The following is a 136,789-nucleotide window of genomic DNA, read 5'->3' on the forward strand; positions in this document are numbered from 1 at the left end:
CAGAGCCTTGTGGGTACCTAGGAATTCCTCATGAGACAGAGGCATGGAAGGGCACAGGGAACTGCTCTGCAGAGCCGCAGAGGTGGAGAGGACCTGTGAGTGTGGGGAGAGCTGTAGGCTACAGGGGGTGCGGGAGCAAGAGATATACCTGGTGGGTATGGGGCCCAGGCTCACAAGGGCAGTGGGAGGCTCAGAGGCAGGTTTTGGTTTTATTATTTGCTTTTTTAAATGAAAAATGTCAAACAAACTGAAGGACAAATATAAATGCACACCCACATACCCATCCCCAACATTTAGCAATTGTTAACATTTTCCCATTCTTCCTTCACTGTTTAACTTTTGCCAAGGTATTTTAAAGTAAATTACAGACATGAGGAAACTCTGCCCCTAAAACGTGACTTCAGTATGACTCTCTAAGAAAGACATTTTCCTAAATAACCACAGCTTGGAGTTTCAATAGCCTAAATTAACATTACTACGATGATGGTTAATACCCAGTCCATTGCAATTGTTCCCTATTGTCCCCCAAATGCATCTTACGGCTGGTTTGTTGGAACCAGGATGCAATTCAGGCCCACACGTTGCATCTGATTGTGATGTCTGTCAAATCTCTTTTAATCTAGGACCATTCTTCCCTGCCTTTCTGTGAAGGACCCAGACGTCCTGCAGAAAATTTCTCCTTCCAGAGTCTTCTGTGGCTTCCTCACGGGATCATTCCACTTGTTCCTCTATCCTTTGAAGTCCATATAAACTGGAAGGTAGTTGAAAGATTCAGGTTAGGCCTCTGGGACAAGAATATGTAACAAGTGTAACACACAAAGGGTTTTAAAACCAGACAGGAAGGTCACATCCGCAGCACTCCCAACACTCGTGAGCATCACAGGAGTCTTGTTAAAAAGCTGATTCCGATTTCACAGGTCCCAGCTGGGTGCTGGTATCTAGCCCTTAGGGTTAGTGTGTGCTCATCTCCCACCGGTGGGGACTGAGAGATGGGCATCATGTTGGGTGTCACACTCTTCTTAACTCTAGGGACCATCCAGGCAGGTTCCAAAGTGCTGGAACATTTTTTTTTTTTTTTTTTTTTGTAGAGACAGAGTCTCACTTTGCTGTCCTTGGTAGAGAACCGTGTCATCACAGCTCACAGCAACCTCCAACTCCTGGGCTTGGGCGATTCTCTTGCCTCAGCCTCCCGAGTAGCTGGGACAACAGGTGCCCGCAACAACGTCTGGCTATTTTTTTGTTGCAGTTTGGCCGGGGTTGGGTTTGAACCCACCAGCTTTGGTATCTAGGGCCAGGACCCTACCCAATGAGCCACAGGCGCCACCTGGTGCTGGAACATTCTAACCAACCAGCAGGATCAGAGCCACTCTAAACTTGGGGTCTCAGACAGGGAGGCCTCCAGGGCAGGCCTACTGAGATGGTGGCCTCAGATGCCCCCCTGGACTGTGCCCCCATGTCTTGGCCTCAGGGGCCCTGAGGCCCTGCGCCGGAGGCTCTGAAGTGGGAGAGGAAGGAAGCTGGGAGCAGAGGAGGTCAAGGCTGTCGCCTCCCAGCCGCACGAGGGGCCTCAAGTAAACAGGAAGGCCTGGCGGCTCCACGATGGGGGGAGCCTTAAAGAGGTGGGTGCCAGGAGCCCTACTGGACACATGCAGCCTGTGAACACAGGGCTTGTTCACTGGGGAGCCAGGCCCAGGTCACGCAGCCATAGGGGCACAGGCTAGACCCTCTCTGGCTGCTCGCAGCACTCTACCCAGGATGACAGCTTGAGACTGTCTCAGAATAAATAAATAAATAAATAAATAGATCTTGGGGAGTGGGTTTCATGAGGAAGGCCAACATCATTCAGGATTTGGGGGCAGCAGGTCCCAGAGCCCCTTCCTCAGAGAAAGAAAGGATAACTGTGAGGGATTCTGCTCTTCTAGAACAGAGCAGGATCTGCAGGACCCTGACCTCTGGGAGCACCCTGTATCCTTGTGGAGTCATTTCCCCTCTTCAGAGCCCCTGCCCCTGGACCCAGAATGTCCCGGACAACTGGAGATTCAGAATCACTAGCTATGAGACCTCAAGCTGCGCAGCCCTTGAGGGCCAAGTGGCCAAGTCCACTCATTTGCTCACAAGCATTTCCTGAACACCCACCAGGACCGGTGCTCTTCCAAGGTGGGGATTCAGTGGAAAATAGAGGGAAGCCCTTGCCCTCATGAAGCTTCTGTTCTGAGACAGAGACATAATAAATAAACAATATGCAGTATGTGAGGTGGTGCTAGGTGGGTCGATTGCAGTGAGGGGAGATGCGATGGTCAGAGAAGACCTCACTGACCATGTGACTTAAAGGACGAAGGAGCAAGCCCCATGGTTACCTAGGGGAAGGTGGTTCAGGGAGCAGAAGTGGCATGTGCAAAGGCTTTGGTGTGGGTGTGCACTTGGCACGTTCAAGGAACAGCCAGGGACCAGCCGGGCTTCAGTGGGATCAGCAGGTGTGGGGAGGGGTGGGGGCCTCACTAACCAGTTGAGAGGCTTTGATTTTACTCTTTGGGAGCCAGTTGCCAGTGGAGGGCATTGGGCAGAGCAGATGGGATGTGGCTTGAACAGGCTCCCTTTAGTGTGGAGACTGGCTGAAGGGTCTGGGGAAGAGAGGCTGGGGCTGGGACATTCTGAGGACAGTGGTGAGAAGTAGCCTGAGTTGGCCAGGCCTATTGGCTCCTGCCTGTAATCCTAGCACTCTCTGAGGTGGGTGGATTGTTTGAGGTCAGGAATTGGAGACCACCCTGAGCAAGAGCGAGACCCCGTCTCTATTAAAAATAGAAAAACACTAGCTGGGTGCTATGGCAGGCACCTGTAGTCCCAGCTACTCAGGAGACTGAGGCAATAGGATTGCTTGCACCCAGGAGTTTGAAGCTGCTGTGAGCTATAATGCCAGGGCACTCTACATTCTACCCAGGTAGACAGAGTCTCAAACAAGAAGTAGCCAGAGTCTGCAAACCCTGGGAATTTGAGGGAAGACCTGGCAGGATTCTTTGTGGCTTGGCTTGGATGAAGGGTCTGGGAGAAAGAGCGCAGTTCGCCACAAAGGCTTGTGTAACAAGAGCATTGAGGTTCAGAGAGAGGGACTGCGGCAGGAGATGCTGGGACAGCAGAGCCCAGCATTGGCCGTGTGAAGTTTGAGATATAGGTCAGACCCCCAGGGCCCTGGAGACACAAGTCAGGAGGTGTCTTCAGTATCTGGATGGTATTTAAAGCTATTTGTCTGGGTTGAGGTCACCTGGATGTGCTTGAGAATCCCCTGGGGATCTTGAGAAAATGCAGGATCTGATCCAGTGGGTCTAAGACTGGGCCTGAGACACTGCATTTCTTTTTCTTTTCTTTCTTTCTTTTTTTTTTTATTTCGAGACAGGGTCTCAACCTGTTGTTCAGACTAGAGTGCCATGGTGTCATCATAGCCCACTGCAACCTTGCACTCTTAGGCTCAGGTGATCCTCCAGCCTCAGCCTCCTAAGTACCTGGGACTACAGGTGCACATCACTGTGCCTGCTAATTTTTCTATTTTGTGTAGAGATAGGGTCTCACTCTTGCTCAGACTGCTCTTGAACTCCTGAGCTCAAGTGATCCTCCCACCTCAGCCTTCCAGAGTGCTGGGATTGTAGTGTGAGTCACCATGCCCAGGGAGATGCTGCGTTTCTAACAAGCTCCTGGAAGAGGCTAAGACTGTGCTCTGGGTAGCTGGGGTCTAGGGTGTGTTTTTCATGGTCAAGACCCTGTGGTGTGTAGGAGAGCAACAGAGGGGCTCGTAGTCAGTGGCAAAAGAAAATGCTGCAGGAGGGAGGCTGTAGGCGGCGTTGAGTCACAGGGAAGGTCGGGGTCATACAACATTTGTTCTGGTTAATGGAGCCTGAGTCCCAGGTCCTGTGCTGGGATGGGTCAGCAGGGTCATAAAGCTTTGAGAAAACCTGGCTTGGGACTTAGAGTAAACAGAGAAGGGAAGGGCCAGGGACCAAGCCTGGGGGGACAAGGAGGAACTGGGGAAGAGGCAGATAAGGTGACTGGGGAGGTGGGAGGAAAGCCAGGACAGAATGTTCTGGAAGCCAAGGGAAGAAAGTCTGGTTGGGATTTGAATTATCTTCTGCCTCTCCTCAGCCCTGGGCCTTGCACACCTGAGCCTCAGTTTCCTCGACTATAAAATGATGATGTGACAGTTCAGGCCCATCTAGGTGGCTGTGGAGTGGCAGGTGGCACAGGGCCAGGCATGCCCCAGGGTGGTAGAACCATTTCAGTCCTTTCTTGGCCCTTTGAACTTCTCCAGGCCAGCAGGTTGCCTTCCCATTGTGCAGATGGAGAAAGAGAGGCTAAGAAAGCAGAAAGGTCTTACCTGAGGCCACCCAGCCAGTGCAGGGCAGAGCCTGGGTACCCGGCTCCCAGCCCAGTGCTCTCTTTCCCCTGCCCCATGCGTCTGGTCCTGCTGTTATCAATGGCTCCTGGCTCCAGGCCGCTGCTGGAGACGGACAGCCGCCTGGTGGGTCCCTGGGGGCCGCCTGAAATTCCTTCAGTGGCTAACAGCCAGGGTAGACGTGCTCCATCCCTTCCTGAAGCCCAGGCCTTCCCGGCCAGCCAGGAGGAGGAAGTCACAGAATGTGTGCATCTGCCCACCGTGGGGTCCAGGCACGGGGGCCTGGCCACTGGCCACGTGTCTCTCTGGCCTGTGCACAGGCGGCACCTGAAAACATCTATATCAGTTATAGCCCCAGCAGGAAACAGATGGCACACTCCAGTAGGACATTAAAGGAGAGTCTGATGAAGGGTCTGTTTACACAGGTGCAGTGAGTGTGTTGTGAAGTCACTTGGACCATGTGGACACCAGGCTGACAGCAGCATGGGTCGTGACCACCCTCAGCCTGAAGGGGCCAGGAGAGGAGTCAATTCCACAGCCAGATTCTGCTGTGTGGATAGAGTCCCAACAGGGCTGTAGCCTTCAGTGGAACAAGGCCACCAGTGTGCAGTGACCCTGCAGGGAAGGAGCCCGTGAATCTCCCAGCACAGGGGTGGCTGGATGGGGAAGGTGGGTGTGTCCCACAGGGTAGAGAGTGTATCTGGGAGGCTGTAGGAGACAGCTAACCCTGCACCTGTCCCCCGCTGTGAGGCTATGTGATCATCAAGCTTGCTGGGAACAGGAGACTCAGTCTAGGGCTCTTCTACTGGGGACCAGGGACAAGGCCTGCCTCTCTGTGCCTCAGTTCCTCTGTGCCTCCGTGACCCTCACCCTGCCTTACCTTCCAGGGTACCTTATGCTTTCAATAAATGTATCTCAAGAGCCAAAAGGCCCTGGGCCCTGTGCTAAACCCAGGGGACATTAGTGCAGAGAACATCAAAGTCCCTGCTCTCATGGGGCTTCTAGTCAGATGGAGAGACACAGGCAGCCTGATTCCAGGCTGGGGGGTGATGGGGAGGGTCAGGATGCTGTAGGAGCTGGAGGTGACCCCTCTCCACTCCCAATCCCAGGGTGGTCCCGATCTCCTCCTCCTGTGAGGTTCCACGGCCACCGGTAGGTGTTTCTCTCCTAGGAGGTTTTCTCTGAGTTCTTCATGTCCACCTGGAGTCTCTCCTGCTGTCCAAAAACTCCACAGGGTCTTGTTTATAATGTGAATGGGGATGGATCACGCAGTGTGGAGGAAAGTGGGAGGGAAGGACGTTTGGGAAGAGCCTCTTGGAGGGTCCCTGTTACTGCCCCAGACAATCCCAACACCTCCTCTAAATCCCCCACCTCAAGATGCCCACTGCCCTTGTAACATCTGTCTTCTCCCTCCAAATTCATTTCAGGTGGCAGTGGCAGGGGAAGAGCAGAGCTTGGCGCCAGGCATCCTTGGAGGTCAGCAGTTGGTATAACGGTACCGGGCAGCTGTGAGGACTCAGAGCTGATAAGGTGAACGCCTAGGGCGGGCCCTGGGGCTGAGCAGAAGGAGCGTTCAGCCCTGGGGCTGGATTAACTGTCCCCAGGGCACAGATCCTGGAAATACCTCACAGCCCCCTTTTCCACTAAGCAACCCTTTGCTTGGGCGCAACCTTCCCATCTGCCAGGTTACAGTAAAAGGCAGAGGAGCTGCCTCCCTGGAGGTGGGGGCCTGCTGGGTGAGGATGATTGCCCTTGACCTCATGCCTAAAGTTGGTGAGGAACTGTCTGTCTAAAGTTGGTGAGGAACTGTCTGGGTGGCCATAGGGGTGAGTGAGCAAACCTTCCCCCAGCCCCCACCCAAGGAGCCACACCCACCCTTCCCACCCCTGTGTCAGCTCCAGCAGAGACAAACACATGTCCAACTCTGGTCACAGGTACAGGCCAATAAGTGCTGGGGGGTATCCAGGGGCCAGATCTATCTATCTATCTGGACCAAAACCCTATCTTCAGAGGCACCCAGGGCTCCAGCCTTCTTCTCCTGCCCTGGGCCTCAATTTCTCCATCTGTGATCCAGAACAGATATAGAGAAGGACCCCCTCTCTATAGGTCCTGCCGGCACACACAAAGATTTGTCTTCTCAAAACCCAGCTCTACCAGCATCCTTCTGCTCAAGAACCCTCCATGACTCCCAGTGGACCTCAGGATAAAGTCCTGACATTCAAAGCCCACCCAGAGCAGGGCCAGAGTCTGCTTCTCCAGGCTTCCTGACCCACCTCACCCTTGCTGTCCCACAGTGGTCCAATCACTTCATGCTTCTAGGCCTTTGCTTAGGCCAGTCCCCTGCCTGGTGTGCCCTCCTTGCCCCTGTGTCCCCACTATCAACTCACCCAGTCTTTCAAAGGCCAGCCCCTCAGGCTTCCTTCTTTGAGACCCCTGGGGCCTGGCTCGAGGTGCTACCTGGAATAGGTGCTTACTATTTTCAGAATGAATGTGGGACATTTGGGGATTGTCACCCAGACTAAGGGAGCACCAACAGGGGAGTGAGTACTGTGTGTCAGGCCCAGGGCTCAGCATCACGGTCCCCAACCTCTGGAAATCTCACAGCCTGGCCAGGAAGGCCCCATCGTGCCCCACTTTACAGATAGAGGGACTGAGGGTTGAGGGAACTTGCCTGAGGTCGCACGGCTCAAAGCAAGCAGATAAGGGTTTGAAGCTAGGGACCATCTGACTTCAAAAATGCTATTAAAGTCTGTCTCCCTTTCATGTGGAGCTGTCTTTTGTCCCTGAAGGATTTTCCACCCACAAAGAGGGCAGACACAGAGTATGTAGCCCTGTGCAGGTCCTCTGCGCTTTCTGGGCCCAGAGACCCAGCCCCTCTTGGCCTTCAGTTTTCCTGCCCATGAAGCAAGGGCACAGCAGCCTGTTGGTGGCGCTTAGTGGGCCAGCTGTGGTGGCCCATGAGACCTGTAGGAATCCCGACACTGCCATCTCCTTGGACCAATTATCTCACCTCATCATGTCTCTCTTTCCTCATCTGTAAAACATGCTCACTGAGACCATGGAGTTGTGAGTTCCACATGGGTTGCTTTAGCCAGGGCCTGGCCTGGGAAAGGTCCCCTTGGGGGGACTATTAGGGTGATTGTTTTCATCTGTGGGGCTGCCAGATGCACCCCCACCCACCAGTCTTGGACAGGGTGGGATGGGAGGGTGGGGTGCATGGGGAGACAAGCCTGGAGCCCAGGCCCTCCCACCCCCCTGCCTCCCCCCATCCCAGGGCCCCCCACCCAGCGACAAAGCCTGTGGCACTTCCTCTACCCGCCTGGCAGGCGGCCTGGCCCGGCCCCTTCTCTAAGGAAGCGCATTTCCTGCCTCCCTGGGCCGGGCTGGATGAGCCGGGAGCTCCCTGCTGCTGCCGGTCAGACTCCGGCCTCCGTCTGCGCGCACAGGCTAGGACCACTGTGCCACTGCTGTCCATAGGAGCCCAGCACCCCACCCTGCCCATCTGTCGGCCAGTGACTCCAGCTCGGCCCTGCATCCTTGTATCCACTTCTCCTGACCCCTCAGCCGCCACCCCAGAAGGCTGGAGCAGGGACGCCATCGCTCCGGCCGCCTGCTCCCCTCAGGTCCCTGCTCGAGCCCACGCCGGCCCCGGCACCCGCCCGCCGCCCTGCCCCTGGACACCGGATAAGGCCTAGTGTTCAGGCTCCCAGGTGGACATCATGGCCCGTGGCATGCTCCCCCTGGCTGTCACCCTGCTGCTGGCCAGCTGTAGCGTCAGCCCCACAGGTAGGTGGCCAGGGCCCTGGGATGGGAAGAGTTGGCCCCTAGTACACAGACCAGGCCCCAGTGTCCCCAGCCTCCTTCCTGTGTCCTCACACCCAGTAGAGCCATCCTGGGGGCTATGGAGGTGACCAACCCTCCCAGTTTGCTGGGACTTTCAGCACTAAAAGTCTCAGCAAACAGGGACAACTTATTTACCTTAACCCTGGCCTCTGGCGTCTTCCCTCCCAGCAACATTTGTTTCTCCTCAAGAAGCCCAAGTCCCAGAATGCTGAACACTCCCAAGAGAGTTCCCTGCCGCCTCTGGGCCTTGGTTTCCCATCTGAGGAATGTGTGGGAAGGAGGGCCCACAGCTCCGGGCTCAGAGTGCAGGCTCCGGGTTCAAATCTCACAGAAATACTTCCTCACGGGGCGATCATGGAGACTGCCCTTGGGGCTCTGAGCACAGTGGGGATGATGATAGAACTTCCGCCTCGCGGCTGCTGCCAAAGGCAATGGTAAAGCAGCACTGGCAGGCTGGTTACTCCTGTGTTGTTGATACTGTTTTATTATTAGCTTTGATTCCCTCCACCTCCTCTTCCCTGGGCCATTGAACGCACTCAGAACCCTTTGACCAGGCCCAGACTGCAGCACTCTGACCTTGCCTCCATCCCTCTCTACACGGAGGGTGCAGGATGGGGCTATAGGCTCCTCAGCCTTGGGGTCTTTCCAGGGGGGTCATGGCCTTTGCTGCCTTCTAAAATTGACCAGAGGAGGGGCAGTGAAGAGTCAGGGACCCCTAGCCCTACTTCCTACTCATGGTGGGTCTCTGCTGGGCCCTGCCCCTCAGGCACCTCAAGCCACTGGCCAGTCCTATGGACACCCTTTCACCTACCTACGTCTAGGGACTTCCTGAAGGATCTGGAGAAGGGGGAAGGAAGGAGGAAGGAAACAGCAGGAGGGACAGCCACTTCCTACCTCAGAGCCTGTCCAAGTCCCTAATTCTCGGCCTCTAAACCTTTTACCACTGTCTCATTGATAGATGGGAAACTGAGTCTCAGAGACAATGAGTGACTTAGGGATTTGAGCCCAGGCCTGCAGCTCCCCAGAACATTTGATGCAGCCCATTTGATAACCCTGCAAGATGGCTGCCGCCATCATCCCCATTTCACAGAGGAGGAAATGGAGGCTGTGACCTGCCAAGGTACACACAGCTAGGACAGAAGTCCTCCCTGAGCTACAAGATAGTGCCAGGGCTGCCCAGGGCCCTTCCCTCCATCCATTCCTAGCTGCTATAACATTCTCCTCCTCTTGGTCATTAGAGAAAGATCCATGCCAACATTTAGTGTATGGTTTTAAAGGCTCGAAAGGCAGCTGTAGGCCTGTGGCTCAAGGAGTAGGGCGCTGGCTGCATATACTGAAGGTGGTGGGTTCAAACCCGGCACCGGCCAAAAACTGCAAAAAAAAAAAAAGAGTGCAAGGCAGTTGTGTGGATAAATAACAGAGCAGGGCAGGGTAGGGGAGCTAATTTCATAGTGTCTGTCAATTTCCATTGTAAATATCCTCACGTGGCTGGTTTCAAGCTACCAACTCACCAGATTCAGTCAGAGCTGGGATTCCATGTGTGGTGCTAGCCAGTATTCCCACCACAGGATACCTGCAATGGAGATTATCCTAATAGTGTAGGTGATAGTGTAAAGCAACTGAGAAGTAATGAGTTTTGATAATTATTACCTTTAATATAAATATACTTACTTAATTGTCAGTTTGTATAATTTAATTTTTAATAGTAGTCATTTTTTTTTTTTGTCTTACTTTGTTACCCTTGGTAGAGTGCTGTGGCATCACAGCTCACAGCAACCTCAAACTCTTAGGCTTAAGCGATTCTCTTGCCTCAACCTCCCAAGTAGCTGTAACTACAGGCACTCACCAATAGTGCCTGGCTATTTTTTGGTTGTAGTTGTCATTGTTTTTTGGCAGGCCCAGGCTGGACTTGAACCTGCCAGCCTCTGTGTATGTGGCTGGCGCCCTAGCTGCTGAGCTATGGGCACCCAGCCAATGGTAGCCATGTTTAACAACCTGTTTGAATCTATCAATCTGGGAATTCATCAATCTTCCGTAAGCAGGTAGGAGCTGGTGCCGGCATACCAGTGGTCACAGGCTCAAGGACTTTACAGACCACCCAGACCAATTCATTTGCAGACTGGGTAACCAAGGCCCACAGTGGGGCACACGGGAGCCCTAAATATTGCCTGGAACCCATGCCAGGGACCGAGGGTAGGAGTGACCCAGACATTCTCATTCAGGCTGGAGCTGGTGAGACAGCTCCAAAAATAAGTCCAAAAACAGGTCTGGTCTTCTTGGCAGAATCACCTAAAATTGTACCTTGTGTACAACTTTTTGCCCTCACGACTCAACTTTTAGAAGTTGGTCCTGTAGAGTTACTTGCCCAACACTATAAAGATATATGGCCCATGGGTACCTATAACAAAAACCCAGTACCTGGAAACCACCTAAAAGGCCATCACAGGGGCCTGTTAAATAAATTATTATGTAGTAGAATGCTGGGTAGCAGTTACCAAGCAAAAGGCAGATCTACGTGAATACTGTTGTTGACAGGTTTCTGGGACACATGATAGGTGCTCCAACAACAATAATTCTTTTTCTACGCAGTAATGACGCACAATATACATAGAGAAAATTCTGGAAGGATGCACACCCAATATTATTGTTCTCCAGCCTGGGGTTTCTTCTAGGAGACATTCACTTTCTAGGACACATTTTCTGTCATGTCGGACTTTTTTTAAAAAACGAGCATGTAAGATTCCTAAAAAGGAATATATTTGCCTCAGCCTTCCCATCAAAGAAAATAGATTAAAGGGGAAAACTAGGGCGGCGCCTGTGGCTCAGCGGGTAGGGCGCCGGCCCCATATGCCGAGGGTGGCGGGTTCAAACCCAGCCCCGGCCAAACTGCAACAAAAAAATAGCTGGGCGTTGTGGCGGGCGCCTGTGGTCCCAGCTGCTCGGGAGGCTGAGTCAAGAGAATCGCCTAAGCCCACGGATTTGGAGGTTGCTGTGAGCTGTGTGACGCCACGGCACTCTACCGAGAGCGATAAGGTGAGACTCTGTCTCTACAAAAAATAAATAAATAAATAAATAAATAAATAAAGGGGAAAACTACCTCTTATAAGAATAATATCATTATTATTAGTTATAATACGATAATGTAATAAAAGGGATTTTGTTATATTATCCTTTATTAATGTAGACACTTTAGCATGTTGGTGGATTGCTTACTGTTTTTTGTTTAGTTTTTGAAGGTAATTTCAGTCCAGGTGGATCAACATTTGGGAGTCTTGTGTACTCTTCTTGTGTCACAAGAGGCTTCCATGTTGTTATGTGAACCCCCTAACCATACTATTGCAGTTCTGGAATATTCTATCCCTTAAACATGTGCCGTTGCTTGTTTGGCGAATCCCTTATTGTTGAACATTTAGGTGGTTTCCCCTTTTGTTCTAGTTATAAATACCTCCATGCACATTTTTAGTGCATGCACCTTTTCCTGTATTTTGGATTATTTCATTTGGATGGAGGCCCAGAAGCTGAGTTGCTGGGGATCATGGCACATGTAGATGGCTGGGGTCGAAGAGTGTTTCCTAAGTCTGGATGATCTTTTACTGGAGGATGGAGCAGAGATGGGACATGGAGCTCCCCTTGTAGCTGGCCACCCATGTGGGGGTCTGGGACTCACCAGGGAGGGAGCTAGTGACAGAGGAGAAAGACCACAGACATCCATCTCTGAGAGGATGCATCCCTGTTTTCCAAGAGGAACAGAGGTTGGAGGCAGAAGAGGGTGGGTCCCTAGGGACACTGGGGACAGGACCATTAGGATTCTCCCTCACCTCAGACGGACATGGCACTAAGGCCCAGAGAGACAGAGGAACTTACTCATGGTCACAGATGGATCCATGCTGGGCCCTCTGAAGACAGATCTGTCTACTTGGTCCAGGGTCTGAGGGGGGATCTGGGCAAGAGGGATGCAGCTGCCCCTCCAGGTCCTCAGTGTGTCGGACACATGCCAGCTCTTTGCCTCTCTGCCCAGTTTATAGATGAGGAGATTGAGGCTTGGGACAAGTGATGGGTCCTGATTTTAAGCCCAGGCAGTCTGTTCTCAAATTCAGCTTATTTTCCCTGGCTCCTTGGTGGGCCAGCGCTGCAGACTTGGAGAGCTGGCTGCCCTGTTCTGTATCCCCTACTTCCTAGTTCCAGCTCAGGCTTTGGAGCATCAGCCTTGGAGGCTAAAGCAGACCCTTATCCAGGGCTGGGATGGCTTCAGGGGGGTGAGTAGATGAATGAAACAGCTGACACTTAGCACTGACCAGATGCTAGGCCCTGCTCTAGGGCACACAATGTGTACTGTTGGTCTTACCCCTCGCAAAATCCATGTGAGGGAGACGCTCCTGTTACCCCATTTCACAGATGAAGAGAGTGGGGCACAGGCAGGTGAGGGAATTTGCCCAATGTAGCACTGACCAGGAGTGAGCTGATGAGGCTTAAACCCTGGATTAACCACTACACCAAGCTGCCACAGGCAAGCCCAGGCAGACCTCCGCTGCCTGATCGTCTCACCCCATATGGTCAGCTCCTCCCCTGTCCCTGTGATGGCCCTCCCATCTGGAGCACACCTCTGGGACCCTGCCTCTGCCCTCAAAAGCCCCATCAATGCCCACCTCTCTCTCTTCCCGACTTCACCCCCAGATGAAACCTCAGAACATCAGACCCCAGTAGAACTGGGAGCGAGCGTGTCTTATTCATCTCTCTCGCCACCCTACCCACTACCCATGGGGAAACTGAGTCCCAGAATGGTGAAGGGATTTGATGCAGGTCATTTAGCAGGTTAGAGGCAGGCCTGACACGCCAATTTAACAAGTTCTTGTCCTGTAAAAGCTCACTGTCTGCTGGGAGTGCAGAAACATAGACCACTCAAAATAGATACCTGGGCATGTGTGGTTCTAGAAGGGTGTCCAGGTACTAATACACCTAAGAAAGGAGAGATTGGATGAGATTTTCAGACCAGACTTTTGAAGGGTGAATAGAAATTGGCAAAGCAGTCAAATAAAGAATGATTGTCAAGTGGCTGGGAGTGGAGGCTCACGATGGCAATCCTAGAATTCTGGGAAACTGAGGTGGGCAGATTGCCTGAGCCCAGGAGTTCGAGACCAGCCTGAGCAAGAGCGAGACCCCATCTCTAAAAATAACTGGGCATTGTGGTGGGTGCTTGTAGTCCCAGCTATTCCAGAGACTGAGGTAAGAGAATTGCTTGAGTCCAAGAGTCTGTGGTTGCTGTGAGCTGACACTAGGGCACTCTACCAAGGGCAACAAAGTGAGACCCTGTCTCAAAAAAGAAAAGCAAAGACTGACTGTCAGTATAGGAAAGGGCATGGCAGAGGCAGGGAGCAAGATATGCCTTCAGGGAAAGTCGGCCTCTCCCCATTAACTTCGTAGCAGTTGCCAGTTCCTGAGCAATTGGCATTGTGCAGGTGTCACCTTACTGACAACTCACCAACTTGGTGAAGAAGGTGTTATGATCATCATTATCCTCATTTCACAGATAATAACACAGGCATGTAGAAGCTGAGAGGTGGCAGAAACAGCATCCGAGCCTTTGGTGTCTGGCAGATCCCTGTACTTTTTAACTCCACTTTAGGTTGAGGGGTGTGACCTTGGCCTGGCAGTCACTGGTGAGCCTTACCAAAGACAAAGGAGAGCTGCAGCCTGGCTGCGGGCAATTGAGGGGTGGAGGTGGTGGCTGGTCTGGGCAGTCTGTAAGGCTGTAAGGAGACCCTGGAAGCAGTGAAGGGGGCTGGGTGGCAGGCTGGAGAAGAGGGGGCAGACTTTTCAGTAGCAACAACCTTTGTCAAAAAGTACCTGCCTTGGCATCCTAGGTATTATGAAATAATATTCACAGCTGTTCTGTCCAGAGCACCCACGGAGTGGGTGCCACACACTTGACAGGGGTTACCTTATCAAATCAGCACAAAGGTCTGCCAAGTGCTAGAGCCAGACCACCTGGGCTATAGTCCAGACCCTGCCACTGAGTAGCTGGGTGACCTTGGACACATTCTCTAACCTCCCTACTCCTCAGCTGCCTCACTTGTAACGGATGGGTGTTGGCACAGCACCTGCCTCTTGGGCTGCTGGAAGGTCATGTGAATAAATGCGCAAAGCCTGGAAACAGGACCTCGGCTCCCAGGAAGCACGGGGCAGCACCTATTGCCCTTATCACTGGTCAGCAAGTAGGGAGACCGAGGCTTAGAGAGGTTAGGCTTCTGTTCAAGTGACAAGCTTTTTAAGAGACAGAGCTGGGATTTGATCCTGGCCACTTGGCTCCAGAGCTACTTTTCTTAACCATTATCCTCTGTAGCCTCCAAAGTGCTAGGGCTGGCTGTTTAGAAAGTCCAGAAGGAGGGGGAGGCAGAGAGGGGTCAGTGCTGAGGAGGTGGCTCCTGGGCCTCTCACTCAGGGGCTCCAGCCGCCTGGGCCCCTCTAACTGGTCCTGGGAGGCTGGCTTTTCCCTTGGTGCCAGGGGATTGTTTTCAGCCTAGTCTGGGCCCGCCTTGGACTCCGGAGACAGGCCCAGGCGTCATACTCCCTCCTGTCTCCCCATTCTCGTCTGCAGGGGTGGGGGCAGCCAGGATTCGAAAAGGCCCCAAAATAAATGGACCTCTTATCTGATCTCCCAGCCTGGCCTGTTATCTGATCATTACATAATGGCCAGGCCCAGGGCCTCTCCCGCTGGCTGACGGCATGGAGGAGGTGGCCCCAGGCGGCCCCAGCAATGGGGAGGAACTGGGGTTCCTGGAAGTCTGGGGACGGGGCAGGGAAAGTCCAAAGGGAAGGAGGGAGGCGCTGCACTAGACTGCAGGCCAGACCCTGGTCAGGTAGAGAGAGGTGGGTCCCAGGCCCAGCTGGGTCAGCTGTGTGCTGTGGGCCTTTGCTGTGTCCTGCCTCTCCGTGCCTCAGTCTCCCCATGTGTACAGCAGGAGCTGGTGGTCCCTGGTAGGGAAGGGAGATGGTACAGGGAGATGGGTGACTGGTGGGGCAGAGAGTAATGAGATGGCAAGAACTGACACTGGCCTTTGGTTGTGCTGGGGTAAGGGAGACCCCAGTGATCCGCAGAGGACCCTCACCTGCAGGCTGCCCTATCCTGCCACTTTACCCCACCCCTCAGACACTCGATTCTTCTACAGAAGAATTCTTCGACTCAAGTCAATAGATTTTTTTTTTTTTGAGTCAGAGTTTCACTATGTCACCCTCAGTAGAGTGCTGTGGCATCACAGCTCACAGCAACCTCCAACTCTTGGGCTGAAGCGATTCTCTTGCCTCAGCCTCCCAAGTAGCTGGGACTACAGGCACCTGCCATAACGCCCGGCTATTTTTTGTTGCAGTCGTCATTGTTATTTTAACTGACCCAGGCCAGGTTTGAACCCACCAGCCTCAGTGTATGTGGCTGGCGCCCTACCCACTGACCTATGGGCGCTGCCTGAAGTCAATAGAATAATTATAATAAAAACAACTGCCACGTGCCCTGTCCCATGGAGTCTTCCCAACAACCTCTCCGGATTGTGTTGGTTCTATTCTTACTGAAATTTCACAGACCAGAAATTGAAGCTGCAGGAGGTGAAAACATTCACCAGTAGCTAGTGAGTGTTGGACCTGAAATTCAAACCTAAGTCATTCTGGCTCCAGGGATCTTGCTTTGAACCAAAATATTGCCAAGGTACTTTGGAGTCCCTGAATAGGGCCAGAACCAGGACTTGTGAGGCCTGGGCCTCCATGGTGTCCAGATGTCCTCGTGCAGGGCTTCTCTTCCCAGGACAGAGCTGAGAGTGATGTGCCATAGCAGGGGACAGCCATCTTGCACCCTTCTCTGACCTCTAGGGGGCTGGAGGTCAGCAAGCTGTGGAAAGGTGAGGAAGGAGGCCGGGTGAGGCTACAGACAGTCTAGGACACAGAAGAAGCCTCCCTGCCCCCCTCCTCTGAGCTGGTGTTGGCTGGACATGAGGCCAGTCCCTCCGCGCCCATCTTTGATCTCCAAGAAAACAGGAAGTGAGCGCGACAAGATGGAGACACAAACTTCCAAACAGTCTCCCCTTCTCTGTCCTCCTTCCCTCCTCCAGAACCCCCCTTCCCTAGCACATTCCTTAGGCCGAGGTGTAGGGGCCTCATTTCCTCTTCCTCCTCTGCTAGGTCAGGGTGAAATTCCATTCCATTCCCTCCGGACCTGCGTTTCCTCAGACCTAGGGGCAGGCTCTGTGGCCTACTCTGGCAGCCTCCCTCTAACCTGGGCGGCCCTCTGGACTCACCCTGTCCCTTGGGGCCAAGAAACTCTCAACCCTTTTTGGCTCCTTCTTCCCAGCCACCTCCAGGCATGGGAGGGAAGCTTTGTCTCCTGATTTCAGCTCTTACCTGGTGGTCTGGTTTCACCTGGGGGCCTTGCCATGCAGTTGGGGTCACTAGATGTACCAAATGAAAGTACAGGACAGGTTGGGTGCGATGGCTCACACCAGTAATCCTAGCACTTCATATTTTGGGAGGTGGAAGTGGGAGGATTACTTGAGGTCAAGAGTTTGAGACCTAAGCAACATAGCAAGACTACCCACCCCCACACACACACAAAAAAATTTTTAAAGTTAGTTGAATGGTGCTCGCTTCGGCAGCACACATACTAAAAATTGGAACGATACAGAGAAGATTGGCGCGTGGCCCCTGTGCAAGGATGACACACAAATTCGTGAACCGTTCCATGAAAAAAAAAAAGACAGTTGGATGTGGTTGTTCACACTATATAGGATGTCCGGTTAAATTTGAATTTCAGATAAATAATGAAAATTTGTGTGGTATAGGTACATCTTGTGCAATATCTGGGATATAATACTTAAAAAAATTACTCATCGTTTATCTGAAATTCAAACGTAACTGGATGTCCTTTTATTCATCAACTCAATACCCAGTAGCACTGTGACCTTGGGCAAGAGGTTTTTCCCCTCTGAGCCTCAGTTTCCTCATCCGCAGAATGGATACAATGGTATCCATCCAGTAGGGTAGCCGTGAAGATGCAAGGAAGGCTTTAGTTTGTGCCAAGTTACCTAATAGCCATTTGGAAACTGTACTTGTCATCACCTTATTCTCACCTGGCCTTATTCTCTCCGGCTGTGTTTCTCCAATAGGTCTTGCAGAAACCATTCATTGTGACCTACAGCCTGTGGACCCTGAGAGGGGTGAGGTGACATATACTACCAGCCAGGTCTCTGAAGGCTGCGTGGCTAAGGTCCCGAACGCTAAACTTGAAGTCCACGTTCTCTTCCTGGAGTTCCCAAGGGTGAGTGATCCCTGGCAGGGTCAGGTGGGGACCTAGAGGAAGCTCCAGGGCCAATGAGATGCAAGGTGCTGTCTTCATGGCTGTCCCTGGGGCAGTGGCTGGGTCCTTACCAGGCCCCCTGCCAAAAGAATGTCATGGGCATCTCACAGGGCCTGTAGGGGTGACATTTCTGGGGGCAGGGTCCTGGATCAGGGTAGTCTCATGGATGCCACCATAGCCCTGGGTGGAAAGGGCTGGTGGGCAACTGTGTGGAGAGGAGCTGGGGTGGGAGGTGTTTGGCCAGGTGACCTGCCGATTACTCACCTCTGGTGATGGGGTCTTGTAGTTTCTCAGAGCACAGCTCAATCTTTGAGTATTTCCTTCAGTAGAACCCAAATCTTCCTCCCTGGAATATCCCCCATTGAGTACTTGTGACCCCTCGGAGATCCAAATCTAGCAATGCCAGCCTTGGAACCAGTGTCCCCAGAAGATCCCTCCCAAGACCTGCCATCAGCTTGTCCCTCTTAATAACACATTTGTTGAGTGCTGACCATGCTAGGGCCTACAATATGCCAGAAATTAAGCATCTTACATGCTTTAAGCCTCCAGAGACTCATCAGCTGGGATCTCTTATGATCTCCCCTTCCTGGAAGAGGAAACTGAGGCTGGCCTAGGGAGGTCCTACCAGGCTGTCACTAGGCTCTTCAGGTGGATCTCAATATTCAGGAGTCCTCTCTGAGTTGGAGGCCACACCTGGATGATGAGGCCTTAGATTCTGGTAGCAATTTAGCAGTGTTGGCTCAGGCCAATCTGCTCCCAAAACTAATGGCCAATGTGCTCCCAAAACTGTTAAATTGCTCTGAGTTTGTGCCGTGATAAGAAAGTGCCCAGACCACCAATATCGGGGAGCCTGCTCCGCACAGCCCTGCCTGCCACAAGGACTGTGGGCTTTGATAATTTTCTTTTTTTTTTTTTTTTTTTTTTTTTGTAGAGACAGAGTCTCACATACCGCCCTCAGGTAGAGTGCCGTGGCATCACACAGCTCACAGCAACCTCTAACTCTTGGGCTTACATGATTCTCTTGCCTCAGCCTCCGGGGCTGGGTTTGAACCCGCCACCCTCGGCATATGGGGCCGGCGCCCTACTCACTGAGCCACAGGCGCCGCCCTGGCTTTGATAATTTTCAAACCATAGATAGTACCAGACATACTTTATGTGGTTTTCATAGGCATTGTAATTTTTTTCAAATTTGTTAATGATATCCCAAATAAGATTGCCCTCTGTAAGTTCATTTTGTTTGCTCTGGTGTTCAGGTCGCTGTAACTCCTTTGAGTGACTGGGATCCCCAACCCTAATCACCCAACAGTGTACCAGGGTCAGAGGAAGGCTCCCAGCCAAGTGTCCAGCTATAGAAGAGACAGGGGTGTAGTCAGCCAGTCAGGATCCAAGTGACTAGAGCATTCCCAAGGAGCATGCACAGAGGCAGACCAGCTGCCTCAGGGCCAGAGTGGAGGAGGCAGCGTGGAGAGCAGAGGACAGAGCATGTGCAGAGGCAGAGGCAGTGCAGCAGGTGCGGTTGGGGCCAGCGTGGGGCCGGAGCTTGCAGTTCACCTAGAGCAAGCAAGACAGGGAGATGGAAAAGGCCTGTTGCCCTATTAAGGAGTTTGAAGGACAGTCCTTGGGTTTTTAGGGGCACGGTGGGGTGCCACTGTAACTCATGTTATATTCTAAGGATCCTTGAGTTCACGACAATAGAATCTTCATGGCACACTCTGCCTCTCCCAGCGAACTCAGTCCTTGGGGCATCCAACTTTTTTTTTTTTTTTTTGACACAGAGTCTCACTTTGTCGCCTCCTGTAGAGTACGATGGTGTCATAGCTCACAGCAACCTCAAACTCTTGGGCTTAAGTGATTCTCTTGTCTCAGCCTCCTGAGTAGCTGGGACTACAGGCACCTGCCACAACGCTCGGCTATTTTTAGAGACAGGGATCTAGCTCTAGTTCAGAGCTGGTCTCGAGCTCGTGAGCTTAGGGGATCTGCCTGCCTCGGCCTCCCAGAGTGCTGGGATTACAGGCATGAGACACCGCCCCTGGCCTTGGGCATCCAACTTTTAATTCAAAGAGCCAAGCTGCAAGCTTCAGGGCTTCAAGGGATGCTTGTTTGAGGAGGCGGTGGAGAGACCTGAGGGCCAGGAGACCCAGCGTCCAGTCTTAGCTCTGGCACTGGCTCTGCACCTCATGCAACACTAGCTGTGCAGAGAGTAGTCCTTTTCCCTGCTCTCTGATAGCTTTCTTGGGCTCAGGAGCTAACCTGAGAATCACAGAGTAGCAGAATTTTGCTACTGTTGGATGCCTACATGAATGAATGTGTCACTGCTATATGACCTTGACGTAGGCATTAGGAACACAGGGTCTGGAGGTAGACAGTCCTCCATCTGCACTTTGGCTCTAACACTTCTAGCTGCATTGCCACTTCTCTGAGCCTTAGCTTTTCCAGAGAACACGGAGATGATGGTGTACCTGCCTCCCAGGGTTGGTGTGAGAATGCAGCAGGGCTTACCCAGAGTGACTGCTCCATGCATGGTAGCTGTGGGGCTCACCATTATTACTTTTCCTCTCTGGGCTCCAATTTTCACCTGTAAACACCATCATTTTTCCAGGGATGTTACAGTTTACAGAAAATCTTCACAGCAATTGACTAATTTGAACCTCAGAGGTTATTGCTACAAGATAAATGAGGCAGAGACTGAGAATCTGTTCTCAGAGGGACAGTGGAGATCTAGCCTCATAGAACTGGGCCTCCCTCTGGTGCTTCTGGCCTCCCTGCCCTAAGGGTTGGGCCTGTGGTCCCTCCAGACCCTGCTACTGGCATCATTGGGTACCTGTGATTTCCTTGAGAGTGGCATTCCTCCCCGGGCAGCCCCTAAGAATGGGGTCCACAGCCCTCACCAGGTGCTCCCTCTGCACCCAGCCTGTGTAAAGGATGCATTGATGATGCAGATAGAAGTCAAAGCCAGGTCCTGTCCCTGAGCCATACACAGGCCAAGGAGACAGAGGTGGGCATAGCAGCCCTTGAGGTCAGTGAGGGAATCAGCAGGGGGGCAGACAGAGGGCTGCAGGTGACAGGAGGATGAGTGCCAAACGTGGAAGGAAGGAGCATTAGGGAAGAGGCCCCCAGGGTCTAGCCAAAGAGGGGTTCAGGGCATTCTAGGCAGAAGGCATTGCATGAGCACAGGCCTAGGGGAAGATATGTGGGCAGGCGGTGGCTGTGGGGGTGGCAGCTGTAGCAGCTAGTCTGATACCTCCCGACCTGTGGTCGGCTTCTCCAGTCGCTGGCAGAGAGAAACAGCTTTCCCGTCCATCTGTGCAGCCTCAGAATCCTCAGGTTTCCTGTGGGTGGGTGGCAGAGGGGTGGAGGCAGCCAAGAGCCTCAGGGAAGGGACAGTCAGTGTGTGTGCTACTGAGGTCTGCAGTCAGTGAGGGCCACTGGGCTCTATCTCACTAGGTCCCTGAAGGGCAGGCCGGAGCCTGGATTCCGGGAAGGGGCCTGGGGTCACATCCTGACCCGCGGAGACAGGAAACCAGGCCTGTGTCTCAGCAATTCCCGTCAGGCCGCCTGCACTGATCTGCTGTCCTCCTGGCAAACCCCCGGGCAGCCAGGCGGGGGCACAGCTCGGTCAGCAGCTGATTCACCAGCTGCCTGGCAAACTCAGGGGAGCTGAAGACTCCACCCACCCCTAAGCAGACAGAACTGCCAGGCCCCAGCTCTGACTCACTCCTGACCAGAGGGGCCAGCAAGGCCATTCAGGCAGAGAATAGTCGCTGAGAGGGACCCCTGGCTCCCCCAGACTGTCTTGGGAGGCCATGAGGGCCTGTGGAAGGCAATGCAGCCCTCAGACCAGGGCCCCAGAGGAAGTGGTCTCTCCCTGACCTTTCCAGTTGCGTCTTTTCCCCTGGGTAGGGAATCTTCAGGGCTGAAGGGACATGCCTGTGTGGAACCTGCATCCCTCCTTTCTGGACCATGCTCTGGGTACACAGGACCCCAGAATTCCTTGCCCAATGGAGCTAAACCTCCTCCCAGGGCTATATAGGGCTCTTTTTCCTGTTCCATCCTCTAGAAGGGACCCTGCTTGGCTGCTGTGAGCTCCCCTAGACCTCAAGTGTGGTCGAGCTGATTAGGGGTAGGCACAGTGGAGCTGGTACATCTCAGCTGTTTTGCTGCACACACATAGACATACAAGCACCTTCCTGTGCTGTCAGAATTAGGGTGAAAGGTAGAAGGTGAGCTGGGGACAGGGGTTACTATTTGTATTCTTGTCCCAGGCCTTGAAAAGAATAGAAGCAAGTTTGGTGAAAGGGCAAGCATTGGGGGTCAGAGAGACTGAGCAGGGATTGCATTTGCCTTGTTGTTGCTATGTCTTCCGTGTTCAGCCCAGAATCAGCCCGAGAATAAATAGCTGATGGCTGGGGAAGGTGGAGGGATGAAAGGATAGATGGGTGGTTGGGTGAGTGGGTGAGAGGATGGATCGGTAGATAGGTGGATGAATGATGGGTGCATGAATGTGTGGATGGGTGGGTAGAAAGGCAAGTGAATAATTGGTGGGTGGGTGGATAGGTGAATGAGTGATGAGTGGGTAGATGGATAGATGGGTAAATGGATAGTTATCTGGGTGGATGGATAGTTAGGTGGGTAGATAGGTGGATGGGTAGATGGGTGAAGGGATGGGTGGGCAAGTGGATAGCTAGGTGGGTAGATGAATGGGAGGATGGATGGGTGGATGGGTGGGTAATGGAAGGAAGAGAGGGACAGAGGAAGAAGGGAAAGAGAAAATATACATTCATGTAAGCATTGGCCAATTATCCATCCCCAAGGCATTGGTGCTGTTGCTGGCTGTTTATGTCCAGTTGTTTGGAGGTGTTCATTTTGTTCTCGGTCAAGCTCCTGAGGGTAGAGTTGTGCCTTTTCTGTCTTCCTTTGGGAGCACAGAAGCCCCAGGCTGGGCCCAGCCTTGGCCTTTCAGGTGGGCAAGTGAGTTGGGGAGGTGGGAAAGGCTTGGACCGACCACCAGCAGCACCACAGGGACCAAGGGCCCCCTCAGCTGGAGAGGAAGCTTATCTCCCCAAGGGGATTCTGGAAGTCTGCTCTGTGGCCCCCTAGCTGGAGATCAGGACTCCTAGATGCCAAATGCTGGAACCCCTGGGAGGCAGGTTGGAATCCAGGGTCACACAATTCTAGAACATCACTGATTCAAACTTCTCCCTGCACAGATGGGGAGATTGAGCAGAAGGGGGTCGCATAGTGAGGCATGACTGAGGCGTGTGGCAGTTCTCAGTAACCGTGGCCCACGTCTAACACCAGCCCTAGATCTCCTAAACCGCGGTGCACCTCTGCGTGAGTGTGTAGGGCAGAGTCAGAGGGGATGACAGCCAAGCTTCCCACATATTCAGCTGGGCAGTGGACAACCCACTTTGCAGGCAGAATCACGCTGAATCCTCACATGTCTCTGGAGTAGGCATATTGTTCTGTCCATTTTCCAGATCAGGAAACTGAGGCCCGGAGAGGAGCAGTGCCTGTCCAAGATTGCAGGCTACTCACTGAGCCCACATTTGAATTCAGGTCCATCTGGCATTGATCCCCTTCCCCCACCACCCTGTATGTATCATCTGAGTCTTCTGGGATGGATGGGGGATGACTGGCTCCAATCTAGCCGCCTCTAGCCAGGCCCTGGGAGGGTGGGGGTTGCAGGCAGCCCTGCGGCTCCACTCTTAGAAGAATTGCTGGAAGCGACTTTCTATAAGTGGCTACTAGCACTCAGGGCCTCCTCATCGAAATCCCCCCTTCCTGCCACCAACTGCTGGGCCAACAATGGCATGTGTGGGATACTGGCACAAAAATAGAAACTCGGTCTCCCGCCCACCTGCTTAGGGAGGGAGCCAGGGCAGGCCCAGACTGGCAGGGTTGGGGGCAAGAGGCGGCCAGTCTGCTAGAATTCCCAAGATCCTATTGAGAAGACTGGGAACTGGAAGTGGGAGCAAGGCAGGCGCCTTTCTTTGCCTCTGAGCCCTGGGCAAGAGGGATGAGGGAAGTCACTATGCATGTGAGTGGCCACTGTGGTGACTCAGGGCCATGGGGATGGAAATGTTTGCTGTGGAAACACTGACCGGGTTTTTCTGGGACTGGCTGGCTTTCATCTCGGCCCAGCAGCTCTGCCCAGCAGAGATCCCAAGTGCCCAGCCTGTCAACCTCCCTGAGTTTTCAAACTGCTCACTTGCTTGCTATGTGACCTGGCTGGTGACTGCACCTCTTTGAACATCACCTACCCCTGGCCACCTCCTACTCTACAAAGAAAGGCTTAGTGACAACTGAGTGGTGGGTTTGGTAGCTCCAAGAGAAGAGCTGAGTGTCATAACAAGGGTTCTGAACTTCCAGTCTCCTAATGCCCCTGCACGACCGGGCCCTGACCTCCACTTCCCTTTTCTTACTTCCTTTATCCATAGCCCCACCTAGGATGGGTTCCTGATACTGTCCTACCCCCATTTCACAGATGAGGAAACTGAAGAATAGGCATAGGGCAAAGCAGCAGCAGGCCTGGATGGTTGCAGGCTCTCGCCTCCCAGCTCAGGGCTCCACTCTCCAGCTCCTGCAGCGCTGGGCCTGCCGTATCCACCAAGAGAGAAAGGGCAGATGTCACTGCAACCTGTGGCGTCTCCTGGTCAGAGTCTGACAAACCAGGGGCCCATCTGTTCACTGTGTGTGGGCCTTGCAGCTGGGGACAAAGAGATGGGGTTGAACATTGACAGACCATGGCAGTCTAGAAGAAAGGTGCAGTTGAGAGGGAGGATATGGTTCAAGTGAGCTGCCCAGAGGTCCAGGGACTGAGAGTTCCACTCTGGCATGAGGCGACGTGCACTGGCCTGCTGACACTGCCACTCACTGCAGTTCCCTTGGCATGTGGGAGACGGAGCCTCTACTTCTGCATCTGCAAAAGGGAGAATGAATGCCTGTCCCACAGCTTGGGTCAGGTAGCAAGGCAACAGGCCCACACAGGGCCGGGCAGCCATTAGGTGGGACCGTGAGAAACTGCTTTGCAATAATTCAAGATCAGTAATTCAACTGATAGTCAATTGTTTTTATTAACAGATTTTTTGAGATAAAATTCACCCATTTAAAGTGTAAAGCGAAGTGATTTTAGTACATACCGAGCTGTGTCATCATACTCGATTGTTTGAGCTAACAGCACACGCGCAATCAGGGTAGGGCAGGTCGGTCGCCAACGATGCATTTCTTGTCACCAGTGAGATGGGTCTTGCTTTGCTCCAGTGAATTTCCAGTAATGATCAGAATCCCAGAACAAAATGTCAGTTCTGACTTTTAGATATGTATTACATTATTTTGTCAAAACATGGCATTTTATCAGAACATAGCATTATAACCAGCATTTAATGTTTTTCTAGCCAGTTTATGCAAATCACAGACTACCATTTAATTTTTAAAGTTTAGAATGCATAATATTTTTATTTATTTATTTATTTATTTTTGAGATAGAGTCTCACTTGTTGCCCTCAGTAGAGTGCGGTGGTATCACAGCTCACAGCAACCTCAAACTCTTGGAATTAAATGATTCTCTTGCCTCAGCCTCCCAAATAGCTGGGACTACACAAAGCCCGCTATTTTTGGTTTCAGTTGTCATTGTTGTTTAGCTGGCCCTGGCCAGGTTCAAACCTGCCAGCCTCGGTGTATGTGACTGGCGCTGTAACCACTGTGCTATGGGTGCCAAGCCAATATTTTTATTTTTAAAAACATAATTTTTTTTTTTCGAGACAGAATCTCACTCCATGCCCTGGGTAGAGTGCCAGGTACCATGGTGTCATGGTAGCTCACAGCAACCTCAAACTCTTGGGCTCAAGCAATCCTCTTGCCTTAGTCTCCTGAGTAGCTGGGACTACAGCACCAGCCACATACCCAGCTAGGGTTTTTTTTCAATTATTAGCAGAAATGGGGTTTTGCTCTTCCTCAGGGTGGTCTCGAACTCCTGAGCTCAAGCAATCCACACACCTCGGCCTCACAGAGTGATAGGATTATAGGCATGAGCCACCACACCTGGCACATAATATTTTTATAGACTCAGGAAATAAAACAAAACAAAACAAAAAAGACTCACAAAACAAGATATTTGTAAAACCAAAACTTATAAGCCCATTAAAAAGTCTTTTTCTATCAAGGCTTGGCGCCCATAGCCCAGTGGTTATGGCACCAGCCATATGCACCGAGGGTGGCAGGTCAAATCCGGCCCGGGCCAGCTAAACAACTGCAAAAAAAAATAGCTGGGCTTTGTGGGTTGCTGTGAGCTGTGACACCACGGCACTCTACTGAGGGCGACATAGTGAGACTCTGTCTCAAATAAAAAAAGGTTAATCAAACTGGTGAACTTACCCAAACATAAATTTGTCTACTATAAATAGGCATGGAAATAATTTTAAAATAGCCAACCTAGGTAGCACACTAAAATGAAAAAGAATTATCTGTAAAATATTGAAAGTCAAATAATAGTACTTGCTCTTTTTTGTTTGAAAGAGCAAACTTACAAACAAAGAGTGATTATGGTGTCATTATTGAGTAGTGGAAAGATTTCTGGGCAGATTTTTTCCAGCGACTGCAGTGCTGTCTCTGGCTTTGTGACATCAGTTGAGGAAATGGCAAGGAGATGATTAGAAGCTAAATCTCCAAACTTTCCACTGGTGTCTTCACTGTGAAATATTAGCCTCCTTGTTCATAGCTTTGAGGACATGTTTTAGGTCGTCTTTGAGACTGCCAGATTTTGTTTGAAAGCAGCTGGAATCTGTGTTTCAGTGACATGTCTCCATTTGGTTTTGGCCTTGTCAGTTGGTGGTGGGGCGTTTACCACCCCAGTGGTAAACCAGTTTTAGTCTCAGTTTGGTCTTTAGTTAAACCAGTTGTAGTCTCAGTACTCACCTGTTCACATACCACTGGTTGAGAAAAGCTTTGAGCAGAGCAGAGGTCATTCTTTTAATACACTCTTTGCCTCACAGATTGCTGTGTTCTTTTTCTTTGGGTAATAGGTGTATAAAAATGTTCAAGGGCAGTATAGTGGTTAGGAGCAGAGGCCTGCCCAGGTACAAATCCCAGCCCCAAACTCACTCACTGTGCAATCAAGGGCAAATGACTTCATTTCTCTGGGTCTTGGTTCCCTCATCTGTAGGTAAGACTAAGAATGGTACCGGCCTCTTAGAGTCGTTGCAAGGATTAAATGAGTTGATGTGTAAAGCATTTAGAATAGTTTAAATGGCACATAGAAGGACCTATGTAAGTGTTAAGTGGTGGTAGTGTTATGAAAATATTCCAAATGCATATCATTAGTCATTTTAAAATTTTAGGCCAGGCACAATGACTCATACCTATAATCTTAGCACTTTGGGAGGCCAACATAGGAGAATCCCTTGAGCTTACGAATTTGAGACCAGCCTGAACAAAGAAAGTCCCTATCTCTGCTAAAAAAAAAAAAAATAGGAAAATTAGTCCGGTGTTGTGGTGGGCACCTATAGTCCCAGCTACCCTCCCCCTCCCAGAGGCAGGAGGATCGCTTGAGCCCAGGAGTTTTGAGGTTGCTATGAGCTAGGCTGAGGTCATAGCACTCTAGCCCCTCTGTCTCAAAAATATATATATATTATTTTTTTGATGCAGTAGGTACAACTCAGTACATACATGATTTCAACCCTACATTCTTCTATCAAAATAATGCTATTATACCAACCCTGCCCCCCAGCATTGTAATACTTTAAAATAGTAAGGCAAACAGGAATACTGCAAACTGCGAGAGCCGTTGTGAATGTCTCATATAGGCTGGAATCAGAGTTGTCACCCAGGGACAGCCAGGGAGGGAGTGGGGACAATGCGGGATCACTGTCCCACACATATGGCTCACTTTAAGGCCCAGTACACAGCAACTGCTCAGTAGAAATGATAAACCTTGGTGGGCGGCGCCTGTGGCTCAAGGAGTAGGGCGCCAGCCCCATATGCCGGAGGTGGCGGCTCAAACCCAGCTCCGGCCAAAAACCACACACACACAAAAAAAAAGAAATTGTAAACCTTGATTAATTGCTGGATGAAGTTCAGACTCATCCTGATTTTTTTCTCTCTTTGGATTTTCTGGAATTTATTCATTCATCAGCAGGTATTTTCTGAGCATGTCCTCAGGGCTAGGCACTGCTCTGGTACTGAGAGGCTAGGGAGAACGCGCCAGGCAGGGAGAGTGCAGTAGAAGTTATCAGTAAACAAGGCACCAACTAATTAGGGATGACTTGCCCAGGAGCCCAGCAAGTCTGTGTTGGTCTGACTGGTCTGTGTGTCTCTCTGCTCTCTGCCTCCCCACCCCCGCCCCCGCAGGAGGTGTCACAAGTGGAGCTGACTCTCCAGACATCCAAGCAAAATGGCACTCAGCCCCAAGAGGTGCTTCTGGTCCTCAGCGTGAACAAGAGTGTCTTCCTGCAGCTCCAGGCCCCAGGCATCCCACTTCACTTGGCCTTTGTGAGTGTGTTACCTCCAATTCTAGGCTGAGGCACTGGCCATGGGAGGTCCCTGGTGTCCATCCTGTGGTCCAGGGTCTCCCACCCTAGTGACCAAACCCTGCATCTCCTGTTCACTCTGACATTATTCACCAGATCCCTGCCTGCTGAATCCAGTAGGTCCTGACAAAGACAAACCAGTGGGTAGCAAAACTAGGGTAGAGTCCAGACTCAGAAGTGGGAATCAGGTTGATGTGCAATCCTAGCCAACTCTCGTCCTTCACATAGCCTCAGTTTGCCCATGTGTCCAATGGGATGGTTAGACTCAACCATATTCCATAAAATAATCCTTTCACTGTTCACAAAGACATATATTTGAATATTTACATACAGAGGAAAGGGGCTAGGTGGAAACCTAACAACATGTTAACAGTGGTTATGGCTAGGAAGTGGGGTTAGGAAAGACATTTATTTGTTCTTTACACTGTTAAATTTGCAAGAGTTGCTTTAATTGACTTAGCCTACTTTGGAGAAAAATTGTTTTTAAAAAGCTCAAATTTTGGGCCGCGCCTGTGGCTCAGTGAGTAGGGCGCCAGCCCCATATACCAAGGGTGGCTGATTCAAACCCAGCCCCAGCCAAACTGCAACAAAAAATAGCCGGGCATTGTGGCGGGCGCCTGTAGTCCCAACTGCCCAGGAGGCTGAGGCAAGAGAATAATCGCCTAAGCCCAAAAGCTGGAGGTTGCTGTGAGCTGTGTGATGCCACGGCACTCTACCAAGAGCGGCAAAGTGAAACTCTGTCTCAAAAAAAAAAAAAGCTTAAATTTTAAGTGTCAAGACACATCCACCAGAGAGAGGAGGAGCTTGGCTGGCTGGGAGCCACAGCGGGGTCGCAGGTCACGGGCTGGAGGAGGCCTTGGGAGGTGGTGCCCAGATGTGAGCAGCTGTTATTTACAGCAGAGAAAGTCCAGGGCGGGGAGCAAAAACAAGGACAGGGAGAAAGTCACAGAAAGAAACAGAAACCAAAAAAGAGCAGCCTGTGTGGGAGGCACAGACACATAATGGAGAAGCCAGCTCAGAGCCACGGAAAGACAGGAGACAGAAAAGTAGGGAGTGAGGAGCAGGGGTGAACATCCAGACTGCCGGCAGGGACAGCACAGAGACAGACAGACGTGGCCAAGCCAGCATGGAAAGCCCCGGGAGGGAAGGAAGGAGACAAATCCAACCAAGGGGGCCAAGCTGGGCCCCCTATGGCCCATCCCTTGATACTCAGAGGGGAAATTGAGGTCTCAGGGAGGGCTGGAAAGAACCCCCCATCGCCTCTCCCCCTCTTTCTTCTCACGCTTCCGCCAACGGGATCTGAGTCCAGCAGAGCCCAGGATGACAGGAACATGAAACACACCTACCAGCAGGAAGGTCTCAGTAGCTGCTGGCTCCAGCCTCACCACGCCTTCCACCCAGATTAAGAATACCCGTGGAGGGGGGCTGTGGATCTGGAGACCAGTGAGGGACAGAGGCAGAGGCCAGGCACAGCACGGACCTCTGTGTCAGACTCAATGCTGGGCGACTATCATCCTATGCTTGAATCCCTCCTATATCTCCCTTTGCAGATGGGGGATTTAGAGGACAGATCTATCCCCCCACCCCAAACACAGAGAGCTCTAAATCACTGTCCCAGCCTTCCCACTCTGGGGGCTGGGTTCCTTGCCCAAGGTGCTCATCACTTTGTCCCCTTGTTAAATTTCTGCAGAGAAGTTGTGGTGCTTCCTTTTAGGCGGCCCATTCTATGAGGTCTTGCCTACTATTATTGGCCTGAAATCAAGCTGCTGCTGCTTGATTCAGCTCAATACCCCTGGCTTTGGACGTGGAACTCAAAGGAAACTCTGAGTCAGTGGTCCCAACGCCTGCTTCTGAATCCTTCTGCTTCGCTTCCCCAGAGTACCTCCTCTAGGAAGTCTTCACTGTTTCTTCCCACCAGCTCACCTGGGTCTCTCCTGAGGCTTTGGCCATGGAGGTTACTCAGATTCTCCACTCTTGTCCAACCAGGGGACCTGTCTTGCTCCTTTGTTTCCTATTATATTATATTCTCTGTTTTCTATTGCTTCACATGACTTGATGCATGTCTAGTTTCTGAATGGTGCACTTCCAGGACGAGGACCATCCTCTTTGTCTTTCATTCATTCATCCATCCAGTTCTTCTTTCCTCCCTTACTCCCTCACTTCCCATGGACAGCCCAGCACAAAATCAGACAAATATTTCTCAGTGCCTACTATGTGTCAAGCGCTGTGCAAAGATTGACATTGTCCCTCACAGACTCTGGGAGTACAAGGGAAACAGCCACATGATGTCATTATATGTAGGTTGAATGAGTACATCTATGGAGGGTGGACAGGTGATATTTGGACAGGTGGAAAGTTGTGTGTTCATACAATCCCCCCAGATGTGAAAAAGAAAAGAGGCTGATCTGACTGCAGGGGGCACATCTGGGCGGTTCTGGGATGACTGCAGATCCAACAGCTGTGGCATTCTCAGCCCTGGCCTCTTTTGTTAAGCCAATGGGGTGACTCTACAAATAACTTCCTGACCTCTAGCATGGGAGAGATGGGATGTATGCATGCCAGGACCAGTGCTCTGAGCCTCCACGTGTCTCCCTAGAACCCCAGCCTGGTCACCATCCAAGAATTTTCCAGAGTCAACACCACCCAGCTGCCACCTTTCACCACCAAGAGCCAGCTCCTTGCCTGGGCAGCTGCTAAGAGCCCTATCACCTCTCTTGCTGAGCTGGATGACCCCCACAGCATCCTCCTCCGTCTGGGCCAAGGTGAGATTCCCCAGCAGTGTGTCTGCACCGGGGCTCAGCTCTGCAGGAATCTGAGCTCCTGCAGCCCATTCCTCAGACTCAGGCACTAAGTGTCCAAGAGGGCACATGCACCAAAAATCAGAAGGAACCATGTGAAATGCTTGGCACTTGAGATCTCTGTGCAGACAGATCCAGGCTCTGTTCTCCTGGAGCTGACACTGTGATGAGGAAGATGACAATAAACATGCACACAGAAAAATTAATTCTAGGATTGCAGGTCTTGGTAAATGCTGTAAGGAAGATTAAAGTGGGGTGCTGGGGGGTTGCAGGCTGCACACTAATGTGTGCCATGAGCTCAGCCCTTATGTATTTATTGACCCTGTGTTGACAGATGAGAAAATGGAGGCCGGGGGACACGCACAGGATCACTCAGCGGGTAAGTGGCAGAGGAGATTTGACCCTAGGTCCTCTGGTGCCTCCTCACTTTGGGAGCTCCATCTTGCCCCCCCACCACCACCACTACCTTTGGCTGCGGGTGACGGTGAGGCTCTGTGTTAGGTGCCTGGTTGCTCGGGGAGAGGACTGAAATGCGCTTGTTTCCACAGCCCAGAGGTCGCTGTCCTACTGCCTGCCGGAAGCCCGCCGAGACATGGGACGCACTCTTGAATGGCGGCCGCGGGCCCCGGCCTTGGTCCGTGGCTGCCGCTTGGAAGGCGCGACCGGCCACAAGGAGGCGCACATCCTGAGGGTCCTGCCCAGCTCCACCACCGGGTAAGGGCGTTCGCCGACCACGCTGGCCCTGCCCCCAGCCAGGCCCCGCCCCTATCAAGTCCCGCCCCGTCCAGGTGTGAGCCCAGCGCCCTCTCCGGTCTCCTGGAGGGGCCCAACCTGACCCCAGTCCCACAGACCCTCATCTGGCCCAGGTAGGTGTGCAGCCATTGCCCACCTGGCTGGGTCAGCATTCCTGCCCACACTGATGCGGCCACCTGTCTCCCTATAGGCCCCGGACGGTGACAGTGAAGGTGGAATTGAGCTGCGCATCTGGTGATCCAGATGCCATCCTCATCCTGGAGGGTCCACCCTACGTTTCCTGGCTCATCGACGCCAACCACAACATGCAAATCTGGGTGAGTCTTGCACAGCTCCTCAAACAGAAAACCCAAACTTCAACCTCCACTGTCAAGCTACCTCTCACACCAGCGCTCCAGCCCTGTCCTGGACTATCCACGGTTTTGCTGTCCCAGGCTCTTCCTCTGTGCACCACCTGTTCTTCCTCCAAACCTTCACCTAGGGGTCACGTTTTCTGATCAACTAAGGAGCCCACTAACCCAGATCACAGGATCAGGGAAGGTTCCTGGAGAGGTGAATCCAGGGCTGAGCTGAAGGACAAACAGGAGCCAGTAGATGAGGGGCAGGGGGCCAGGCAGAGGGGGCTGCAGACCTAGCATGACACTGGTTGACCTACAGTGCCCTTGACCTTGTCAATGGTTCCCTGCTCTGCCTCTCTCCCTGCCATTAGACCACTGGTGAATACTCCTTCAAGATCTTTCCAGAGAAGAACATCCGTGGCTTCGTGCTCCCAGACACACCCCAAGGCCTTGTAGGGGAGGCCCGGATGCTCAACGCCAGCGTTGTAGCGTCCTTTGTGGAGTTACCTCCGGCTGGTGTTGTCTCACTGAGGGCTCCTAGCTGTGGTGAGCACCAGCCCCCTTCCCGTGCCTCTCGATTCCCCTGCCCCCTCCCTTGGATCACTTGTTACACTGTGTGTGCTTGGCTGAGGTACATCAGGTGTGAGCCACAGCAGAGCCTCTCTGAGCCTCACTTTTCTCATCTGCAACTTGTGGGCAGTGGGTGTAGTAACCACAGAAGAGGTTAGTGCCTGTGCACAGTGAGCACTCAGTGACTGTCTGCCTGGTACCCCACAGGCGGTGGGCTGCAGACCTCACCTGCTCCAGTCCAGACCACTCCTCCCAAAGATACCTGCAGCCCAGAGCTGCTCATGTCCCTGCTCCAGCCGAAGTGCGCCAACGATGTCATGACTCTGGTACTCAAGAAAGATCTTGTCGCGGTAAGGGAGCTCCTGCCCATCTGATTTGGGCTGACATGAGCAGCTAGTCCTTCCACTAGCCCAAGAACTGTGGGGTCTAAAGATAGTGGCTGGCAGTGTTTTTGAGTGTTTTTTCTGTGTATTTCTTATATCAGAGTAGTCACAGGGGATGCATTCATTAGTCTCCTGCTATTTCACTTTCTGTATTTTTAGAGCTTTGACATCTGTACCTAATATCATGTTTAATAAGCACATATTATTCCATCATATTGACATGCCATAATTCACTCCTCTTCCCTTATTAGACGTTTAGGTTGTTTCCAATTCTGTGATATTATAATAGGCAAAAAATGTTATTATGCATGAAACTTTTCTTCACATAGAATTATCTTCTTGGTATAGATTTCTGAATTAGCACCATTGCTGAGTTAAAAGGAATGAAGCAGCCAGGTGCTGTGGCTTACACCATAATCCCAGCATTTTGGGAGACTGAGGCAGGAGGATTGATTGAGCCCAGGTGTTCGAGAGTACAGTCATACCACTGCACTCAAGCCTGGGTGGCAGAGTGAGACTCTGTCTCTTAAAAAAAAAAAAAGAAGAAGAAGAAGGCTTGGCGCCCATAGCACAGTGGTTATGGCACCAGGCACATGCACCAAGGCGGACGGGTTCGAGCCCGGCCCAGGCCTGCCAAACAACAATGACAACTGCAACAATGACAACTCTAACAAAAACAGCTGGGCATTGTGGCGGGCGCCTGTAGTCTCAGCTACTTGGGAGGCTGAGGCAAGAGAATCACTTAAGCCTAAGAGTTTGAGGTTGCTGTGAGCTGTGATGTTACGGCACTCTACCCAGGGGACATAGTGAGACTCTGTCTCAAAAAAAAAAAAGGAAGAAGAGGCTTGGCGCCTGTGGCACAGTGGTTATGGTGCCAGCCACATACACCCAGGCTGGTGGGTTTGAACCCAGCCCGAGCCAGCTAAACAACAATGACAACTGCAACAAAAAAAAAGCCAGGCGTTGTGGCAAGTGCCTGTAGTCCCAGCTACTTGGGAGGTTGAGGCAAGAGAATCACTTAAGCCCAAGAGTTTGAGGTTGCTGTGAGCTGTGATGTTACGGCACTCTACCCAGGGGACATAGTGAGACTCAGTCTCAAAAAAAAAAAAAAAAAAAAAAAAAAAGAGTATGAGTGGGAAATTCTAAGTTTTGATTCTTCTAAGACAGGTTTGCAAACTCTGGCCCACTACCCGTTTCTGTAAATAAAGTTTTATTGGAACGCAGCCATACCTATTCATTTCCATATTACTTATGGCAGCCTTCAGGCTATGGTAAAGGTGGGTTATTACAGCAGAGACCATATAGCCCATAAGGTCTAAATACAGTCACGTGTCATTTAACGACTACAATACAGAGCATATTTACACCTAGATGCTGTAGCCCCCTACACACGTAGGCTATGTGGTACAGCCTATCACTCCTGGGGTACGAACCTGCACAGCATGTTACTGTACTGAGTCCCACAGGCAATTGCAACACAATGGTACATGTGTATTTAAACATGTCTAAACATAGAAAGGGTATAAGAAAATGCCATATAAAAGATAAAAGCTGGGTGTGGTGGCACATAACTGTAATCTCAGCTACTTAGGAAGGGCCGAGGTGGGACAATCGTTTGAGACCAGGAATTCAAGACCAGCCTGGGCAACGCAGTGAGAAAAAAGAGAGAGAGAGCAAATGATGCATCTGTACAGGGCGCTTACCATGGATGGAGCTGGCAGGACTGGAGGTTGCTCTGGGTGACCCAGTACATGAGTGGTGAGCGACTGTGCGGGCCTAGGACACCACGGTACACTACTGTAGACGTTACAAACACCCTGCTTTTAGGCTACACTGAATTTATTTAACCATTTTTTCTTCGATAATAAATTAACCTTAGCTTGCTACAACTGTTTTACTTTATAAGCTTTTTAATTTTTGTAATATTTTTACTCTTTTGTAATAACACTTAGCTTAAAACACAAACCCATTGTATAATGTCCAGCTACATAAAAATTTGTATATCTTGGGCGGCGCCTGTGGCTCAGTCGGTAGGGCGCCGGCCCCCATATACTGAGGGTGGCGGGTTCAAACCCGGCCCCGGCCAAACTGCAACCAAAAAATAGCCGGGCGTTGTGGCAGGCACCTGTAGTCCCAGCTACTCGGGAGGCTGAGGCAAGAGAATCGCCTAAGCCCAGGAGTTGGAGGTTGCTGTGAGCTGTGTGAGGCCACGGCACTCTACCGAGGGTCATAGGATGAGACTCTGTCTCTACAAAAAAAAAAAAAAAAAATTTGTATATCTTTATTCATTAAGCTTTTCCTTTTTTTTTTTTTTTGAGACAGAGTCTTACTTTGTCACCTTCAGTAGAGTGCCGTGGTCTCATAGCTCACAGCAACCTCAAACTCTTGGACTCAGGCAACTCTCTTACCTCCTCAGCTTCCTGAATAGCTGGGACTACAAGCACCTGCCACAACTCCCAGCTAGTTTTCTGGTTTTGGTAGAGAAGGGGTCTTGCTGTGGTCTCGAACTCCTGAGCTCAAGCAATCCACCCACCTCGACCTCCCAGAATGCTAGGATTACAGGCAGAAGTCACCGTACCCCTATTTTATATTGTTTTTTCCTATTTTTAAATTATATTGTTTTCTGCTATTATAGGAGCCCAGGTAAAAAGAAAAAAAATTATCCTGTTTTTTATATTTTTACTTTTTTAAATCTTTTGTTTACAACTAAGACACAAACACATACTTTAGCCTAGGCCTACTACAAAGGGTCAGGATCATCTACCTTCACATCTTATCCCACTGGAAGGTCTTCGGGGGCAATAACACACATGGGGCCATCATCTCCTATGATAACAATGACTTCTGCCATAACCCCTCTCAAAGGACCTTCCTGGGCATATTTTACTGTTAACTATTTTTTTATAAGTAGAAGTACACTGTAATGATAAAAATTATAGTAAATTCATAAACCACTAACAGTTGCCTATTGTCATTACCAAGTATTGTGTATTGCACAAAATGGGATATGCTATGCTTCATACAACTGGTATTGTTTCACCAGCATCACCATAAACACTTGAGTAATGTGTAGCACTGAGATGTTAGGGTGGCTAAGTCACCAGGTGACAAGAATTCTTCAATTCCATTATAATCTTTTCTTTTTTTTTTGAGACAGAGTCCCACTATGTTGCCCTTGGTAGAATGCTGTGACGTCACAGCTCAGAGCAACCTCAAACTCTTGCGCTTAAGCGATTCTCTTGCCTCAGCCTCCCAAGGAACTGGGACTACAGGCACCTGCCACAACACCTGGCTATTTTTTGGTTGTAGTTGTCATTGTTTGGCAGGCTCAGGCCGGATTCGAACCCTCCAGCTCTGGTGTAAGTGTCTGGTGCCCTAGCCGCTGAGCTACAGGCACCGAGCCTCCATCATAATCTTCATGGGACCACATTAGAACACAAACATTGTTCTGAGCCACATGGCCATCTTTGCTGTCTGGCCTGATGTAGGAAAAGTTTGCCCACCCCAGGTGTGAGGTTGTATTATGCTGGTGGGGTCTATGTGCCCCAGGGCCATAAGCAATGATTATGTGTAGAACTCAAATCAATGTTTTTAATTTAGTTCGGTGCCCGTAGCATAGTGGTTACTGTGCTGGCCACAAATACCAAGACTGGCAGGTTCAAATGCAGCCGGACAGCTAAACAACAATGCCAACTGCAACAAAAAATAGCTGGGCATTATGGTGGGCGCCTATAGTCCCAGCTACTTGGGAGGCTGAGGCAAGAGAATCGCTTAAGCCCAAGAGTTTGAGGTTGCTGTGAGCTGTGACACCACAGCACTCTACCAAGGGTGACATAGTGAGACTCTGTCTAAAAAAAAAAAAAAGTTTTAAATTTAAATACTGGTTTGGGGGCTTGGCACAGTGGCTCATGTCTGTAATTCTAGCATGCTGGGAGGCCAAGGCCGGTGGATTGCTTGAGCTCAGAAGCTCAAGGCCAGCCTGAGCAAGAATGAAACCCTGTTTCTAAAAATAGCCAGGCATCACGGCAGGTGCCTGTAGTCCCAGCTACTTGGGAGGCTGAGCCAAGAGGATCGCTTGAGCCCAAGAATTTGAGGTTGCTGTGAGCTATGATGCCATGGCACTCTACCAAGGCAACAAAGTGAGACTCTTTCTCTCAAAAAAAAATTGCTGATTCTCTATTTATTTTAATATATGTGTGTATTAGTGGGTGGCGCCTCTGGCTCAAAGGAGTAGGGTGCTGGCCCCATATGCTGGAGGTGGCAGGTTCAAACCCAGCCCCGGCCAGAAACTGCAAAACAAACAAAAATATATGTATGTATTAGAAGAAAAACAAGAAATAGCAAATCATATCCATGACATCACAGATTTTATTGTTAGGCCAAGGCTTAGCACAAAAGACAGCAAGTTCAAGCAAAGTCTTAAGTAGTGTAGGATGAAGTGATCTAACAAAAATGAAGGGCTGCAGTGCATCTTACAAGGGTACATGTGAAACTTAGTAAATGTGGAATGTAAATGTCTTAGCACGATAACTAAGAAAATGCCAGGAAGGCTATGTTAACCAGTGTGATGAAAATGTGTCAAACGGTCTATGAAACTAGTGTATGGTGCCCCATGATCACATTAATGTACACAGCTATGATTTAATAAAATAAAAAAACATTAAAAAAAAAAAAAGAAGGGCTGGAAGAGCATTGGTGGGGGCTTAGCAGCCCTGGGTGGTGTCAGTCCTTGGTGCTAGGCTATAAGAGACAGGGCCTAGGGAGCTAGTGCTCCCTGATAGCGCCTTTCCCTGACCCAGGCCCTGAAGTGCACTATCACCAGCCTGACCTTCTGGGACCCCAGCTGCCAGGCTGAGGACAGCGATGACCAGTTCATATTGCGCAGCACCTACTCCAGCTGTGGCATGGAAGTGACTGCACATGTGATTAGCAATGAGGTAAGAGCTGGGGCCTGAGAGGTGTCAGGACCAGCTTGGGCAGTGCCCTTTCCAGGTGCCTCCCTGACCCTCCAGGATGAGGGCCATGTGGGAGAACAGGGCATGGTGCTCAGCACATCTAAGACAAGCTTGGCTCATAAAATGGATGTGTTGGGTGGGGCACCCCCCGGGGTCCTTTCTGGCTCTTTCCAACTCCTTGGCTCTGTTTCTACAGGTGGTCGTCAATTTCCTGTCGAGCTCAACACCACAGCAGGTGAGATGGATGGTCACTGTGCTAATGACCTGGTCCAGACTCTGTGTCCCAGGCTGGAGCACCTTCCTAGCTTGGGAGGGAACAGGACCTGATCCCAGCAAGCCTTGTCTCTGGCATGCCTCAGTCTCCCCTCCGTATAATAGGAGAGCAGTACTATTGAGGGCCACACTCTTAGTCTCTCAAATCAGAGGGTTCTAGTACATATGGGCTGTATGGCCTTGGACCTCACTCCATAGGGGTGCTTGTGTGCGATCAGCCTGTCTGGTATAGAGTGCATTCTTGTATTTTTTAAAAAGGTTTGAAGATGGAACTCAGGCAACTCCTCTGGGCTGACACCTGCTCCCACACCACCCCTTACCTTCCTGCCTGGTGCCACCAGACTGACCAAGTCTCCTTCCCATCCTTCCTCAGAAAAAGGTGCAGTGTGTCAATGTGGACAGCCTCTCCTTCCAGCTGGGCCTCTACCTCAGCCCGCACTTTCTCCAGGCCTCCAACACCATCGAGCTGGGCCAGCAGGGCTTTGTGCAGGTACTGGGCTTGCTGTCACCCACCAGGCCTCCCGAGCCTGGAATTCCTTATGCACCTTTTTTCCACCATCATGCAAGAGAAAATAAGAATTTCACCTCCTGGGCTCGAGCGACTAAGGCGCCAGCCACATACACTGAGCTGGCGGGTTCGAATCCAACCCGGGCCCGCCAAACAACAATGAAGGCTGCAAACGAAAAATAGCAGGGCGTTGTGGCAGGCACCTGTAGTCCCAGCTACTTGGGAGGCTGAGGCAGGAGAATCGCTTTAGCCCAGGAGTTGGAGGTTGCTGTGAGCTGTAAAGCCACGGCACTCTACCCAGGGTGACAGCTTGAGTCTCTGTCTCCAAAAAAAAAAAAAAAAAAAGAATTTCACCTCCTGGAGTAAGGAGGGAGCCAGCTTGCATGTGTGGGGGATAGGAAGAGAAGGCATTGCTCCTGGACGCTGCCAGGAGCGTCCCTCTCTCCTCGTCTGTCCCAGGTAGGGCCGTGTCTTTCCTTCCACCGTTAGGATTCAGAGGTGGCCACTCTTCCTTCAGCTCGTATGTCGAGAGAGCAGGTGGGGAGGAGGGTTAAGAGTAACTGCCTGTGCCTTGTCCCTCTACCTACGCACACAGGTGAGCGTGTTCCCACCAATCCCTGAGTTCATGCTCCAGCTAGACAGCTGCCACCTGGATCTGGGGCCTGAGGGGGACACTGTGGAACTCATCCAGGGCCGGGCGGCCAAGAGCAGCTGCGTGAGCCTACTGTCCCCGAGCCCTAATGGTGACCTGCGCTTCAGCTTCCTCCTCCGCATCTATATGGTGCCCATACCCACAACTGGCACCCTCAGCTGCACAGTAGCCCTGCGTCCTAGGACCTTGTCCCAGGTGAGCTCAGGGTGACACCCAGGCCCGGCTCAAGGGTGACTTCCAAGTCCAGGGTTTGTGGGCAAGGACGCAGTAGCCCAAAGAGACGTGGAACCAGCTGGAGAGGGGCAGAGCCACAGTCAAGCACGTGACCTAACAGTCTGGCATCCAGGGCACTCTCTGTTACCCTGTGGCCTTCTGGTGGGACTGCTGTCTTGGGCATTGGCATAATCCGCAGCTGTAACCATCACCCATCCACGTGTCTTCCACTTACTCATCCTCCACCTACCACCCACCACCCAAGCATCCAACCACTCGCCCATCCACATAGTGTGATCACCAGTGAAGTCCAGTGAACTGGAGACCTTAGGGAAAGGGAAGGGGGTTAAGACAAAGGGCACAGAGTCCTGAACCTCTGCATCTGCTGATCACAACCTTCACTGCCTGGTGAACCCCCATTCTCAGGCATTCAGTCCTGGCCACTCATAGAGCTGCCCCGAGAGCCCTGCATGCAGACAAGTCTCCAAGATTAAAAATCTCATGGCTTTGGGAAGCTAGAGCCGCATACAGGGCCACCCCTGAGTGGGCCTGTCCCTCTAGCCATAGTGAGCCTGGGCCTCTGGGCTGACCTAGCTGGTCACCCCAGGGTGTTCACTAGCATAAAGAATGCAGAGAGCTCCTACAGTACTTAAGGGCATGAGGGGTCCCTGGACACTCACCTCAAACATCCCAGCAGCAGCCAAGGATTGCCCACCCTCCACCCTCCCACAGCACACATTTCCCAGGAACTCCCCAAAGACACCCAGCTAGAAGATGGTAGAGATGGGATTCAAAGCCAAGGCCCTAGGGTGAGCCAGGACAAGCAGGGGTCACAGAACCAGGAATAAGCCTGGAAGCTGCCTCCCAGAGACTACCACACGCTGCTCTCCCTTCTCCCCCAGGACATACACAGGACAGTCTCCATGCGCCTGAATGTCATCAGCCCTGACCTGTCTGGTGAGCTCCCGTCTGGGTCTCCTGGGGTTTGTTCCAATGGCTGAGGTCAAAGTGGAGCACAGGGGACAACTTGGAGGGACAGGGCCCAGGCACACAGCAGGGGGACCTCAGGGGAAGCAGCTTCCCAGAACCCTGACAAAGCCTAGAGCAGGATCCACAGTTGCAGCTTCTAGATGGAGACCCTTTGCTCACAAGCACTCTGTGTGATGGGATTCTAGGCCTCTGGCTCCTGTCCACGGTGCTTTTCCATGGCCATGGTTACTAGTTGACCCTGCTAAGAGAACAGGGTCTCCTGGATAAGATAGAAGGTACTTGGGAGTGGTGATGGCCTTGCCTTTCTAGACACCCACCCAGTGTTGCAGGATGTCTCTCAACCAGCATCCTCCAGCCTTTTCAGTGACCCCTGGGTCCAGGCCCCCACCAGGCAGAGAAATCCCTGACACTAGAGGCAAATGTGGGGGGAAGCACCTAGCTCTTTGCTACCCCATCCAGGCCAGGATGGAGCCCCCAGCCCCAGCACAGGACCAGGAAAGCAGGGCTAATAACCCCATTGCACTGATGGTAAGTCAGAGTCCCAAAGGAGGCGGCCTGGCCCATAGTCACACAGGAGTCAGGAGAGTGAAAGGAATGTAGCTTGGGACAACCCAAAAGTAAAGAGCCCTTGGAGGTGCTCTGGCCTATTCTCTACCTGGTGGAAGGTTCAGGGAGGGCCAAGGGTTGACCTAAGTTTGCACAACCAAGCAGGGCAGACTCTGGACTCCCAGGCCTCTCACGCTTTCCTCACATTGTCCCAACTGTCCTTGCAAACGCATCCCTATCCACTTTGGGATGAGAGGCATGACCCAAAAGGCCTGCCTGGGCTCTCTGGTGGATGGTCATAGCAAACATGCATTAATGCTGTGCCCATTTGATAAGCCCATTTGCTGTATGAGGAGACTGAGGTCCAGAGAAGTCAGGGGTCAGTGGCTGAGCAGGCCTGGCACCAAAACCTGTGCTCCTGGCCAGCACAGCAGGGTAGGGGCCAGGGAGGCAGCAGCAGTGCTGACCACAGCCGGCCCTCTCTAGGTTGCACAGGCAAAGGCCTCCTCCTGCCCGCCGTGCTGGGCCTCACCTTCGGCGCCTTCCTCATCGGGGCCCTGCTCACCGCTGCACTCTGGTACATCTACTTGCACACGCGTGAGTACGCCAGGCCCCCGCAGTGAGGGCGCAGGGCCCCTCCACCCACCGGGGGAAGCACAGTGAAGCCTCTGAGGGAGTGGGGAGCCCTGGCCGGGGCCCTGACCTCCACCCCTGCCCCCGCTCCCAGGTCCCCCCAACAACAGGGAGCCCGTGGTGGCGGTGGCTGCCCCCGCCTCCTCGGAGAGCAGCAGCACCAACCACAGCATCGGGAGCACCCAGAGCACCCCCTGCTCCACCAGCAGCATGGCGTAGCACCTGGCCTGGCCAGCCCTCACCCAGCAGGAGAGACTGAGCAGCAACCAGCTGGGAGCCACTGGCCATAAACTGACCCCAGGAGCCTAGGCCTCCACTCGGCCAGGGATGGGGCATGCTGCTGTGCACCCCCTTCCCATCGCCCTCTCAGAGGTCTGCTGCCAGCAGGGGCACCGACTTGGAAAACCTTGGGGTCCTCCCACCCATTCCACAGAACCTTCAACCCAGTAGGTCTGGGATATGGCTGCTGGGACCATGAAGAGAGGCCACTTTCCATGTTGTTGGAGAAACCCAAGTCCCTGTCATTGAACCTGGATGTGGCACTGGGAGAAGAGAACTCAAAAAAGGCCCAGCCCAGCCCATCCAGGCTGACCACACCTCCCCCAGGGGAATGGGAGCGGGCCCAGCCCAGAGCCACCTGGATCTGTCCCTGCGGCTCCCACACCTGGACTGGCACAACTGTGCTGTGGAAGACAGTAGCCTTGGGGGGCCCAGCCTGGGAGCCCAGGGGGTAAGAACAGTGGGGGTGGGGAGGCCACATGGCATCAGCCTGCCCTTCAGGCAGGCAGCAGGGAAGTGGCTGGGCTGCCTGTCCTAGGCCCACCCTGTATAGCCCCACCAATAAATCAGACCATAAAACCAGAACTGGGATGGTGGTGAAGGGGAGAAAGTTCTAAAACATGGGGCAGGGTGAGGGCACACTCTTGTCCTTGGTGCCCACTGGGCTGGCTTAGTGACAGGTGTGACTTCCTAAACAGTAGCAGATTGCTGGGGCATAGCAGGTTTGGATTAAACCACGGCCCTCTGTTACCTATGCCCACGGCAGCATATCCCTGGGCTCAGGTGTGAGAAACTAGACCTAGGAGGCTCCTCCTCACTCCTGCTCTGGGCTTCTGGACATAGGCCCTCAACAGCTGAGTTCAAATCTTGGACCTGCCATTTACTGGCTGTGTGATTACAGACAGGTCCCTGGTTTCTTGAAGCCCTCATCTATAAAATATGAATAATTTTCTATCACAAGTTTTCTGCAAGAAGCTCTGCCAAGCAGTGCCTGGTATGTTATCAGAGGGCATCAGTCTGTTCTTTTCATGACCCAGACAGGCCACCTGAGGCTCTAGGGAGGAAGGGACCTGTCACACTCCAGGCTCCCTTTACACAATCAGTTTACCAGCTGTAGCCCTACCCCCTGCTATTTACTGAAGGAGTTAGAGGTCTAGAGTCAGTCAAAGGTTTTGCCATTTCTTTAAAAAAATTAACAGTTTTAATCTATTCCAGCCACCCTCTGTCCCTAGGTGGCCCCTGGCAAGGGCCCTCACCTTTCTCAGAAGGCAGTGGGAGGAGGAATCTATTGCCCAGCACCCAGCAGGACCCAGGGCCTGGCCAGGTGGCTCACACGGCAACCTGGGCCTGAGCCAGGAGGCAGGCAGGGTTTCGGCCACAGGCCAGTGGTCAGGCCTACTCTAGATTGAGAGACCTGGGAATCTCTTGGCTGTCTCAGCCAGGAGGGAGAAGCCAAGGCACAGAGCCTCAAAGACAGAGGAAATCCTCTCCCAGCCCTCTATTCTGCCACCCAGAGCCTGGGACCCTGGGCCAGTCAAGACAGAGTCAGTAAAGCAGAAAACAAAAGGCACCTAGGATGTGAGTTCATGGAGAGCACGCAGGGCAGGTGCAGGAGGCTCCCACCTCCAACCCCTCAGCCTTGGCTACTGGGACAGGGAGGGTTCCAGCAGCTTCAGGACACCACCCACCAGGTGCAGGCTGCCTGTGACCAGCACATGGATGGCAGCAGCTTCACGGAGTACACTGGCCCCACTACCTGCCACAGGGTGGGCAAGGAGGCCCCTTGGGGGGTTGGGGTGCTGAAAGACAGGGTCCCGGCCTTGGCTGATCCACTGCAAGGCGTGGGAGATGCAGCTGAAGACAAGAGAGCTGGTGCTGCAGCTGTGGGGTGGGTGAGGCGCCAGCAGCAGAGGTGCAGGCCCACCAGGCTCCAAGGCTGGGGTGCTCCAGAGGTCTGGGCTGGCCTGCTCCTCATCCAGGTGGTTCCAGTGTTGCTGGTGTTCTAGGCAGCGAAGTATCACCTGGTCCAGTGTCACTGTGAAGTTCTGCTGGTCTGTTAGGCACAGAGTCCCATGTCAGTGAAGGGGACAGAGAATGGGGGACAGAGATAAAGAATGGGGCAGTTACACCGTGAACACTTGCTTAGTGCCAGACCCTTAAACACATGTCAGTGGACTCTGCTAGTGACTTCTTACGGGGGCACTATGAAGAAACAGGCTCACACGGGTTCGGTGACTTGCCCAGAGTGATGAGAGGCAGAACCAGGCAGTCTAGCCCCAAAGCACTTGCCCTCTAAGCACCATTTCCCCACCCTGGCCTCACTGTGTCTATCTGTAAAGTGGGCATACAGTGGAGGCCCACCACCAGGTGGGTATAAGTTTTTCTTGGGAAGCTGGTTAAAAATGCAGATTCCAGAACTCTTCCCCACTCTGATATCAGGCCTGAACAGCTGTATTATTTTACACTATTCTAAACTTTTTAAAAACATGATGCACATTGGGCGGCGCCTATGGCTCAGTCGGTAAGGCACCGGCCCCATATACCGAGGGTGGCGGGTTCAAACCCGGCCCCGGCTGAACTGCAACCAAAAAAAAAAAAAAAACATGATGCACAGTAAAAATACATTTTATATTGCAACCCAGTCCTCATATGCATATATACAAGGGCTGTCCGAAAAGCATCAGCCATGTGTATCTATTTTTTTCACATAACATGGCTGGATACCTTCTGGACACCCCTGTATATTCCTGGAGCAGAAGAGTCTTCACAAAGCTGTACCTACCCTTATTTCATGCAGTACACAACTATCTTCTATGCTATCATTTAAAATAAAAAATGCTGGCCAGGTGCAGTGGCTCACACTTATAATTCCAGCACTGTGAGAGGCCGAGGTGGATGGACTGCCTGAGCTCAGGAGTTTGAAACCAGCCTGAGCAAAAGTAAGACCCTATCTCTAAAAAATAGCCAGGTGTTGAGATGGGCGCCTGTAGTACCAGCTACTCGGGAGACTGAGGCAAGAGTCTAATGAAGCCCAAGAGTATGAGATTGCTGTGAGATATGATAATGCCACAGCACTCTACACAGGAGACAGAGTGAGACTCTGTCTCTAAATAAATAAATAAATAAATAATAAAATTTAAAATAAACAAAATGAAATAAAAAATGCTGGTTGAGATCCACTAAACTGATTTCAATAACCATCAATGGGCTATGTAACCTGCATTTTGAAAAATGTTCCCTTGGTAACTCTTTTTTTAGTATTGCAACTATAGTACAACATTCAAAATACACCAGAGTTTAGTTGTACGATCAAATCTACCTCCTACTCCAGACTTCCAGTTCAAAAGCCCCCACTATTACCAACAGAGCAGTCCACCTCAGGACCTTCCACCCCCTGTCCACATCCAGTGACCATGCCTGTCACCTCTCACCTGCACTGCCTGTGGATGATACCTCTGTCAGGTTGGGGCAGAAGACAGCATAGTCAAACTGGCAGGGCTAGAAGGTCAATGGGAAAGACTGGGTGTCAGACACCTGAGAGAATGCCCCCTGACTTCCACATGGCCCCCCACTATGACCTAGATACCACATAAACTTAGCCATGGCACTTCAGTCCCCCCGCATCTGCCCAATATACCTGGCCCGGCCTGGCATGTGGCCTGGGGAGCAGAGGCACAGCCTAGTGTACATGTACAGATGGGGCAACAAAAGCCCGGGGCAGGGGTGGGGGGACGGGGGTACTTGCTTAAGGTCACCTAGCTAGTGAGCCAGCCCCAAATCCAGGCTGGAGAAAAGACCTGACACGAATAGGAGAGGTTTTAGATACAAACAGCCTCAGCCTCCTGGTCTGTGAAATGGGACATGACTCCTAGGAGGCACTTTAGCCTCAGTTTCCCCAAGCAGAGAAGGGTCTCTACATGCTTTATAGCCCAGTGAATTCTTAAATCAAACTTGAAAAGCAGGTACCCTATTTTACTGAGAGGCAAACCAAGGCTCAGGGAAAAGCCATCTTTCATCCTGCTTCTAGAGGCTAAGGGAGCATAGCGGAGAATCTGATGTGTTCACCTTTAACCACTACATGGTCTACCCAGGCAGGAGGATGAAGATAACGACCTATAAGTATACTCCTCTGAGTGTCCGATGCTTTCACATTTAATCTTCAGGACAATTTAAGGGAGAGGGGATCAGCACTGTTTCACAGTTGAGAAAACTGAGGCACCCCCGGAGTGGGGGCTGGGGGAGTAGGGTCACACAGCCAGAACCAGGGCTGCTGGGCTATCTGCCGCCCACCTCCAAGTCGGCCCCTCACCTGCAGCAGCTTCAGCAGGGCTGCGGAGTCCCGGTCCCCGGTGGAGTTGAAAAGCAAGACACGCACTTCCGGCCCACTGTGCCAGGGGCAGGGTGGGGGTCAGACCGTGGCGCCTCCCGCTCCAACCCTTCTCCCAGAACCCGCCCCTTTCCCCGGGCCCCGCCCCTCCCGAGTCCCCACCTCCACCGGACCCGCCCCCAACCCAGTCCTACTAGCTCACCAGCTCTGCCTCTCGCCGCCCTGCAGCGCCTGGCGGAACCAGCGCACACAGGCCTGAATGCTGCTGGAGGTGTGCGCGCCGTCCAGGTACCAGGTGACTGGCCCGCGCCGCAGCACCTGCGTCCGGCCCAGCCACTCCGTGTTCCGAAGCCCTGGGCGGTTGGGAAAGGACTCAAAGCAATCCTCCAGGAAGCCCTCCTGGCTGCTCTCCCACCCAAGTCCTGAAGTCTGCTCACCCGACCGGCTCTCCCCGCAGTGCCTTCTGAAGCCCCAGAGCCTCTTACTAGCACCAGGCACTAGGTTTGGCTCTTCCGCTGCCTCATCCCATAGAATCTAACAGGCACCCCTGAGAGGGGGCTGCTATCATAGATTATTTCCACTTAACAGCCAGAGATCCCTTAACTCACAGAGCAAGTGAGTTCTGGAGCCAGGATGTGATCTGAGTTGTCTGGCTTCAGGACTGTGTCACTAGCCCCTGACACTGGACCTGGCATACAGTGGGTGTGCCATTAACAGCATGAGCACCCAGTATATGCTGAAAGCTTTGGGGAAGGCAAGAAGCAGATGATTGTATTACCATCCTTAAGAACTTCATGATCTGATGACAAAAGTGACAGTGATAGCAGCTACCACTAGCTGGACACTATCCCATATCACCAGGCTCTGGCACAGTGCCTTAGTGATGTCATCTCACTGGATCCCCACAACAGCCCACAGCAGTGGGTCCTATCATCATCCCATTTGGCACATGAGGAAACTAAGGCTCTGACAGAATTTGTGAACTCAAGGTCAGGGACTTTTACTGACTTCAGAATGCCTTTCTCTTAGGCACCACCTCAGATTGCCCCACCTTCCAAACAGGAAACCAAAAGAAACATCTGAATGAACAAAAACACAAGCAGTGGTCCTAGCTGGGCAGGAAGGTCCAACTCACCGAGCCGCATGTGGGATGTGAGCTGGAATGTCGGTGCCAAGGGCAGCTGCCTCAGGAGGCTGGGCCTGGACACCTTCAGATCCCCAGCACCTATGGGGTGCATGAGAACAAGTGTGCTCAGGACCCCCTGAGGCAGGCTCCACATGCACCTCCCACCCCTCTGCCCACTCACACTGGCGGTCCTGCTGCTGCAGCCAACAGTGGGCCAGCTGCAAGGCCAAGGCAGCATTGGTCCGCTGGTGCTCTCCCTCCAGGCCCAGCGTCAGCAGTGGCCCCCCTTCCTCCAGGGCTTCCAGTGGTGGGCACAGGTAGAGAGGACACTTTGGAGAGATAGGCGGCAGCTGGTCAGCAGAGCTGCTGCCACCACTAGGGCCAGGAGAGGCCCCCCCGATCCCACAAGCCCTCCCATCTCCCTCTACCAACCAGAAGCCACCAAGCCCTGTTCCCAGAACTGAGATGTGTTCCAGCTATGTAACACAGCACAGATTGAGACCCAAAAGGAGAAAGGACATCCCCAGTCCGGATAGACACCCACACCCATCCACCCAGACTGCCCTGCCCATTCCAACCAGACTCACTGAGATCTGCTGGGCTCGATCCCTCAGCACTGCCAGGGGACCTTCGGGCTGGAGTACAGTAAAAGCAGGGACACCTTGCTGCAGGGAATAGGGAGAGACAGCGGCTGTCTAGTATCCCCTGAGCTTCTCATCCCTCGTGTTCCACTGGGGAGCTTGAGGCTAGAGAGAAGGTTCAATTCTCTCCAGTTGCACACATTAGAGCTAGTTAAGAACCCAGAGCTCACTGGCACCCAGAACCTCATCTTGAATCAGGACACAAAGTGATCTGCCCCAACCCTGCTTCCCTGGGCCTACTCAGGCCCAGGCCTTCCATGTACTTCCCCTCCCCCAGCCTGCCTGGTCACCTTAAAGATCCCCCCTTTCTGCCATGCAATCTTCTCCATTGTGTCCCCCAGAAGGCTGGTGTGGTCGATGCCAAGAGAGGAGACTCCACACACCACAGGCTTCCTGCAGAAGATGGAAAAGCCATGAGGGCCCCACCCTGAGCCACCAGGCAGCTCTCACCCCCCACCCCCTTTAGAAGCTGCCTTTACCTGATGATGTTGGTGCAGTCATAAGCCCCACCGATGCCCACCTCCACCACTGCCAGGTCTACCTGCCGAAGACCAAAGGGCATTGGAGTGCCCAGATGCCACAGGGAGCAGAGAGCCCTCAGATACAGGGATCTGGGGAGTGGGCATGTACCTTTTCTTGGAGGAAGATGTGGAAGGCCATGAGCGTGAGGAAGCGGAAGTAGGGAGGCATGGAGACACGGCTGCTGTCCTGTGGCACAGGAGTGTGTCAGAGCCCCAAGTCCCTGCAACCCCTGCTGCCCTGCTCTGGGGGGTGCACCCCTTACCCTGCCCACCTGCAGCCCTCCCGCACGGGGCACCTTGGTCTCCTCCAGCTGGTGGTAGAGACGCCAGAAGTACTTGGTGAAGAGCTCAGGACTGATGGGCTGCCCGTTGATGCGGATCCGCTCACGCACCTGCACCAGGTGGGGAGAGCTGCCGGGAGACCTGGGGTCATCAGAACTCCCTTCCCATGCCCCCCACCTACCCCTGTCCTGTGGGGAGGTTTGTCTTTTGGAAACACAAGCCTGATCATGTTACTCCCCTACTGGAAACCTTCTGTTGCTCCCCAATGCCTTCGAGAGAATGCCAGCTCCTTACCATGGCCTCCCAGGCCCTGCAGAGGTTGATGCCACTGGGCTCTGTGCCTCACCTCTCCTGTGTCCCTCAGCTCATTCCTGGTGTCCCAGATGCCCCAGACTATTTGTTGCCCCTCCAGCTCTTTAAAGGCCTAATTCCAGGCCTTTAAACTTGCCCTTCTCCTCTCTCTTCACTGCTCACCCTTCTCACTGCGCAAGTCTCAACTAAGACAGCCCCTCCTGCAGAGAGGATAAAGGTCTTTCAGTTCTCTGGGCTCCCACAGTCCCAGTCTCTCCCTGTCCCTCCCCCAGTCAGTCACTCTGCTAACACCTACCTACCCTGTTGTCTACTGTTTAACCCTCAGGCACAAGGCCTGCACCAAGTTGCGTCCCCAGACTGGGCAACAAGGCTGTCTGGGTGAGTCAAAGCTACAGGTTTTACCCAAGGGGTTATTTTAGAAGACAGATTAGTGCCTCGTGTTTGAATCCGGAAAGACCCCGTGGGATTATGAGTCCTTCTATTTCTTTATTTTGAACAAAGAACTGTTTAAGGAAAACATATCAACCTGAATGACCTTAGTCAGCTGGTTTAAATGATAGGGATGTTTGGGACATCCACATGCTTACAGAGGTGCCCTGATGGAACTGGTAACAGAAAAAGAGGCAAAAGTCTTAAATGCCTCACCCTCAAGGGACAAATCCTGAGGAAGTAACCGTCAGATTAATTCCATTGCTTCATTGGTGCCTGGCTTAGGAGAGGCACAGGGAAGAATGACTCAGATCCTGCTTTGCCATCCTCTTGTGTAAGTCTAGATGTTTGAATGGGACCAAGAGGGGGCAGTGCCTCCAGGGCCAAGCTGCAGCTGAAGATGATGGAGTGGAAGGGGGTGGTGATGGTAGCCTACCTTGGAAGCCTTGCTGTGGATGTCCCAAACACCCCTATGATTTAAACCATTATAAGCCAGTTTTCTGCTCCTTACTGTAAAAACATCTTAATTGATAAATATTTCTATGTGACGTTGGTGGAATTTAAATTATTGAAAAGACATCTGACTATTCCAGCTATGTATGCAGTTTACATATTCAAGTTGCTGAGTTGCTGCCCCCCCACAACTTTTTTCCTTATGAAAATCAAGAATTGCCGTAAATTTGGGCCAATATATTAGGTGCTAATTGAATGTTTACTGAATGAATAAATGCTGCCCAGAAGGACATGAAGCTGACCTCCTAGGAGTCAGCAATGGTTGGTTCCATAGCTCCCCAGGGTCCATAGGGACAGGGACACCACATCACTCAGTACCTAAAGAATCCCGTCTTCAGGCCATAGCTTCGGAGGATGCATTCAGTGAAGGCACAGGTGGAACCCTTGAAAGAAAAGGTATTGTCTGGGCAGGCCCCACCCATCAGCCCACTAAAATGGATCCCCTACATCTGAGTCCTGCCCCTCACCTTCCCCTTGGTCCCAGTGACATGGATGATGTTCAGCTGGTCCAAGTCCTCCACCTGGGACAGACAGACAAGGTCCTCATCTCAGCTAAGATTCACAGACAGATGGGGTGGGGAGTGATCGCAGGCCCTCCCTATACTACCTGCAACCCACTCCGTGCCAGGTACAGCTCCATGGCTTCAAGCTGTGTCTGGGGGTCTCCCCGTTGGCGCTTCACCTGCTCCAGGTAGCCAGCATTGGTCTGCAGGGTATTGAGCATGCGCACAGCATCCTGGAAACCACAGTCCCCAAATAGTAAGTTAGGGTCCACAGGGACAGAGATACTCAGCCTAGCAGTGGCCAAGCCAGGGAAACAGGGCTGATACCAGGCTTGCTGTGCCAGCCCCATTGGCCCATTCTATAAATTAAGAAACAAGGAGAAGGGCAGCGCCTGTGGCTTAGTTGGTGGGGCGCTGGCCCCATATACCGAGGGTGACGGGTTCAAACCCGGCCCCAGCCAAACTGCAACCAAAAAATAGCCTGTAGTCCCAGCTACTTGGGAGGCTGAGGCAGGAGAAAAAAAAAAAAAAGGGTGGCACCTGTGGCTCAGTGAGCAGGGCGCCGGCCCCACATACCGAGGGTGGTGAGTTCAAACCCAGCCCAGCCAAACTGCAACAAAAAAATAGCCGGGCGTTCTCCCAGCTACTCGGGAGGCTGAGGCAGGAGAATCGCCTAAGCCCAGGAGTTGGAGGTTGCTGTAAGCTGTGTGACACCACGGCACTCTACCGAGGGGAATAAAGTGAAACTCTGTCTCTACAAAAAAAAAAGAAAAGAAAAGAAACAAGGAGAAGTGGCATTCTTCCAGCTCTGGCAAAGATGGAAGCCTAAAGCAATTCAGCCCCACCCAGGGTGTGCCAAGCAAAGAAAGAGGCATGCCTAACGGAGCTAGCCTTGTTTCCTGCTCTGGCTCCCCAGGCTTCACCCTGGGACCTTTGCTTTCACTTTCTCCAATGGGGTCCACCACTGTATCGGAACCCCACTGGGGTGGGGCCAAAACCTCAAAACAGAAGACTGGGATATTAGAATTCCGGAATTACTGAAGCCAAGGTGGCTCAAGTCTGCAATCTAGCACTCTCAGAGAACAAGGAGGAACGATTGCTTGGGGTCAGGAGTTTGAGACCAGCCTGGGCAACAGTGAGACCACCATCTCTACTAAAAATAGAAAAATTAGCCAATTGTGCACCTGTAGTCTCAGCTACTTAGGAGGCTGAGGCAGGAGGATCACATGAGCCCAGGAATTTGAGACTACAGTGAGCTATGATGATGCCACTACACTCTACTCAGGGTAACAGAGGACCGTCTCAAAAAAAAGAAAGAAAGAAAGAAAAAAAACAAATGCCAGAATTCCTGCAAGCTTCCACACCCAAACCTTAGGTCTCTGGGGTTCCACATTCTGACCCAGAGAATTGCTGCTTGAAGCAAATAGGTGAGGGAAGAGAAGGCATGCAGGGAGGAAGGATGGTAACCCAGCCAGCAAGGCAGGTATGTACGAGTCTGCACTGGGGCTGAGAGCCAGGGTGCTGTTGATTACCCTTCAGGCCTCAGATTTTGTGTCTCTTGTCCTCAGGGACTAATGGTCTGTTGAAGGCCCCACCCCCTCAAACCGGTGTCACCAGTCTGGCTGGCATCAGGTTCAGGCCTCTGGCAACTAGCCCCTGGCACAACGCCAGGAGAAATTTTCTGTTTTCCAGATGTTGGGGACCTTCCTTGATTCCTGCTCAACATCCAGGCACCTAGCTCCCCAATCTTCTGAATCCTGGAGACTCTAACCGCCCAGGTCCATAGTCACAGATCTTTCGAGTCTGAATTCCAGAATCCCTTCCCTCTCCTCCATCCCTGATTGTTCGGACTCCAGGGTCACTGAACTTCTAGAACCCGAGCTGAGCCTCTGGACCACTGCACCATCCCTCTCTAATGCAAGACACAGAAGCCTCAGAATTAACAAGATCCGGCAGCCTGGGTCCAACTTCCTGGTCTCTGTTCCCATCCTCTGACTCCAGGATGTTTCCGCCCCCTGAATCCCTGAGTCCTGGGCTCCTGGTACCCTCTCAGCTGGCGGATCCCGGATGCTGCACTGCTTAGGCCCGGCCCACGTGTCATCGCACGACCTCCCACCCGCCCGCCGGATACCTGATACTCCATACTAGGCTCCTGCGGCACCGGCCACGCGCTCAACCGCCGGCTCACTGCGCCACGGGTCTTTGCACCGCGCGCAGAAACTGCTGCCAGGGACAGAGCCGCACGCAGGTGGCTCCCCGCCTGCGACATAGTCCGGTCGCGGAAAGCAGCGCGCTAGGCCAGCGCGGGAGATACTCCGCCCCGACGCGCCCCGCCCCTCTCCGGCGCGCCCCCCACTCTACGCCAATCAGCGTCACCCAAAGCTCTCTCCTGCACCAATAAGAATACCACGCCTTCCGCCGGCGCCATCCTTGTGAGGGGCTCCAGGGGGCCCACGTTTGTGAGGGGCAAGCTCCCGGGGCAGTCCTCTCTCTTGGACACCTACTCTTATCCTCACAAGGATCTGTCCGCACATCCCAAAATAGCTAGTCTCTGGCTGGGTGCTGTGGCTCAACCTATAATTCTAGCACTTGGGGAGGCTGGGGCAGGTGGGTTCCTTGAGCTCAAGAGTTCAAGACCAGCCTGAGCAAGAGCGAGACCCCATCTCTACTAAAAATAGAAAAACTCGGGCGGTGCCTGTGGCTCAGTGAGCAGGGCGCCGGCCCCATATACCGAGGGTGGCGGGTTCAAACCCAGCCCCTGCCAAACTGCAACAAAAAAAATAGCTGGGCGTTGTGGCGGGCGCCTGTAGTCCCAGCTACTCGGGAGGCTGAGGCAGGAGAATCGCCTAAGCCCAGGAGTTGGAGGTTGCTGTGAGCTGTATGACGCCATGGCACTCTACCAAGGGCAATAAAGTGAAACTCTGTCTCTAAAAAAAAATAATAATAAAAATAGAAAAACTGGCTGGATGTGGTGGGGCTCGCCTGTAGTCCCAGCTACTCTGGAGACAAGAGTTTGAGGTTGCTGTGAGCTCTGACGCCAGAGCACTCTACCCAGGGTGACTGAGTCACTGTCTCAAGAAAAAAAAAAGGGGGCCGGGCGCGGATTTCTTTCCTGTAATCCCAGCACTTGGTAGGCCAAGGCAGGTGGATAGCCTCAGCTCACAGGTTCAAGAGCATCCTGAGCTAGAGCGAGACCGGGAGTTGTGGAGGGCACCTGTACTCCCAGCTACTTGGGAGGCTGAGGCAAGAGAATTTTTTTTTTTTTTTGTAGAGACAGAGTCTCACCTTATCGCCCTTGGTAGAGTGCCGTGGCGTCACACAGCTCACAGCAACCTCCAACTCCAGGGCCCAGGCGATTCTCCTGCCTCAGCCTCCCGAGTAGCTGGGACCACAGGCGCCCGCCACAACGCCCGGCTATTTTTTGTTGCAGTTTGGCCGGGGCCGGGTTTGAACCCGCCACCCTCGGTATATGGGTCCGGCACCCTACTCACTGAGCCACAGGCGCCGCCGAGGCAAGAGAATTGCTTGAGCCCAAGAGTTGGAGTTTGCTGTGAGCTATGACACCACAGCACTCAACCGAGGGTGACAAAGTGAGACTCTGTCTCGAAAAAAATGAAAAAAAAATGTATATAGCAAAAAGCCTCATTTCCTGGGAGTCCAAGTCCCAAAATCCTAATTTCCTCCCACAAAGCAATCGAAGTGACTAGTTTCTTGTGATCTTTCTAGAAATATTTTCTATATTTACAAGCAAATATAAATACGTGTTAATTCCCTTTTATACTCACAGATAGCAAGTCTATGTTAGACATTTTCTTTGTTTTTTTTTTTTTGTTTTTTTTTGAGACAGAGTCTCACTATGTCACACTCAATAGAGTGTTGTGGCATCACAGCTCACAGCAACCTCAAACTCTTGGGCTTAAGCGATTCTCTTGCCTCAGCCTCCCAAGTAGGTGGGACTACAGGCACCCGCCACAACACCCAGCTATTTTTTTGCAGTTGTCATTGTTTAGCTTGTCCAGGCCAGGTTTGAACCTGCCACCCCAGGTGTACGTGTCTGGCACCCTTAACCACTGAACTACGGGTGCCAAGCCATATGTTGGACATTCTCCACATGCCTTTATATTGAAGACCCTATTTGGGACTATGCTGGCATGTGAGAACCATCCCACTGGTTTGTTTCTGGGGGCATTGTCAAATCTTTTTGCTTGTTTTTTGAGACGGGGTCTCTACCTATTGCCTCGGCCAGAGTGCAGTGGCATCTTCATAGCTCACTGCAGCCTCTAATTTCTGGGCTCAAGAGATCCTCCTGCCTCAGCCTCCCAAGTAGCTGGAAATACAGCATATGCCACTACACCCAATTAATTTTTTAAATTTTTGTAGAGACAGCATCTTGCTATGTTGCCCAGGCTGGTCTTGAATCCCTGGCCTCGAGTGATCCTCTCACCTTGGCCTCCCAAAGTGTTAGAATTATAGGCAGAGCCACTGAACCTGGCTTAATTTGTTTTTGACACTGTGCAGTAGTGTAGTAGTGCTCTGTGGCAGGGAAGTACTACTACGTCTTAGGCCAGTTTCCTGCTGATGAGCCTTAAAGTTGTTTCCAATATTTTGCCTTCATAAACAATGCTGCAATGAGTAACATTTTACCTTCGTCATTTCTTCCATGTGTGAGCATATCTGATAAATTCCAAGAAGTGCAATGCTCAGGTCAAAGTGATCTGCACGTAACATTTTTGTAGGTATTGCCACATTGTCCTTCCAAGAGGTGGTACCAGTTTCCCCCACTCCAGAAGGGCATGAGTCAACATTTCCTCATGTACTCACCAACACTGACTGTGAGCCCGCTTTGACCCTTGCCAGTCAGATGGGTGTAAAAATGGATTCTTAGGATAGTTATTATTTGCATTTGTTTTACTGTGGAGGAGGCTGAGTACTTTCTCATGTTTAAAAGCCATCTGTGTTTCCATTACAGCCCACTCACCTTCTTTGTATAAATATTTTTTTACTTGAAAAGACACAGATATTCATAGAAGGAAATAGAGGAAAAAAAGAAAATCAAGGACACCTTCCTCACACACCTGGACAGGAACTGCTGGTGGCCTTCTGGTAACATCATTAAAACATTCTGTTCCCCCTCTCTGGGAAGAACAATAGAAACAAAGGTGTTGTCTGGAGAAGGAAGAAAACAAGGGTAACCACACATGGGCCAGTGTCCAGCCACGTTAGCAGATGTGCAGGTGTATGTGAAGGTTGAACCAGGTGCCAGGCAGGAGGAAGCCAAGGGACTCTCCTTTAACCCCCACCCTCCCAAAAAGGAAATATGACATTCATTCACTTGTTCATCGGGTGAGAATTTGTCTCTGTGCCAGACCCTGGGAACAGAAGACAAGATTCTGTTCACAGAATACCCCATCCAGGGACAAGAGGACACTCAAGAAGGAAATTCACAAAGGAATATACATATTTGCAAACCCCAATCGGGGGTCCCTCATTAGAAGGAAGTGGAGGTGTAGTCCAAGGCCCAAGGAGGGACAGAGACAGTGGGGTCAGTGAAGGCACCGTGTTGATGGTCTTTCTAAACTCAGATCTTCCTGAGTTCTGCCCAATCTCCTGCCCTTCATGCCCTCATAGTTACTAAAAGCCCACAAGGCCACTGTGGCCCAGTGTCTGCCCACTTCCTGACTCATCCACCCTTGCCAACTGGCAAGTACTTCAAGAGTTAGCCTTGGCCTCTCTCACCTCCAAGTTTTACCTGAACCAACCTCCCTTATGTTTGTCTTTTTTCCTTTTTGAGGTGAGCTGGGTTTTGTTAGCATATATATTAAATAAGCATTTATTCCTGTGTTTGGCATCATCTACAATCTCATGAAAACTGTGTGAATTAAAGACTATCTGCACTTTACAGGTGGAGAAATGAAAGCTCCTTGAGGTTAAGCAACTCATTCAGGGTGGCACAGCTGGTAAGTGGCAAAGCCAAGACTCAAACCCAGATTTACTGACTCTGACTCCTCACTACCACTTGTCTGATTGTCCTGGCCCGCAGTACACCAAGTGGTCATGGGAAAACCGGGTCATGCAAACCAATTCTGCTGTATAGACCAGTATTTGATTTTGGTCCATAATCCCCCTCCCTGGTTGCGAGCATACGCTGTGAAATCTCATTCTGCAGTCCTTCTCGCCTGTCCCCAACCCTGAAAGGGTCAGCAGACTCCACCAGTCCTTGCCCCATCAGGGGAAAAGGATTTGCCTCCTCCTCACAATGAAAAAGGGCTATCTTCTCCCACAGTCTCCTCCACGGGAGAAACTCGCTCAGTGCCCCTGTTGGAGCCTTCCCCTCCCCAAGTCTCACCCCCAGCATCTCGCCTCCGGTCTCAGTCTCGCATGAACCCTGAGTCTAATGGAAAAGCCCAGATCCTCCCCCTTCGGGAGGCACCTGTCAGGGAGGAAGCAGGAAGAGGCATCCTTTCTTGTCTATGTCCTTTTTTCAACCTCTGATTTGTACAATTGGAAAACCCCAAACCTACCCTATTCAAAGGAGCCCCAGGTTCTTATTTCCTTGATTTAATCCATTTTCCAGACTCACCGTCCCACTTGGGATGATTGCCAACAACTTTTTTTTCTTTTTCTTTTTCTTTTTTTTCAGTTTTTGGCTGGGGCTGGGTTTGAACCCTTTGAGCCACAGGTGCTATCCTCCAACAACTTCTTTCGACACTTCTCACCTCTAAGGAGCAGAACAGGGTTCAAACAGAAGCAAGAAAAGCCTTCCTGGCCAGTTATGGGGATACTGGGGAGGAATGGCAAAGACAGTTTAACAGAGCTTTTCTGGCAGAACAGCAGGATTAGAACTCCAATACCTTAGCAGGATCCCAGGCTCTAGAAGCTTTTTACTGGTCTCTTTTAATTGGCCTATGGGCAGTAACCCAAAAACCTGTAAATTTATCAAAAACAGCTGAGGTGGTCCAAGGCCCAGAGTCACCTGGGGCATAGTTGGAGTGACTCAGAGTCCTTCCGAATCTATACCCTGTTTGACCCCTTGGTTCCAGAAAATGCCAAGGCAGTGAACTTAGCCTTTATCTCTCAGTCAGCCCCAGATATCAGGAAAAAATTACAGAAGCTGGAAGGATTTGCTGGGATGAATGTTTCCCAGCTGCTAGAAATTGCCTCAAAAGTTTATGATAATAGAGATGCTAAAACACAAAAGCACAAAACTTCTGTGGCAGAGAAAACCGCACGCAGACAAGCTAAGATTGGCAGCATTGCAAGCAGTACAAGGAACTAAGTTCCAGTCAGGGACAGGAGAAAACCAGACTCCCTTGCCCAAGCTGATTGAAGCTAGAAAGAGACCAGTGTGCCTACTGCAAACAGGCCATTGGAGAAGTGAATGCCCGAAGCTTGGTGCCCACTGTAAGCCCGTACGGAAGATCTTGAAAGAAGCAGCAACTTGGATTGAAGGGGCCGGGGCTCTCTTCCTTTAGGCCCCCAAGAGTCCATGGTGCAAGCCAAAGTTGGGGGCCACTAAATTAAATTCCTGGTGGACACGAGGAGGGGGGGTGAGTGGTCTGTTTTACAGGAGCCAGTGGGAGTTTTACCTGATGAAAAGATCCCCATCCAAGGAGCCACTGGGACCACCCAGATGTGTCCAGTCACTTGACATTGAACGCAAATGACCCATATGTTTCTGGTAATCCCAGATTGCCCTAACCCCCTCATGGGCAAAGACCTGCTCCAGAAATTCTGGGCTACTATTTCATTCTCCCCAGAGGGAAGTGACATTGTGTTAGACCCAGGGCCCACCCTAATGCCTGAGTCCCCTGTCTACCAGTTACATTTGTCCACTCCTTTACTGGGAGAGCACCTCCTCCTAAATACTGATGGAAACATGGCCGAAGCAGAAACCGCAGTCCTGGCACTGTTAGCACAGCTACAAGCAGACTTTCCTCAAGTAGGGGCAGAATTCAGCCCCCCTGCACTGGCTGCCCATCATCCTACAACAAAATAGTAAGTCCAGGAATTCCTGGGAGCGGCGGGCTACTGCCGTTTATGGATCCGCGGTTTTCTGAAATCACAAAGCCCTGTATGCTGTCATTGCTGGTGATGGGCCCCTCCTGTGTACAAACCAAGAGGATCAGGTAGTTAAAGCTCTAAAAGCAGGCCTTTGTAACAGCCCCAGCCTTTGCTTTACTGGACATCACTAAGCCATTCCACCTGTTTGTGCATGAAACCAGAGGCCTTGCCAAAGGAGTGTTAACACAGGCTCTCAGACCATGGAAATGGCCAGTGGTTAGTCTAAGTGCCTTGACCCAGTAGCTGCTGGGTGGCCGGGCTACTTATGAGCCATTGCAGCCACAGCCCTGCTGATGTGGGAGGTAGACAGATTGACTCTGGGACAGGACTTGATTTTGACAGCCCTCACGCAGTAGAGACTTTCATTCAAGGGACTACAGGTCACTGGATGCTAAATGCTGCACTCGCCCAACGCCAGAGCCTACTGCTTGTTTAGTCACAACTGAAGTTCACCGAGACACAAAATCTGAATGAGATTATTTCTAGACATGGGCTACCTCTTTCAATTGGCTCAGTTAATGGGCCAGCTTTCGTTTCTACTTTGACCCAAGCAATTAGTGAAGCCCTAGGTATACAGTGGAACCTCCATTGTGCCTACCAGCCCCAAAGCTTGAAATAAGTAGAAAGAATGAACCAGACCCTAAAAGAGACTTTAACCAAACTTATTAATGAAACCGGTGGAAAGCAGACAGAGCTCCTGCCCTTAGTAACTCTCAGAGTAAGGTGTACTCCATATAGAGCAGGTTTTAGTCCTTATGAAATAATGTATAGAAGACCTCCCCTTCCGCTCCACCGTGTACCCAAGAGACGTAGCTAACCACACTCTTTTAAAGTATCTCCAGTCCCTCTCCCAGATCCACAGGGATATCTACCCGCAGATTTGAGATACCTACTAGGACCCCAGTGTATGCCTAGAGTCTAAGCTACTCAAGGAGATGAAGCAGGATCAGAATGAACATGTAACAGAACCTCAAGCCCTTTGCACAAGCTGTTCCTTGCCTTCCCAAAAGTTCACATGACCAACTCCTGGTTGTTCCAGGACTATGCTCAGATGTTCCCCTCTTGCCACATTGTTTTCACCATCCACCCTTTTGTACTTTTTGCAGTTAGAACTAAGTGATTGCGTTATCATTTCAAAATAAATACTTTTTAGAAAATGAATGTTATGAATCCTAATATAAAAAGACTGTCAAAGGCACAAACCTGTTAATGAGACAATATGATCAGTGAGATGTCATTTCGTTAAAATAAATATTTTATTATTTGTTTATTTACTCTGTTGCCCTAAGTAGAGTACATCCTAGCTCACAGCAACCTCAAACTCTTGGGCTTAAGTGATTCTCTTGCCTCAGCCTCCCAAGTAGCTGGGACTACAGGCGCCTGCCACAGTGCCTGACGTTTTTTTGTTTGTAGTTGTAATTGTTGTTTAGCAGGCCCAGGGTAGGTTCAAACCTGCTAGTCCCAGTGTATATGGCTGGCACCCTAACCACTGAACTATGGGTGCCGAGCTGGGCTCAAGTGATTCTTTTGCTTCAGCCTCCCAAGTAGCTGGTACTATAGGCGCCTGCCACAACACCCAGCTATTTTTAAAGACAGGGTCTCGCTCTTGCTAGGCTTGTCTGGAACTACTGAGCTCAAGCAATCCACCCACCTCCTAGAGTACTAGGATTACAGGCAAGAGCCACCCCCCCCCACCCCCCAGGCCTATTTTATTTAATTTTGTTGTTGTTGTTGTTATTTTGGCAGTTTTGGGCCAGGGCTGGGTTTGAACCCACCACCTCCAGCACATGGGGCCAGCGCCCTACTCCTTTGAGCCACAGGCGCCGCCCTATTTTATTTAATTTTATTATTTATTTACATATTTATTTATTTAGAGACAGAATCTCACTCTGTTGCCAAGACTAGCCTAGCTCACAACAACCTCAAACTTCTGGGTTCAAGGGATCCTCTTGCCTCAGTTCCAAGTAGCTGGGACTATAGGTGCCTACAACGACACCCAGCTAATTTTTCTATTTTTAGTAGAGACGGGGTCTCACTCTTGCTCAGGCTGTTCTCAAACTCCTGAGCTCAAGGGATCCTCCTGCCTCAGCCTCCCAGAGTGCTAAGATTACAGATATGAGCCACTGCACCCAACCTCCCCCCTTTTTTTTGAGATGCAGCGGCATCATCATAGCTCACTGAAACCTGGAATTCCTGGGCTCAGGCAATCTTCCTGCTTCAGCTGGGACTACAGGCATACGCCACCATGCCCAATTAATTTTTTTATTTCTTATAGAGATATGAGAGATGTGGTCTTTCCCAGGCTGATTTTTCCTGGCCTCAAGTGATCCTCCTTCCTCAGCCTCCCAATATTCTCGGATTCTAAATGTGATTTCTTTTTTTTGAGACAGAGTCTCACTTTGTCACCGTCAGTAGAGTGCCATGATGTCTCAGCTCACAGCAACCTCAGACTCTTGGGCTTAAGTGATTCTCTTGCCTCAGCCTCCCAGTAGCTGGAACTACAGACACCTGCCACAACACCCGGCTATTTTTTGCTGCAGTTGTCATTGTTGTTTAGCAGGCCCCGGGCTGGGTTGGAACCCGCCGGCCTTGGTGCATGTAGCCAGAGCCAAAACTACTGAGCTACAGGCGCCGAGCCAGCTTTTCTTACATACCAGTTAACGTGAATTCTTTCTAGACACCAGCACTATACTAAGACCTTTATGTGATTCTTATCTCATTAATCCTCATGTCTCCCCGTGAGGAAGGATCTGTTCTGAGACCCTTTCTCAGAGGAGGCAACAGAGGCCTATTGGGAGAAGTGGCTTAGTCACCACGCCAGGCCCCAAGCTACTCCTGGGCCCTGTCCCCACCTGGCCTGTGTCCTGTGAGGTGACCGAGATCATCTAGTTATTGGGACCCTGGCCTTGAGCTGGCTTGGAGAGAGTCCCCACAGCTGGCAAGGAGCCCTGTGAAATGCCATCACCCGCCAGCCCCTGGGGACATTCCCCCAATTGTCTCTCCCCCAGTGTGAGGAGACAGAGGCCTTGCTCCGAAATTGACCTGCCAGGTGGCTCTGGACAAATAACCTCATCTCTCTTGGGTCTTCTAGTTTCTAATGTGAAGGGGCCTAGATGACCTCAAAGGGGTCACTCTGGGGCGGCGCCTGTGGCTCAGTCGGTAAGGCGCCGGCCCCATATACCGAGGGTGGCGGGTTCAAACCCAGCCCCGACCAAACTGCAACCAAACAATAGCCGGGCGTTGTGGCGGGCGCCTGTAGTCCCAGCTGCTCAGGAGGCTGAGGCAAGAGAATCGCTTAAGCCCAGGAGTTGGAGGTTGCTGTGAGCTGTGTGAGGCCACAGCACTCTACCAAGGGCCATAAAGTGAGACTCTGTCTCTACAAAAAAAAAAAAAGGGGTCACTCTTCCCTAACCCTGGCCATCTGGGGACCCGCCTCTGTTGTCTAGGAGAAGGTTCTGTCTGTTGCAAGGGTCTGGGGTGCTGGAGGAGCTGTGTCCTTGCATTGCCCTGTAGTCCCCATCCCACAGAGGAGGAAACAGAGGCCTGGGGAGGCCAAGACACTTGCCTGGTGTGCCATCAGGGTGTGAGTCCAGATCTCCCTGGACCCTGCAGCTCCCCTCTGTGCCCCGCCCCCCAGCAAGGCAGAAGGTCCAGGGGCTGGCTCTGCACTGCCCAGCTGGCTGGCCTCCCCTCACTGAACCCCGTTTCCTGCCTATAAAGCAAGGTCATAGTGGCCCCCAACTCAGAGTGCTGCAAAGAGGCTGAACGAGAAGGCATTGGACCCAGAGCTCCCACACTAGAGCTGAGTGCAGACATCTCCAAACTGCTAAGTCCTGCCGTCCTCCTCCCCTTACCTTTCAGAGCTAAGAGATGCAAGTAATAGTGGCCCTGCCTCCTGGGGTGCAGGGCTCAGCCCCTGTAAAGACCCCTCCTTCAGGATTTCCCCAAATCATACAGAGTGAGGGTGGAGCAGTGCAGCCTCAGAGGCCCTGAAGCCCTCCCACATCTGGAGCAAGGTTCATGGATGAAAAAGCCCCTCCTGTGTCCCTCCAAAGTGTGGGGCTATTGTCATTGCTGATGACCTTTGAGTCCCTGAAGGACATTTATACCCATTGCACAAAAGAAACTAAGGCTTAGACAAGGCCACCTGCCTCAGGTCACCAAGTTCTCCTACCTGGAAAGAGCCCGTTTTAGCTGCAAAAGGTCGTGCGTGTGGGCCCTGCTGCTCCATGGCTGCTTCCCACCACAACTGCTCAGCCATTGACCAGGAGGTAGACAGGGACCTGGCACCTTTCATCTCTCCGTTTCCCGATCCCTCCCTGGGCAGGGCACAAAGTGACGCACACGTGCACAGTTTTGGACACTTCCATCAAGCCGGCTTTGCCCCAGCGGCAGCTGGGTTGCCCTCCTGTCTGGCCAGGCCAGGGGCCAGAGAGGGCAGCGTGAACTGGGAGAGTTCTAAGACCTCCCCCACGTGGACAGGTCTAGTTTTACCTGATAGGTTCCTGCCCCCATCCTGGGATCAGCCCAGGGAACTCTTGAGCCAGGGAGGCTTCCAGAGTTTGGGACTCAATCTCCCCACAAGTTAAATAACAACTGGGTAGAGGTTAAAGGTGAGCTGAGCAGGATGGGAGGGGACAGGGAGGGAATGTATTCCGGAGACTTCCGGACCTGGGAACTGGCGTTACCAGGCCTCCTTTCCAGCCCTCCTACCCTGTTAGGACCTGTTTTGCCCTTGTCCTGCCAGGCTGGGATCCTGGGAGTGGGGGGTGGACACAGAGCACCACATGGGCACAGGGTGCCCTTGACTGGAGTCCATATCTACTGAAGGAAGAGGCTTTGTTTCACCAAGCCATTTCCTCAAAAAGTCAGGATGCAGAAACCAATCCCTGGCCTGCAGGTGGCATCAACAGCATGTCCCAGGCAGCCAGAGAAAGCCTTCCGAGTGTGTACCCTCCATTGGGTCATCTGGTCATTCATCTGTTCGCTGACTGACTCCACTGTATCTGAGACTCTCCCATTCAGGCACTACCCTGGTGCTGGGAGTATGAACACACCCCCCAAGGCCCTGCTCTCTGGAAGCCTTTACTCTGAGCCACACTCTTCCTCCACAGGGGGCACAGCACCCATGTGACACCAAGGCTGAGGCTGAAGCTACCCAGTACCAGTTCCTCCGAGGGTGGACTTTGGTGAAGAGGGTGGTGGGGATGAGCTTGGGACCAGCAGCTCCAGGTTTAGGGCCAAATTTGCTTGATTTAAAATATGGTTCAAGGGCGGCACCTGTAGCTCAGTCGGCAGGGCACCAGCCACATACACCAAGGGTGGCAGGTTCAAACCCTGCCCAGGCCAGCTAAAACAACAATGACAATTGCAACAACAACAACAAAAATAGCCAGGCATTGTGGCGGGCACCTGTAGTCCCAGCTACTTGGGAGGCTGAGGCAAGAGAATCGCTTAAGCCCAAGAGTTGGAGGTTGCTGTCAGCGATAGCTTTAGACTCTGTTTCAAAAATATATATATATGATTCAAGGTGGCTTGGTGCCGTAGCTCAGTGGCTCAGGTGGCATCAGCCACATACACCATGGCTGGTGGGTTCAAACCTGGTCCAAGCCTTGTAAACAATGACAACTGCAGCACAAAAAAAAAAAAAGCAAAAGCCAGGAGTTGTGGTGGGTGCCTGTAGTCCCAGCTACTTGGGAGGCTGAGGCAAGAGAATTACTTGAGCCCAGGAATTTGAGGTTGCTGTGAGCTATGATGCCACAGCACTCTACCAAGGGCAACAAGTGAGACTGTCTCAAAAAATAAAATAAAACATGATTTAATTGCATGAGTAAAAAAATATATATATATATATATATTTTTTTTTTTTTTTTTTTTTTTGTAGAGACAGAGTCTCACTTTATGGCCCTCAGTAGAGTGCCGTGGCCTCACACAGCTCACAGCAACCTCCAACTCCTGGATTACAGGTGCCCGCCACAACGCCCGGCTATTTTTTGGTTGCAATTTGGCCAGGGCCAGGTTTGAACCCGCCACCCTCGGTATATGGGGCCGGCGCCTTACCGACTGAGCCACAGGCACCGCCCATGAGTAAAAATATTAAGTAAGGCTGGGTGTGGTGGCTCATGCCTGTAATCCTAACACTCTAGGAAGCTGAAGTGGGTGGATCGTTTTAGCTCAAAAGTTCAAGACCAGCTGGTGCAAGAGTGAGACCCCTGTCTCTGAAAAATAGCCAGGCATTGGCTCGGCTCCTGTGGCTCAAGCGGCTAAGGTGACAGCCACATACACCTGAGCTGGCGGGTTCGAATCCAGCCCGGGCCCACCAAACAACAATGACAGCTGTAACCAAAAAATAAATAAATAAATAAATGGCATTGAGGCAGGCGCCTATAGTCCCAGCTACTTGGGAGGCGGAGGCAGGAGACTCACTTGAGCCCAGGAGTTGGAGGTTGCTGTGAGCTGTGATGCCATAGAACTCTACCCAGGGTGACAGCTTGAGGCTCTGTCTCAAAAAAAAAAAAAATAGCCAGGCATTGTGGTGGGCACCCGAAGTCCCAGCTACTTGGAGGCTTAGGCAAGTGAATTGCTTGAGCCCAGGAGTTGGAGGTTGCTGTAAGCTATGACACCCCAGCACTCTACTCAGGGTGACAAAGTAAAACCCTGTCTCAAAAAAACAAAAAAAGCATTTTATATATATATATATATATATACACACACACACACACACACACACACACACACACAAATAAAGTAAGGAAATAGGAGAAAGCACCAAGAAGCAGCATAAAAGACAGATCCAACCATCTCCACAGAGCTCTGAAGGCTTCCCAGTCTTTGGCACTTTTGCACACTTCACACCCATGGCCCCATTTCTCCTGGAATCTCTGATTTCAGGTCACCCTGACTGTCTCAGCTGCCCACTAATTACCCTCTTACTCCATTTTGTTTCTACAGAACTTACTCCATCAAACCAAACTGAACCTACAAGGATGTGAGTTCCACAGGGATAGTGTAGGTCACTGTTTTGTTCCCAGCTGTATTAAGTCTTGAACAGTCTGGTCCTTTGGAGACACACCCAGCAAATACATGTTGAAAAATAAAACCATCAAAGTTGTAGTGAGGATTCAATGAGATAAGAGACTACCATTGTGCAATTGCTTATGAGAAACTTCTTTAAGTGGAATTGCTGGGCCAAAGAACAGGAACCTTTTGATCTTCAGAGAAAGCATTTGAACAACTAGACCAGCCCTATGAGTTTTACATCTGTTATCTATCATTCAATACCTGTCCATTACCATCAGAACACCTCACTGTGGCTTTAATTTGGATTTCATTACTAGTTGCAATGGGTTGAACGGTGTCCACCCCAAATTCAAGTCTTCCCAAAAGCTCAGCATGTGATCTTATTTTTTATTTTTTTTAGAGACATAGTCTCACTTTATCCCCCTCAGTAGAGTGCTGTGGCATCACAGCTCACAGCAACCTCCAACTCCTGGGCTTAAGTGATTCTCTTGCCTCAGCCTTCTATGTAGCTAGGACTATTGGTGCCCACCACAACACCCGACTATTTTTTTGTTGCAGTTTGGCTGGGGCTGGGTATGTGGGGCCAGGGCCCTTCCCACTGAACCACAGGCACTGCCCTCAGCATGTTTTTTTTTTTTTTTTAAGAGATGAGATGAGGTCTCACTCTGGCTTAGGCTGGTCTCCAACCTGTGAGCTCAGCAATCCACCCACCTTGGCCTCCCAAGTGCTGAGATTACAAGCGTGAGCCATGGCACCTGGCCCTCAGCATGTGATTTTTTTTTTTAGTTTTTGGCCAGGGCTGGGTTTGAACCCACCACCTCTGGCATATGGAGCCGGTGCCCTACTCTTTTGAGCCACAGGCACTGCCAGCATGTGATCTTAATTGAAGAGTCTTTACAGATTTGTAATTGGTTAAGATGAGGTCATAGTGGGTCAGGGTGGACCCTAAATCCAATGACTGGTGTACTCACAAGATAAACAGAGGCCTAGCAAGGTGGCTAACACCTATAATCCCATCACTGGGAGGCAGAGACAGGAGCATCCATTGCTTGAGGCCAGGAATTTGAGACCAGTCTGTTAAGACTATCTCTACAAAGAAATGGAAAAATTAGCCCTGTGTAATTGTGCTCACCTATAGTCCCAGCTATTCCAGAGGCTGAAGCAGGAGGATCGCTTGAGCCCGGGAGTTGGAGGTTGCAGTGAGCTATGATGACACCACTGCACTCCAGCCTGGGCGACAGAGCCAGACCCTGCCTCAAAAAGAAAAAAAAGACAGACAGAATCCCAGAAAGAATGTCATTTTTAGACAGAGACTGAAGTGATGCATAAACCAGTCAGGGGCTGCCAGCAGCTACCAGAAGGTAGGAGACAAGGAACAGATGCTCCCTTACAACCTCCAGAAGGAACCAAACCTGCCACCTCTAGATGTTGGGCGTCTACCCTCCAGAACTGACAGAATAAATGTGTTACTTTTATGCTAGCACGGGCTGTGGCCGTTTGTTGTGGTAATCCCAAGAAAATTAATATATGTATTACCAAAACTTTCTCTTAACTTTCACTAGTCTTTTTTGTAAAGTTGTGATTTGGGTCAAGTTCTAGGACGACAATCCTGGGGAAAGGTTTCACCAACCTTTCTTCCTGGTCCCCCTTCAAGAGGTCTCTGCCGGTAACAGAATGCATTTACCTCAAACACACCTGTCCCCAACTTAAGGCTCACAGGGTATGTGCTCAGAATGTGCTGCTCCCGAGTCCCAGCACTGAACCCTCACAACCCTACCTCCGTTTTTGTTGGTTTTTTTTTTGGCCAGGGCTGGGTTTGAACCCGCCACCTCTGGCATATGGGACTGGTGCCCTACTCCTTGAGCCACAGGCGCCACCCAGCTACCTCCATTTTTTGTTCTGCTCACCCCCCTCACCCTGCTCCAAGATACTGCCACCTCCCCAAACCTTACGATCCTTCAACTCCTCTGCCCACTTCCTGTCACCTGTCCTGTGCCCTCCCCTACCCAGAAGTTTGGGGCACTGTCAACTTAACGGATATAATCGTCACTCCTGTGATTTAATAGCCTTCTGTAGGCCCAAGTCAAGTTTGAACAAACGTGTCTGTCAGCTGCAGTGGACTGTCCACCCAGGTCACCACTGCAGATGACCTGAGACCCCTTCATTTGACACTGAGCAGAGGAATAAAGGGGCATCACAGCAAGTGTTCTGGAAGGTACCCGCAAGGGAAAAAAATACAAAAGACCCTTTGCAATTATGTAAGGAAACATGAAATGGGACAAAAAGGTGAGTCAAGAGTTCCAGTGACTTGAGAAATCAAATTCACTGTCAGGCCCAACCTATCTGGCCAAGGGGTCCTCAAACTATGGTCCACGGGCCACATGCAGTGGTGCAATTTTATTTGTTCCTGTTTTTTTTACTTCAAAATAAGATATGTGCAGTGTCCATAGGAATTTGTTCATTTTTTTTTTTTATAGTCCGGCCCTAATGGTCTCAGGGACAGTGAACTGGCCCCCTGTTTAAAAAGTCTGAGGACCCCTGGGCTATGGGGTAAGAGCAGGGGCTTGGGGTCAGGGGTGGAGAGGGTGGGCGCCCTCTGAATGTAGAACAGAACACATAGCCACTCACTGGGAAAAAAAGTCAACTTTTAATTGTAACTGACCTAACTGCATCCAGGAATGCCTCTGAACAACTAAACAGAATAAACACGATAAAATTCACCTATTCAAGAAACCAGAAGTTTTTGCCACCCCCAAGGTTTCACAGCTTAGGCTAGCAACAGCCCATTCCTGAGGCTGGCCCTGTTCCCGTACAAGTTTCTCATCCCAAGAAAAGGCTGGGGATGACGCAGGGACCTATCCCCTTCTCTCATCATGCTGAGAGCTCTTACAAAGTCACTGGTGGGTGAGCCTCTCCTCCCACCCCACTCTTGTCCTAAGATAAACGGACTTTCTGGGCACCATCCAGAAAACCGGGAGCGGGGCAGCCACAGTGCCCTCCTGGCCCTTTAGCCAATGCTTCATTCCAGTCCACTCAGCTGGTTGTTCCCAGTGCCCAAGGTAGGGATAAATAAAATATGCACTAGAGAAAAAAACTCAAAATGCCTCATCATCTCCACATAGCAGAAGTAAAAATAAAACACCCTAGTGAAAGCACCGGCTCTCAGAAGACACGCTCAAACTCTGTCTGGTTGGTAGTGGCAGGATTGCGGTTCTGGTTGGTGGACTGCTGGGTGATCTGGCTGCCCTTTCGGCGTGGCGGCGCCAGGTACTCAAACATAGATGTCAGGTGGGTGGACAACATGCCCTTGAGATCTGAAGGCATGGGATCAGACCAGAAGAAGTCATGGTTGAGGGCGTCATCACTGTCAATGCGCTGTGCGGGATCCAGCACCAGCAACTTGTCAATGAGGTCCAGTGCATAGGGGTCACGTACGTAGGCCTTCAGCCTGTCCTTCACCTTCCGCTTCTGGCCTTTGACCAGTTCCAGCTTCTCATATAGTTCATACTTGTCCACGTTTGGCCACACCTGGGAGGGAGGGGCAGTGAGATAGGATGGAGTTTGGTCAGAAAAGGTGTGGCCTTGGTCAAGTACCTAAAGGGACAAAACCAACTTCTCCATTGAGAAGCTCCCAGACCACTCAGCAGGACTCCATCCCTCCAGAGTGAAAGCAGCAGTGCCCCCTCATAGAAGTGGTAAGTAACACATGCCAGCCCTTTTAACCACCACCTGTACCGTGGATACCAACCCTGATAAAGATACATCTCTGTTCCAAAGAGAAAACTGGGACAACACAGTGGCTCATGCCTATAAATCCTAGCACTCTGGGAGGCTGAGGTAGGTGGATCCTTGGAGCTCAGGAGTTCGAGACCAGCGTGAGCAAGAATGAGACCCCCCATCTATACTAAAAATGAAAACCCGAAGCAAGAGGATCGCATGAGTCCAAGAGTTTAAGGTTGTTGTGAGCTATGATGCCACTGTACTCTACCAAGAGCAACAAAGTGAGACTGTCTCAAAACAAACAAACAAACAAAAAAAAACCAGGAACCTGGCCCTGATCCTAATGCCTTGCCCTAGGCCACAGAACTGAAGACAGCACAGCCCCTGAGGCTTTTAAGAGAAGACCCTGTCCCTCTCCTAGCCTCCTTGCTAGAGAGCTTTCCCTCTGTTCCACTTTACTCCTCTGCTAAGGAGACTTAGATCTCTGGAGATGAGGGATCCAGGCAGTTTATCCACATACCTCAGGGGTGATTGAGCCACAGAGCTGGCTGATAAGGGCGAGCTGGTGCTGCTCTGTGTTGCCCTGCATGATAGGGCTGCGGGTCCACATCTCCGCCATGATGCACCCAGCACCCCACAGGTCAATGGGGGGGCCGTAGTCCCGCTCCCCTGGGAAGAAGAGCGCACCAGGAGGGCCCCTTGAGCCCGAGGGCCTCCTGAGGTTCAGTGCCCCAGGGCCAGTAGCTCAAGAAGCCCTAGCAGTGGAGGGCTGTGGCCAGGTATATGCCTGGTCCCTGCCCCCCTCTGCCCGCTCGGGAGTCCTCACCGAGCAACAGCTCCGGGGGCCGGTACCAGAGTGTCACCACACGGTTGGTATATCGGTTGGGCTGGCTGTTTTTAGCCAGGCTGAAGGCCCGGGCCAGCCCAAAATCTGCCAGCTTCAGGACTCCATCACGGGTGATGAGCACATTAGCAGCCTTCATGTCCCTGTGCAGGATCTGCAGAAGAGCAAGAGGAAACACTCCGCTGGGTTCGGATGCGCTGTCTAGCCACACCTCCCAGCAGTAGGAACAAAGGCCAGCCCATGGATTCTCGTCCCCACCTTATTCCTGTGGATGTAGTAGAGGCCATTAAGCAACATCTGCATCACCCTCTTGATCTCAGACAGTGTGAACTTGACCAAAACATTGCTCAAGAGTCCAGCAAGGTCATGTTCGCAGAAATCAAACACCAGGTATATACTGCCCTTACAGCGGTTATAGGGGGAAGCTGAGGCAGGAAGGGTATGAAAAATAAAAAAGTCAAAACCACCACACTCAACTCACTTTCCCACAACCCTCACCAACCCACGGACACCCATGCCCTCCAAAGTATCCATTTGTACATTCCTTCACTTTGGTAAAATATTTTCTGGGCCAGGTGCTATGTGGTAGGCCCCAGGGAAGCAACAGCTGCGATAAAAGAGGACCAGAGAAAGCAGTCACCACTGGTGTACAGGTCTGAGTTAAGAAGAGGTAATTTAAGTATTTCTGGTTCTAACTTTGCAAACAATACCCTGTTTCCCCGAAAGTAAGACATCCTCCGAAAATAAGACCTACTTACAGGAAAGATAAGACGTTCCCTGAAAATAAGACCTAGCACATCTTTGGGAGCACACCTTAAAATAAGACACTGTCTTATTTTCGGGGACACAGGGTACCTTAGGCTAAGAACTTTCATCTTCTCATAAGATGCAAACACCTTACCTTTGGTTCGGCAAATCTCAATCAAGTTGACCACGTTCTCATGTTTTAGGAGTTGGAGGATCTTGATCTCCCGCAAGGCTGTAATGGGGAACTGGGTGGGAGAAAGAGCAGAGGTTAAGACTGAGAGGGCCAGAGGCACCTGTAGCTCAGTGGGTAGGGTGCCAGCCACACACACTGAGGCTGACAGGTTTGAACCCGGCCCAGGCCAGCTAAATAACAATAACAATTACAACAAAAAAATATCTGGGCGTCTGTAGTCCCAGCTACTCAGGAGGCTGAGGCAAGAGAATTGCTTAAGCATGAGTTTGAGGCTGTTGTAAGCTGTAACGCCACGGCACTCTACCGAGGGCAACATATTAAGACTCTGTCTCAAATAAAAAAAAAACAAAACAGACAAGACTGGGAGGGCCTGGCTCTGGGGCCCTGGGTCTACATTAAGAGACATAGGTTGGGAGACAGAGTAAAACCACAGGCTCTGAAATCCACTGTCTCAGAAAGCTTATCTATAAAATGGGCATAACAATAGTATGCATGCTTCAAGGAGTTAGTTTAAGACAACGAAAGGAAACAGCAATATTTCAACACTTTTACTACTGGCTCCACAGTCTCAACCTTCAAACTTTATCTCTATGGCTCTTTTGTTGGCAACAAAAGTTATGATTAAAATGTCTTTGTGGCCAGCCACAGTGGCTCATACCTGTAATCCTAGCACTCTGAAGGGTGAGGCCAGGTAGGAGTTTGAGATTAACCAGAGCAAGAGAAGACCCTGTGTCTACTATAATAGAAAAATTGGCCAGCTGTGTTGCTGGGTGCCTATAGGCCCAGCTACATAGAAAGTGAGGCAGGAGGATGGCTTGAGCCCAGGAGTTTGAGGTTGCTGTGAGCTAGGGTGATGCCATAGGACTCTAGCCTGGGCAAAAGAGTGAGACTGTCTCAAAAAAAAAAAAAAAAAAAAAAAAAATTCCTTGCTAAAGCAGGAAGAGAAAGGTTTCTGGAAAGCTGGACTAGAGGTAAGTAAGATGGAATGGGGGAAAGACTGCTCCTTTTAAATGCAATAAATTGAACATTAGTCACTTTTTAAAAACCAACCACAAATACTTCTCTGTTACATTAAACAAAATTAAACGTTAAGAAAATATATGTTTAACACTGCCCTAACTTTGGGAACTAAGGTGCACACAACGCAAGCATATGCTTCCCACCTGAACCACATTTACCTAAAAAGGAAAGATCAAATGCTTCAGAGTACTTTAATTAAAAGATTTAGGATTGGGGATCAACCTCCTTACAATGTGGAAATTTCCCAACTACAAAAGACACATAGTTGAATCTCAACCTGAAACACCTGGAAAAAGCAGGGTAAAAAAAACCAACCTGATGTTCAGGTCCGTTGCTGGCCCACACCCCCAATCTGTACTCACCCCCTCCTTCTCATTCTCCATCAGCACCTTCTTCAGAGCCACCTTCTGGCCGGTCTTGCGGTGCTTGGCCTTAAACACCTCCCTGCAGACGAAGAGGAAGACCCAAGAGAGCTCAGCAGGCTGTTTGTGCAGGGCTCGCCCCTCCCCCACTAGAGGAAAAAGGGCAGCAAGAAAGAAGCGACTCCCAGGGCGGGGCTGGGCCGAGCACCCGGGGCACGTGGCTACTCCACCACCCTGTAGCTCCAGTGTCTTTCGGAGCCTCGGCTTCCTTCCTTCAGTTCCTTTTCCTCAGTCATGAGTCTCCCAGGGAGATCCCGCTCCTTTCACAGGTGCCTCTTTGCAACCCCTCCCTGCCCCCCACCATGGGCCTCAGGCTCCTCCCAGCCAGCCGGCTCCGCGAGGCCGGGGCGGGGTGCAGCGCGGCCTAGAAAGACTAGTGGACAAGGCTGGGGATCAGCGGCTTCTCGATCACCTCGGGCTGGGCCCCAGACGTCCCGACGTTCGCCCTGAGGGTTGCAGTCCCAGGGCTCCCAGCCCCGAGGGGCCTAGCCTTACCCAAAGGTGCCTTGGCCGATCTTGGCGAGCTTCTCATATTTGGTCACCTCGTCACAAAAGGGACACTCCACTGAGTCGTACTGCTTTGCCATGGCCGCCTCCAGCGCGCCGCCACCGCCCCCAGGCGCCGCCGCCGCCGCCGCTCCCGCTCCGGGTCCCGCCGCCGCGCTCCAGGCTCCTCCGCGGCCGCGCCACTTCCGCCTCCACGGCCACTTCCGGCCTCGTGGCGCCGGTCCCACCTCTTCCGTCCTCCGTCCGCCGCCAGGCCCCCTGGGACTTGTAGTTCCCGGGAGGCCAGGGGGAGCCGGAGCTGCAGAGGCGCCTCCGCCACCGCCGCTGCCCCCGCCTCCGCCACCGCCACTGGTGGCGGCAGCCCCGATCGGGGGTGCGGGGAGCCGGGGCGCCGAGGCTTGGGCTCGAGGTGGTGCGTCCCGCTGCATCGGCCCGGGCCGCCGCCGCTGCCGAAGCTGCTGCCGCTCGGGCGCCCGATCCGGGGCCAGCCGCAGTGCCCTGCTCCTCCTCCTCCGACGGCGCCGCCTCCGCCGGGCTGCGCGGGGCGGCTGGCAGGGGGGGCGGCCCCCAAGCCGCGGCCTGGGGGCTCCCTGGTCTGGCCCGGGCCCGGGGCGGCCGGGCGAGGGGGCGAGACGTGAAGAGCCGACTAGGAGGCGGCCCGAGAGCCCGGGAGGGGGCGCGTTATATAGGGGGAGGTGCCCCGGCCTCGCCCTCCCCTCCCCCTCCGCCCGTCCCCTCCCTCCTCCCTCCCACCCTCCGCGGCCGCACCTGACGCCGCTGCTGCCGCCGCCACCGCCCGCCCGCTCACTGTCCGCCGGCCGCCCTCGGCGCGTCACCGCCCGCGGCCCCTCCTCCGCCTTCGGAGGTGGGGCCCCGCGCTCGACACCTGGCTGCGGAGCGCCCCGCCGCGTGCCTCAGTTTACCCCTACACGCCTGCTGCCGCGGGGAGCCCTTTCCTCCCCATCTCGGAGTGTCCCTTTAGAGGCGGAGGCGGGAGGTATGGAGAGAGCGTGCTCGGGTCTTGGGAGGAGAGAACGGCCCCCGCCGTGCCTCCTCCGGTGCCCGCCACCCGCCGTTGACATAGCAACCGACGACCACCAGGGGGCGCAGCGACCCTGGGGCGGCGAGCAACCAACGCACGGGCCTTGTATCCTTGGACCCCCGGTTCCCTGGGAGGTTTACTTAAGACCACAAGACTCCCACCTCCGCCCAGCTGCGCCAGAGCTGGTCGGGCCGGGTTAGTAATCACAAAAAATAGCTGCCGTTGTTTTCAGCACCCAGGTATGCTCAGGAAGTGCTGGGTGTTCTTGTTGAATCCTGAACCAACAGACCCCATAGTCAGGATAACCCATTTTACAGAAGAGGACATTGAGGCTCAAAGAGGTGAGGTCATTTGCCCAAGATGACACAGTGACAAAGCTGGAACTTGAACTTGGTCTGTCTGAATGTGAAGAGGATTCTCATAACCTAGGCTATTTGCAGTTAGGCCAGGAGGTCAGCTATCCTTATGCAGGCACCAAGCCCACCATTCACCCAACAAGCTGGCAACCCACTGGCCTTGTGCCCCTTGTTCTGCTTTTTCCTGGCTCCAGGAGCCTCCAGATTCTTCCTCCAGCTCCGCCCAATGACCAGCCCCAGGAAGCTCTCTTTTTTTTTTTTTTTTTTGTGATTTTTGGCCGGGGCTGGGTTTGAACCCGCCACCTCCAGCATATGGGACCGATGCCCTACTCCTTGAGCCACAGGCGCAGCCCCAGGAAGCTCTCTTTTCTGCCTCCTCTGCACCCCTTCAATCTGTCTGCCCCTCTGCAGCCCTCTACCAAAGGATCCTGAGGCCTCCCCCCACCCCCCAGTCTGGCCTCTCCATCTGGCCCCCTCACAGCACCGACCAGATTATCCCAAATTGCAGTCTGCCCTGTGCAAGGAAAACCTGCATGGGACATTGGAGACTTTTTTTTTTTGTAGAGACAAAGTCTCACTGTACCGCCCTCGGGTAGAGTACCATGGCGTCACACGGCTCACAGCAACCTCCAACTCCTGGGCCTACGTGATTCTCTTGCCTCAGCCTCCCGAGCAGCTGGGACTACAGGCGCCCGCCACAATGCCCGGCCATCCTTTTTTTTTTGTTGTTGCAGTTTGGCCGGGGCTGGGCCCGAACCCACCACCCTCGGCATATGGGGCCGGCGCCCTACTCACTGAGCCACAGGCACCGCCGACATTGGAGACTTTACAGTTGGTCTCCCCGGCTGTGGCTGGGCAAATCTCTGTACTATTTCCCCAAGCCTTTCTGCTCTGAGTGCTATGCTCCCCTGATTGCCCACTGCCCCCTCCGCAGGACTCTGTCTACCTGCAGGAAATCCTTGGGGTTGCTGCCCCGCTCTTACCCTACACTGTGGGGCCTCAAAGACTCCTCTTAGGAGGAGGCAGCAATCGCTTTGGTAAGTCTGCTGTCCCAAGTGGTCCTGTTCTGGGGAAGGGCCCTAACAGGGAGGGACTAATGGGCCGGGCTGAGGAGCAGGGAGCCCTCTCCTGAGGGTACTGAGGGGCCAGAGGGTTTTAGGGAGTTGAGTATTACGTGAGGATGTGGTCGAAGACCATTGCATGGGTACACTGTGTATTACCGTAGAAGCAAGGAGGCTGTTGGCTAAGTTATGTGTGGGGATGTGGGGAATGTGAAAATAATACTGCAGGAAAATAAGTATAAGCCCTATACTTAGCACTTGTGAAAATTACCTTCATTCTCATTCAACTACATGGGGTGTATATTATTGTTACCTCCATTGTACAGATAAGGATACTGAGACTCAGAGGTAACATCACTTGACTAGTGGCCTTACAGGTATTTGAACCAGGTCAGTCTGGCACAAACTTCAAGCAGTTCCCCATGTCAGGGTCCTGCCCATCTGGCCTAGGGGTAAAACTAGAGCAGCACCACTGATCTAGACAGAAGCGCTGGGGGACTTCTCAAAAGCCACTACTATCTGACTTTTGGCACAGTATCTGCTGCCTTTTCCGAAGCCCTAGAGGAGCTTCCGGTGGTGTTGTCACCTACACCCTACCATTCTTGGTCTGAACCCTGACATCTGCTAGCCACTTCCCCTTGAAGGCTTGGGCCCTCGGCCCTCCCTGGGGGAAGAAGACACCCAGGCAGGCAAGAGAGATCAAGAACCCTTTGAAAGACTGCCCAGATTGCCTAGGCCTGGCTTGTCACTCAAGGTTGGCAAAATCCAGGTGTAATCAAGAAAAAATTAATGAGTTTCCACCGACTCCTTTACTTCTGTTTTGCTAATTGGGGGGAAATGTTTCCTGCCTGCCATGGATTGGCTAAGCTGGCAAGGCTGGACACATCTCTAGTCCTCAGTAAATGTGTGCTAGCTAACTGGCCAGCCCCTGAGAGAGCTGTTGATTCTGCTGCCGTGTAATAGGTATAAAGCAGGAAAGGGAGCCACTGGACAGCTGCTTGACCCTGGCCTGGATGGTCTGTTTTCCTCCCTTGCGCAGGGATTGGGAGGGGAGAATATGGAGAGAAACAGAAGACAGGTGCAGGGCAAGCTGCTCTTGGCTGCTGGTGCATCCAAAGAGACAAGGTGTGACTGGATAGGAGGGTACTGGTCAGAGAATGATTGGGTGATGCCTGCACCCCTCTAAAGCCATGCCAGTTCCACCCACACTGGCAGGGAACAAATTTATAGCACCCCTCTTAGGAGGTTGCTACTATTGGGCTCAAGTTACAGAAGAGGAAACTGAGACCCAGAGTAGTCAATGGCCTGCTCAAGGCCACACAACCAGGAAGCTCTGGATCTGGGTTTCAAAGCCAAGTCTCTTTGCTCTCAAAGCCCAGAGTCATTTATCATCACCCTACACTGCCCTTGATGCCAGACAACCAGGTCAGCTGAGGAGAAAGCATCTATTGAGCACCCCTGGTATGGCCTCTCATGTAGTTGGGAGTCAGTATAGATGGGTATGGCCCATTCCTCTTTTGAAAGACTTGAGGTCTCCTTGGAATATGCAAATAAAGCCACAAATGAATAAAAAACTAATATTTTCTTTTTTTATTTTTATTTTTTTTTAAAATACTAATATTTTCAGCGTAAACATTTTATTTTGCTGCCATGAGATCATGTGAGGGATGTTATGTTTGTCTTATTTTACTGATAGAAAAAAAAGAGGCTCAGATGATTTGCCCAAGGTCATGCAGGTGGGGACTGAACTGAGATTTGCCTGGGCCAAGTGCCTTTCACCATGAAGTTTAAGGCCTCCATTTCCTGATAGTGCATGCCTGCTCCATACATCCCCCGTGATGTCCTGCTAGAGATGGAGGAGTAGGGGCATGGATGGGAGGCAGAAATCAGATCAGGGGTTCTGGGGCACTGTATCAAGCCAGCCCTGGAGGGCAGGGAAGAAGGCAAAAGAGACTGGGTGGTGGAGGAAGAATGGCATTCCAGGTGTGGGTCCAGCCTAAGCAAAGGCCTGGAAGCAGGAAAGCACTGAGTGTTCAGGGCTGTGAACATGGGCCAGCTGGGCTGCCCTCCAGCGTAGGCAGAGGAGGGCCTGTGGGACAGCCACCCACCAGCAGGTCTCTAGCCGCACTCCCAACGGCCACTCCAGGGAACACAAAGGGGGTTCTGAGTTCAGCTAAGCACCACAGAAGCCCCATTGATTCTCTTAGGGATGCCAGCAACTGCCCTGGCACCCAGCACCAACAAGGCGTCTCTGCCACGGCAATCCAGCCTCTCTGAGCTGGGATTCCCTGGTCTCATGCCATATGCCCGCCTGCCAGGGTTGTCCTGGCCTGTGCCACACTGCCCCTTGCCTTGTGCCTATCACTCAACAACAACAGCCAGAGCTCACGGAGGCCCACAGGGTGCTGGCCTAGGCCAACATTTGCCTCTTTCATCTTTCCAACAACCCCAGGAAGAGGAGACCGTTGAGACCCCATTTCACAGATAAGGAAACTGAGGCCCAGAGAGGCAAAGTCCCTTGTGCAGAATCAAACAGCAAGTTGGGAGCAGACTTGCCCAGGAAGCCACCGCTGGCTGATACCACAGCCTTGGTAGTCCAAGTCACCCTGGAAGTGCCTCCTGGGGGAGAAGCAAGGACCCAAGTTCTGCCTCCCACTAGGAAGACTCCCAGCTTCCCCTCGTCAGAGAACAACCTTGAGATGGGAGGGGCTCCAGCCTGGGAGTTAGGACAACTGTTGTCTGTCGGCCTAGTCTTTGCTCCTTTTACAGCCTCGGTTTTTTCATCTGTGAAATGGGGACAGTACAAGGATTTGCGTCACAGATCTGATACAAGGAGTCAAAATGGCACCTGTGGCTCAAATGGCTAAAGCGCCAGCCACATACACCTGAGCTGGCAGGTTCGAATCCAGCCCAGGCCCACCAAACAATAGTGACGGCTGCAACCAAAAAATAGCCAGCTACTTGGGAGGCAGAGGCAGGAGAATTGCTTGAGCCCAGGAGTTGGAGGTTGCTGTGAGCTGTGATGCCACAGTACTCTACCCAGGGCGACAGCTTGAGGCTCTGTCTCAAAAAAAAAATTAAAAAAAAAAAAAAATGGAGGGCGGCACCTGTGGCTCAGTGAGTAGGGCGCCAGTCCCATATGCCAGAGGTGGTGGGTTCAAACCCAGCCCCGGCCAAAAACCACAAAAAAAAAAAAAAAATGGAGGATCTGAGGAAGCTTCTAGCTCCATGCCGGGAATATGATCAGTGCTCAGTAGAAGGAATTGGGGTTGTACCTCCCCTTTCCTTCCAAGTTCATAGCCCAGAAACCCCATCCTTTTGATGGATGATGCCATCCTGACCTATCTGTGAGTAGGACCCCTGCTGACTGTTTTCCCTTCATCCCATCAAGAAGGTTCCCCTAGACCCTTCCCCCCACCAAGGCCCATCATTTGGCTGCCAGGGGTTGGGGGAGGCCATGCACGTGGAAATTACAGTTCTACAGCTGGACAACTGGGTTTCAATTCCAAGGGAACTGACTTTGGGGGCTACTATTTTTACAGAGGCAGCGGACAGTGCTCCATCTCATCACAGACTCACTCTGCCACAGCCCCAGTTGCCAGCCTGGGATCCAGGATAAAAATGTCAAACTTCGGTCGCCTGTAGTCCCAGCTGCTCAGGAGGCTGAATCACATAAGCCCAAGAGCTGGAGGTTGCTGTGAGTTGTGTGACGCCATGACACTCTACCGAGGGCGGTAAAGTGAGACTCTGTCTCTACAAAAAAAAAAAAAAAAAAGTCAAACTTCTTTTTATTTTTTTGAGACAGAGCCTCAAACTGTCACCCTGGGTAGAGAGTGCCGTGGCATCACAGTTCACAGCAATCTCCAACTCCTGGGCTTAAGCGATTCTCTTGCCTCAGCCTCCCAAGTAGCTGGGACTACAGGCGCCCGCCACAACGCCCGGCTACTTTTTGGTTGTAATTGTCATTGTTCTTTAGCAGGCCTGGGCTGGATTCGAACTCGCCAGCTCTGGTGTATATGGCTGGCGCCTTAGCCGCTTGAGCTACAGGCGCTGAGCCAAAAATGTCAAACTTCTTGAAGTTGACTGTGTAACTTGTCGTATCCTCAGTCTAGAAATTAGGTTACTGCGCTATCAGAAATGGAAGTGGCTTGCCAGCAGCACACACAGCGGGATTTGAAGCCCCTGGTTTTGTGCCCCTCTCCCAAATCCAGCAGCAGCTGACACCCTCTGCAGGTGTCCAGGACGACCTGTGTAGGGGAGATTGCATTTCCTCCTCTCTGCCCTGCCTACATGAGCATACACACATACATGGGAAGTCTATAGGGTGGAAAAGCACCAGCCTGGGGGTAAGAGATCTGGAAGGATGAGTTGAAACGCAGTTTGTGTCACCAACCTGTTGTGTTACCTGGGGAAATCCTTCTGCCTCTCTGTGCCTCAGTTTAACCATCTCTGACCAATGGGTGCAGTGGACCAAATTATCAAGTGTCCTTGTTAGCTTGAAAAGGACTGACTGTGCCTTGGCAGGCACCTACTTCGTGCCAGGCTCTGCAGCAAGCGCTGGACCCTGTGAGCTGAGCACTGTGGGCAGCCCTTGCTCACAGAGAAGAAACTGAGACTCAGGGAGGTGAGTTCCCTAGCCCAGCATCACATGATGACAAAATGACCTGCCGAGATTTGAATGTGGGTCTGGGTGAGCTGGGGTCCACAGGCCTAACCACAGCACTCTGCTGCCTGCTGCTGCCAGTCTGGGAACTGAGGCACAGAATAAACTGCTTGCATATAGGCCAGACTCCTCTTGCCTTCCCAGCCCAATGGCCAGGCCCCCTAACAGCTGTTGGCAGGTCCCCAGCAGCCCCCAGCCCAAAGGGCTCTGTTCCCAGAGCCTGTGGTTTGTTCCCCGGACCTCCCAGGTCCCACGGGTTTCGGTCTGCCCGCTGTCCCTGCTGCAGAGGCCAAGGAGGTGGCCCACAGGGGCCAGGACTGGGGGAGGCCCCAGCCCCCACCCCCTGCCTAGAGGGTGGAGTGGGTGGGGCTGTGGGAGTTTCGCTGGGTTTAAAAATACACAGAGGAAGCGAGTGAGAGGGCGAGAGAAGGGGAAGGGGAGGTGGGGGAGGCACCTCCAGAGCCTTGAGCCACCACTGGCTGGCTAGACAAGGGCTTTGCACAACTTGCCAAGATGACGGAGGGGCCCAAGAAGGCCAGCAAAAAGTTCAGTGAGTGCGGGATGCTGTTTGCGCTGTCCTCCGTCCTCTGTCAGTTTTTCTGGGCCTCTTGCCGCCTCTGTTTCTTCATCACTGTCTTGTTTCTGTTTCCCTTCCTGTCCACCTCTCTCTCGCACACGGGAGGCCTCTGCTTCTGGGTTCCCTTGTGGATGTCTTGTCCCTCACTCTGGCCACCCTCTCTCTCTCTGGCTGGTCTGGCTCTCCACATCTGTGTTCCTCCTGTCTCTGTCTCTCTGCCCATCTCCGTGTCTCTCTCTCCCCACCTCACCTCCCAGTCTCTCCAGTCCACTGTATCTCTGGCTCTCTCTGACCTCACAGCTGGGTAAGGGGAGGCCTTCATGCACTCCGCCCCCAGCCCTGGCCCTGGGCTCAAATGGAATCTCAGGTAGGAAGTTCCTGGGGCCAGGGAGCATGAGGAGGGCCATGGGATGCTAGCTAAACCATGTTCCCGACCAGCAGTGAGGCTAGGACCCAACACCCAAGTGGGAAAAGAGTGCAGAGAGACTAGAACCAGGGTCTGGATGAAGCGTCATAATCATCCGTTGCTCTGTCTACTGGGTCTGTCCCTCCTGGTCCCAGCAAACCTCTACTGTCTCCTGATTCCTTTGATCTGACAGCACCAAGGTGAGGGATGGGGTGGTGTATAGGGCAGATATTATGACTGCATTCTGCAAATGGAAATACTGAGGCCCAGAGACTTGCCTGAGGTCACATGGGCTACAGTGCAGGGTTCAATCCCAGTACCTGGCCTCTGGACCTTGGTTTCCCTTCCTGCTTCCATTACTATCTCCTCTAGACCTCTGGTGCCCAGTAGAAAAAACCAGTGGTGCTAAGAGAGGAAGCATTGAGGATCCTTTCTCTGGCCACTGGCACAGCTTCTGTCCATAGCACTTGGCTATCTAGGGGAAGAGCACCAGCACTATTCTGACAGTGCTTCCCAGGAAGCAGCAGCTAAGCCTAGGTGGGGTGGACAGGGCTGGGAGGAAGCCCCAGCAGTCCAAGGTCTTGGGCTCTGTCTAGGTTCAGCCATGGCCTTGCTATGTGGCTGTGGACAGGTCCCTTCTCCTCCCTGGGCCTCAGTTTCCTCCCTTGTCAAGTAGGGGAATCCTACCTACATTCCAACATAGGTGGGAGGACCTGAGGAGGTGCAAAATGACAGGGTTTTTCCTTTTTGCTAATCTGAAGGCTTTAGGGAAATCAGTTGGTGGTGGCTATGAGGAGGGACATTCCCAGGGCTGGGGGCAGGGAGGAGGGAACTCACACACACCCCTGCGGAAGCAAGGAGATGGTATCACCCCAGCCTCGCTGACTGTGTCAGGAGTGTGGGCTCAGCTGACAGGAAGGAAAGAACCACAGGTGGTATGACCCTCAGGCTTGAGACAACCACCTCTCTACTCCACCCCTACCCAGGGTGCACAGAGGCACAGGGAACACTCCCTTCCCTGCCCCAACAGGGGCCGGTGCACATGCACACACATGTATGTGCCTCGCCTCCCAGCAGCATGACTGCAGACAGTTTATTACACTGCTCTGCACTCAGTTTCCTCATCTGGAAAATGGGAGATTAAACTTATGTCACTGAATTGTCCCAAAAATCCATGCATGTTTGGCAATGCACAGGCATTTATTGTCATTGTCATCATCATAATCACCTTGCTGCTTCTGATTGAGGCTATTCTATGCACTGCGCACCATGTTACTAACATGGTTTTTTTGTTAGACAGTTTCAAGCTGTCACCCTGGGTAGAGTGCTATGGCATCATAGCTCACAGCAACCTCCAACTCAGGCTCAAGCAATCCTCTTGCTTCAGTTTTTCTATTTTTTAGTAGAGACAGGGTCTCGCTTTGGCTCAGGCTGGTTTTGAACTCATGAGCTGAAGCAATCTACCCACCTCAGCCTCCCAGAGTACTAGGATTACAGCCGTGAGCCGCCTCGCCTGGCCACTAACATGCTTTTATCCAATACTCACACTGCCTGTAGTGGGTAAGTGCTATAATATCTATTTCACTGATGTGGAGAATGAGATTTACAGAGATCAAATGACTTGTCTAAGGTCACAAAGGTAGGATGTGGAAGAACAGGGATTAAAGTTCAGGGCTGTTTGGCTCCAAAGCTGCCATATTATATCACTTCTGGGAGTGTGATAACTACTAGAGGGGATGTCAATGAAGCCTTTGACCCTCCTTGGGCCTTCACTGGAATTTTTTTTGTAGGCATTTTTTTCTTTCTTTTTTTTTTTTTTTTTTGGCCAGGGCCAGGTTTGAACCCGCCACCTCTGGCATATGAGGCCAGCAAGGGGAGTAGGCATTTTTTTTATTATTATTGCTGCTGCTGGCATTGTCATTAATTCCTTTTCCTCCCCTCCCCCCCACCAGAGTTCTTCAAGTTCAAGGGCTTTGGGAGTCTCTCCAACCTCCCTCGGTCCTTCACTCTGAGACGGTCCTCAGCCCCCATCCAGTCTCATCTGGAGCCTGACACCTTTGATGCCACACAGGATGACATGGTGACAGTGCCCAAGAGCCCCACGGCCTATGCCCGCTCCACTGACATGTACAGCCACATGGGCACCATGCCTCGGCCCAGCATCAAGAGGGCTCAGGATCGACGAGCTGTCCAGGAAGCCCCAGAAGTGCTCCCGGAGCCCAACCTGGCATCCAGAGTTCTGCCTGATCCCCCAGGATTGGAGGCAGCCAAAGAGGTGGTGGTGGGAACTAATGCCCCCCTGGAGGACACCCTAGCAATGGGACCCAAGCCCTCAGTGGAGGTGTATCCCAAGGGAAAGCCTAAAGATCTTATGGCAGACATAGAGGAGAGAGCTCCTGAGAATGCACACCCAGAAAGGTAGGTGCCTACCAGGGGCTGGTGAGAGCGGAACTTCAGGGGTGGTGTCTCCAATTTCCTGTCAATATAACCCTGGAGAGGAGCCCCCCCCCCAACACCCAATGCACATACCTGGGTTAAGAAGAAAAATCCTGCATGCTAGTCAAGTACTTACTATAGACCAGGCCTGAACCCTTCACTAGTGGTTAATATGGTTGACTACAAGTGAATAGGGCAGGAGATACTGTTGTTGTTTCCGTATGACAGATGAGGAAACAGTGCCATATTGAACTCCTCTGCCATAATCAGGATGCACATCTTGCTAAAGACAAAGCTAGGATATGAACTGAAACCCACCTGACTCCTAAGCCCTAGGCAGCCTTCACAATGTGCCTGTAGAAATAATAATAATAAAAAGCCAGCTGAGCAAAGGGAGTTCTAGGGCTTTTCCCTGAGACACCAAGCACAGCCTGGGTCTAGAGCCCTGCTAAAGGGAAAGCAGGACCATGGAAAGGTGCAGAGTCAGACTCTGCCTCCTGCTGGCTTCACGACTTTGGACAGGTCCCTTCCCTCTCTGAGCCTGTTTCGCATCTGATAAGTGACATAACAATAGCACCTACTTGTGGTGAGGGTTTAAAAATAACATAACCTGTAAAATCTTAGCACAGTGTCTGGCATATTGCAAACACTCAGCAAATGGGAATGGTATATTTATGATTAATATAGTTAGTGCTCTTTTACCATCCCTGGATGCCCCAGGCTGTCTTCTCCGGCCATCCCCTCCTAAATTCGGCCTCATTTGAGCGTGGAGGATAAGGATTGTATGTAGGTGACGGGGTCACAAGAGTCCTGGGGCGATCAGATCAAGTACCCCGAGGTATGAGTGGGAGGATGCCTGGTCCTAGAGAAGCATAGCGTTTGTGGGAGCGGGGGGGGCGAGGAGGAGTGGAGGAGCGTCTCTAAGGGTGGGACCTTTTCCAGGCTGCGAGACGAGCAGTTGGAGTAGCGGGCGTTGGAACAGGGAGGGGCGGGGCGGAGGGTGTGCGAATATGCTTGGGGGTGTGGCCTTCCCATCTCAGATCCAGACAGATGGAGGGGGCGGAGCGAGGAAAGGGGGCGTTTCCGATGCGGGGGCGTGTCCTCCCATGCTGGAGGGGTAGGCGATGGAGCGGGGCGGGCGTAGGGGCGGAACCGGAGGTGTGGTCTATGGGTCAGGCTCCGCCCCCGGGGTCCGGCTCTGAAGTCTTCAGCTCCGCTTGGGGAGAAAGGCGGGAGCCGCTAAGCAAAGGAGGTTCCGGGGCTGCAGGCGGCGACCGCGGAGAACCATGACTGCAGTGGGCCGAAGGTGCCCTGCGCTGAGGCCCCGAGGGTGAGTGGCCGAGTTGGGCCCAGAGAGGGCCAGCGGGAGGCGGGAGAGGTGTAAGGAGGAAATCTGCGGCCCCTGGGATAACTGACAAGCTCAGGTTTTCTAAGCTGGTTTGTATTGAGTGTAACTGTCTCTGCCCTGCCCTGGCGCAGGCCAGGCATCTGCTTATCTACTCCTCACAGCAGCCTCAGGAGAGGGATACTGTTATCACCCCCGTTTTATAGATGAAGGAAGAAAGATTTGCTTGCCTGTTCGACACAGCTAGTGAAAGTCAGAACTAGGGTTTAACTCCACCTTTCTGGTCCATGATCTTTATGCCAGGAGAAAGGTGGTCTTGAGAAACCTTGTAAGGCCAAGTCTAGGACCAGCCTAAGCCTTCCTCCTGTGTAGGCAGAGGCCTGGTGGTGCTGGTGGTGACTCTGGCATGAGGCTTAGCCTGGAGCTGATCAAGGAAATGGAGAGACTGTGCCTCTCCCGTCATTGGGAGAGTCTTGAGGAAGTGGGGAAACAGACCAGACTGAGCCCCATCCTGGTGTCCTGGGACCCACTGTCTATCTTATCCTCCAGGGACTATTGAACATGTCTTCCAGGAGTCCCTGTCAGCCTTGCATCAGGAGAGCAGGCTTGCCCGTGTGATCTGACTAGCCCTGCCCGTTCTGTGCCTCAGTCTCTCCAGTAGACCAATCTTTTTGTTGTTTTTTTTTGTAGAGACAGAGTCTCACTGTACCGCCCTCGGGTAGAGTGCTGTAGCGTCACACAGCTCACAGCAACCTCTAACTCTTGGGCTTACGCGATTCTCTTGCCTCAGCCTCCCGAGCAGCTGGGACTACAGGCGCGCGCCACAACGCCCAGCTATTTTTCTGTTGCAGTTTGGCTGGGGCTGGGTCCGAACCTGCCACCCTCGGCATATGGGTCCGGCGCCCTACTCACTGAACCACAGGCACCGCCCAGTAGTCCAGTTTTTAAATAGTCTCCAGGGGTCCATTCAACTTGGGGATGAGGACATTTAAGAATTGCCAGTAAGGAAGATGGGAGCCTATTCCTGAGTGTCCTGCAGGGTTTGTCCCAGTGGCTGCTCAGGGAGGACAGTGTGTGTGGGAGGGACAGTGTCCCTCCCCCAAACCCTGGGAGGCAGGGTGCACCTGGAGCAGGAGGAAGGAAGGGGAAGAGGTGAGGCTGCAGGAGTTTCCTGGTGCCCTGTTCCTTGCTGAGATCATGGGGATGAAGAGGAAGGAGGGAGGAGGGGCCTTTAGTTCTCAAAAAAGAGTACAAGCTTAGCCACCCCTTAACCCCTCAAGGAAACGGAAGGTCCTTCTGCAAGGAAGCCTTCTGCAAGGAAACGGAAGGTCCTGGAGAGCCCTAGCACCCTCCCTCCTCATTCCATATTGCAGAGGAGAAAGCAGAGGTCTGGAGAGGGAAGGGAGGCCCCCAACACTCTATACCTTCCCCCAACTCACACTGGAGGTCCAGGGTCCTTCTGGAAGTGATCGCCAACTAACAACTGGTAAGCACCTGATGGGAGTCTACTACATGGGCCATGTGGAGTAGGAACCTCTCTTTTTCCATTTTGCCATTTATGAGACTGAGGCTTAGAGAGGAGTAAGGACTCTCCTGGGGTGACAGAGAGAGCAGTTTTTAGAGCCTACACTTGATCCCAGCCTGGCCAACCTCAAGCCCCCACTCTTAACCACTAGGTCACATTTCACCTCCTGCAAATGACAATCTCAAAACTTTTTTAAACATTATTTTAAAAGACTTCCCATATACCCCTTGAAAAGAGGTAATGGGGGCTTGGCACCTGTAGCACAGTGGTTACGGCATCAGACACATACACCAAGGCTGGCAGGTTCAAACCTGGCCCGGGCCAGCTAAACAACAATAATAACTACAACAAAAAGTAGCCGGGCATTGTGGCGGGCAGCTACTTGGGAAACTGAGGCAAGAGAATCACTTAAGCCCAAGAGTTTGAGGTTGCTGTCAGCTGTGATGCCACAGCATTCTACCCAGGGTGACATAGTGAGACTCTGTCTCAAAAAAAAAAAAGAAAAGAAAAGCGGTACAGATGAAGACATTGAGATTATATGGGGTTAATTACTTGCTCAAGGTCACACAATTAGCTGAGTTGGAATTTCATTCATTTTCATGCTTATGGATGTGCAACTATGCCCCAGACACTGTTCTAGGCTCTGGGAGACAGCAGTGAGCACACTCCCTTGTGGAGTCTCCATTCCACTACAACTAGAGACCGGAGTGGCTGGAGCAGAGCAAGGTGAGGGGGGTGGGCATCAAGGCCAGAGGGGAATTAGGTATAGATGATGCAGGACCTGGAAAGCCCCAGAAAGGACCTGGCTTTGAGCAGGACAGGAGTCATTGGTGGCCTTGAGCAGAGGAGAGCACTGCTCTGACTTACATGTTAAGTGGACCTCTCCTTTCAGGAGAATCTGAATGCAGTTCTGTTTCACTCTTTACTACCTTGCCCAAGTGTCCTTTGCCCCCATACTCCCACTCCCAAACGGCCTTTTTGCAAGGAAAGAACTGGACAAGGTGGCAGCCTATACGGGCTGTGTCACCCTGTCCCAACCCTGGTGCCAGGCTCTGAGAATGAGCCAGGATATCCCCTCCCCCACATTTCCTTTGGAATGTTGATTCTGGTCCAGGAATTCCCAACTCTCCCCAGAGTCCCACGACCCTCTCGGCCCTGCAGAGTGACGTCAGCTGCCGGGCATCTGGTAGCGATTACCCACGGGGGAGGGTCGTGGCGGGCCCAGCCTGTGCAGCCTCCTCAGGCTCCAGGGCGGCTGGTCCTTGTCTTCCAGAGGGGCCCAGCTGCTCCTGGCTCTCATTTCCTGTGAAGACTTTCTCACAGTCCCTGAGACCCCCGGATGCGTTGGGCTGTGGGAACTGGGCTGGCTTGGGAAGGATGGGCTGTCTCACCAACCCCAGCCGGGGACACATACCCCCCTCAACCCTCAGGGGACCCTGTTGTTGTGTGGGGTGAGGGCTGGGAGGACAGGGGTCAGATACAGCAGCAGCTCCAATGCCCACTGATTATATGACCTTGAGAAAGTCCCTTCTTCTCTCTGAGCTTCAGTCTTCCCATCAGTAAATTGGGGACAATGACAGCACCTGCTTCACAGAGTCATCGTGAGGATGGGATGAGATGTGGCAGATAGAGCTTTTATTCTGAGCTTGGGCCCCGGCAGTGCCAGTAAACAGGACCTGCTCAGTGCTTCAGATGAGGTTCCTCTCAAGGGCCCCAGGGGGCCTTATCTCTGTCTACTTCACCCCATGTCTTTCCTGGTCTAGTTGAAGTGTTACTTTTCCTCACCCACTCCTCCCAGCTTCTCCCCATCTGCACCCAGAAGCAGCTCCCAATTTCCAGGGGATCCCACTCATGCAAGGAACAGAGCAGAGAATTTAGCATCAGGGCAGCAGGCCCTAGTCTGAGTAGCTGTGTTCCCCCTCGCTCAAGTTATAAGCTTCAGCTTTTCCCCTATGAAATGGGGCTTCAAGATCATGGACATTCCATCAGCCTTTCCCTTTTGCTCTTCTCCAGGAGGGTTTGAGTCTCATTTGGCAGTTCTCAGAGCCCAGAATCCTCAGCCCTGCCCTGGGAAGAATGGCCTCTCTCTGCTCTCTGCTCGCGGGGGTCCTGCTCTAGGGCTCCTGATGGAAAGCTTGGCCTAGTCAGGAAGACTGAAGGTTCTGGACAGCAGAGAAAGAGCAGGATGTGTCCAGTACAATAGTGGCCCATCTTGGAGGGGGGCAAGATAGGGGCTAAAGCCAAAGCCAAGGCCCGGTATCCCAGAGAGACGGGGTGTCCTCATAAATCTCTTCACCTGGGCCTTTCAGGACTAAGGAGCACAGAGCAGGCAGGTAGAGATGGGAGTGAAGGAAGGAAAGAAACCTCTGCCCTCTTGGGGTGGGATTGGTAATCTCCATAGTGGAGACTGGGGTGCCAAGGGGGGCCCCACATGGACTAGGGAACCTTGCAGCCTTCCTTGTGGTGTGATCCTCACAGTCCATCTGGGGAGACAGTCATGAGAGGCTCACTCCTTGGATACAGGAGTGAAGGGTGGGGACAGGGGAAAACTGAGAAGTGGGTAGCAGAGGTTGGGGAAGTCTCCCCTTGGGGCCATATGTCCAGGCCCCAATGCCCAAGGGAACAAACTGAAGGAGAGAGGGTGGAGAGGCCCCTAAGGAGGGTCAGGGTGGAGCAGGGCAGCAGCCTCTCCCTACCTCTTCTACAGACTCCCTGGGGGAAGTCCACCCTTCCTCCCCTCCCAGGATGGAGGCCCTGAAGGCAAAGATCAGAATTTAAACGGCATTGGAGGAAAATAAAGGATAATGGGCTTTAATTACTGTTCATTAATCCAATTAATTAAGCTAATGTATGCAAGAAGTGGTATCAGTTATCAGAACAAATCAGTTAATACAGGCAATTAAAGGGGTTGGTTATTTAAATAATTAATGTCGCTGATTAATGGAGCTGATTTAGCTCAATTGTCACTATTATTTATTAATTGATTGCAACACTAATATTACAAGAGAAGTATCTTTTAAGTCCATAAAATAACGACTAAATTAATTAGTGGAGCTGAGTTTTTACAAACGGATGCTTTGATTCTTGGATTTGATCATTAGAATGGGAGGGTGTTCTAGAAATCTCTGAGCCAAATAAGATATGAAGGCTGAGTAGGAATTACCCTGGCCAAAAGGGAAAGAGGATATTCCAGGGAGAAGGAACGTCATTTGCAAGGGCCCCAAGGCTGGAGGGGGCAGTAATCTTTGGAGGAAGTTCAAGGAGGCTGTAGCATGAGGAGTAAGGGGAAAGTGACGAGGTCTGGGTCATAGATGGCTAAGCCAGGGGGACAGCCTTTGTGCTCAAGGATGCAGGGGACTGTGGTGACATCTGACCATGCTGCCCCTCATCATGTAGGTCCAGCCAAGCTGAGGGCCTTGCTGAGCTCCCCCCAACCACCTCAGGGTCTTTGCACTTTCTGTTCCCTTTTCCTGGAACACTTGTCCTCCACATATCCCTTGGGTTCCTTCCCTGTCCTCCTTCAGATCTTCACTAAAACCTTCCCTTCTCAGTAAGGCCTCTCTGGCCACTCATTCAAAAAAAATGGTATTGGGGCGGCGCCTGTGGCTCAGTCGGTAGGGCGCCAGCCCCATATACCGAGGGTGATGGGTTCAAACCCGGCCAAACTGCAACCAAAAAAATAGCCGGGTGTTGTGGCAGGCGCCTGTAGTCCCAGCTGCTTGGGAGGCTGAGGCAAGAGAATTGCTGAAGCCCAGGAGTTGGAGGTTGCTGTGAGCTGTGTGAGGCCACTGCACTCTACCGAGGGCCATAAAGTGAGACTCTGTCTCTATAAAAAAAAAATGGTATTGGGTGCTTATTGGGTTCCTGTCACTGTTCTAGCCAGAGACATAAATCCCAGCCCTTGTGGGGCTGATGTTCTAGTGAGAGGTGATAGTCACTGCAGAGATAAAATAAATGGTAAGTCAGTTAAAGTGCTGGAGAGAATTAAGCAAGAAGGAAGGTGGGAGTATTGGAAAGGTCACACTTTCAGGTGGCCAGAGCGGCCTTACTGAGAAGGGAAGGTTTTAGTGAAGACCTGAATGACAGGGAAGGAACCCAGGGGGTAGGTGGAGGACAAGGGAACAGAAAAGTGCAAAGACCCTGAGGTGGTTGGGGGGAGCTCAGCAAGGCACTCAGCTTGGCTGGAGCTACATGATGAGGGGCAGCATGGTCAGACGTGGGGTTGGGGAGGGGGTGGGGGAAGAACCGCCTTGGCTCTTACTTTAAAATTGGGGCCGTGCCCGTGGGTTGGAGCAGAGGAAATCTGTGATCTGATTTTCATTTTAACAAGACTACTGTGGCTGCTGTGTGGGGAGTGACAGGTTGCAGAGGAGGCAGATGGAGACAGGGAGGCCAGTGAGAGGTAGTGGCAATAGTCTAAGAGAGTGAGGAGAGATATCGTATGTGGACACAGTCACTTTGTGTCCTGGACGTGCTGGAGTGTAGTAGGGCAGCAGGCTGAGGTGATGGGGTGGAGATGTGACCCAGGCCTTTAACTTTCCTGGGCCTGAGCCTCCACCATTGGCTCTAGCTGCCCTTGTGTAGGCACCCATCCCCAAGGCTCTGCCTGTACCCTGGAGCTCAAGGGGAAGTGGACAGAAAGCAGGAGGAAGCACTGGGTCAACCCCAGTGTCCTGGCAAATCTGTTCCCAGCAGTGGGAGGATTTCCGGGCCTGAATGGCCGGAAATGCTGGGATGGGACACCTTACCCGGGAAGAGTGGGCGGAGTGGGCAGAGGGAGGGGGTCCCTACACCACCTCACTCTCATTGCTACTGGATCCAGAGAACCCCGTGGCTTTGGAAGCCTACAGTTGTTGGGCTGCAGCTTGAGGGACTATGTTTAGATGCAAGGAAGGACTTTCTGGGAAGGAAGGCTCATAGTAAGGAACCCTAGGAGGTCTGAACAGAGAGGGCAGTCAGACAACTTCTCAAGGAGGAGCCTTTGGCTTGAACTGGGGAGAACTCATAATTTTATTTTTTAGGTTTTTTTCTTTTAAATATTAGGGTCCTGTATTTGGGGAAACACTTCCCAGTATTCAACCTTCCTTCCCCATTTTGCAGGCCTTTCCTGTCCTAGCTAGAGAACCAGGAATCAATGTAACAAAATTAATAATGATAGTTGTTAACATTGGTTGTTTACTACCCAAGCATGTCTTTACACAGTATTTATGGAGCTCCTACTGTGTGTCCTGGGGACTGAGGGGTTTCACAGAGAATGAGACAAAGTCAACACCCTCATGGGGGATAATTAACAGTCAACAGATAAATGTAAAGTGGGCATTTCAAAATCAAGTAGATTGGGGACAGAGAGGGAAGGACGATGGCCCGATCTTGGTCGGGTAGTCAGGGAAGGCTTCTCTGAGGAGGCAACATTAAGCAGAGTCCGGAATGCAGTGTGGGGAAGGGCACACTTCTTGAAGATCTGGGAGAAGAATGTTTTAGGCAGAGAGAATATCAAATGCAAAGGCCTTGTGGCAGGAAAGACTTGTGGCTGGGGCAGAATGAGAGAGACACATTCGTGGGTGACTGGGTGGCCATCAGGCACCAGCAGGCCACACAAGCCCTCATGGGTTGGCAACATATAACCCAGTTTAAGCCTGTTTTTCTGACATAATAATGGTATTCTCTTTACTCCAACAAGGGAAGAAAAGTTTTGGTTTGGACAACAAATTACATGGCTATGGAGAGCAGTCTAGATTTTGTTTTTTAAGAAACGGAGTCACTAGATGGTTGAGGTGGCATGTGTGCCATGACCTTATCTTGTCACCTTAGATGCCCTTTGGCAGAGAGGTGGGATCTGACTTCAGGCAAAAAGGCCACTGTGCACTCTGGGGGAGAAATGAGGCCGCCTGGCCCTGCGCAGGGTGGACACAAGGAGAGAAGAGATCAGGATGGGTTCTGTGTTGAGCAGCAGGATTTCCAGATGAACTAGGTGTGGAACGTGAACAGGAGAGGAGGCACAGATGACCACAAGGTTTCTGGCCAAAGTGTCAGGAAGGACAGAGCTGACCTCAGTTGAGGTGGGGCACAGGGTGTGGAGGATCAGCTGTTCCACTTTGGATATGACAAGTTCAAGATGCCTTTAGGGGAGGTGTCAAGGAGGCAGGTGGATTTCCAAGCCTGGTGTTGAGGGGGCAGGTCCGGGTTGCCCTTTCTTTTTTTTTTTTGAGACAGACCCTCAAGCTGTCACCCTGGGTAGAGTGCTGTGGCATCACAACTCACAGCAACCTCCAACTCCTGGGCTCAAGCCATTCTGCCTCTGCCTCCCAAGTAGCTGGGACTACAGGCACCCGCCACAATGCCCGGCTATTTTTTTGTTTGTTTGTTTTTTGGTCGCAGCCATCATTGTTGTTTTGGCGGGCCAGGCTGGATTCGAACCCGCCAGCTCAGGTGTATGTGGCTGGCGCCTTAGCCGCTTGAGCTATAGTGGGCTGCCCTTTCTTATGAGGAAGGATAATATTTGTTCAATAACCTGAAAAAACAGGTACCTCTGGCCTCTGGCCTCTCTGGGCACTGTGATGACCACCTGAAGGCAGAAGGAATCAATTCTATAGCCCATGAACCCCAGCAGAAGCTCCACAGGGCAGTGAGAGTGGTTCCTGCACTAGGGATGGAGGACAGGGCAGGAGGAGAGGTGGTCCAGCCCCAGCCTGGCACTTCCAGCCTTTAGAGTCAGAGAAGATGGGCATGGGGGTTGGGTAGAGATGTCAGGGAGAAGAAGAAAACCAGGAAATCATGGTTTCCTGAGTGATTCAGGGAGCAGGCCCCCTGTTAGTCACGCAACTTTCATTATTGTCTGAGTCTTCCAAACATATTGGTGAAGCAGAGGCCGTCCTTATCCCTGATTCACAAATAGGAAACCCAGGCTCGGAGAAGTGAAGGGATTTGCCCAGGGCTGTGCAGCTGGAGAGGGGAGGAGCATCCAGGCCAGCAGAGCATCCCCCTCCTGCCTTCAGGATGAGCCCTCTGGGGCCTCTAGGGCCTGTGCTGGGCAGATGGGCAGAGACTGGCAGCTGGGGAGCCAAGCAGAGTTGGGGACACTCACTTCTCTTCTCTCCCTCTAGGGCCACTGGAGAACTGGACGCTGGTGGCGACTATGTGAAGGTAGGAGGGGCTGCGCCGTGTGTTCATCAGGGGACACTGGAGGGTCACAATGGTTCCACAAACCTTTGGCTTGCTAGGAGCCAGATCTCACTGACTGTTCTTTGAAGGGGAGAGTCTCAGCGACAAGGCAGTACTTGGGGTCTCAGGGCATCCCAATATTCGTTACCACCAGACCCCACTCTCCCACCAGTGGGACAAGACTTGAAGGGATCTTCTCCATGCAAAGGCTGCAGGGCTCCCATCTTACCCAGTCTTTGGATACCTACTATGCGCTAGTGCTGGGAGTGGGAAGGGATGACTAAGTTCTCTGTCACAGATAATAGACACAGCTTATGGTTTTTTTTTTTGTTTGTTTTTTTTGTGGTTTTTGGCCAGGGCTGTGTTTGAACCCGCCACCTCTGGCATATGGGGCCGGTGCCTTATTCCTTTGAGCCACAGGTGCTGCCCAGCTTATGGTTTTTTTTTTTTTTTTTTTTTGCAGTTTTGGCCGGGGCGGGCTTGAACCCACCCCCACCACCCCGGGTATTTGGGGCCATCGCCCTACTCCTTGAGCCACAAGCACCGCCCCAACACAGCTCATGTTTAGCAAAAGCTTAATTGGTCCTGGATACTGGGAATGTGGCAAATGCATTTTGAAATGACAATGTTGGGCGGTGCCTATAGCTCAGTGGGTAGGGTGTCAGCCAGAAACACTGAGACTTGCCGGTTCGAGCCTGGCCTGGGCCAGCTAAACAACAATGACAACTGCAACCAAAAAATAGCCAGGCATTGTGGCAGATGCCTGTAGAGACAAAACTCTGTTTCAAAAAAAAAGAAAAGAAAAGAAATAACAGTGTTAATAATAATAACTTTAATAACAATATTAATAATAATAAATCTGTGAGTGCTCTCTGTGAGTGTGTGAGGGCCTGTGCTGACTTCTGGACACAGGAGGAGAGACATTTGCACATGAATGAGGTCTTTTTTTTTGAGACAGAATCTCACTTTGTCAACCTTGGTAGAATGCTGTGGCATCACAGTTTACACAGCAACTTCCAACTCTTGGACTCAAGCATTCTCTTGCCTCAGCCTCCCAAGCAGCTGGGACTACAGGCGCCCCCACAATGCCCAGCTATTTTTAGACGCAGGGTCTCTATCTTGCTCAGGCTGGTCTTGAACCTGTGAGCTCAGGGCAATCCACCTGCTTCGGCCTCCCAGAGTGCTAGGATTACAGGTGTGAGCCATTGAGGCCGGCCCATCAATGAAGTCATTGACATCCTCCCTCATCATTGGGCCATCTCGTGCCCATTGGCAGATGGGAAACTTGAGGCCCAGAGAAGTGCAGTGACTTGCCCACAGTCACACAACTATCACAGAGAAGAGTTGAGATTGCACCCCACATTCGATGCTGAGACTAAAGCCAAAGCCCTTGGCCTTCCATTGCCAGGAGCCCCTGTCCTGAGCCAGGTCCCAGAGCACACAGCAGAGGGGAAGGAGCACCAGGCATTGTATTCACAGGGCTTTGGGACCTGGGGACCAGAGCAGAATCAGACAGTGGCTTGGGCTTGTGTTTTGGCTAGTAAGTGGCCAAAACCACAGACAAAACCACTGACTTTGGGTATGTGGATCACTTTTCTCAGCCTCAGCATTTGCCTCTGTGAAATGGTGGTCACAGTGATGCCTCCAGCCCTATGCCCATGACTGGGGGACCTGATTCTGGAACAGGGCCAGCTGGCTTGTCTTCTAATCCAGGGACATTTCATCACCCTGGGGGGCTAGCTATAAAACACTGTGTTGACGACTAGCACCAACACAGCAGTATGGGAAATGCTAAGATTGCTGCCTGCCAGCATCAGAGGGCCCCTGATGAGAAGCTGTGTGAACTCCAGAGGTGAGTATGGCTTCCATCAGGGGAGCTGGGACAGGGCAGATCAAGGAAGGCTTTCCGGAGAAGGAGGCACTGAAACCAGGCCATTGCAATTGACTAGGAACATTCACTAATATCTCTCCCTGAATGGAAAGCTAGAAAGGAGACACGAATAAGCAGAGATGGGCAGGAGGGTGTCCTGGCAGAGCAAGCGTGTGAGCAAAGTCATAAAGCAAGTTGAGTGAGCCCAGGACACACAGCCAGGGCAGCAGCAAGTCATGCAGATGTTCAGAACCTTATTCCATAGCAGAAGGAAGGCCATGTGAGTCAGTGGGTGGAGCATGGGGGCAGATTTCAGCACCCCACAAATCCCAGCTGCCTGGCAAGGTAATGAGAACCCTATGCCAGTGGTTAGCTTCGTATTCTTCCTTTAGCTTTTATGGGTTAAAACACACAGAGTTTTTTCTTTAACATTGTAAAATAAGTAATACCTGTTCATTGGAACTGATTTAACAGTCTCCCAAAGGATAAAGTCAAGGGAATGTTAGTTGTTTAAAGACTCAGATAAGGATTAGAATCAATAGTTTTCAAAAGTCACTGGGTGTGGTGGCTCATGCCTACAATCCTAGCACTCTGGGAGGCCGAGGCAGGTGGATTTCTTGAGCTCTGGAGTTCAAGGCCATCCTGAGTGAGAGCAAGACCCCATCTCTACTAAAAATAGAAAAACTAGCCAGGCATCATGATGGGCACCTGTAATCCCAGCTACTCAGGAGGCTGAGGCAAAAGGATCTCTTGAGCCCAAGAATTTGAGGTTGCTGGGAGCTATGAAGCCATGATACTCTACCCAGGGCAACAGAGTGAGACTCTGTCTCAAAAAAAAAAAAAAGGCTCTGTGCCTGTAGCTCAAGTGGCTAAAGCGCCAGCCACATACACCAGAGCTAGTGGGTTCGACTCTAGCCTGGGCCTGCCAAACAACAATGACGACTACAACCAAAAAAAAAAAAAAAAAGAAATAGCCGGGCATTGTGGTGGGCACCTGTAGTCCCAGCTACTTGGAAGGCTGAGACAAGAGACTCGCTTAAGCCCAGGAGTTGGTGTTTGCTATAAGCTGTGATGCCATGGCACTCTACCCAGGGCAACAGCTTGAAGCTCTGTCTTAAAAAACAAAAATTCCAGAAGTTCATTCCTACCTCCAGGTTCTTAGCTTTGATGAGTTAGCTGCTAGTACCCTAGAGTTCTCAAACCATATTGTGAATCCTTTGATTCTAGGGCAAGGATTCTTGACTCTGCAATCATAAAATTCCAGGCTCCATGCTTAGAGCTTCGGATGTATTTACAGAAAATGAACAGCTGGGACTCAGAGAGGTGGACTAACCTGCCTGAGGTCACACAGCCCATCAGAAGAATTTGCCCCCCAGGCCTGATCACTGCAGAATCAGCTCTGGGCATTGAAGGGTCTATGACTCTAGGATAAAAAGTCCAGATTCTAACTTGAAAATAGCATGTATTTATTACTTACTTTATGTCGGGCAACTTACATGCTTGGGCTCAGCCGATGCTCAAAAGAGTCCTGTGAGATCAGCCCCGGTATAAGTTGTGTTTTCCAGATGCCTATTCCAAGAGTAAATCGTGGCTTCCAGAGGGAAGGCTGGTGGGAGTGGGGGACACCAGTAGTTAGGGGAGAGGCCACGATTGGAACGGGCTTGTCGGGCTAGCCATTGAACTCTACTGGCTCTCTGCACTCCCAGAGTCTGTCAGTTGCACACTCCGCGATTTCTAGCTGAGTCTCTGATTCCATATTAGAGATGAGAAATCCTGGACTCTGGGGGATTTCCTGAGGCCACAAAGGATTTGATCAAACACATACAGGGCTTTCTCCAGCTTTAGGTGTGATTTAATTCAAAGTCTCTGCCCGCTCCCGGGTGCAGCGAGTCGGGGAGGCAGGAATCCCCCGCTCCGGCTAGCTCAGGGGTCCCCACCAAATCCCGCGAACCCCGGTGACGCCGCCTTTGGCTGCCCCTCCGCTGGGCGCCCCCGGCTCCAGGCAGCTCGAGTGCGCGGGACCACTGCTCGGGGGCCGAGCGGAGACAGGAACAATGGCCCCCTCCCCTCCCCTGGCCGGTGGAGGGTGGGGTCTCCCCGCCCCGCCTCCCCGCTCCTCCCCCGACAAGGCGATGAGGTAATCGCGCCGCCGAGAGGCACGCGCAGCCGGTGCCCAGCCCGGTCGGTCCTAGTTCTCTCCGCGCCCCTGCCCCGCCGGCCGCCGCCCCCCGCGCCGCGCCGGCCGCACCATGACCGAGCGCTGCAGCCTGTGGAGCGCGCTGTCGGCCGCAGCCTGCTGCTTCTACCGCGGCTCCTTCGTGCAGGTGCAGGTGAGGAGGCGGCTCGGTCCCCGCCAGGAGTGTGGGGCTGGGACTTCACACTGCGGGTCCCCGGGCCCGAGAGCCGGGGACCCGCAGCCCAGCGGTGCGGGTCAGGTTCGGGCCGGGCACGGCCGGCGGGCCGCGGAGGGGGCGGGGTCGCCCTGGCCTCACCTATGGGTGTCCGGGCGCTCCGCGGGGTGAGGGTCCAGTGACCACTCCTGGGACTCCGGGCTGCGGAGATGCCGGTCTCGTCCTGACTCCGCTACAGGAGGGAGCTCAGCCGGGCCATGGGGCACCGGGAGATGGGGTCTCCAGCAACCTGCAGCTCCTACCGCTAGTACTCCGGCCCTTGCGGCTGACCCAGGCACCCTAGCTCCCCATTGTATCGGGTGTGCTGGGCTGGAGTCTGCAGGCTGAGTGAGGGGCAGGGAGCTGGGGGATGCTGCGGGAGCCAGGACTGGTGCCAGAGCTCCTGTAGCACTCCGGCCCTCTAGGTGGGCTTGGGCATGCCTGGGGCGCGGGTTTCTCCCAGCCCAGCTGGCCGGACAGTTCAGGACGGCGCCGTGGTAGCGAGAGGGTTAAACGGAAGGGGGTGGAGGGGAGGACCCGGACCCGCCTCTCTGCGGAGCATCATTTGGAGATGGCATTGCTTGGGTTTGGGATACTGACGGGAGGTGAAGGAGGTGCTGGCCGCGAGCCGGTGGGAAGGGGTTAAGACCCTGGCGGGGGGGGTCTCCGCGCTGCTGCCTCCCAAACCCCCGGGAGACGCCGGGCGCGTCACCTCTGCGCTCCCCCGGGCTCACACAAGCTCAGCCCGCCTGAATGACTGCCCCGCCGGCGGAGCGCAGCATCCTCGCACCGGCCAATCAGGCGCGCGCAGGCTGGGAGGCGGTGAGATCATCTCTGGCCAATAGCAGAGCGCCGAGCCCCGGGATGCTGCATTCGCACCCCAGCCCTCCCCCCCAACTCTTGGGAGCTGGGGACCCCCAGGTCGAGAGTGAGGAGAAGGGCACAGGGACTTAGGAGTCCTCACCCTCAGGTGTGTAGGAGGACCAAATGGGTCCTCTCAAACTCTGACCATTGATTAGGGCTGGAAAACAGGAGCCAGTCTCCTGTCACAGATGAGGCCACCCAAGGCGGGGATGGGGAAATGACTTGTTCAAGGCCATGCAGTGGCAGAGTCTTGGGGCAGGTTTTTTGGCACACAGCCTCCTCCCCTTTTTTGCCCATGTCCCTCTGCCTCCTTCCATGGACCTAGCGGTTACTCAGTGGCATGCTTTTTGTGAAGGAGTAAGGCATCAGAAATCTGGGGTCAGAAGTCTGGGGTACAGGCTCCCTTCTTCCTGTGAATCCCACTCTTACTATCACACAGAGTTTGGTGTGATATGAGGAGGGTGGTCTCGGCTGCTGTAAGCTCTGCAGAAGGAGAGGAAGAGAGGCTGGAGACCACTTGGAGTAGTGCAGGCACCTGAGAAGGCCTAAATGGGCCTCTCTGCCCTTCTGGGGCATCATTTTTTACCACGAGCAGAGGCTGTGTGGGATTCCCATCTCCAGACCCCACCTTTCCCCTGAGCACCTGCACAAACCACCCACTCCCACCATCTGTCCCCAGAGCCCTGAAGGCTCCTTAAAGCTGACATTTTTCTGGGCCCACCGCCAAGCTGCTCTGCTCCAGCATTGCCCACTAAGAGAGTGTCCCATTATCCTCTCAGGATCTCAGTCTTGAGTCCTCTCTGCCCCTTCTGCCCCTTTCCCCACACCAATCAATGGCCATCTAAATACCCACCCCCACTCTCTCTACACCCCACCCTGCCCTGCCTCTGCGTAGAAAACATGAGGCCACTCTCTGGAAGCAGAGCAAACCTGCTCCAACATTTACAAGCCTTCAGCATTTCTGTTGTGGCTCTGGGTAAACCTCAGCTCCCCAAGGCCACCTCACAGACCTGCACACATACCCCTGCCCTCATAGCCCCTTTGCAGCTTCACTCCCATATCACCATCATCCACCCTTGGCTCTGCCCACAGGGTCCTGCCTTTGCCACTATCTCCTCAGAAGCTCTTCCCTGCTGACCTGCCTGCCAGATGCTTTGGCTTGGCATGTCCTGTCCTTCCTCGGGCCTCAGCAAAAACACTGCCTTTCAGGAAAGTGATCCCTGACTCTGCCCTCTGTGTGTTTTAGAGGGCGAGGTGTCTGTGTATCTCTGAACATTCTGAAAACCTGGAATTGATTTTCAGTGTTTACATGAGCTCCCGCAGGGCAGAGGCCACCATACTGGCCACCTGGGGACCTCAGCCCCAGCACAAGACCACAGTGGGAGCTTCATCAATATTTAATGAATGGAGTCAGAGATTCTAGATATCTCTGAAAGTGGGAATCACAGTGTCATGGGAGCAGTGTAGATTGAGGTAAATCGAGACAGTGTCAGAGTAGAGGAGTGGAGAATAGAACTGCAGAGCTAGGAGGTGAGATCTGTGGAAGATCTAAGGTGGCAAGGCATGGCCTGGAGAACTCTTGGACTCCAGAAGGCAGAGGGTCCTAGAGAGAGACTCACCTTGGATGAAGCTGGACCCCTTCTGGCCAGCTCTGGAATCTGTCTTGGAACATCCATCCTTGGGGCCTGGAGTTGGGGGAGGGAGAGGAAGGCCCGCATGCTGTCCTCACAGTGACAAGGACGCCTGTGTGCCAGTTGCAATGCTCTGGAGCATTGTCTCCTTTCATCCTTGCAATGGGCAAGGCAGATTCTGTCATCATACCCATTTTACTGAGGGAGAAGTTGAGGCCCAGAGAACTCACCCGGCACATCCAGGATTGGGCTGGGCTCTGTGGTAGGGATGCACCTGATATTGGAGGTTCTCCTCCCCGTGATGCCCTTGTTGCCCCTGGGATTAGTTAGCCTCCAACCTCAAGCTACAGTAACCAGGAGACCTTGAACTTCCCTCCTGGGCTGTGGTTTCCCCATCCGGCAATGGTTTCTTGAAATTGCAAGGAGGAAAGCGCCTTGAGAATTGTAAAGGGCAATGCAGATGTCTGTGTTGGGGCCTCCATGCCCTCATGTGTGTCCCTGTGCATCAGCTCTGTGGTTTTGTTCATGCCTCTTTGCCTGCAGTACCTGCTGCCTTCCCTCCAAGATTCACCTGTAGAAATCCTTCCTCCCCAACCTTCGAGATCAATTTGTATCAATAATTAGTGTTTCTGTATTCCCATCTTGTCCAGGAAGGCTTCCCAGACCCCTCCACTTCACCTAGACTTAATCTCTTCCCTTCTGAAAGTCACCACCCTCTTTGCCGCTGTCCAGTACTGTGGTGCTGACCACAGTTGGCCCAGATGTTCATATTGCTGTTGCCTCTCCTTAACCTAGGAACATCCTTGAGGACATGGCCTGGTTTATGGGTCACTACATCCACCCCTCACACATAGCACAGGGCCAGGAATGCAGTAGGTATTGTTTAGTGGATTAATTAAAATTTCTTTATTTCTGCTGGGATAGGGACCCATAGGTAAGGACCTTCTGGGCACCTGTGCCTTAGTACTTCCAGAGTCCCAGGATAGTAGGAGTTTGCCTGGTGTAGGGTGATGTCAGTAGGGAAGAAAGAAGGGGATTTTGAGTTAGATGCCAACTCTTCCTATCTCCCACCCAGTTCTCAAAGGAGAAGTACATCCTGGACTCATCACCAGAGAAACTGCACAAGGAGTTGGAGGAGGAGCTCAAACTCAGCAGCACGGATCTCCGCAGCCATGCCTGGTACCATGGCCGCATCCCCCGAGAGGTGAGTGGCCCCTGAGCTGGGACCTCAACCCGGGACCCTTCCACCTACCACCTCAGCCAACACCAGCTCCGGCCCCAACTCTGAAATATTGCTTGGCAGGTTCAATCAAAATGGAATGGAATGAGGTCTAGCTCTGCCATGTATTTATTGTGTGACCTTGAAAAGATGCTTCACCTCTCTGAGCCTCAGTTGCCCAGTCTGTAAAATGGAGAGTAATAATAGTACCTACCTCAAAAAGTTGTTGTGAAAATTAAATGAAATACTGCAGGCAAGGTAATTAACATGATGTCTGACACCAGTGAGCTCAACGAATGTTGGTCTTTGTTGTTATTATTATCACTGTTATTGTTATGGTCTGTACATCAGTCTCTTGTGGGTTTGGTTAATGGTTGATACATGTGAGCAACTCAGTTTTGGAAAAGTTGAGTTTCTGGGCTGAGGTGACTTTACAAGCCACATACTTGGGCTGACAGGTCACCTGTCCCTTCTTTCATTCACACTATGAATCTTTGCCAGGCACCACTCTGTTGGGCACCAAGGATGCAGAGATGAAAGAGGTGGTAGCTTCCCTTGAGGGCTAACGACCAGGAGGAAGATGGTGGCTGACAGGCAATTAGACAGAGCCTGGTAGGAAAAGAGTAAGAATAGGGTCCCCAGCATGATATGGGTGAGCCCTGAGGAAGGAAGCCTTTGTGAGAGGAATTAGAGTTCAGCATTTGGGCAGGGCAGGAAAGCAGCTTGAGGGTCCAAAGACTCAGAGACGTGCCAGACCACTGGGTAGTTGGAGGAATGAGGATTAGGAATTCACTCTGCCCAGGAGGAAGTGTGAGAAGGAGTGAGTCTGAGACCTGGGTCTCAGATCACAGCAACCCCTGCTCCCGTAGACCCTCGGTCTTTGTAACTTCTGTTCCAGGATATGTTGTCCTATTCCTGAGCCTCTGTGCCTCAGACCCAGTTCAGTGTGGCTGGGCCTCTCCTCTGGCTGGGGTGTCCCCTCTGAATCTGGGTCTCTGCTCTCAAGCTTCACATGTTATACGTCTCTGTTCACTGGGTCCTCTACAGCCTGGGCCTGGTCTTGGTGTCCCCCACTCCTGGGTTGCCATTTCCCCTAGACTTCGGGTCTGGGCTTCTCCTGGCCCTGCCCTACTCCAGCCTAACCATGCATCCTGCAGGTTTCAGAGACCTTGGTACAACGTAATGGTGACTTCCTCATCCGGGACTCGCTCACCAGCCTGGGTGACTATGTGCTCACATGTCGCTGGCGCAACCAGGCCTTGCACTTCAAGATCAACAAGGTGGTGGTGAAGGCAGGGGAGAGCTACACCCACATCCAGTATCTGTTTGAGCAGGAGAGCTTCGACCATGTGCCTGCCCTGGTGCGGTACCATGTGGGCAGCCGCAAGGCTGTGTCGGAGCAGAGTGGTGCCATCATCTACTGCCCTGTCAACCGCACCTTCCCTCTGCGCTACCTTGAGGCCAGCTACGGCCTAGGCCAGGGCAGCAGCAAGGCTGCCAGCCCCACCAGCCCCTCAGGCCCTAAGGGCAGCCACATGAAGCGGCGCAGTGTCACCATGACCGACGGGCTCACCGCAGACAAGGTCACCCGCAGTGATGGCTGCCCCAGCAGGTCAGCCAGGCCCCCATTTGTCAAAGGGGTGTGTTGATAACAAGAGTGCTGTTGAAAAGGGGGAGGCCCAGCCACAAGGAACTAGAGCCTCTGTGCAGGGAGGAGCAGGAGGAAGGTTGGGCTGTACTGTGTGGGTGTCTAGAACACAAGATTTGCAGGGAGGCAGACCCAGCTTGCAGTCTCAGCTCTGTCACTTGCTGGACCCTGTTACTCCTATTTTCCATGTTCCTCCCCATATGGGGCTCTACTTGAGCAGCCCTCCCTGCCCCAGGGGGAACCCTGGGTGCTATCCTGAACCAGAGAGGGACCTAGTCCACCCCTCTCCACCCCATCCAGTTAGGCCTTGCAATGTGGTGACCACGGCCAGGGTATGGACTGTTCTCAGCAGTGTTTTAGTGACACCTGGTTGCCTCCAGGGCTGAGTAAGACCAGGCCTCAGATGCCAGGAAAATCCCCAGCAGCTAATGGTTCCTGAGGCCCTTCTGTGCTCTCTGTGCCAATCTCATTGGCTTCCACATCCCCTGGGAGGTGGCTCCTGCTCATACCCCCACTTTATAAGTAAGGAAATAGGCTTAGAGAGGAGAAGCTCCTTGCTAGAGAGTGGTAGTATCAAGATTTCAAACTAGATCTAAAGACTCCAAAGTCTATGTTCCTAATTCTTGGCTGTTTGCAAAAAGATGTGTTCTCCTATGCCACCAGCATTTGGATATGCCTTCATGGCCCCATCTCCCTGGGCCTGGGCTGAGTGCTGCTAGCCAAGGAATTGATGGATAGATATACCCTGTGGATAGCAGCTACTTGGCCTGTGGTTTGGAACCAGACAATGTGTGCCTGAGACCTTCTGAGCATCATTTGGGAACAGTGAGGAGGGGCCAGGACAGCAGGTCTAGCTCCTTGAAAATCCCCACCCTTCCTGCTAGCCCTGCCCTCCTCAGGCAGTACTCCAAGTTGGGGGAAGACTTTCAGGGAGGGGGACAGTTGTGCAGGTTGTAGACTGCACCAGGGCTTCTGGCCTAGGGGCAATGGAGAGCTAAAGTCAAATACCCTCTGCTCATCAGCTTAGGGCACTAGTACAGGGCCATGTTTACCCAGAGAATGGGTGCAATTGACTAATTTGTATGAAGGCACCTTGTGGGGTGGCAGGGTTCTGGCCTGTACTTCCGTTCTCATCCTTCTGGGGATGGGAGAGACACAGAGGAGCCTGAGAGGCCTCTGATCATCTGGCTGCCCCCAGGCTTTGTTTTCCTAGTCTGCTTCAAGCTGTGTGGAAGGGGAAAGCTGGTGGAGATGGGGAAGGAGAGAAGGATAGTGTGGGCATGTGACTGGAAACCAGGGGGGTGGAAGCAGATTGTGCCATTGGGAGTCAAGGGTGGGGTCCCCATCTCTGCTACTGACTTGCTGTGTGACCTCAGCCCAGCCCTCCCTCCTCTGGGCTTCAGTTTTCATATCTGTCAACTGAGAGGCTTTTCTGTCTCTGAAGTTCACGGGGCAGATGTGGGGGGCAGGGTCCCAGAGACGGACTGAGGCCCATGAAGGTGTCTGCTCCACAGCACATCACTGCCCCACCCTCGGGACTCCATCCGCAGCTGCGCCCTCAGCATGGACCAGATTCCAGACCTCCACTCACCCATGTTACCCATCTCCGAGAGCCCCAGCTCCCCTGCCTACAGCACAGGTATGGCTAGCCACACAGGTAGGACAGGTTGGGGGATCTGTCATTGATGATTTCTTTCCTGCCTCTTTTCTGAGGCACAGCCTTTTCTGAGAGCAGTGCCCTATAAAGCTGACACTAAAACCTGCCAGCAGAACTACTGATGTTAATGTTCAAGATATATCCATGGCAGGCCCGGAGCGGTGGTTCACACCTATAATCCTAGCACTTGGGAGGCCAAGGCTAAGGTGGATTGCCTGAGCTCATGATTTTAAGACCAGCCTGAGCAAGAGCAAGACCCCATCTCTACAAAAAAAAAAAAAAAAAAAAAGTCAGGCCTTATGGGGGGCGCCTGTAGTCCCAGCTACTTGGGGAGGCTGAGGCAAGAGAATTGCTTGAGCCCAAGAGTTTGAGGTTGCTGTGAGCTGTGACGCCATGACACTCTACCAAGCGCGATAAAGTGAGACTCTGTTTCAAAAAAAGGTATATCCACGGTTTATTCATTCAACACAGTTCATTGAGTCCCTGTCAGGGAGCAGGCAATGTGCATGAAATGGGTTCCTAGTGTGTTCCCCAGAAGCGATGAAGCCTGCCAGGTGCAGGGTGCTCTGGGGCAAGGGCTCAGATGCTGGGAATCACACCAATGCAGCAACACAGCCCCCACTTGGCGGGGTGCTCTGCTGGGCCCTGCTTTGGCTGGGACTTAGGTGACTTAGTGTATCCCTGATTTCAAATGGCTGGCTCAGACCAGATTAGTTAAACCTTGTTCTATTTTTTTTTCTTAGTAGACTATTTTTAACCTGAGTGGACTGAGAGCACTCTGATTTCTTATAAATACAGAGAAAGTTTATCTTGTAGAAAAATGCCACTAATTTATTGCTGGGGTGGGGGAGATTGTTAACATTCCGAATTGTCCACATTGCAGACAAAGTGTCACAGAGGAGGGAGATGGTCCCAGGAGGAAGCTTTGTCTAGGGAGTCAATTTCCCCTTTGAAGTGCCACAGATACTTTCTCTTAAATACAGAACTACCAACTTAGTCGGAATGACAAACCTGCTTTCAAAGCAATACCCCGAGTGGACAAGTTAAAATTTGCCAGAAATGATTTATTGGATAATTTCTAAGCAATGTGGCATAACTAGTAAAGCAGCCCAGAACTCAAGACTTAAATTCCAGCCTTATCACTTGTTGGCTGGGTGACCTTGCACAAGTCAGTTTACCTCTCTGAGCCTCAGTTTTCTTATCTGTAGACTGAAGATCATAAGCATTCTTTTTTTGTAGAGACAGAGTCTCACTTTGTTGCCCTCGGTAGAGTGCTGTGACATCACAGCTCACAGCAACCTCTAGCTCTTGGGCTTAGGCGATTCTCTTGCCTCAGCCTCCCAAGCAGCTGGGACCACAGGCGCCTGCCACAAGGCCCGGCTATTTTTTGTTGTAGTGTGCCCGGGGCCGGGTTTGAACCTGCCACCCTCGATATATGGGGCCAGCGCCCTACTCACTGAGCCACAGGCGCCGCCCAGATCATAAGCATTCTTCAAAGAATGTTGACAAGGTTAAATGGACTATTGTGCAAAGAAGGATCTTGCAGCACTAAGAGATCAATAAACCTCATCTCTGGTTTTTGGTGATGGTTTTGCTGTTGTTGACCAGTTATCTACAGCGTGTGGCATACAATGTGTACCCAAAAAATCATTAGTCCTAATTCACAGAGAAGTGATTTCTATGGCAGTGCTTCCCTGGATCACAAAATCCTTCTCCAAGTAGTCAGTGGATGCCCAAGGTAGCAGCCTCAGGGTAGGGCCATACAAACTCCTGGAGTCCGGGTGACTTCGGCAGGCCAGAGTCACGTGGGCCTGGCCTCCACCCAGGCAGCAAGGTGGAGATGTCACCCTGTAGGGAGGAGAGAGCCTGTTCTTTGTGGAGGGGTGGGAACTTTAGTGGAGAACTATGGTAACTAGTCCTTTCTCTCTACATTTCTGCAGTAACCCGTGTCCATGCCACCCCTGCAGCCCCCTCTGCCACAGCACTGCCTGCCTCCCCTGTCACCCGCCGCTCCAGTGAGCCCCAGCTGTGTCCTGGAAGTACCCCAAAACCCCCTGGGGAGTTGGACAAGGGCTCTCATGCAAGCCCCTCCCACACCCTCTGCAAGTCCTCCCCATCACCATCGCTGAGCAGCTACAGTGACCCAGACTCTGGCCATTACTGCCAACTACAGCCACCAATCCGCAGCAGCCGAGAGTGGGCAGTGACTGAGGCCTCCAGCCGGCAGGCCAGGAGCTATGGGGAGAAGCTAAAGGAACTGTCAGAAAATGGGACCCCTGAGGGGGACTGGGGTAAGACCTTCACAGTCCCTATTGTGGAAGCCACTTCTTCCTTCAACCTGGCCACCTTCCAATCACTACTGATCCCCAAGGATAACCGGCCACTGGAGGTGGGCCTTCTGCGCAAGGTCAAGGAGCTGCTGACAGAGGTGGATGCCCGGACGCTGGCCCGGCATGTCACCAAGGTTGACTGCTTGGTAGGTGCTGGATGCCCATTGTGGTGGGACAACACCTCTGTCCTCTGGCTTTGGAGAGAGGCTAGCTCCCATAGTCCCCAAATATAGAGAGTGGGCCTAGATTCTGGCTTCACAGCTGTCCTTTACCCTCCTTGTGACTGTGGGCTGGTTATTTTGCCTCTCTGGGCTTCCAATTTCTCTTTTAAAAGGCAAAAAACAAGATATTCTTGTTTCCTCAAGATGTTTGGCATTAGAACTGGGCAGACCTGAAACCCAGTGGTGTCTGGCTCCCTAAAGCACTTGAGTGTCCCAGAGTGAGCCTGATCAAAGTAAACCGCTCTTGGAGGGAGTAGAAAAGGCTGGACTCTCCACACCCCCTAGTGGACAAAAAAAGAAAAGAGAAAAAATAATTACCTCTTCCCCATACGTTGTCAATACTTGGCCTTTGCTTTGTATGTCTTTGACCATCTAAGGACCACAGTTATCTCTGTGGCTCATTTTCTCCCTTTGCAGTTTGAGAGGAACTGATGGAAAAGGCAGAGATGTTGCTCTGTGGAGAGAGGTAGGAACCTGGGTTCTAGGTCCACTGTGTGACTTTGGGCAAGTCCATTCCCTCTAGGATATGGATGTCCTTGTCCTTGAACTTAACTATTTAACACGCCAGACACTTCTGGGCATATCCTGTTTATTCCCCATTTCACAGATGGGGAAACAGAGGCTTATTCGAAAAGTAGAATCATTTGCTCCATGTCAGAGGTTTAGCGATGGAGCTGGGATCACCCCCTTAGATAAAGCTCTTTGACTCCCAGATGGTTTGGGCCAGCCCTGCCGGGAAATTAATCAGCCCTCTGGGCATCTTTGCAGGTTGCTAGGATACTGGGCGTTACCAAGGAGATGCAGACCCTAATGGGAGTCCGCTGGGGCTTGGAGCTCCTCACCCTCCCCCACGGTCGGCAGCTGCGACTAGACCTGCTGGAAAGGTAAGAGGAGCACCTGCGCCCGAGGACTTGGGAAACCCCGGGCTGCCTCACGCCTTTCACTATGGCAGATTGGCCAATCACAGTCGCTCAGCCCGCCCGGGTTCTGGCCACGCCTCGCATCCCACCGACCAATCGCAACCTCTCGATAATATGGCTCTAAGCAAACCTGGTTCTCAAAGTCTGAGTGTATCTCCGCATTCGCCTTCCTTTTTCATCCCCTTGTCCATTAGCCGCGGCTCTGCCCATCTGCTCTGATTCTTTCTTTCTTTCTTTTTTTTTTTTTGAGACAGAATCTCACTTTGCCGCCTCTGGCAGAGTGCCCTGGCATGACAGCTCACAGCAACCTCAAACTCAAACTCTTGGGCTCAAGAGATTCTCTCAAGGGCGGTGCCTGTGGCTCAAGGAGTAGGGTGCCGGTCCCATATGCCAGAGGTGGCGGGTTCAAACCTAGCCCCCGTCAAAAAACAAAAAAAAAGAAAGAGATTCTCTCAAGTAGCTGGGACTACAGGCGCCCGCCACAACGCCCGGCTATTTTTAGAGATGGGGGCGGGGGTTGTCCCGCTGTAGCTTAGGCTGGTCTCGAACCTGTGACCTCAGGCAATCCGTCCGCCTCAGCCTCCCGAAGTGCTGGGATTACAGGCTCGTGAACCACCGCGCCCGGCCTAGGTAGTTCTTAAAACAGCTCTACCTAATGAATTCGTCTGATCAATCACAAGCCCCGCCTTCTGGCCACGCTCCTGATTTATACTGACCAATCATAATCCCTTAGTCTTGGTTTTTATCGTTCTGGCCGCGCCCCGTAATCTCACTGACTCTTTACTAGCGCTCACAGTGGCTCTACCCTCCGCCCCTCCTGACCCACAACCAGTTGAGGCGAAGCCCCTCCCTGCCCCTCTCGGCCCTCAGCCCGGCGCACTCTAACCTGACCGCTCTGACAGGTTCCACACCATGTCTATCATGCTGGCTGTGGACATCCTGGGCTGCACGGGCTCCGCTGAGGAGCGGGCAGCGCTGCTGCACAAGACAATCCAGCTGGCAGCCGAGCTCCGGGGGACCATGGGCAACATGTTCAGCTTCGCTGCGGTCATGGGCGCCCTGGACATGGCCCAGGTACTGAGGGCTCCAGAGCAGAGCCGGGTATCTGGTAGATAGCCGGGAAGAGTCCTGGGGCGCGTTATTTGGGAATGGCTGTGCATCTGAAGAAAGAATTTTGGGAGGTTCTAGGCAGCACTGGTGAGAGTAACCCGGAGAACTGAGTTCTCCAAGTGCTGAACAACATCAAGTTCTTTTCCTCCTCTTGGTCTCGTTTCCCCCTCATTTAATGAGCACTTACTATGCTAGGTGCTACGCTAAGTACTTCACCAGCACTAATTTCTCAAAGCAATCTTATGCAGCAGGTGCCTTTACTGTTGCCATTTTATAAATGGAGTAATTGGGACAAACAGTACTTGCCTAGGGTCATGCGATCAGAGGTGGAAAGAATTAGAACTTGAGGCTTGGCGCCCGTAGCTTAGTGGTTAGGGTGCTGGTTACATACACGGGAGCTAGCAGGTTTGAACCCGGCTCCGGCCTGCTAAACAACAATGACAACTACAACAAAAAAATAGCCAGGCGTTGTGGCGGGCGCCTGTAGTCCCAGCTACTTGGGAGGCTGAGGCAAGAGAATCGCTTAAGCCCGAGAGTTTGAGGTTGCTGTGAACTGTGACACCACGGCACTCTAACAAGGGCAACATAGTAAGACTCTGTCTCAAAAAAAAAAATTAGGTCTTGAACCAAGTCTGACTGACATCTGAGCTGAGCCTTCCTCACACTCACTACACTGCCTCTCTTATGCCTACTGAATAGGAACAACAGGGTCCCACAGGCAGTGCCAGGGGTTCAGCGCCCAGCTCTGCCACTTATTTTCAGAGTAACCTCTGGCAAGTCATTCCCCTGTCTGAGCCTTAGTTCCGTCACCTATACAATGGGCCGTTGTGAGGGCTTCATGGGAGACAGATGGAAAAGCAGTCAGCTTTGTCCCTGGAACATGACTGGTGACCATAGTAGTAATTATTATCCCACATCTGGTTGTGCACTCAGTGAGGTAGCCTGTGGCCAGCGGCCCCTGCAGTCCCCTTCCCTGGCTGGTCTCTCACAGTCTGGTCTCCCCAGATTTCCCGGCTGGAGCAGACATGGGTGACCCTGCGGCAGCGACACACTGAGGGTGCCATCCTATATGAGAAGAAGCTCAAGCCTTTTCTCAAGAGCCTCAACGAGGGCAAAGGTACCTCCCCTGACTTGCTACGTGACTTTAGACAGGTTCTTGCCATCTAGGGTGGAAGATGATGACAGCTCGACTGAGCTCTGTGGAAACTATTGTTGCTAAGCTCACTCTCCACGCCTGGCAGTTGTATAAACTCTGTCCAGGTCCAGCCCTCAGGGATGGACCAAGGCTGCAATGCATTCAGCTGGGGGAATCCAAAAGGAAAGGTTTGTCCCAGAAGTTAAGATCCCTTGGGACTCTCTCTGGGACCTCAGGCAGGGCCTCAGCTTCCAGGACTGCAGTAGACAGCAGGGTCCTCCAGGGTCTCTAAGCACCTGCTGTCTCCCTCCCTGCAGAAGGCCCACCACTGAGTAACACAACCTTTCCTCATGTGCTGCCACTCATCACTCTGCTGGAGTGTGACTCAGCCCCAGCAGAGGGACCTGAGCCCTGGGGCAGCACAGAACATGGCGTAGAGGTGGTGCTGGCCCACCTGGAGGCTGCCCGGACTGTAGCACACCACGGAGGCCTGTACCACACCAATGCTGAGGTCAAGCTGCAGGGTGAGTAGTGGGTAGCATGTTGGGGGTCCTGTGGGCTTGGGTCTCCCCCCACCTGACTTGCTGCTCCCCGTTCTGTCTGGCCTGTTCCCTGACTCCTTTCTCTCATCCCTTTCCTTCATTCATTCATTAGTTCAACAAACAATTGATAGTGGTAGACACCAGGTAGAGGTGGGGCAACACAGCGATGGTTCAAAGAGCATTTTTGCCCCATACCTTAGCTTCAGGGAGCCTCAGTGTTCTCACCTGTGAAGTGGACCAAATGTACACCTACTTTACAAGACTGTTTTGCAAAGCACTCAGCCTGGGGCCCTGGGGCTGAGTCAGACCTGCCCAGGCTTCAAGGAGCTCAGTCTAGTCAAGAGGTAAAGCTACCCCTTGTGAAAGGAGCAGAGAGAAAGTGGCTTCAGACAATTCTCTTACTGCTTTCAGCATTATTTCAGTCATCATGATTCACTAGAAACAAATCAGAAATTATAATTAAGTAAGATTTTTTTTTTGAGACAGTCTCACTTTGTCACCCTTGGTAGAGTGCTGTGGTGTCACAGCTCACAGCAACATAAAACTCTTGGACTCAAGCAATTCTCTTACCTCAGCCTCCCAAGTAGCTGGGACTACAGGCTCACCTGGCTATTTATTTTTTATTTTTTTGCAGTTTCTGGCCCGGGCTGGGTTTGAACCCATGCCACCTCCAGCATATGGGGCCAGCATCCCACTCCTTTGAGTCACAGGCGCTGCCCTCAGCTGGCTATTTTTAGAGATGAGGTAAGACTGGTTCAGGCTGGTCTTGAACTCCTGAGCTCAAGCAGTCCACTGGCCTCAGCTTCCCAGAGTGCTAGGAGCCACCGTGCCCAGGCTCAATTATGTAAGATTTTTAAAAATTACAATTACTCAGGCGGTGCCTGTGGCTCAATGGAGTAGGACGCCAGCCCCATAGGCCGGAGGTGGTGGCTTCAAACCCAGTCCTGGCCAAAAACTGCAAAAAAAAAAAAAAACAAAACCAATTACAATTACTCAGAGGCAAATGCTGTGACATTCTGGTTTATGTCTTTCTAGTCTTTTTCTTTTACAGAAGAGAAAAATATGTATTTTTTATATTTACTTATGAAATGTACCCTTTTTTTGCCTTTTTTTTTTTTTTTAAACAGAGTCTCACTATGTCGTCCTTGGTAGAGAGCTGTGGTGTCACAGCTCACAGCAACTTCAAACTCTTAGGCTTAAGCGATTGATTCTCTTGACTCAGCCTCCCAAGTAGCTGGGACTACACGTACCCACCACAATGCCCAGATATTTTTTTGTTGTAGTTGTCATTGCTGTTTTAGCTGGCCTGGGCCGGGTTTGAACCCACCAGCCTGGGTGTATGTGGCTGGCACCCTACCCACTGAGCTACAGGTGCTGCTGAAACGTATGTATGTTTCCAAGTGGAAAAATTTAGAACTTATAGAGAAACACATTTAAAAAAACCCAAAATCACACAAGATCTTCAAAAATTAATATTAATATTTTATCTTCTAGTCATTTAAAAAATATAGGCTGCGTGGCCAGGTGTGATGGCTCGCATCTATAATGCTAGCACTCTGGGAGGCCAAGGCAGGAGGATCCATTGAGCTCAGGAGTTTGAGAACAGCTTAAGCAAGAGTGAGACCCATCTCTACTAAAAATAGAAAAATTAGCCAGGCATTGAGGTGCCTGCCTGTAGTCTCACCTACTTGGGAGCCTGAAACAGGAGAATCACTTGAGCCCAGAAGTTTGAGGTTGCTGCGAGCTAGAAAGACACCATTGCACTCTAGCCTGGACAACAGAGTGAGACCCTATCTCCAAAAAATAAATAAACACGCACACACACACACACACACACACACACAGTGGACATAAAGTTCTTATGCAATTTAAAATAGTTTAACAGGCAGCGCCTGTAGCTCAGTGAGTAGGGTGCTGGCCACGTACAACAAGGCTGGCGGACTTGAGCCTGGCCTGGGCTTGCTAAACAACAATAACAACTGCCACAAAAAAATAGCTGGGTGTTGTGGTAGGCGCCTGTAGTCCCAGCTACTTGGGAGACTGAGGCAAGAGAATCACTTAAGCCCAAGAGTTGGAGGTTGCTGTGAGCTTTGATGTCATAGCACTCTACACCAGGGCTGGCAGGTTCAAACCCAGCCATGGCCTGCCAAACAACAATGATAACTACAACAAAAGTAGTAGTCTCAGCTACTTGGGAGGCTGAGGCAACAGACTCGCTTAAGCCCAAGAGTTGGAGGTTGCTGTGAGCTGTGACGCTATGGCACTCTACCGAGAGCGACACAGTGAGACTCTATCTCAAAAAATAAAAATAAAAATAAATAAAATAGTTTAACATAGTAAATTGCATATGAACTTTATGGATACCTTGTATATGTGGGCTGCAAATAACAAGACAAAGGTGTTAAAGTATGTGGTCATGTTCATCAACAAACCTTGTTGGATCCCTGGGAGAAGGTCCCTCTGAGCAGGGCCCTGAAGGATATTGGGGCTCTGGGTGGGAGCTCCAACTTCCTCAGCTGGATGGTGATCTCTGACCCTGTGTGCCCACCCCTAGGTTTCCAGGCCCAGCCAGAACTCCTGGAGGTGTTCAGCACTGAGTTCCAGATGCGCCTCCTCTGGGGTAGCCAGGGTGCCAGCAGCAGCCAGGCCCGGCGCTATGAAAAGTTCGACAAGGTCCTCACTGCCTTGTCCCATAAACTGGAGCCTGCCATCCGCTCCAGTGAGCTGTGACCCCCAAAGACCTATCCCTCTGTAGCTGTGGGGCAGAGGGGCACAGACCTTTCCCCAGAGCACCCCAGGGACACTGTGATCAGCCCGAGAATGTTCTGGGTTCAACTCCGGGATCTCCTTTGCACCTCCAGGGTCCTGTGTGGACTCTGGGCTCTACCCCATTCTACCACTACCACGGCTACACACTCGTCAAGTCTCCCTTGGGGAAGAACAGGAACCTCTGTCCTTCCACCAGCTTTTGCTGCTCCCCTTCCAATGGAAGTTCTCTGTTTTTGAGCCAGGGGAGGCTCCTTATGACTCCTCAATCTCCATCTGTCCCTCACCGACACCAGGTCCGCCATCTTGCTGTAAATAAGCCCATCTGTTCTGTAAATAGATGTACAGAAGCCATGTTCTTTCTTTCATATAATAAACTTTTATGACTCTTTTTTCTGTCTCTCAGGGGGTTTTGAGGTGGAAGGAAGCTCCTTTTCTCAGGTGAAAAGTGGAAAACTTCATTCAACAAATATTTCTTGGTTGGGTGCAGTAGCTCACACTTTTGGGAGGCTGAAGCAGAAGGATCACTTGAGCCCAGGGTTTTGAGGCTTCAGTGAGCTATGATAACACCACTGCACTCCAGCCTGGGCAACAGAGCCTGTCTCAAAAAACCCACAACCTCAACACGGCCCAAAATACTTCTTTAGCACCTGGAACATTCCAGATTGTGCCAGTAGCCAGGGCAAATACTAAAACCTCATCCTTGCCCTTAAGTGGGAGAAATTCTCGCCTACACTCAACTCCTACCCGCCTATGCCCTGCTCCAGGGAGCCACAGCAATGGTTTCTGCAAACACATAACCAAGGATCTGAGTATTTGGAATGGAAGAGGTTTTTATTTATTTATTATTATTTTTGTAGAGGCAGAGTCTCACTGTACTGCTCTCGGGTAGAGTGCCATGAAGTCACTTGGCTCAGAGCAACCTCTAACTCTTGGGCTTACGCGATTCTCTTGCCTCAGCCTCCCAAGCAGCTCGGACTATGGGCGCCCACCACAACACCCGGCTATTTTTTTGTTGTTGCGGTTTGGCTGGGGCTGGGTTTGAACCTGCCACCCTTGGCATATGGAGCCGGTGCCCTACTCACTGAGCCACAGGCACCGCCCTGGAAGAGGTTTTTAAATCTAATATCCCAACTCCCCTCTGGAGAATTAAGGCCCGGAAGGAGAAGGGATTTTTCTCGGGTCAGAGCAGCAAAGTGAGAAAGGCTACAACTTGGCCATTCTGACCAAGAGTCCTTTCCTTTTCTCTCCTCAGTAGTGGCAACTACTGTCTTTTTAGGCTTTGAAATGTGGCCCCCGAAATCTTGGGGGGAGGTGTGAGGGAGGTGGGGAGAGAAAGAGAGAGAGAAGGCTAGGAGTGGTGGCTTATGCCTATAATCCTAGCACTCTAAGAGGCCAAGGCAGGTGGATTGCTTGAAATCACGAGTTCGAGACCAGCCTGAGCAAAAGCGAGACCCCATCTCTACTAAAAATAGAAAAACAAGGCAAGGGCGGCGCCTATGGCTCAGTGAGTAGGGCGCCGGCCCCATATGCCGAGGGTGGCGGGTTCAAACCCAGCCCCGGCCAAACTGCAACAACAAAAAAATAGCCAGGCATTGTGGCGGGCGCCTGTAGTCCCAGCTACTCGGGAGGCTGAGGCAAGAGAATCGCGTAAGCCCAAGAGTTAGAGGTTGCTGTGAGCCGTGTGATGCCACGGCACTCTACCGAGGGTGGTACAGTGAGACTCTGTCTCTACAAAAAAAAAAAAAAAGAAAACAAGGCAAGAGCATCACTTGAGCCAGAGTTGGAGGTTGTTGTGAACTATGATGCCACGGCACTCTACCCAGTGGATAGAGCTTGAGATTCTATCTCAAAAAACAAAAAATGAAGAGACAGTAGATGTGTAGGCAGGGTTGGGCATGAAGGCAGTTTTCTTGGTTCCCTTACTCCAGTGAGGGGAAGAGGTAGGCAGTTTGGATCAGCACAATTCCAGGCCCACCTGGAGGCCTAGGGAGCCTATTCACTGAATCTGATACGTCTGGAATCTTTTGCCTTCTGAATTCTTTGACAAAGAGAGTCTGATAGCTTATGACTTAACACATTAGATCCTAGGCAGCAGCCAAATTTGGTTTTAGTTCTACTGTTTGCCAGCTGAGTGACCTCAGGTAAGAGGTTTTACCTGTTGAGCCCTAAATTCCTCCTCAGTATATGGGGGCAACGACAGAAGATGTCTCCTAGATTGATGGTGAGCACCAAGTACATAGTTGCTGCCAGGTAAGGGACAGCCATTTCATGCATAATGGATTGCCAATGATGATTTGTTGATTACTTTCCGAGCCAAAACTGTTCAATGTGCCTGTATCACATTGAAATACCACCATTTGGCTGGGCGCCTGTGGCTCAAGCGGCTAAGGTGCCAGCCACATACACCTGAGCTGGCGAGTTCGAATCCAGCCCCGGGCCCGCCAAACAATGATGGCTGCAACCAAAAAATAGCCAGTCGTTGTGGCAGACGCCTGTGGTCCCAGCTACTTGGGAGGCAGATGCAGGAGAATCGCTTGAGCCCAGGAGTTGGAGGTTGCTGTGAGCTGTGATGCCACTGCACTCTACCCAGAGTGACAGCTTGAGGTTCTGTTTAAAAAAAAAAAAAGTATCACCCTTTTGTATGAGAGACTCAGAGCCCAGGTGTTGGAGGTTGCTGTGAGCTATGACGCCACGACACTCTACCCAGGGCGACAGCTTGAGGCTCTGTCTCAAAAAAAAAATAGAAAAGAAAGACCACCATTTATCTGTATGGCAAGTACTATTATCACAAGATATATAAAAGCACCTAATACTAATGGCACATGGTAGGTACTCATGAAAAACTGTTAGTGAGGGCCCTTTTCTCTCAGGAAAAAAGAGCATGGAAAAGGCTCTTTTCAGGGTGTAAGGTTCCGCACAAGTTTGCGCTGTAATCGTCACGTCGCCCTTTGTGGTCATAATCCTTTATTTATTCTTCTTTCCGAGCGGCTGTGACGGTTCCCTAGTTACCGTGGCCATGGAAACGCAGCCCGCGGTCCTAGATGGGACAGTTCTCGGGTTCCCCCTAGAGGTCACCCTCCGGTCCTGCCGCCGGACGAGGACCACTGGACGGGCGTGAGAAATCGGCGAAAGGAAAGTCGGGAGTTGTAGGCGATGGGCGTGGTTGTGGCGGAGCGGTGCACACCGGTAATTGTAGTTCTCGGCCGAGGCGGTTGGCGGTACCCGCGCCGGGTTCGGGCTTCACCTGGATGGCGGCTGCCACGCGCGGCTGCCGGCCCTGGGGCTCACTCCTCGGGCTGCTCGGGTTCGTCTCGGCCGCGGCCTCCGCCTGGGACCTGGCTTCGCTGCGCTGCAACTTCGGCGCCTTCTGCGAATGCGACTTCCGGCTCGACCTGCCTGGTGAGCCTGGAACCGAGGGGTGGGCGGATGCCGGAGCTTTAGGAGCTGATCTTGACCCAGCCAGAACATCTGTGACCCAGAGGGCAGAAGGGGGAGGTGGGACCCACAGGATTGCGGGCAGCCGGGCCAATGGCGGGCCTGGCTTATAGGGCACTTGAGACCCTGGGGTGTGGACCTTATGTGAGGCTTTGGGGGTGCCTGTTGGGGTCCAGGCTGGCCTGTTAGGATAGAGAGAGGCCTTGGGAAGAAATTTCGGACCTCCATGGAGCGGACTGGCAGTCAAGGGCGAAACCTGCTTTGGGGTGGCAGGGGTCTGGGGCACACCCTGTTGACAGTTCGCACCTACGTTGCGCTGAGCGAAATCTAGAGGACCTCCCGGTGGGGGCGCTGCCGAGCTGAGTCAGGCCTGGAGGTGGCTGTTGCCGCCGGAGACCCCGGAGTCCCCAAGCCCTGTGCATAGACAGCTTAGACAGACGTAAGAACACAGGAATCCCAGACCAGGTTCCAGGCATGACTTTCACCTTCAACCTGTGCATTGGTGGGATGTTCTCAGCTCTTAAACCGTCCTTCTATCGCCCTAGGACTGGAGTGTGACCTGGCCCAGCACTTGGCGGGCCAGCATCTGGCCAAAGCGCTGGTGGTGAAGGCGCTGAAGGCCTTCGTGAAGGACCCGGCCCCCACCAAGCCGCTGGTCCTGTCCCTGCACGGCTGGACTGGCACTGGCAAGTCCTACGTCAGCTCTCTGCTGGCGCGCTACCTCTTCCAGGGAGGCCTCCGCAGCCCCCGCGTGCACCACTTTTCACCCGTCATCCACTTCCCCCACCCCAGCCACATCGAGCGCTACAAGGTAGGCTGGGCAACTGGACCACAGCTCACCTGTGCTGTGGAGGGATAGACCCTTAAGGAGTGAGTCCTGAGCCCAGAGAGGGGAGTCACTTACTCCAGCCCACACAGCCAGTTGGAGCCCCAGCCCTCAGGAACCATTCTGCACAGAGCTCAGAAAAAAGCCATTCTACCTTGCAGAGAGCTCTGGCATTCTTGGGGAGCAGTGATAATACCTACCTGCCAGGACTGTTGTAAAGGGGGTTACATAATGTAACTGCAGGTATTATTTATTGAGCACTTGTCAGGCAGCCCCAATTTGTGGCTCTGAGTAAGCACTCGGTAAGTATTAGCTCTTACTGGTGTTGTGGATTGCAAAGTATTTCCCAAGCTGATCTGTTTCAGCTGTCAACACTGTAGGGAAGGTTCAGGAAACCAGAAGGAGCCTTCCCCTTTTATAGAGAGTGTTCTGTGTCATGGAGGGAGCTTGAACAGGGAGGTTGGGGGGCGGGGTGTGACTGTCTATTTTGCTGACTGGCTGTGTGGCTTTGTGCAGGTCTCTACCCCTCTGGGCCAGAGTTTCCCATCAGTCTCATTAAGAGGTTGGTGCTGTTTGGGAGACCTTATCTCCCTGGCAAGGGGATTAGTTCTTGGCTTGGGAACAAGCACCTTGAACTTCTCTTTCTCCCCCTCAGAAGGATCTTAAGAGCTGGGTCCAGGGGAACCTCACTGCCTGTAGCCGCTCCCTCTTCCTCTTTGACGAGATGGACAAGATGCCCCCAGGCCTGATGGAAGTTCTGAGACCTTTCCTGGGCTCTTCCTGGGTTGTGTATGGGACCAACTATCGAAAAGCCATCTTCATCTTCATCAGGTGGGGCCTGGCTTTGCAGTGGACACAGTGTGGAGGGACCCTTCTCAGAGGACCACCTGTACAGCCTTGGCCTGTGCTCCCAGTGGAATACTGTTCTCCCTGGGCCGGGCGGCTTTCCCTAAGCCCACCCCCATCTCCCTCCATTCTCTCACTGCTGACATTGTCATTGAAGGTGGTTGACATTCTCAAAGACTGTTCTGGGCTCAGTTTTTTTGATCCTCACCAATTGTTTGTAGAAGCCCTTCCAGATAGAGTTTTCCCTCTTTTTGTGGCCCGGAGGACACAAGAATGGGAAAAACAGGACTAGAGTTCTCATCCTGTAGTCCCAGAGTCCTAGATATCCTTTCTTAGGAAAAAGTCTTCACCTCTCTGAGTTTCTATCTCCTCTTCTAAACAGTGGGGCCAATAGTAATGCCCCATTGTCTCTCAGGAGGCTGGGTGAGAGAAAGTCAATGAAGGGACATAAAGGTGTTCTGTAAACTATACAGTAATGGCACATACAGGTGAAGTTCAGGGGTCATGGCTGTGGACACAAGTATCAGAAAGGGGAAGCTGTGTGTTTCCAGTGCATTTGGCTCCTCCCAGAACTGAGCGAGATCTTGTTAGATGGCATCAGGGAAGTGAGGGCCAAATCCTGCCCCTTACTGGTCCTTGTCTGAGTCTCAATCTGGGTTCTTCATGGTTTTAGCAACACTGGTGGTGAGCAGATCAACCAGGTGGTATTGGAGGCATGGCGCAGCCACCGGGACCGGGAGGAGATCCGCCTGCAGGAACTGGAACCGGTCATCTCCCGGGCTGTGCTGGACAACCCAAACCGTGAGTCTGGCTCACAGGCCCCATCCAAGGGTAGCTTCACACCCAGACCCAGTGGGCTGACTTCCCTGGGTGGGCCAGGCACTCCCAAGGTCTGAAGCTTTGCTCACTGACCTGGTAGTTTGAAGCCCAGGTGTAGGCACTCCCAGATCTGTGACCTTGGGTGAGTCACAACCCCCTGAGCCCTATGTCTGAAAGATGGCTGAGAGGATCGAGGCCAGAGGATGGAAAGGATGGAGCCTCCACTGCGCCTGGGGGGAAGGCTGGCCTTTTCCCACCTGTGAAGCTTAGGATCTTCTGCCCCCCCCACCCTTCCTGCAGATGGCTTCTGGCATTCAGGCATCATGGAGGAGCACCTACTGGACGCAGTGGTGCCCTTCCTTCCCCTCCAGCGGCACCACGTACAGCACTGCGTGCTCAATGAGCTGGCCCAGCTGGGCCTGGAGCCACAGGATGAGGTTGTCCAGGCTGTGCTGGACAGCACCACCTTCTTCCCTGAGCACGAGCAGCTCTTTTCCTCCAATGGCTGCAAGACTGTGTCTTCCCGAATTGCCTTCTTTCTCTGACTCCCTGGGTAGCATTCTTGCCCTTCTCCACTGGCCAGGCTTACAGGAAAGGCCTGAGGCCTCTGTCAAGAGGGATCCTTGTCACAAGCCTCCTGGAGAAAAGGCCTGGAGCCTCCTGTCTAGTGGGACCCAGAGCATGAAGTGAAGATGAAGAGGGTCATGGCCTAGGCCAGGGGACAGAGAGCCAGGAAACGCCCTGCCTCTTAATTTCTGGAGGGGATCTTGGCCTTTGCTGCCTTCCCCAGGGAAACCGCTAGTCACCCCAGAACCTCACTGAGACTTGACTCCCCCACAAAGCCTGAGCCTCCTTACTGTGACTTGTACCTCAGGGACTGCAGCTCGTGGCAGCTACCTCCCTCCTCCCTTCCTTCTGTTACCCTGGCCCCTTACTCAGGCACCATGTCCCTCCCCTCTACCCCATATGCTGTGTCCTGCGTCATCAAGCCAGGTGCTGGGACTTCTCAATTTCTGTGACTGGAAGGACTCAAGCTGCCACCTGGGCCTGGTTTTAGAAGTTTTTAATTTTGTAAAAGGGGAGAAAAAGTATAATAAACTTAGCCATGGGACTGGAGGACTATTGGTTGTGATTTCTAATTGTTCTGGAAGGAGGCAGCTTGTGTCAGTATGTGTATGTGGGAGGATAGAATTGCCCCTCCATGAGAAGCAAGGGGGCTTAGTTGCCCCTCAGAGAGTGTCCTGACCAGCCTGTTTTGCCGGAGCTCTGGCTTAGGCTCTCAGGGGTTTTGGTTTTGCTGAGAGCGGGGCTTGGTCCATAGGTGAACTCAGCATTGCTGAAACTTCTGTTCTAGTGCCATCTCCAGGCAGCCTCAGCCTTGTCCAGCCTCTGGCTTTGGCTCTGGGTGGCCTCAGTTTCACTGGAGTTTGAACTTAGGTCAAGGGAAGCCTTGATCCTGCTGCAACTTCGAATCAGTCCCCTGCTCTGGGTGGCATCAGCTCTGCTGGATCTCCAGCTCCAGCCACAGGCAGCTGCGGCCTTTCTAAGTCTCTGCCTTGCAGCCTGGGTGACCTTGATCTTCCTAAGTCTCTGCTTTGGACTGTTGGTGACCTCTGTCTTGCTGGGGCTCCGCCTCTGTCCCTGGGTGACCTCTGTCTTGCTGGGGCTCCGCCTCTGTCCCTGGGTGACCTTGGTCTTGCTGATGCCCCGCCTCTGTCCCTGGGTGGCCTCAGTCTTGCTGATGCCCCTCCTCTGTCCCTTGGTGGCCTCAGTCTTGCTGGTGCTCTGCTTCTGTTCCTTGGTGACCTCAGTCTTTCTGGTGCTCTGCTTCTTTCCCTTGGTGGCCTGAGTCTTGTTAGGGCTCTGCCTTGGGCTCAGGGAAGTCTTGGCTTTTCTGGAGCTATGGCTCAAATGTAGGTCCTCCCTGCTTCCAGAGGATTGAGTCTTCAGGAGTGAAGACTCAGAGCCTGTCACAGCGGTGACTGAGGTGCTCTTATCTCCGTGGTAGATAGTCGACATCTCTGTCTCTGAGGAGGTTGCGGTCCTGACTGGGAGGGGTGTGCCAAGAGCACCTGTCAGGCTGGCCTCACCTCCCTGGACAGCTCCAGGAAAGGGGCCTTCTAGGTCTTGCTCAGGCCTGCATCCCTGAAGCTTTGCACGGCCAAAAGGACAGAAAGGACTGCCAGACCAAAGCAGCCCAGCCCACCTCAGTGCCCTAGGCTGGGCTGTGAGATGTGGAGTGATATCTGGTGGTCCTGTGCCCCATACCTGCCCCACTCTGCTAGCTGCCACACAAACAGCCCACTAGCTCTGGGCCCTTTCCCCAGCTGCACCCTGCTTCACCCTTCCCATACCTGACTAAGCTTCGTCTTCCTTCAGACCCAGAAGCCTCTTTTGTCCCCCTGAAAAGGGAAGTAAGTGTTCCCACGCTCCTAGAGCTTCCCCGCACTGTCTTCCACACTGTTTCCTGGCTGGCTGGTCCCCTGCCTGCCTTCATCCTTTCAGACTGGACTCAGTGCTCCCCCCCCCGGAACAAGAGCTGTGCCAATCATCCCTGTCCCCAGTGTGGGGCAAAGGTCTGGCCCAGAGCACCTGATGCCTTTGTTGCATTGCACTGGACGAAGGAAGGGGCCTGAGAACTGCGTTCCCTCCCTACCAAGGACTGCACACACTGGCCCTGGGGGCTCTAGGCAGAGCAGCCCGCCAGCTTTGCCCCTTTTGTCTCCTCCAGGAAGAACTGGGGGGAAGAACCACTGGGATATGCACAGGGTTTGTGGGCTTATTTCAGGAACAGGTCTGGGCAAGGACTGCGGGAGGAGCAGTAGCAACGGTGAAGTGTGTGTGGGCGAGAGTCAGCCTCCCTGCCTTGCATGGGCATCATCCCACAGAGTTCTCACCACACCCCTGCAGGCTTGGGATTGTTCCTCTTGCACTGGAGCCACACAAGGCCTCACAGTGGGAAACGGCAGAGCCCAAATTCACACCCAGGCCAACGGTCTCAGACCTCTGGCCTTTGACCACTCTGCTGCCTGGGCTGGCTTAGGCCTGGTAGGAGCACCAGAGACTTACAGCACAAGATGGAGCCTGAGGAGGTCTGGTCGGGGTAGCCGTCTGTCAGGGACGTCACCTTGTCCAGTTCCTCCTCCTGTGGCAGGAAACAGACTGGGCAGTCCAACTGTGGCAGGCCCCCACAGCCACTGCTCTGCCAGGCCAGCAGGCTCTGGGGGCCTTCTGTGAAGAGTGGTTGTTCTCCTGAGATTAGAGCTCCAGGGCACCAGGTCGGGGTTTGGTGGGATGTGGAGGAAAGGGAGGACCAGGCTGGACAGGTGTGTTGCCATGGAGAAGATAGTGTGCAAGGAGCTGCTAGGGCCTTACTTCTCCCAGCTATGAGATGGATGAAAATGAGTTCAAGTGTGGGGTAGGCTCTATAACTCTAAAATGCTGTGGCCTGGGGAAGGTCCCCATGTTTGACCTCACCTCATCCTCTTCTCACATGAGGGAGGGGGCAGAGGGAGACCCACTGCTGTTAATTACCACTTCCCAGACAGGAAACCAGACAGGTGGCACCTAAGCCACCTCCCAGGGCCACTCAGCTAAGAAACGGAAAAGCCAGGTTGGAATCCAGGTCTTCTGGTCTCTGTTCATGTTCACATTGCAGGCGGTGAGGGGCCAGTGAGGGACATGGACATGCCTGGGTGCCAGCTGGGTGCTGGGCCCTGGGCTCTGGACTCGCTCACTTCAGCTCAACATCTCCCTCAGGGAGGGAGCCCAGGGTGACTTCAGAGGGTACACAGAGAGAAATTTTGTACTTCTGTATTTTTTTTCTTATGTGAGCTAAAAAAATGAAGAGCTAGTGTTTCCATTTATGGCAAGGGACATTGGTATTCCATTTACTTCAATTACATAAACTTTCCTTTGAACGTAAGTTGACTTGATGTCTGTCAGCATAGACTAGAGAAATAAACTGGTATCCCAGGACAGAACAGCAGTGAGGGGTGGGTGCAGCCACCCACACACGGTGATGTGGGTGACTCACACACACATAACCTTTAGTGAAAGGAGCCAGACATTATGGGCAGTGCCTGTGGCTCAGTGAGTAGGGCGCCGGCCCCATATACTGAGGGTGGCAGGTTTGAATCCAGCCAAACTGCAACAAAAAATAGCTGGGCATTGTGGTGGGCGCCTGTAGTCCCAGCTACTCGGGAGGCTAAGGCAAGAGAATCGCCTAAGCCCAAGAGCTGGAGGTTGCTGTGAGCTGTGACGCCACGGCACTCTACCAAGGGCAACAGAGTAAGACTCTGTCTCTAAAAAAAAAAAAAAGGAGCCAGACACTAGTGGTGCACCATTTTTGTCCTACACATGGTACTAGGGGGCTGGAGCAGGGGCCAGGGAGGGGCACCAAGGGGCTCCAGGGGAGCTAGGAATGTGTCCTATCTTTGGCCCTGGGCCAAACTGTAACTACAAAAAAAAAATAGCCTGGTGTTGTGGCAGCCATCTGTAGTCCCAGCTACTTGGGAGGCTGAGGCAAGAGAATCGCCTAAGCCCAAGAGCTGGAGGTTGCTGTGAGCTGTGATGCTACGGCACTCTACTGAGGGTGACAAAGTGAGACTCTGTCTCTTAAATAAAAAAAAGGAGGAGGATCGCCCGCCATCATGAACAACACAGTAACTATCCGGACAGGAAGTTCATGACTAACCGACTACTTTAGAGGAAACAAATGGTCATTGATGTCCTTCAACCTGGGAAGGTGACAGTACCAAAGACAGAAATTAGAGAAAAACTAGCCAAAATGTACAAGACCACACCTGATGTCATCTTCGTATTTGGATTCAGAACTCACTTTGGTGGAGGGAAGACAACGGGCTTTGGCATAATTTACAATTCTTTGGATTATGCAAAGAAAAATAAACGCAAACATAGACTTGCAAGGCATGGCCTGTATGAGAAGAAAAAGACATCAAGAAAGCAGCGAAAGGAACGCAAGAACAGAATGAAGGAAGTCAGGGGGACTGCAAAGGCTAATGTTGGTGCTGGCAAAAAGGCAAAGGAGTGAAGACTCTACAGTGATGTTATCTGCAGCCATTGTATAGATTTTTCACAAGAGGATTAATAAAGACTTTTCATGTGAAAGAAAAAAGGAAAAAAAGAAAATTCTGGCACAAGTGACTAGCGCAGCCAGGAGAATTCATGAAGGTGACCATAGGTAAAGTGTGTGAAGCCTTCCCCTGAGGGCCCGTCCCCAGCCCATCACACAGCTGAGGGGTGGCAGAGCCAAGCCTGGAAGCCCCTAGCCAGCCTCAGCCTGGGCTGGGTACACTTGGCCCAGACCCTGAGAGCCCAGGCCTTGGAGTATTCCACTCACCTCTACTTCCTCTTCCTCTTCCTTTTTCTCTTCCTCTTCCTTTTTCTCTTCCTCCATGGGGGCCTCGGGCTCTCCCTTTGGGCTTTCTGGCTGTACCTGTTCTGGGACCTGGGCCTTGGCCTTCCACTCTTTGGAGGCCTCAAATAGAGGCTCTACCAGCTTCCATGAAAGCTGCAGGTCTCGGGCCTTCTGGCGCTGTAACTCCCGCTCCCTGAGCACCCTGCCAAGCCATGGCCCAGAGCCCTGGGTCAGTCTCCCTGACTCACCCTGCCATTCACAGGATTGGACAGTTGTCTCTGCTCCAGGGCTTACCCCACAATGCCTTGCAGGCTGCTGGCCTGCTGACTGCTCTCCATCATCCTCTGTAGCTGCACCCTGGCCAGGTGGGCCACCTTGGTGCCAAGCACCTCCTCCACTGACATATCCGGGAAGAGGGTGGTCATCAGCGGGAGCACCTAACAGGAATGGAGGTGACCAGAGCCAGGTGTGGCCCAGAGCAGGGGGCAGATGGCACAGTGCCACCCTGCCCTTGCAGAGTCCCACTTGGCCCTTCTCCAGGCTGAAGAGGGAAATGTTTCCCAAATCATTGTTTTCAAACCCAGAACTACCAGGAGACTGTGACAAAAGGCTGATTCTAAGATGGGTCACTGATGGTGAGCTCATTGTGTGTTCTGGACCCAGACAGATGTGGACTTGACAGCTAAGCTGTGGGACCTAGGGCAAGGCAACTGCTTGCTCCGTGCCTTATTCTCCTCATCAGTAAACTGGGGGAGAGGTGATGATGTTACCTGTTTCATAGGATGGTGAGGAGGGTTAAACAGAGAGGAAGGCGTTCGTGGGGTTAGAACCCTGCCTAGCATGTGGTAGACGCTCTGGCATTAGCAGCTTTTCTTATTGTTTTCAATCTAGATTTCTCTTAGGAACGGGGAGTATCTTCAGGAGGCCAGGGCTACTGATGCCAGAGTCCACCCTCCTGGCCCAGCAGGAACGCACCTTGGGTTGCTTGGGGTTGAGAAGGAGGGCAGTGACAACATCCTGGCGGGCCCCAAAAATGTCCTGCAGAAGCTGCCGACTCTTGGCCCGGTATACGTAGTACTGGGCCTTTTGAGGATTGTGCTGGATGGCCACTGAGAAGTGGTCCTCCGCCTTCTGGAACTGCCTGCAGGACACAGTGGGCCCCAGGCTGCCATTAGCTGGGGCACCTAGGGGGAAAGGGAAGCTTCTGGGCCCCACTTAGGAGTCTGGGGAAAACCAAACTCTCCCACCCAGCTCCCGTACCACATGCCTCCCTTTCCTCCAGTTATACCCTGATGGACTTAGCACTCAGGTGCTGGTGTGAACCCCCAATATAAGTGAATATTTTTATGATCTTGGGGTAAAGCAAGTCGTTCTGAGAATGTCATAAAAACCAGCAGCTAAAATGAAATATTAATTTGAAGGTTGGGTGCAGTGCTCATGCCTGTAATCCTAGCATTTGGGGAGGCCGAGGTAGATGGATTGCCTGAGCTCAGAGGTTGGAGACCAGTCTGAACAAGACAGAGACCCTGTCTCTAAATAAATAGCTGGGCTTTGTGGTGGGCACCTGTAGAGCCAGCTACTCAGGAGGCTGAGGCAAGAGAATCACTTGAACCCAAGAGTTAGTAGTTGCTGTGAACTATGATACCACAGCACTCTACCAAGGGTGACAAAGTGAGACTCTTGTCTCCAAAATAAAAATAAAAACAAAAGTAGTTAGGCCTTGTGGTGGGCACCTATAGTCCCAGCTACTTGGGAGACTGAGATAAGAGAATTGCTTGAGCCCAAGAGTTTGAGGTTGCTGTGAGCTGTGATGCCACAGCATTCTACTGGGGGCAACAAAGTGAGACTCTGTCTCAAAAAAAAAAGAAAGAAAAATATTAATTTGATGAGGATTAAACTCTAAGCTATTGAGTAGCAAAAACACCCCAAAGAAAAGCAATATATAGGGAAAATATATTTTCTTACTCTACAAAGAACTCTAATAACAGAAAAACATTTTTTATTTAATTTAGAAATTTCTCCCTAAAAATAATTTTTTTTTCCTTAGAGTCCCACTTTGTCACCCTCAGTAGAGTTCTATGGCATCACAGCTCACAGCAACCTCAAACTCCTGGGCTCAAGTGATTCTCTTGCCTCAGCCTCCCAAGTAGCTAGGACTACAGGCTCCCACCATAATGCCCAGCTATTTTTAGAGACAGGGGTCTCTATTTTTGCTCAGGCTGGTCTCAAACCCATGAGCTCAAGCAATCCATCTGCCTGGGCCTCCCGGAGTGCTAGGATTACAGGCGTCAGCCACAGCACCCAGCCTTTTTTTTTTTTTTCCTATTAAACTAGCAGAGTTAGCCAGTTAAAGGTATTAACACTCAGTGCTGGGGAGATTTGGGGGAAATCAAGGCTTTCTTTTCTTGATTGGTTAGCTGATTTTAGAGAACTATTTGATATTATTTATTAAAATGTTAAATGTTCACATCCTTTAACCTAACATTTTAACCTCCAGTGATCTAACCTACAGCTTTACCAGTATAAAAGCATGAAAGCATATGTTCTGGATGCTCATGACAGCATTATTTATAAAAAAAAACTGGAAATAGCCCAAATATCCATCAGTAAAGGATTGTCTAAGGCAAGGGTCCTCAAACTACGGCCTGCGGGCCACATGCGGCCCGCCAAGGACATTGATCAGGCCCTCTGGGTGCTTTTGCCACCGCTCCCTGTCTTTGCGCCGCACTCTCCGACTCCTCCTCTCAGTCACTTGCATCACTTGTTACCACTAGCAGTGACAAATATGGAACCAGACATTGACCATCTCATTAGCCAAAAGCAAGCCCATAGTTCCCATTGAAATACTGGTAAGTTTGTTGATTTAACTTTAGTTGTTCTTCATTTTAAATATTTGTTCCCATTTTTTTTTTTTTTTTTTTGTAGAGACAGAGTCTCACTTTATGGCCCTCGGTAGAGTGCCGTGGCCTCACACAGCTCACAGCAACCTCCAACTCCTGGGCTTAAGCGATTCTCTTGCCTCAGCCTCCCGAGTAGCTGGGACTACAGGCGCCGGCCACAACGTCCGGCTATTTTTTGGTTGCAGTTTGGCCGGGGCCGGGTTTGAACCCGCCACCCTCGGTATATGGGGCCGGCACCTTACTGACTGAGCCACAGGCGCCGCCCTTGTTCCCATATTTTTTTTTTTTATTTTTAATTCAAAATAAGATATGTGCAATGTGCATAGGAATTTGTTCATAGTTGTTGTTTTTTTTAACTATAGTCCGGCCCTCCAACCATCTGAGGGACAGTGAACTGGCCCCCTGTTTAAAAAGTTTGAGGACCCCTGGTCTAAGGAAATCAATTGTAAGGCTGGGTGCAGTGGCTCATGCCTGTAATCCTAGCTCTCTGGGAGGCCAAGGCAGGTAGATTGCTTGAGCTCAGGAGTTCCAGACCCACTCTGAGCCAAAGCGAGACCCTGTCTCTACTAAAAATAGAAAAAACCGAGGCAGAGGATTGCCTGAGCCCATGTTGGAGATTGCTGTGAGGTATGATGCCACAGCACTCTACCCAGGGCGACAGCTTGAGACTCTGTCTTAAAAAGAAATCAGTTGTACCTCTACAGAAGGGAGTACCATGCAAACAATAACAGAATGAGATAGTCCTATATGTAATGCCATGGAAAGGGAAAAAGCCCCTTAAAGGACAATTGAGCATGATCTCACTTTTGTAAATTAATAATTGTTACTATACATCTAGGAAAAAGTCTAGCGGAATCTTTACAAAACGTAGAGGGAAGGGCTTGGGAGGTAGATATTGGAACGATAGCTCACATCCTGGATCATTAAATACTGAACACTGAATTTTTTTTTTTTTTTTTTGAGACGGAGTCTCACTTTATCACCCTCGGTAAAGGGCTGTGGCGTCATGGCTCACAGCAACCTCCAACTCTTGGGCTGAAGCGATTCTCTTGCCTCAGCCTCCCAAGCAGCTGGGACTACAGGTGCCGACCACAGCGCCCGGCTATTTTTAGAGAAGAGGTCTCTCCCTGGCTCAGGCTGATCTGGAACCCCTGAGCTCAGGCGATCCACCTACCTCGGCCTCCCGGAGTGCTAGGATGACAGGCATGAGCCACCACGCCCGCCGCGAGCAGCATCTTGATTCAGGAATCCCTGCAAGTGGTGTTTTACCGGGCCGGCCCCGCCCCCGGGGAGCCCCGCCCCCGGGGAGCCCCGCCCACGTAGGGCCCCGGGCCTCGCGCACCGGCGCCTCTGCTCGCAGATGCCCATCCTCTCTTGCAGCAGCCCCATGCGCATGTTGGCGCCCTTGTCCTCCGGGCTCAGCGCCAGTGCCTGCTTGTAGTCCGCCTCAGCAAAGGCCAGGTGGCCCAGCTGGAAGAAGCAATCTAGGGTCCGGGGGCGGGGGCTGAGTGCTTAGACAACTCCCAGTGCCCAAGAGCCCCAGCCCAGCCGGCTGCAGCCCAGGGCGGGGCCTGACATTGGTGGCGGATAATACCCGCCTATAGGCGGGCGTGGTCTCTGTCTCTAGTTTTCTGAGCATCTGGGCACCTTTTCTCAGCTGCCTATTTCTGAGCATTTTAAAGAGACTGTAGTCAATTTATGTAGGGTAACATTTCCCAGAGTGTGCCCCTGGGACACTGCGACTGTTAAATGTTTTTTTCTTTCTTTCCTCCTTCCCTCCCTCCGGGGCCTCAAGTGCCAAGTCCAGGCCAAGTCCACCTATGCCCCGGCTCCCGCCCCGGCTCTGGACCCCACGGACCGCCTCGGTTGATGTAAAGGCCTTTCTCCCGCTGCTCATCCCTGAGGGCTTTGTTCAGCAGAAGCACGCCCTCCTGATAGGCGCCCTGCATGTAGCAGTGCACTGCAAAGTCGTTGTAGGCCAGCAGTAGTTGGCGCTGTGCCTGCTTCACCAAGTCCTCCTGGCTGTCGGTCACCATGTCCAGCACCTTCAGGAGGTCTTCCACCGCTCGGTCAAACTCCCCCTTCCTCCGGTACATGGTGCCCCTAAGGTGGAGGGCACAGAAGGGAGAGTGTCAGGGCTAATGTACCCCCACTGGCTGGCTAGTGGCTGTGCAAACCATTGACCCCTCTGGGCCTCCTGCCCCATTGGGCTGGCTCAGGATTGATATTTGATAACCTGCTAGTCACTGGTAATTTGATTTTTCTCAAAAATAGCTGCCCTCACTTTCTTTTTGGGAGCCAGATGTGTGCCAGCTTCTATGTTAAGGCCTTTTTGTACTCAAGACAGACATGTTCCCCTACTATTCAGATGGAAAACCCAGGCTCACAGAGGGTAATTTGCACCAAATCACATGGTAAGTTCTTGAGGAGGGATTGGCTTCAAACCCAAGTCTCCTCTACCAAGCTGGGCAGACCCTCCCAGTATGACTTGCTGGGAGACCTAAGGTTCTAGTTCCCAGGATAACAGGAAGCTGCTGCCTGCCCCTCTTCCAGGAGCAGAAACAGAGACCACCTCCATGATGACTTGACCCCAGTGGGAAGTAGGGACAGATTATTAGAGGCTAAATGGGGAAACTGAGGCCAGGAGGAAGTCAGAGACACTCCTTAGACCACACAGCAAGTCTGTGACGGGGCAGGGCCTGGGACCTTACTCCCCATCCGGTACCGGAAGAGGAAGAAGCTGGGGTCCAGGGGGTTGTTTTGGATGGCACAGTTGATGCGCTGCAGTGCGGGCTGCAGTTTCCCCTGCACGGCCAGGATCCCTGCATCTTGGCAAGCCTGCTGGGCCTGCTCCACCATCTTCTTGAGCAGCAACTTGGCCTGCAGGTGCGTGGGCTCCAGCAGCAAGGCACTGTGCAGGTCCCGGTAGCAGAGGTTGGGCTGCAGGAGCCAGGGAGGTCTCAGAGGTATGGCTGAGCTAGCCCTGCCCTGCCCAGGAGGAGGGAGGAGGGCAGGCCTCCAGGCCTCAGGGGCTCTCCTCCAGGCAGGCTGCTGTCACACCATCCCTTCTCAGTGCACCTCCAACCTCCTCCCAGTCCCACCTTTTCTGGGACAGAGAGCACTGTGGAGAAATCCTCTCCCAGGCCCCATCCCTGCTGGCCCTTTTCTAGGAGGGACCTCAAGTGAGCCAGATCAGCTCCATGCTTTCTGCCAACGTCCCCTCTCTGTAAGACTCCTGTGGGACTGATTTGAACGGGGGTGGTGACCTGTGGGCTCAACTGCCATGTTCTCCCTATCCCCTCTTGTGCTTCCTCCCCTGACTCCCTGACCTTTAAGCCCAAGACAGCTCTGACCAAGAACATATTCAGGCCTGGGGTCAGGCAGAAAACATTCCCTCCAAATATCTTCCACAGGGTGTACAAGTCAGTCAAGTCAGTCAAGTCAACAAACAGTTTTAGCAAGCACCCTGTTTCCTGTAGGGCAATTGTTTGGAGAGTGAACAGGAAAAACAGTGCGGACAGCAGATGTGTGCGGAAATTGGCAGAAGCTAGGAACAGAGCTCTGAACAGCACCACTGAGAACTGGCTACCTAACCTGGGGCAAGTCACCCAGAGCTGGTTCTTCCTCTGGGAAAAGAGGACAGTGGGTGTGAAAAGAGGACAGTGGGTGGAATCCACCTCAAAGGGTTACTGTGTGCCTCACGGATAAACAATGGACAGCAGAGGGTGAGGTGGCAGGGGTGGCAAAATCACACAGCCAACAATAATTATCAATAATTACTAGTCTCATGCCATTGAATCACTTGTGGGACACTGAAGCCCAGCCCCTCAGCACAGGGAGAAGGTGCCTGGGTGGACTGTGCCCCTGGAGCCACTCCTGGAGGCAGTGCTGCTCCTGACGGCAGGCTCACATTTCCGACCACCCACAAGACGTCCAATCCATCTGTCCCTCCCCATCCTGAGCTTCCCAGCTCCCCATCCACCCAGGCCACTGCCAGGACACCTGGCATTGTTCTCCTTTGCCCTCTAGCAGAGAAGGAGAAAGGCGGGTGAAGGAAGGCTGCCTTATCTCCTGGTCTTCTGATGTGCTTTATACATTATCTGCTCAGGGACATCTCCCCTGGGCTGTGAGCTCCATGAGGCAGGGATGACAATGACATGGGTCTCTGACTTTACTGTTTCCATGGATAGGCCTGGCACAGAACCAAGGCCCAGCAATGATGGAACAACTATTCAACTGGGCAGACAAGCAGTCAGGAAGGACAGTGCCCCTCTACACTGACAGGCTTGCCCCCTCCTGTAACCTGAGACACACTGGGGGCTCCCGGGCTGGGCACCAGACACACCCCCTACCCAGCCCTCCCTGTCCTACCTTCTGGAGGAAGTTGTAGAGTCTGGCCCGAAGGATGTAGATGTCGGCGTTGGTGGTGCCCTGCTTCACCTCCTTGGTGATGAGTGAGAGGCAGTCCTCATACCGTTTGAGGGCCAGGATACAGGCCAGGCTGAAGCCAGGGCAGAGGGCACTCTGTCTCCTGTGTGGAAGGGCAAGATAGGGCTTCGGGGGAAAAAAGGGGGCCAGGGCACTCACCATCGGTATTGAAAGCAGGTTTTTGCAGGCTGCAGCTTGGCAGCTTGCAAGAAGATGGTCAGGGCATCCAGGAAGGCACACCGCTCAAACAGGCATTGGGCCTAGGGACACAGGGGACTGTCAACTCTGCTTGTGACCCCAGCCCAGCTGCAACCACTAGTTGGCAGGGGGCAATGCTGGCGTAGAAGGGGAGAGAGATGAGAAATAGGAATAGAATTTTCTAGGGAGAGACTTGAAGAGACAGAGATAGAGGGATACAGAATTGAGAAGAGACAACAATACAGAAAAATTTGGGAACAGAGAGAGAAAACCTGGGAAGCAGATGAGAACAGCATAGCTGACAGTAATAGGCTATATCCTGGACCAACCCTTGCTAAGAACCTGAACTTGTGGCCAGGTGCCGTGGCTCACACCTGTAATCTCAGCATTCTGGGAGGCTGAGGCAAGCGGATCACCTGAGCCCACAAGTTCAAGACCAGCCTGAAACAAAAACAAACAAACAAAAAAAACAACCCTGAACTTGTTATCTCACCAGCACTCAAAAAGTATCACCCTTAGGGTGCCGGCCCCATATGCCAGAGGTGGTGGGTTCAAACCCAGGCCCTGGCCAAAAACTGCAAAAAAAAAAAAAGTATCATCCTTTTGGCTCGGTGCCTGTGGCTCAAGTGGCTAAGGCATCAGCCACATACATCTGAGCTGGTGGGTTCAAATACAGCCCAGGCCTGCCAAACAATGATGGCTGCAACCAAAAAATAGCCAGGCGTTGTGGCAGGCGCCTGTGGTCCCAGCTACTTGGGAGGCAGATGCAGGAGAATCACTTGAGCCCAGGAGTTGGAGGTTGCTGTGAGCTGTGATGCCACAGCACTCTACCCAGAGTGACAGCTTGAGGTTCTAAAAAAAAAAAGTATCACCCTTTTGTATGAGAGACTCAGAGCCCCTTCCTGTGAGCATACAGGAAGTAGCAGGTTCCTGTATGTATGGAGGACACGGTTCTCCAAAAGACAGAGCAAGCACATGGTTTGGGTGTCTTGAATGTTTAAGAATTGAATAATTTGGGTGGCGCCTGTGGCTCGAGGAGTAGGGCGCCAGTCCCATATGCCAGAGGTGGCGGGTTCAAACCTAGCCCTGGCCAAAAACCACAAAAAAAAAAAAAAAAAAGAAAGAAGGGAAAAGAAAAAAAGAAAGGCTGAGATTTTTGGCTGGGGGTGGTGGCTCATGCCTGTAGTCCCAGCACTGTGGGAAGCCGAGGCGGGTGGATTGTCTGAGCTCAGAGGTTCAAGACCAGTATGAGCAGCAGTGAGCCAGAGTAAGACTCTGCCTCTACTAACAACATCAAAAACAGCCAGCACCGCCAGAGGAAGAAGAAAATCAACAAAAAAGGAGTACTTCAAACAAAGAAGAATGAACAAGCAAACTGAAATTAAAAAGAAAAAGAAAAAAAAAGAATTGAATAATTTTTGTTTTTTGGAGACAGAGTCTCACTTTGTCACCCTGGGTGGAGTGCTGTAGCATCACAGCTCACAGCAACCTCCAGCTCTTGGGCTTAGGCGATCCTCCTGCCTCAGCCTCCTGAGTAGCTGGGACTACAGGCGCCCGCCACAAGGCCCAGCTATTTTTTGTTGCAGTTTAGCCTGGGCTGGGTTTGAACCCACCACCCTCAGTACATGGGGCGGGCCCCCTACTCACTGAGCCACAGGCGCCGCCCCCTTTTTTTTTTTTGAGACAGAGCCTCAAGCTTTCGCCCTGGGTAGAGTGCTATGGCATCACAGCTCACGGCAACCTCCAACTCCTGGGCTCAAGAGATTCTCCTGCCTCTGCCTCCCAAGTAACTGGGACAGGACTACAGGTGCCCGCCACAACACCCAGCTATCTTTTTTGGTTGCAGCCATCATTGTTGCTTGGCAGGCCTGGGCTGGATTCGAACCTGCCAGCTCAGGTGTATGTGGCTGGCGCCTTAGCAGCTTGAGCTACAGGTGCCAAGCGGAATAATTTTTTTTAATTTATAAATATTTTATTTGTAAAATTTATAAATGCAAATAATATATGCTTCTAGCTATGGATAAGAACAGTGAATAATTTTTTTTTTTTGAGAGTGTCTCACTTTGACACCCTTGGTAGAGTGCCATGGCATCATAGTTCAGAGCAACCTCAAACTCCTGGGTTCAAGCTATTCTCTTGCCTCAGCCTCCCTAGGTCTCGCTCTTGCTCAGGCTGGTCTCAAACCTGTGAGCTCAGGAAATCCACCCAGCTCGGGCTCCCAAGTGCTGGGATTATAGGCGTGAGTCACCTCACCCAGCCCAAGAATTGAATACTTTTTGACATTTTGAAAACCACCAAAGTTGTCAAAATAGAAAAAAATCAGGACTTTGTTGGTGTTTTATAGTTTAATATTGATTTTATCTTGAATTACAAATAGGGGCTGCTATTACCTTTTTAGTGTTTAGCTGCTCTAGACTCTTTTTTCTTTTTTTGAGACACAGTCTCACTCTGTCACTCTAGGTAGAGTGCCATGGCGACATAGCTCACAGCAACCTCAAACTCTTGGGCTTAAGCGATCCTCATGTCTCAGCCTCCCAAGTAGCTGGGATTACAGGCACCCACTGCAATGGTTGGCTAGTTTATCTATTTTCAGTAGAGATGGGGTCTTGCTCTTGCTCAGGCTGGTCTCGAACTCCTGAGCTCAAGCAATCCACCTGCCTCTGCCTCCCAGAGTGCCACAATTACAGGCATGAACCACTGCACCCAGCCCTAGAGCTTCAGGGGTCCTCAAAGTGTGGCCCATGGGCCACATGAGGCAGTGTGATTGTATTTGTTCCCGCTCTGTTTTTTTACTTCAAAATAAGATACGTGCACTGTGCATAGGAATTTGTTCATAGTTTTTTTTTTTTAAACTATAGTCCCACCCTCCAACGGTGTGAGGGACAGTGAACTGGTCCCGTTTAAAAAGTTTGAGGATCCCTGCAGGCTAGACTCTTGATCTGTGCCATCTAAGATAATAGCTACAAACCTTGTGTGGCTATAAAAATTTAAATGAATTGGGCGGCGCCTGTGGCTCAGTGAGCAGGGCGCCGGCCCCATATACCGAGGGTGGCGGGTTCAAACCCAGCCCGGGCCAAACTGCAACAAAAAAATAGCTGGGCGTTGTGGCGGGCGCCTGTAGTCCCAGCTACTCGGGAGGCTGAGGCAAGAGAATTGCCTAAGCCCAGGAGTTGGAGGTTGCTGTGAGCTGTGGCCATGGCACTCTACCGAGGGCAATAAAGTGAAACTCTGTCTCTACAAAAAAAAAAAAAAATTTAAATGAATTAAAATTAAATGTAAAATTTAGTTCTTCAGTCACACTTGACCTATTTTGAGAGCTCAACAGTTCCATGTGGCTGGGGGCTATCACATTGGACAGTGCAGAAAAGATCATTTGTCCTGGGGGCAGCGCCTGTGGCTCAGTGAATAGGACGCTGGCCCTATATAGTGAGGGTGGTGGGTTTGAACCCAGCCCCGACCAAACTGCAACAACAAATAAATAAATAAAATTAAAATAAAAGATCATTTGTCCTTATTGCAGAAAGTTCTATTGTCCAATGCTATAAAAATTGACCCACTCCTGGCAGTAAACCAAGCTAGGAGGTGAGAGGGGCAGCAGGTGGGGGCACAGGGACAAGGAGACATCTGGGAGACAGAACTGGTCCCAGGAACAAGGAAGTCCCCTGTAACTGGAATCACCAGGGCCAGGTGTGAGGTGGGCAACCCTGGGCACCTGCAGGTAAAGCACGAAGGTGAGCCGCTCCAGGTATTTGGAGTTCTCTGGCTCAACTGAACAAGCCTTTCGCAGGTTCTGGGCAGCCGAGGAGAAGTCACAGAGCTGGATGTAGGCCTCGGCCCGCAGGGCATAGAAGTCTATCTGAGGGTGAGAGGACACGGTTGCTGTCCTGTCCTCACCACCTACCCCTCAGAGTAGGGA

At 52.1% G+C, this 136,789-nt stretch overlaps 6 protein-coding genes and 1 non-coding gene across 23 annotated transcripts in view; 4 read left to right on the top strand and 3 right to left on the bottom strand.

The window, feature by feature from the left end:
* Window positions 1-7,690: 7,690 nt before the first annotated feature.
* On the top strand, window positions 7,691-42,566 carry ENG (endoglin). The gene is made up of 16 exons (XM_053561233.1): window positions 7,691-8,167; window positions 17,371-17,522; window positions 27,906-28,046; window positions 30,681-30,846; window positions 31,217-31,261; window positions 31,431-31,596; window positions 31,826-31,952; window positions 32,345-32,519; window positions 32,751-32,893; window positions 37,726-37,863; window positions 38,078-38,116; window positions 38,528-38,644; window positions 39,258-39,509; window positions 40,430-40,484; window positions 41,550-41,660; window positions 41,791-42,566. Exons 1-16 carry the CDS (start codon window positions 8,101-8,103, stop codon window positions 41,913-41,915), a joined length of 2,019 nt encoding a protein of 672 aa, XP_053417208.1. The 5' UTR covers window positions 7,691-8,100; the 3' UTR covers window positions 41,916-42,566.
* Window positions 16,845-16,954, top strand: LOC128580081 (U6 spliceosomal RNA). The gene has a single exon (XR_008378434.1). It is a non-coding gene; the product is annotated as a U6 spliceosomal RNA (small nuclear RNA).
* A 574-nt stretch (window positions 42,567-43,140) lies between the features above and the next one.
* FPGS (folylpolyglutamate synthase) lies at window positions 43,141-63,119 on the bottom strand. 4 transcript variants are annotated; one of them, XM_053561273.1, is made up of 15 exons: window positions 62,865-63,119; window positions 50,734-50,862; window positions 50,594-50,647; window positions 50,445-50,509; window positions 48,863-49,001; window positions 48,700-48,777; window positions 48,549-48,610; window positions 48,360-48,462; window positions 48,016-48,093; window positions 47,610-47,757; window positions 47,438-47,527; window positions 46,505-46,655; window positions 46,285-46,360; window positions 45,407-45,473; window positions 43,141-44,028 (listed from the first exon to the last, which is right to left on the bottom strand). In XM_053561273.1, the coding sequence occupies exons 1-15, from the start codon at window positions 62,985-62,987 to the stop codon at window positions 43,619-43,621; spliced, it is 1,773 nt and encodes a 590-aa protein (XP_053417248.1). In that variant the 5' UTR covers window positions 62,988-63,119; the 3' UTR covers window positions 43,141-43,618. The 4 variants fall into 4 exon arrangements, with proteins under 4 accessions (XP_053417248.1, XP_053417240.1, XP_053417258.1 ...); XM_053561265.1 differs by lacking the exon at window positions 62,865-63,119 and adding an exon at window positions 52,761-53,379; XM_053561283.1 differs by lacking the exon at window positions 62,865-63,119 and adding an exon at window positions 52,761-53,376 and having other exon boundaries at window positions 48,887-49,001.
* Window positions 63,120-68,341: 5,222 nt separating this feature from the next.
* On the bottom strand, window positions 68,342-73,732 carry CDK9 (cyclin dependent kinase 9). Its single transcript, XM_053561640.1, has 7 exons — window positions 73,152-73,732; window positions 72,597-72,678; window positions 71,176-71,266; window positions 70,533-70,699; window positions 70,257-70,428; window positions 69,951-70,099; window positions 68,342-69,238 (listed from the first exon to the last, which is right to left on the bottom strand). The coding sequence occupies exons 1-7, from the start codon at window positions 73,589-73,591 to the stop codon at window positions 68,873-68,875; spliced, it is 1,467 nt and encodes a 488-aa protein (XP_053417615.1). The 5' UTR covers window positions 73,592-73,732; the 3' UTR covers window positions 68,342-68,872.
* Window positions 73,733-80,684: 6,952 nt separating this feature from the next.
* Window positions 80,685-114,430, top strand: SH2D3C (SH2 domain containing 3C). Of its 8 annotated transcripts, none has more exons than XM_053561651.1 (12): window positions 80,685-80,835; window positions 83,221-83,686; window positions 93,678-93,717; window positions 101,566-101,694; window positions 102,867-103,321; window positions 104,872-104,996; window positions 106,955-107,490; window positions 108,334-108,449; window positions 109,388-109,559; window positions 110,601-110,712; window positions 111,048-111,254; window positions 113,827-114,430. In XM_053561651.1, the coding sequence occupies exons 1-12, from the start codon at window positions 80,799-80,801 to the stop codon at window positions 114,000-114,002; spliced, it is 2,571 nt and encodes an 856-aa protein (XP_053417626.1). In that variant the 5' UTR covers window positions 80,685-80,798; the 3' UTR covers window positions 114,003-114,430. The 8 variants fall into 8 exon arrangements, with proteins under 8 accessions (XP_053417626.1, XP_053417641.1, XP_053417635.1 ...); XM_053561666.1 differs by having other exon boundaries at window positions 80,815-80,830; XM_053561660.1 differs by lacking the exon at window positions 80,685-80,835 and adding an exon at window positions 81,261-81,468.
* A 2,740-nt stretch (window positions 114,431-117,170) lies between these two features.
* Window positions 117,171-121,078, top strand: TOR2A (torsin family 2 member A). Of its 2 annotated transcripts, none has more exons than XM_053563340.1 (5): window positions 117,171-117,440; window positions 118,022-118,287; window positions 118,958-119,133; window positions 119,822-119,949; window positions 120,268-121,078. In XM_053563340.1, the coding sequence occupies exons 1-5, from the start codon at window positions 117,290-117,292 to the stop codon at window positions 120,510-120,512; spliced, it is 966 nt and encodes a 321-aa protein (XP_053419315.1). In that variant the 5' UTR covers window positions 117,171-117,289; the 3' UTR covers window positions 120,513-121,078. The 2 variants fall into 2 exon arrangements, with proteins under 2 accessions (XP_053419315.1, XP_053419317.1); XM_053563342.1 differs by having other exon boundaries at window positions 118,961-119,133.
* A 106-nt stretch (window positions 121,079-121,184) lies between these two features.
* The window catches only part of TTC16 (tetratricopeptide repeat domain 16), a 17,173-nt gene continuing 1,568 nt past the window's right edge, over window positions 121,185-136,789 (bottom strand). For 3 of the 6 annotated variants that reach the window (XM_053563328.1, XM_053563324.1, XM_053563327.1), the window contains 10 exons: window positions 132,835-132,935; window positions 132,619-132,748; window positions 130,973-131,187; window positions 130,106-130,350; window positions 129,590-129,731; window positions 126,323-126,488; window positions 125,642-125,784; window positions 125,330-125,549; window positions 123,037-123,112; window positions 121,185-122,015 (listed from right to left, as the gene is read on the bottom strand). In XM_053563328.1, the coding sequence (XP_053419303.1) occupies window positions 121,318-122,015; window positions 123,037-123,112; window positions 125,330-125,549; window positions 125,642-125,784; window positions 126,323-126,488; window positions 129,590-129,731; window positions 130,106-130,350; window positions 130,973-131,187; window positions 132,619-132,748; window positions 132,835-132,935 (2,136 nt within the window). In that variant the 3' untranslated portion in view covers window positions 121,185-121,317. Of the gene's footprint in view, window positions 122,016-123,036; window positions 123,113-125,329; window positions 125,550-125,641; window positions 125,785-126,322; window positions 126,489-129,589; window positions 129,732-130,105; window positions 130,351-130,972; window positions 131,188-132,618; window positions 133,011-136,585; window positions 136,730-136,789 lie in introns of all 6 variants that reach the window. The other 3 variants (XM_053563321.1, XM_053563330.1, XM_053563333.1) reach the window with 3 other exon arrangements.

This window comes from Nycticebus coucang, chromosome 2 (genome assembly GCF_027406575.1).
Source record: "Nycticebus coucang isolate mNycCou1 chromosome 2, mNycCou1.pri, whole genome shotgun sequence".
NCBI classification, from domain to species: domain Eukaryota; kingdom Metazoa; phylum Chordata; class Mammalia; order Primates; family Lorisidae; genus Nycticebus; species Nycticebus coucang.

Bases quoted from the DNA above. Each gene is read 5' to 3' on its own strand.
- ENG (XM_053561233.1), top strand. From the start codon at position 8,101: ATGGCCCGTGGCATGCTCCCCCTGGCTGTCACCCTGCTGCTGGCCAGC. The intron at 31,953-32,344 runs GTGAGTCTTGCA...CCCTGCCATTAG, and splicing joins ACCACAACATGCAAATCTGG to ACCACTGGTGAATACTCCTT. The intron at 40,485-41,549 runs GTGAGCTCCCGT...GGCCCTCTCTAG, and splicing joins CATCAGCCCTGACCTGTCTG to GTTGCACAGGCAAAGGCCTC.
- FPGS (XM_053561265.1), bottom strand. From the start codon at position 52,898: ATGTCGCAGGCGGGGAGCCACCTGCGTGCGGCTCTGTCCCTGGCAGCA. The intron at 50,510-50,593 runs GTGAGGGGCAGG...TTTTCTTTCAAG, and splicing joins TCACTGGGACCAAGGGGAAG to GGTTCCACCTGTGCCTTCAC. The intron at 49,002-50,444 runs GTACTGAGTGAT...GTCTCCCGGCAG, and splicing joins CTGAAGACGGGATTCTTTAG to CTCTCCCCACCTGGTGCAGG.
- CDK9 (XM_053561640.1), bottom strand. From the start codon at position 73,591: ATGCAGCGGGACGCACCACCTCGAGCCCAAGCCTCGGCGCCCCGGCTC. The intron at 70,429-70,532 runs GTGGGGACGAGA...GCTCTTCTGCAG, and splicing joins ACTACATCCACAGGAATAAG to ATCCTGCACAGGGACATGAA. The intron at 70,100-70,256 runs GTGAGGACTCCC...TCTTCTTCCCAG, and splicing joins GCCCCCGGAGCTGTTGCTCG to GGGAGCGGGACTACGGCCCC.
- SH2D3C (XM_053561651.1), top strand. From the start codon at position 80,799: ATGACGGAGGGGCCCAAGAAGGCCAGCAAAAAGTTCA. The intron at 104,997-106,954 runs GTATGGCTAGCC...ACATTTCTGCAG, and splicing joins CTCCCCTGCCTACAGCACAG to TAACCCGTGTCCATGCCACC. The intron at 111,255-113,826 runs GTGAGTAGTGGG...GCCCACCCCTAG, and splicing joins TGCTGAGGTCAAGCTGCAGG to GTTTCCAGGCCCAGCCAGAA.
- TOR2A (XM_053563340.1), top strand. From the start codon at position 117,290: ATGGCGGCTGCCACGCGCGGCTGCCGGCCCTGGGGCTCACTCCTCGGG. The intron at 117,441-118,021 runs GTGAGCCTGGAA...CTATCGCCCTAG, and splicing joins CTTCCGGCTCGACCTGCCTG to GACTGGAGTGTGACCTGGCC. The intron at 119,950-120,267 runs GTGAGTCTGGCT...CCCTTCCTGCAG, and splicing joins TGTGCTGGACAACCCAAACC to ATGGCTTCTGGCATTCAGGC.